Below are 144,179 nucleotides of genomic sequence, written 5' to 3' on the forward strand. Positions count from 1 at the left end.
AGCTACTAAGGTCCCCTCTCTCCATTCATCCATATTGGCAAACTGTTCAATTTCTGGGATCATATGATGCATATAGGGGAACAACCTATTCTTCATTCTTCTATCACAGATAAAGCCCTGAGGGTCATATGGGGCCCAACCAAAGCTCTTTTGTAATCTAAGGTAGTTTTCTAGAATCCTTTCTGCTGCTTCCCCTGCTTCTCTACTATTGCAAACGAATGGGCCTATTTGATGTTTGATCCTGAGCTGTGCTTTCTTTTTGGCTTTGGTAAAATGGATCAAATCTGCATTACACATCTGCCTATAGTATTCCAATGCAAACAATCACATTGGAACATACTTTGGTAATTTGAAGGGGGCAAGCTCACAACCATATATCCTGAATTCTGTGAAGTTCTGGTATAGGTACCAATCTCCCACTTTGTACTGTTTAGAAAGTTGAAGGGTCTTTCTAATATCACCACTGATCCTGGGAGGGGAAATCCCTGTTAACAAGGTAGTTTCTGGATGAATGAATAGGTCGATGAATTCACTATAGGAATAAGGGGTTTCAAAGTAATCATGGAAGACTGCAGACCAGAAGATCACAGACCTTGGATTTCCTCTGGTGTCAAGTTTTAGGAAAGGGAATGGGAAGTTGTATAATTGATAAAAGAGCATAAGATGGTATATAAAGGTGGAGTACTTGAAAACTCTTTCATTTTCCAGTCTCATGAACTGGTCATGAATCTTGTCAGCAATGTAGGAGGCAAAGTCATATTTGACAGCAGGGGGTTGTCCAGGAGTAAAGATTGATAACATTGCTAGGGTTAACTCATCAACAAATTCACTAGTATTGAAACCCATTATTTCTGATATCATGTCGATTATGAGTTGTCCCATATATGTGAAGAAAGTTTGCATGTAAGGAGGTGGGCCATCAGGCTGATGTTTTAGTGACATGAAAGTTTGACAAAGGTGATTGAGTTCCTCTTGGGATAATTTAGTTGATTTCTCAAGTAAATCTCCTATGGAAAGGGGAGTCAGGGCTTGATTGGGATGAAACTATAACATTTCATTAATTGGCTCAGCAGTTTTTGGGAAAAGAATGGTTTGGCTCAAGGACATGACTGCTCGGTGATTAGGGTCATAGTTGGCATGGCAATGATGAATTATTTCTGGGAAAACATGAATTGAGGGTAGAAAATACATAGGAAGGTTGGATTCCCACAGTCCTAGGATGTCAGAGCCATTTAGATAGTTATCTCTGCTTTTGAAAAAGACTCTCAAGTGATTTTTGTCAGTGATGAGGTCCTTTATCTGGAAGTCCCTATCAGCCAAAGGCAGATAGTCTAAATCTTTGTGGGGAGCATTTAGGGGTGCAACATTCAAAGATACAGGGGTTTCCATGTCTGGTTCTTGTGGATTTAGACAGAAACAGTGATTTTCTATTAAAAAATGAGCAAAAGAGAGGATCTAGGAACTTATATGATGAAAACAAAGACTGAATTGTAGTGAATTTCGGTCTTTTCTGTCAAGTTACAGTGGAAAACAAGAAACTGCAGGGTTTCGGCGGAAATTGGATAAATACCTGTGTTTGGGGAATGAACAGTGAAATAACAGGTGCTGGTAGTGGCTAACAGGCTTTGGGCTGTGTCGACTACAAGTTTTTTGAGCAAGTTGGCGGTTGAAAACCTCGGACAGTTGACCTTCGACGTTCTTTGCATGGGAGCACAGGTTTACGGTATAAAACAATGAAAACGACATTTGTTTGTTTTATTTACAAAGTCAAGGGTTGGCGGGGGTTTTTGGTTTTCGAGCAGATGACGTTAGCAGGGAGTGAAGTGACGTTTTCGTCTTATGCGGAAAGGAAATAAGCGATTTCGTATCGCACTGCTTTTGGGAATGGGCGGTAATAAGACAGGAGCCAGCAATTCCATATATTTTGCGACGCGTGGTGGAGGCGCTGTGTGAAAACCACTTTGTGATCGCGTGCTAACGCGTGGTCACAAAGGGGTGCGCGATATCAATGATAGCCGTTGGATGTGGGAGGTGTGATCAGATGACTGACAGGAGGCGCGATGCGATGGGATTTAACAACGGCGGGCCCAACACAATTAAGGTTTAATTAATTGTATCAGGGGTGGTACAATAGGTCGGGGAGGTTCTTAATTAACCGTGAGGGTTAACTAATCCCTTATTAATGCAGTGGGGTATTAGGGCTATTAACTAGTTATGGGTTAACTAGTTAATCCAATTAATGATGTATTATGGTTATATTTAACCATCGTGGCAGGATATATAGAAATTTGGGATTTTTAATAGTTTAAATAATATGGGATAGGGTGATTTTTTGTGTGGGAGTTATATAATATAAGTTAATAGTTAATATGGTAATGTAATGAAAAAGCACCAAGTAAAGCATTATAATTGTGTATTTAACTTAGCCTTGAATGAAAAAAGGGTTTTTATGGGGTATTGTGTAATTTTCCTAAGTAAAATAGGATTTTACTTAGGAAAAGACTTATGAAAGTAAATGAATGACTTATGGATGGTTTTAATTACTTTAGGCTCTATAAACTAGTGGGTCGAGGGTTTGGTCCCTCCAGAAGTCAGAGAAATGCTCTGAGCCCCTCTAACTTTAGCAAATGCCTTAGTACTTAGGGGGAATTAGTGAAAACTTAGGGAAAGATGAGAAGGGGAGTTAATTATTTGACCTTGCTTTGCTTGAAATGCTTTCAGTGTAATGTTTGCCTTGCATTTGTGATGAAAGTAAAGTTTAACACATTTTAGAGTCATTATCCATCACATGTAATTCTGCAACATCATCTACCTACCCTACCTACTTTAACCTAACATTTTTTCTTCTTTATTTGGGTGCACTTAGACTGGCAAACCCTTATCAAACTTTTTTTTTTCTTTTACATGGAGAAATCTATATAAATCTAGCCTTATTACATCCAAGGGCTCAAATTAAACTGTTGAGCTCCTTTTATTCACTCTACCTATCTACTTATCTGCCAAGATTAAACTGTTTGGTTAGATTTTATTCTCTATCTCTAAAACATAAAATTCAAATATGAACTGGCCAAGCTTGAGCTATTTGACTGTTCATCAATTGTGGCATAAGTTAACAAGCTGCACACAATTGTTTATTGCACAAGAGTAAAAAGTAGTGGCATTTAGACTTGCACACTTTCCTTGGTCTTTCTTTTGATGGGGTTCATTTTCCTTCACTTTTTTGACCATCTTTTTTATTCTTTTCACCGTTTGATTTTTATTTTAGGGTATACTCTCACATTTTTTAAATTTTTTTATTTTTTGACAGTATGGAAAACCTTTGCAACAAGTAAAGGTATGAACATATTACATAGCTCATCAAGTCAATCATGATATATGACACCTATTGGTATAGGAGCATAACGCAAGATACCATGCCCCTAAGAAATGTGAGGAAGTCCCCAACTACCGATACCTGATAGTCTGGCATCCTAACATCCATGTCACTAATACCTTGGGTGCCACCTAGTCACCGTCTTGACACCATTATGCACTATGATCTACAATGTCCCACCACATTGGCTACCACACCATTAAAAATCTAGCCTTGTGCCACATCATCATGACTAGTCACTGTTATCACCCCAAGAAACTCTCCTAGGTTGTATCTCAGAGATGCTCGGGAACATTACAAACTCAACAAAAATGTTGGTAAATGGTGGATGAATGAAAGAAATGCTACATATTCAAGCCAAATAACCACTTCTATTATGCTTAACCCCAGACATGGATGAACACCCCCAGACTACAAGGCTTTAGACCACCAATTACTCGTAGTTTAAGGAAAATGTGATGATGGAGAATAACGATCACACCAGCAGCTGCACAAGACCCTATGATGGCCAGCTGCAACCAGTTAAAAAAAAAAGGTTTGTAAATCTATTTCCTAATGCACAGACAGGATGACAACTCTCTGGCATTAAAACAATAGAAACCTGCACACAAATTCAATGATACAAGCTAGATTCTAACACAGAGGTGGGATGAAAGCCCCTCTAATGCTAAACATCTACAACACATGAATAAATGCATAACAAGCACAGTCTGGAACAAAGAAGAAGAAGTGGAAAGTGAGCAATTAACAGCAAAAGAAGCTTGCATTAGCTGAAAATGAAGACCAGAAGCTACAGGTATCACAGTAGTTACAGTCTCCAGAAGTTGAACTTTACATCAGAATAACATTCATCCCCCTATTACATCTTGTTTCTTGGTATATATGGAGTTTTTTTTTTTACAAAATTACTCTGCTGGGCTATGCGTGGAGGGGTCATAACTAACCACCAACCACATTTACAATCTGAAATGGGCCTCTGCTGCATTATGAGTGTTTTAATGAACAAAATCGACATTTTCTGGTGCACTGCAGTCCTTCTCTGAGCAGGTGGCGTATAATATGGAACATGCTCCATCGCTGATAAATGGTTGAACTGCTCGAGGGTGTCCTTTTTGTCCTTCAACCATTCTGTCTTTTAAATGCGATTGCTGAGGATTTATTATGCTGGGAGTTGTAACATTGGCCTCCTTCTTCCTTCAGGAGACATAGCACAGGTTAAAGGCACGGGTGGAATGGCGGAGGCACGACTATAACGGGGACAAGGCTCGGCCGTTGGATCGCGTGGATCAACGGTGAGGATCTATCAGAGGGGAAAATCTTGGCAGAAGTGGGTCAAACAAGTGTGGGCCATTGGATCACATACACCGACAACTGAAATTACATCAGAGGAGGCTATCGGGAGAACACGCAGAAGGAGTAACAAAGGTCGTTGGATCTGGACGCGAAAGATCTGACGGTTGACGAAAGCAGAAGATGCATGGAGATTAGCGCGCAGGAGAACAATGGCTTCGCGGGCAGGCGGTATTCCCCACACCGCCTTTGGAACCACAGTGGTTTCTGTATAACCTCTGGTGATCCAATAGAAATATAACACATGGCCGGCGCGACAGGCGGGAAACCACCGCGATCGCGCGCTAACAAGCGGACAGGTCGCAGGAAGAGGGCTCGCGACTGTCGTTCGATCATGAGACGAATGGTTGGATGGAGGGGAACATGCATGAGGTTTAACATGAAGGCGGAGAATGCGGAGACCGTTAGATCGGGGTGATCAACGGTGGAGATTAGAGAACGATGAAGGGCCGAGGAAGGGCGGAGGGTTAACTGAAAGCGCCGAGTCACATGGTTTGGTGATATGGTGAGTAAAGTTTAGCACTCGGAGCTCAGCAGTAATACGGGTTTTAACAGAGTTTAAAGGTAAAAACGGATGTGAAAAAGAGTGCTTAAATGTGGAATAGAGAGGTCTCAAGAGAAAAATAAAGATGGCGTGGCTGGAAAAGCATGAGGAAAATTGCAGAAGGAAGGAGGAGAAGATTGCTCCAAGCACATTTTTAGCAAAATTCCACCACCAGACCCAATTTTTACCTTTAAACACTGAAATTTATAGTAGAGCTAATAGTTACCTTGGCACATCAGCTACTACCTAGTGTGCCATATTACCAAGTATAATATTCTAGCATGCCATGTCCTCTAGCCCATGTATGCACTTTATTTAGTGTCATCAATATTGAGAAAAAATCCCAATGGTTGGGTCATCGTCTCCTAATACCAAATAATTAATGACCAATATTCGATCTCCATCTATCATCTATAATAAACCACTCCCATCTAATAACATATTAGGTTCTATTTATTGAGGTTTCCTTTGAATCTTCATTTTTTATCTAATGAAATCCTAATAAATGGAGATTCGAAAGTGTGATAAGTGACCCTTCATTGCCCCAAATTCGATACATGATCACCCAATACCATACCTTTCCTATCAGTATGATGACTTGTTGTCAAGATATGATGGCGTAGAAAGATAATGGAAATGTCCCTAACATTCGATGGTTATCATTGGGATCTATTAGCATCATGTTATTCTCATTGGTATTTGTTATCCCATGTCCTAATATCTAATACCATATACTTTGATAAACTATATGTTGGCTAATTAATACACTATGTTGGAGTTCGCTTGTAATAGAGGTATTCATTATGTCATTAGCCCAATACCTGAAAAATGATATTATGTCCTTTGGTTCTTAATACTCGTTTTGGATAGCTCTTGGTCATAGCCCCCCTTATTGGACATATTACCAAGCATTGAGGCTAGGACCCCCAAACACCAAATTTCCAAATAGTCCAAAAATCTAAAGGGGAAGCAATATCTAAATTTCTCCAAGGCAAATAGGCATGTAGAATGGATTTGCTTAATTTGTCTCCAAAGATGGAATATATTTTTATAGGGCATGGGTCTACCAAAATGGCTTCTAAAACTACAAAGTTCCTTGTAATCCTTGAGTGTATCCATACTCCATCTAACTACCATATTCTAGGCCTTTCCTTCAGTTTCTTTAGTATACTCTACCAACTCGAGAGTTATTTAGTGAAATCTTTAATACTTTCTGCCAAATGTTATGAGAATACTCTTTCCCTTAAGTATCATTTTCTGAGATCAAGGCTTATATTTTTGTCTCAAAGTCTATATCATCCACAAGACTCTTTTATTAGTTCAATAAACTTAGAGAATTTTTGGCCCCTCTACGAATTGACAATGAACATGTTATGCAACCAACTAAAAAAATAGAAGAAAATATAGATAAATGACTTCAAAATCAGCCTCTTCGAGGGGGAAACCTCCTTTACATTACACAAATGAATAATTGTTAGATTATACAAATGACAAGACCTCCTTTCTATATATAGGAGTCTAAGGGGTCACAATATAATCAGAGCCGACATAACAATAATAATATAAGGGCACAACAATAACAATAGTTGGCTTATATGGGGCACAATAATAACAATATTGGGACAATATGGGCAAAACAATAACAATAAGGGGCTACAATGACACTAATAATAAGGGAATATAGTATTATTACAGGGACCTAACATTCCCCTCTCCTTCAAAAAAAAATTGTCCTCAACACTTGAGTAGTTCTGAATGCTTATGTATAAAGTTCTCATCCTCCCATGTGGAATCTTCAGCGGGTAAGTTCTTCCACTTTATGAGATACTTTGAAATTGCTCGACTTCGTAGATGTCAAGTTATTGTTTCAGTGATTTCTTTAGGTTCCAATATGATTTTTCCTTCCTCATCAAGTACTAGAAATATTGTTTGAACTGGGAGCTTGTCACCTATAACCTTCTTTAAGCATGAAACATGGAAAACTAGGTGCACTCGAGAAGATGTAGGAAGTTCCAATTTGTATGCCATAGTACCAATCTTTTGCAACACCTTGTACGGACCATAATACTTTGGTGATAATTTATTATCCTTCTTAGCTTGGTTAAGGGACATTTCTTTGTATGGTTGTAATCATAGAAATACCCAGTGACCTGCATCAAAACTTCTTTTGTTGCGATGTTGATATGCCTGTTGTTTCATTCTATTCTATGCCAAAGTCAGGTTATCCTTTAAGAGTTGGATAACTTTTTGTTGATGCTCAATGTGATCTTCCACTGCTTGAACCTTAGAATTTTATCTTAAATATGATGTGATGGATGGTGGATGATATCCATAAAGTGCCATAAATGGGGTCATTTTTGCTACAGTATGGAAGGAAGTGTTATACCACCATTTAGCCAGAAGCAACCATTTGACCCATTGTGTTTGTTTATTAGATACAAAACAACGAATATATCCTTCTAAACATTTGTTTAGTATCTTAGTTTTCCCATTAGCTTGAGGATGATAAGATGAGCTATGAGCTAACTGAGTACAGATATAAGAAAATAATTTTGTCCAAAAATTTCCAATGAAAATATGATCTATGCCGCTTACAATAATCTTTGGGTTTCCGTGTATCTTTTGAATTGTTTTCATAAATGCAGTAGCAAATTTACTGGATTTAAAGGGATGAAATAATGCACAAAAGTGTCCATACTTGGTAAGTCTATCAACTACCACCATGATGACACTCTTTCCTTCGGACTGGGGTAAACCTGTGATAAAATCCATTGAAACCTCCTCCCAGCATTGAATTGGAATGGATAAAGGTTGTAATAGACCCGGGGTCTTAATTGTCTTAATTTTATTTTGTTGGAAAACCAAAAATTCCGCCACAAACTTTTGAATATCAAATTTAAGGCCATCCCAAAAAAAACCCTTGTTAACCCTGTGGTAAGAAATTCAGAAATCGTAGGCTACTGCATCTCGCCTTCAACGCATGTCTATCTCTTTGGAAGCCCATTGGGAAGGAGTTAGAGGAATTCAAGAACAATTTGTGAAAGTAGTGACTGATTACATGACCCAGATGGAGAAAGAAAATCAGAAACAGGAAAAGAAGCCAAAAAAGATTGAGGAATTAGAAGAGTAATTATAGCTACTGAAGGCTGATAGATGAAATATTTTCTTTGGCGCAGTAAGCAATGGCATGCCGACCTCCTGCTCATAGTTATTCTTTGTTACCCCATGAAAAGTACCTGTTATTCTATTTGGAGAGCATCCATTAGAAGATAAGCCATGAAATCCATGATTTGATACAGTTTCTGCGGATCTAGAGGGGTCACAATATCTTGAACCAACACTTAATGTGAGAACTCTACATGCATGATTATAAACTGGGGACCGATCAATCATTCAATCCAGTTCCATATGTGGGGGATATTCAGTTGAGATACGTCACCTCCTTCACGATTAACCAGGTTAATGGAAGAAAGCCTTCGACACTTTCAAAGGGAACCAAGTGAACATGCCACTTATAGTTCGAGCGAAACATTGTCAGGTTGTGAATATTTTCAACAAACATTGTACCTTCTTGGTAATAGAAAGAGGAAAGGGTCAGATGCTGGAAACACAGAAGTGGTGCACCGACCTGTGTATAAAGAAAATTTTTACTTGTCAAGAGGAGGCCTGGGTTAGCTGTCAGAAATGATGGGTGTTGTCATCATCTGTAGTAAGGATAGGTGAACCTTTTGGGGCCACTAATTTTCTTCAGGCTTTGGATAGAATACCATGATATATCACATGTATTCAGACCTGTGAGACCTGATGGATGGGTCTGATATTTTGGTTCCCCATTGTTTGGCTGCCAGCTAAGAAATATACACCAGCTTATGTGGTACACAAGGATTAATGAAAGGAAATCCTTCACACAGATGGCTATAAGGTTCCCGGACCATAAATGGCCACAAAATATGACCTCACACAACTCCATGTTGACCATAATAGCTCCAACCCAGATTTGCGCAAAAGATGAGTTGCCTGAGGACATGCAAAAAGGCTAGTTGGGGGAAGATGTTGGTTGCTAAATTTGCCCACTTTTTACCCACCTTTTTATCCGTTTCGAGTACTCATTTCATGTCCTTGTTGGTCAATTTGTATTCTAAATAGCAAAGGTATACCTATTGTCATGTCTCTATGAATTGTTAATCGATGAAGTGTAGTCGTAGGGATTATTGCCTAAAGCGACTGGCTAACTTAAGTTTCCTTGCATATTTAAAGGAATGATGATCAAGACCATGATTTGACATATGATGACCATCGATTTGGTAGCACTATCTTTGGATAACAACTGCAACAGTGGTTCAACTTATCGACCAGCACAATTTTTATCTTTATATTATGCTATATCTCAATAATCATTATGCATTTGTATGAAGACAACTATCGTATTCTTAGGCACTGTTAGTTGTTAAATGAAATGTATAAGTAGTGTTATGGGGCTGGGAAAGCCACCGCTAAGAGATACACAAGAATTATGAGTTGTAACAACAAACCTCTGTAATGTTAATTTGATTATTACAATTTATGATCTTCTGAGAAATTTATAGTTCTTGATCTTGTCACAACCCTGATCAGGTATTTGCGCCCACTCTCTTGACCAAGCGTTATTGGATTAGTTGTGTGCGTAGGTTTATCTTTGTTGTGTTATTTCCTTGCTATGCAATGATTTCAGTGTTGTTGTGAGGCTTAACTTGTTGTTACTCTGATTTTTGTTAGAGTTATTACTTGTTGTTGCACATTGTTATGTTATGATTTGATTGTTCAATGCTGGGTAGGGAAATTGTGGCCTGCATATACCTTGCATGATAGCCTTGGAATAACCCATCGAGCCCTGGGCTGAAAATTAATGTGGAATTTGGGTGAATTGTATGATTCATATCTGAAAACCAACATTAAGGACTTGGTCTCTCGATGTTTCCCCCAAGGGGATTTATCTGAGAAAATTATTTTTGAGATGATACAGTAGGAGTGGGCCCGAATGTGTGTTTCCTATAGGGAAGGTTTTCTTTGAGAAAGAATTTCCTCTAAGGTGGGTTTCCTTTGAGGAGGGTTTTCGTCAAGAATTTTTTTCTTCGAGATAGTTTTCTCTGAGGTGAGTGTCTTTCAAGATGAGAGTTTCCTGTAGGGTGATGTGGACCTTGGGACCACAGACCTTAGAAGCTATGAAAGTAAACATTTAAAGACTTGGTCTCCTTGATTTTCGCTCGAGGGGTTTCATCCAAGAGAGTTATCTTCGAGGTGACGTGGTGGTAATGGGTCGAGTGCATGTTTCTGCATATCATGCAAGGACATGTGGAGAGGGGCTGCCAGTGCATTTATTTAAGAGTGGCATGTTAATGATGTGATACTAAAATTCAAATGGTCATATATTTCGATCCAAAGGTTGGACTGGAACAAAATTTACATCACCAAAAACATCATGATGAGACAAATGCAATGGAACCATCTATTTGAAGTTTTGAGGAGGCTAAAAAAGATAAAAAAATTTAGACCCCATTTCGATAACGCTAACCTATGCTTTGGGTTGGGGTGGGGAGGGTGCCCATTATAGAGTGGTATCAGAGCATCCATGTTCAACACTTGGACCATTATAGAGTGGTATCAAAGAATCCATGTTCAAAACTTGGACTAGATGGGCTCTATCATTAGTAAAATAATGGAAAAGTTCGTTCCAATCCCTTAGGAATAATTTGGCGCTCTGTTACAGAGTTAATAGGTAAAAGGGGTTTCATATTGAATTCTAGAAAATAGATAAAGAAAATTATTGGTGTTAAAAGCGAGTCTACGGTTGATTGATGGCATATATGGTTGATATTCTTACCTTGTGATTTAATTATGTAGCATGGTACTAACGATTGATATGATCTTATTTTTATTGATGTGATAACTTAAAATATGTTTCTCAGCTAGCCTTATACCAACGGACTTCCAATAACAAGCTAAGGTGATCATGCTTATTATGTTTTGAGGTTGTTGAAATACAAAAATGATGTGTGTGTGTGTGTGATAGCACATAAAAGACACCAAGATTTAAAGAGATGACAACAAGAATGGTGCAATATAGCTTTGACCAATCACAACATGGATATGAAGAAGAAAGAACAAATGACGAGGGAAGATTAATTAATAAACGAGGAATAGTAGACTCTCCTGATTGGATGAAAACACTGAGAAGCCTAAAAGTAGAAAGAAGAAGTTGTAAATTTGAAAATGAGAAGCTTGTCAAAGCACAAGAGACACAAGTAGAAGTGAATGCAATCTATTGCATAGTATTTCAGAATTACAAATGCAAAGAAAACATGATTTGGGAGTTAGTCGTAGTGACAAGAAGAGTCCCTTAGAGAGAGACGAAAGAATCAATGGGGCATATGGGACAATCTCAAAAATGATACAAAGAATTCCAAGATATGATATGGTGAAAGGAGGTACTTTACTAGGCACCCCAAAGAAGGGGACCAACACACACGAGCATCAGCTTAAAGGCACTCCCAAAATGCATTATCGTCACCATCATCATGATAGGAGGGGAAAATAATATGTACCCGAGGAATTTAAGAAAGTTAAGACTCCTACCTTTGACGATGAGATGAAGAGGTCAAAGGGTGGAAAATATTGGCTATTGGGAATGAGTAAGTTCTTTAGAGTGCACAAATATTATGAGAACATGAAAGTGAATATGGTTTTTTTCAGCGTAATGGGTAAGGATGATATCTAGTGGGAATATCTGAAAAATGTGAAAGGAATAAAAGAGGACGAGTTATATTAGAAGGAATTTGAGGGATATTTCAGGGACAAGTATCTATTTGAGAGATACTTTGATAGCAAGGCTAAGGAATTTTATGAGCTCAAGCTAGGATCAATGTTAGACGAAGAGTATACCATTAAATTCCTGGAGCTATTAAGATATGTTCCCTACCTCAAGGATGAAAAGGAAAAGATTCAGCGATACATCAATGGGCTTCCATTAGCATTTAAATATTAAATTGAATTCAATGAGACACAAACCCTTGAAGAGGCAATCAAAAAGTTGAAACACTTCTATGGGCAGTCTAGACATAGGCCAGAGCTTAAGGTTGACTTGAAGTCAAAAGGAAGTCTCGAAATTAAAGGAGAAATGTAGGGAAGTTTAGGAAAATAGCCTAGGGAGAAGACAAGAAATTCCACCACCAATAGAGGTGAACCCTAACAGAAGACCAACATAGCCTCTGAAGGTCAACATTCCCAGGTCAAAGAAGAGGACGGGTCCTAAAAGAAGCCCATAGTATGTTGTATATGTGGGGATAACCATATTCATAGAGACTTCCCCCATATACAAATAAATCAACTGAGATTTCATACTTGCAAGGAGTACAAATGTTGGAGGGCATAGCTTGAAATGTGCCCGGGACCTACGAAGTTGTGGAGGACAAGTATGTTGGCCACCTAGTGTTGACCTAAATTGTCATTGATGTCAATATGGCAATATTCTGGATGAGTAAACAATGATGTGAAGCCAAGCAGAGCAGATCCATGAAGAAACAGGAGTAAGAAGCCAAGGAGCAAAGCCATCAGAAGAGGAACACATCAGAGGAGTATTGCAGAATATTAGAGCAGAGGATATCAGAAGTCACAGGCGCTACCAAGAGAAGCATATTGGAAGAGTTCATCAGAAACAGGTTATTAGAAGCCATCATGAAGCCAAAGCGTAAGAGGAAGAGGTCATTGGAAGCAAAGAGGAACATATCAGAGCAGAGAATATTGGAATTTGTCAGCCGTGGATTCGTATTGAATGGCATTAAGAGATGAATGATGGAGATGAGTTGTTCGTTCTAGCGGAAAAGGAATCCAGATGAGAGTCGTGGAGCCGTCGATGGTAGAAGATATATGGTCATCGGAAGCAAATCAATTCAGGGCGTTAACCAAGACGAAGGATGGATTTAAAGCTATAAGCGGGATTTCGGGCAGATGCAAAATGGTAAGTGGTATTTAGAGGAGAGAGCCTGATTCCATTCAATGGTTGACACATAGAAACTAGAGGAGAGAGAAAAACTGCTCATTTCGGGCGGGTAAATCTCGTGCAAGTAGCCCACCCAAAATCGCTGTAGACTGTCAAATTTTGGGGGTTGAAATCTATGGTGGAGAATGAACCCGATAAAGTTAAACCTCGGGAACTATCTCTGAGTGGGTTACGTCATCACCATTATAATACCCCCTAATTCTATATCCCATATCGGAGGTTATGCATCGCAAGTTATAAAGGAATGGCACACTATAAACTGCGATTTCGATATATATATATATATATATATATATATATATATATATATATATATATATATATATATATATATATATAGATACGGACCTGACGGAATTATTTAAAACATTTTATAATCATATTGCATCAAGTAGGGGCAATCGACAATCGACCATCGACGATGTTATAGGCACGATGTATAAAATACCTCCAGAAACTTGTGATTGCAATTGAGATAGTGACGTGGTTGGTGGGACCACCCATTATATATTTCTAACTATGTTAATGGGACATCGGCTAGGTTGCGCTTGCGATTGCGGGATTATTAATGTATAATGTATGAATATTAAAAATAAAAATGGGGCCTTTATGATATTTTTTTAATATGCAACATTATTTTAATTCGACCTCTCTTCCCCATTAACATGTCCTGTGAGTATTGATGGATTCGAAGAGACAGAGGAAGCCGAAGAGTGAGCACAGAGGAAGTTGAAAGATCAAGCGAGTGTTGAGGAAGCCGAAGCTCAAGCAAGCAAGGAGGAAGCCAAAGGTCAGGCGTATCATGCATATAAAACAGAGAACAAGGAAAGTTTAGTGTTGCTGGCGAACTATAAGAAAAAAAGGAAGCCGAAGTTCTGGAAAAAGTGGAAGGAACAAGAGGAAAGAAGTAATTCATAAGTCCAGCAGGGTTGGCAACAGAGAATTACAGCCAAACAGATCCAGACAGTTTACAGTAAAGGGTTGGAGCCCTTGAGGTTGCTGCCTTAGAACTGAAAGGATTGGTGTCCTCGGAGTTGGTGCTCTTAAATTCAAGGTTGGTGCCTTGACAAGACAGAGTTGGTGCTCTGGAGGTTGGAGCCTCACAAAGAGTCCAAGTTGGTGCTTAGCAACTGATTGAAACCATATATATATATATATATATATATATATAGAGAGAGAGAGAGAGAGAGAGATTGTACTTGATTTATTGCAGAGATCATATTAATAAAAGCATCTATTCCTGTTATCTATTTCTGTGTTCCAAACATAAATGTTTTTAACTCATAAAAATGATAATTGAAAAGAAATACTGATTCACCCCCCCCCCTAGTATTTCCAACACCTAACATAAAGGGTCGATATGTTTGATTAGATATAGATTATGTATCCATTTTGTTATTGTTGAAGCAATATAATTAATTGTAAATAAATTGTGTGGTTGAGTTGATTGTTGTGGTTGGTTGTAGTAGAAGATATTGAATGAAATAGTTGAAAGGGCTCGAGTTGAGCCTTACTCTTGAAGCATTGAGGGATGTTAGAACTCATGGGAATTATGTTTTTTATGTTGTTAAATATTTTATGTTTATTACCTACATTGATTTATGTTTGAATTTCCCTTTTCACTGTTGGATTATGCATAGCCATGCTATTTTTGTCGTCTGATTTTATGATTGTTGTCATGAGTTCTTTTCTTTTGCATTTCACCTCTTTTCCTTTGGATTTTTCCTTTCGTTCTTCATGCCTTAGGTCCCTTTGAAACATTGGTGGTCATGGAAGGAAGGCCACGAAGCTCTAATAAGAGAGCTAAGAAATACAAATAAGAAAATGATCTAGAAGAGGCCCTACGAATAATTAAAGAGCATGAACAAAAAGAACTGATGAGAAAGGATGGGTTTGGGTGAGGGGTTTGGAAATACCATCACTAGTGTATGTTGGGGAATAACTCCTAAATATGGCAGCAAGAAGCAAAGAAAATATGTGCAGGCTGAAAACTATTGTGTGAATAACAACAAGTACAATACAAGGAGTCCTCTAAATCTTTGGTTTTATCTGATATGCATTAATGTATGATATGTCCTTGACTAAGTGGAACCCAGTATGATAATCAATAAGGTTGGTTTGTTCCATGGGGATAATGGAAAGGAGGATGAAAATCGTGAGAATGACTCAAAGGAGGTTCTCTCAACCCTGGCCCTAACTACATATAAGATTGTGTGTTCACGATCATGCTGATATATATATATATATATGTGTGTGTGTGTGTGTGTGTGTGTGTTTATTGTGACTGACTGGGTCTTTTGAGGAATCATTATTGTGGAATAATGATTGTATAAATTTAATTGATGTAAATGTAAATGGCTATATGGGATGACATGATAAGTTGTCCAATGACATTCCTAGTTGAAAGAGGAACCAATGGGGCAGGGAAGCATTGGATGACCAATTATTTTAAATAAGAATATGATTGTATATTCTCATGTTGTTTCATGTGGATGACAAGGAAATGTTGATGGTTATGGAAGCATGTATATTAACTAATAAGTATAATCCTTGATTGGAGGATTGGATATGTACTCCACTGAGCATCATGTTGATGCCATAAGAGAGTTTAGTGGAGTAGAGAAACTCTAATGATATCATATTTGATAAATACATGAGGCTATTTGGCTGATAATCATGGAGCATATCAATTGTGGTGATAGAATAGCTAAGAAACCCAAAAGTATTACTGGCTAATAATCACAGAGGAGCTCTGATGATAGCACAACTAAGAAACCCATGAGGCTTGTTGGCTGATAACCACAGAGTAAGCTTAGATGACAGCTCAGCTGAGAGACCCAAGAGGCTTGTTGTCTAATAATCACTAAGTAGTGGTTGTGCCTTATGGGCTAATAAATCCACTAGAGATTATGCAGTTTTATAACTTCTAGGAGGATGAGGCACCCAAGACTAGTGGGTTGATAACACTTGATGGTAATTCCATAAGGTTGGGATGAGAACACATGTGGTAGTTCCACTTAAAAGTGTTGGAGAGTGAACTCTTATTCCCGCAGGAGTAATGCATGTGATAAAACCTCTTCATTATTAACTTTATCTATCTCCCCAAGGCTAAATTGAGACTCTCTATGCTCTTCCTGAACCTCTGCGCTAAACTATGACAACTGTAGTGGAACGACAAGGGCCTATTGAAAACATATGATAAGTGGGATTTGTTAAAAATATTTGTGTGAATGACTGGGAAACCATTCAAAGGATAAGGCAAGAGGTATATGTTAATTTTTGCAAAGTTTCTATAATGAATCTCATGAAAGATTGTATGGCATGTTACAGGAAAGCATGGGAATCACCTGGTCGAGGTGAATGAAGCTGATAGAAAGATGACTACTACAACTTGGACATATTAGAGTGCACAATAAAAACACCAATAAAGGTTGCAAAGAGCCACTAAAAAGTGGGTGTATATATATATATATATGTATATATATATGCTGATTGGACATATTAGAGTGCACAATAAAAACAACAATAAAGGTTGCAAAGAGCCACTAAAAGATGGGTATCTATATATATATATATATATATATATATATATATATATATATATATATATATATATATATATATATATATATATATATATATATATATATATATATATGGCCATTCATGTCCAACCTTATTAAAACATAGTCAACCATGATCATCCCTTCTCAACTATAACTAAACATGGCTAAGAAATGTAAACCCTCATCAACTATTGTTAATGAAATAAAGCATAGTTAACCAAACTCAACTATAGTAAAGAACTATGGATCATAATCAATCATAATAAATCATACCACTTATAGTCAAATAATGCCAACTTCAACCAACCAAATTTAAAGTACATTCAAATTTATATAATTAAAGTTAAGGGTAACCAAACATGGCTAAGCAATGTAAAAAATCATCAACCATGGTTAACGAAGACAAAAAATGATCAACTAAAGTGAACATGATCAATAAAACCCAATTATTCTAAAAGATGCTTTCCGAGACTCATTTAGAAAATCCATAATGAAATATGGTCAACCATAATTAGTTATAATTACTTTTGTTGTACCATAATAAACTATATTGAAAGTTAGTTGATTGGAGTTTGTATGTGATATAAATATTGGGGAATGTAAAAGTTCAAACATACTCAAACGTGATTAATATTAATAAACCTTAATCAATTATGATTAAACATGGTTAATCGTAGTCAATATAGTTAAATGTGTCTAACCATGGTTAATAATGATCAACCAATTTGAATCTTTATCAACTATTACTTTTCAAGCACAATTCAAATGATTTTTTATTTATTATTTTATTACTTCATAACCACATCTAATATATATATATATGGAAATCATTTCCAAAATCATGGAATATTTAATACTACAAATCTAAAACTTATTGTTTTCATTAAACATCTAATTGATGAGACACACTTGAAAAAGGCTATGTTAAATCAATATTCTCAGCCCCCGCGAGAGGAAACCTTTGAAAATCTGAATTTAAACTAAATGATAAAAAAATAGTACATGGTTTTCATACATATGGGCAAAATGTTTCCAATTTTCGCATAATATATGAAAAGTTGGAAGATAATTAAATGTGAACCAAAATTTAGGTCGTTGAAAAATGATATTTTTTTTATGATGGAAATAAAAATGTTAAAGATAGAAAAAAGCTTAAATGTAAACCTTTCATCATACACATATTTAAACTTGTACCTCAATTATTATTTATACTTATGACAGGGAATAAAATTCGTAGGTTATATTTTGAGCTTTTATGCTTTTGTATTTTGTTCTTGAAATTCTCTTCCCAAGCACTTATAATTATTTGAGATATTCATGTCCATGGTTGAGATCCTTCCTGAACCTATTTCTTGTTTTGGTAAATAAAACATATTTTATCTCCTAAGTTTCTCGACGTAAACTTATTTTGTAAAATCTATATAAATTACTTCCGTATTCAATAAACAATAGATAAATATTAGTATTTTCTCACTTCTTTTTATATATAAAACTTTGATTAAACAAATTTACCACATCAACAATATTATAACAACTTTGTAGATGTAAAACTTTGATTAAACAAATTTACCACATCAACACTATTATAACAAATCCATTAAGTTTTACTCTTTTCCATTCTTTATATTCTCTCTAATAGAAATTTGACATTGGTTAAAAGTCATTTTTCTACATCTTCAAACTCTGGTACTAATTGTAAAAGCTAACTAAAATAAATTTAACTTTATTAAAATATAGTTTTCCATCTAATATATTCAATTCTATCGTATATTCTTTATATACATTATAATTGCACTTAATTTATAACCATACGAGTATAGTTGGACATATTCGTGGCCTCATGGGTTGCATTCATATACTCAATGTGTATGCTCCTTACCGTGAACGGGAGCACTTTTCGCAACAATTGGTTGAGTCGGAGCTACTTGACCTTTCCTCTCTTGTTTTGGCGGGTGACCTAAACTGCACAGTTGGTGCACATGATATCTGGGGCCAAACTAGAAGAGTCGATGTCATGGTGGACATGTTTAAGGACTTAATCTTGGATCATAACTTGGTGGATATCACTCCAACCACTATTAGTCCCACTTGGGATAATGGTCGATCGGGTGTGAGCTACATTGCAAAGTGACTTGACCGCTTCCTCCTTTATGAACAAATCATCGAAAGACTGGGGTTTGTCTCATCTGATATTATCAGCTGCCACATAATTGACCATCGCCCAATCGCTCTCCACTAGTGCAGGGATGAGTTCCAGGGTGGTTTTCCCTTCAAATTCAATCGGACACGGTTGGAAGATCCCGCTTATATCGACTTGGTTAGGGATGTTTGGGGTAGAGAAGTGAATAGACATCCCTCCCAAATGGCGACTTTTCTTGAAAAACTAAGGATCTTGGGACTGGAGACCAAGCAGTGAGAGATTAGAAAGAAGCGACATTTGAATAGAGAACTTGCAGCGATCAATAAGGAACTACGAGAGATCCGCCCACTCCTATTTGGACATTCGCTCCCGGATGACATTAGAAGTCGCATACATGCATTGGAACTACAAAGACAAGCTTTGCTGCTCATAAAGGAGACCACTTGGAGATTGAAGAGTAGAGTTGTCTGGCTCCGGGAAGGTGACCAAAATACAAAGTTCTTCCACAGAATGCAAATTTAAGGTGTCGCACCAATTCTATATGGGAGATCTATGATACGGGTGGAAACAAATGCCAAACTCAAAATGATATTGGTAGGGCTACCATCACTTTTTTTCAACAATCTTACTGTCGTAGAACATTGGACAGACCTGAGGATCAACTTTGGGGGATACAACACTACCCCAACATGTTTGATGATGATGCAAATCGTGACCTATACAAATCTATCTCTGTGGAGGAAATTATTGAGGTCCTCAAATCTTTCAAGGGTGACAAGAGCCTCGGCCTCAACAATTGGACTGCCAAACTATTCACACATTTTTCGACCTCTTTCAGGCTGATATGGTAAATTTAGTTGAAGAATCCAGGGTCCAGCGATATGTTCATCCCCTTCTAAACTCAACTTATATTGCTTTGATCCCTAAGAAGCCTATTTCTCATTCCTTCTCTGAGTTCCGCCCCATTTCTCTTTGTAATCTTGTTTATAAAATTATTTCAAAGACCATTGCTAATCGTTTGAAGCTCACTCTCTCCTCGTTCATCACCCCACAACAATTCGATTTTCTAAAAAATTGACAGATTCATGATGTTGTCACAATAGCATAGGAATGTCTACATTCTATTCATTCTAAGAATCTTAATGCTGCTATTATGTAAGTGGACCTTGAAAAAGCATTTGACTATCTGGATTGGGGTTATTTGTGTCTGGTCCTTCACAAAGTGGGTATTCAGTCCTTTGTCGCTGAGTGGATCATGGCTTGCGTATCAAATGTGCAATATGCGGTAATTATAAATGGATACCCGACAACTTTCTTTAAAGTCGGGAGGGGACTCCGACAAGGTTGTTCTCTTTCTCCCCTCCTCTTTATACTGGCATTGGATGGTCTGAGTCTCCATAGAACACATGCAATTGCTGGTGGACATTTCCAACCACTCCACATCGGCAAAAACATGCAGAAACATTCGGATCTCCCACAACTTAATAACTTGTATTTTTTAATAACAAACATATATATATAACTTTATTAAATATTATTAATTTTTTATATATTATTTATATTTTTTAATAACAAACATTAATTCACTTAAAAATCAAAGGTAAAATTAAATATAAATTAATTGCAAAATCCATTCTAAATCATAAGTCTTGTATATTATTTTGACATAACACTGTAGGCTGCACATACCAAAACCATATACCCGAGTATCTTATAAACCTTCTCTTCTTTACTGTAATAAAGATGTTTGCGTGAGCCCAAAACTGCTTCATCAGCGCAATACCATGGATGGAGTTTGGTAAAACGAATTTACTTGAATATCATTTCCATGGATTCTAGATTCCTGCTTGATGACGATAAACCACTACCTTACCACAAAATTTACATCTTTCTCCAGTAAGAGCAGCGAAACCAACTGCTGTCCCACTGAAGGCTCTAATTCCTGGCAATCTCGGCTAATCTGTACAGAGAAAACACGTTTAGTAAGTAATCCTTGAATACTATTAGAGTTGCCCAGTGTGATTGACAAATAATGAGAAGATATAAACACCTGTACAGGTAAGTTGCTATTGTAGGGATTGATCAAATGCCGGGTCTTTCGAAAGGGTAACGCACATTGCTGCACACAATTTAAGATTAGTATGTACCAATTATTAAAGGTAGATTTTTGTTATATAATGGTTAACAAAGGTTAATTATTTGAACTTCATTAATCATCAAATCTCTAAATATTCCAGAATATAATCAACATAAAAATACCCTAAATAAAAAATTTAACATTCCTTAATATATAATCAACGTAAAAATGCCCTAAATAAAACATTCCTTAATATATAATCAACGTAAAAATGCCCTAAATAAAAATCTAACATTTCATTGGCTAACCAAAAAAATTTAAAATATACCGGATAGGAAAAAATGTCCTAAATAAAGGGTCCACCATTCCACTTGCTCAGCAGAAAGAAGAAAAGTTATTCAATAAAAATCAACAAGTTCTTACCATCAATGGGCTGTAAGAGAATCAAGAGGATGTCTTGGATCCATATTACATTAAGAATAGCCTTTTTGGTAGAGCAAATTTTTTCCTATATGATTTTTACCAAAAAGACTCTTTTTAATCAACAAGTTTTTACAAATTTGAATTTTGTTCTATTTATTAAACTGAAATTAATATTACCATCTATCTAATAGATTAGACTCATGATGTCAACCTTCTAACTGACAGACTAGACTCTTAAGGTCACTTATCTAGCAAAGTGCTCACCACTTACCATCTATCTAATAGATTAGACTCATGATGTCAACTTTCTAACTGACAGAATGGACTCTTAAGGTCACTTATCTAGCAAAGTGCTCACCACATCTTTTCATGGAAAGAAAAATTATAATTTCTCCTTTTCTTTTTTAAAGCTATAAAATCACATTCTTCATATGTCTTTATTAGCCATCTTTACTTGGCAATAACTTTTTTATTTATTTATTCCTGATTTCTTACACACATGTCCTGGCCATGTAAGGTTCAGCGAAATCTAACTAAAAACACAGATTCAGATTATTAAACTAGGTCTCTTTGCGTCATTGTTTTCACCTACATAAAAACCAGCGTAAGAAAAAAGATAGTTTCTACAACACATTTAGCATCATCTGATATGGCATTACCTAAGAGTGGACAATAGGGATAGGTTTTGGGTTTAGAAGGAAGAAATGATCAAGATCTTTAGCATGTGGGTAATAGTTAATGTACAAAAGGTGATGATGATCATTCATTATGTTTGGGACGATACGATTCAGAAATCATACATCAAAATGGAGTCCATGAGCATTTCTTTTGATGTGAAGGTTGAGGACAACCACTAGCTTTGTTGCAAAAGGGACAAATTCTGATAGAATTTTTATCTCATTAATAAAGATCATTCACAATAAGTCTTAAGGATGTGGTTCAATGGTTAAGTGGGGAGGTTTGCGGGTCAATGATTAAGTGGGGAGGTTTGGTTTTCACACCTCAGTGATAAAAATTGTAATATAAAAAATAAATTAAAATAAATAAATACAATACAGTACTTATAAGTGATTGGAGATCAGAGGCTTTCACAGTCGTTGATATTGTTAGAGATTTCTAGACTCACAAAGTGAGCTTGATTATTGTATTAGGCATCGCTATTATTTATACATCCATGAACCGAAGAATCAACAGTTATCTCCACCGAACCTTATCGACTATTGATTACCCTGCCAACTAACAATGATCTCGCCGCCATAAGAACAGGGCACGTCGACGTCGTGAACAGGCATCAGGATTAATACTCTAACACTTCCCCTTAATAACAAATAATAGGGCTTTCATTTTTTGTTGTTGGTTTCACACAGCACAACCTTCTTCAGTGGATGCTCAGTTGCAAAAACTCCTATCTACTAACACTCCACTAGAACCTCTCTACGATCTACGCCACATAGACATCACAGTCGGCACAACCCTCTTCAGCGGGCACTCGGTTACAAATGCTCCTATCTGCCAACACTCCACTGGAAACTCTTTGTGATCTACACCACACAAGCGTCACGGTCGACACAACCCTCTTCAATGGACACACGGTTGGAGACATTCTTATCTGCCAACACTCCACTGGAAACTCTCCGCAATCTACACCACATAGGCGTCATGGTTGGCACAACCCTCTTCACCGGACACTTGGTTGCAGATACTCCTATCTGCCAACACTCCACTGGAAATTCTCTACATTACACATCGGTCATGGTCGACGGAAACCTCTTCATCTGACACACTTCTATCTGCCAATGGTCCACTAGAAACTCTCTGTGATCTACATTGTTCTTCGGGCTCCTCGATTCACGTAGCTCACATGCTCGCTACTCTACCACACTTGGCATCTCAAGACAAACACTTGGATCACACTTAGTGGCCTCACAACAGCTCACAACCGGAGCTGCGAGAACACTGAAAAAAACAATTTTACTGACCTACAATGCCACAGGTTCACAAAAACAGAGGATTCTCTCTTCTACGAGCAAAGATTCGGCACCAGATCTCGACATCCTCCTCATAAAATGCCACACCAAGCACAAGATTATGCACTGGATCACACACTACAATTGAAAATCACAACCTATGGCAGACCTCCATGTGGGCAGCGACTCCTCAACAAACCTCAACGCCCACCAAACATAGTGAATTACTCCTTTGGAAAAAAATTTCCATGATCGAGAAGACAATTGTCTGCTGCACAAGGTTTGATTGTGGATTTAATGCAAGCCACGGTCTCCTTAGCCACACAAAATAGCCCACACGCATTTCTAATAAATGGGCTTCAAAACAAATTTCAAAGCTGTTCTAGACTCTCACGCTCATACAACAACTTTTGCTTCAGCTTAACACGTCTCTAAAGCCTCCACGGAGCTCACATCTACAATATCACAACGCTACAAGTTCACGAGCAATGAATTTGGAGCAAAGTTGAAAACATCAAGTTTAGAGCAATGTCAATTTAAAAATAACTGTCTAGCAGCGCTAACGCTGGCCGCTTCTCCAGGCCGCTCCAATGCTTTCATCACAACCTCAACACTACACATTTTTTACTTAAGAACCAAAGGTTCTCTCCATGTAATGGGCCTCCACCTTGACTGCAATTAAACACACAGATTCAACCGCTTGACAGACTTGCTATGCTTCCAGCGTCACAACCCTCACAAATCTCAGCCCTCTAGAGTTGCAACGACACAAACATCACACAAATCCAACGCATAATGCCCTCTTCAAACAGTGCTCAAGGCTCAACACACCTCAGTGCTCACACTCTATCATAACTCAGAAGCACTATCTGTGGATTGAACAACACATTCAATTGGCCTTTAAACTTTTCATGTTGCATCAGTCATCCAAAACACACTACAGGTTCTCCTCCAAACGAATAACTAGGCAGACCAGATATCCCTGTTGACAAACACTCCTTCATGCTGAGCACAACGTTCTCACGCTTCAACTCCGCAACAACTTCTCCACACACGGAGAACTGCCCACAAATAAGCTTGACCTTGTGGGTCGCTGTGGCCTCTTTCAATCACATAATTGATCTTCGTCGGCCTCTTTCAATCACAAAACTAATCACACACGGATCGTCCCTCCTCTTACTCGCAGCGTATATTCCTTCGACATGCATAACAGTGAACACCTGGCCATGCGACGAAGCATAACATCTCTACAACCAAGCATCATGAATTTCCAACCTGAGAGCACTCAACTCATTAGCTTGTACACACATTGTGAGTTCTCTAGACCGCTCTTCCACCTCGGCTTCAGGCTTACACACAGCGACACCACAAAGCCCTCATGACTCCTCACACCTTACAACGGACAGATCTATGACTCTTCTCCAACATCGTCTGTGTAGTGACTCTTGTGATGCATTTTCAGTGTTTCTAGATTCTTGAAAGTCTTGTCACAACCATTGTAGGCGCACTTAAAGGGCCGCTTGTTTTGGATCATATTCACTGCCACAATCACGATATGTTGATCCTCTCAATCCTCCTCGTCCCCGCCCACCTTGGGACTTCGCCTGGATTTCTATTGTCCTTGCTTCTTCTTGCAGGAGTTTTCACTGTTGTACTACTGCTGCGCGACTGGCTGGAACCCTGCTCCGGACTGATAATTCAAAAACCCATCATCGGAAGTGAGGCCTATGTCCTTGAACCGTGATGAGGCGTTTGCAAAAAGTGTTGGTCATCCTCCATTTTCTGTTGGGATATGATGTTCTTGAGCATGGAAACCAAGATGGGATGCATCGTGGGCGCGTTAAAGGCTCTATGTCGACTCACATGCCAACTCTTCAACAAAACACCGAGCCCTCAACAATTCACTCCATCGAGCTTACTTGAACATTGCTCTAATACCATGTTAGAACTATGAAGACTCACAGAGTGAGCTTCATTATTGCATTAGCCATTGCTAGTATTTATACATCCATGAGCCGGAGAATCAACAGTGATCTCCACCGACTCTTACCGACTATTGATTACCACGCCGACTAATAGTGAGTTTGTCGTCATAAGAACAGGGTTTGTTGGCGTCGTGAACAGGCATTGCGATTAATACTCTAACAAAGTGGGGAGGTTTGTGTCTCAATGGTTAAGTGGGGAGGTTTGGTCTTCACACCTCAGTTATAAAAATCGTAATATAAAAATAAAATTAAAAATAAATACAATATAATACAATACTTATAAGTTAAATTAAAAAAAAAAATACAATACAATGCTTATATGTGATTGGAAATCGCAAGTTTTCACCATTGTTGATATTATTAGAGATTTCCAAAACATTTAAAATGATTACTCCATCCATAATCATAGACTACAAGTTGTTGGTCCCCAATAACGGATGGAGATCAAAAATACTGGACAAACTAAATCATTACACAGTGCTCTTCTAGACATCTCTAAAAATACAATACTTGTCCTCTAACAATATAGTACTTGTCAAACGAACTAAATCAATATACAATTCTCTTTCAAAATAAAATATTCTATTAAAAAATTCAAAAAAATAACAGTACGAGTGTACTTTTCACACCCTGGCAAGATTGTTTTGTTTAATGCAATGGAAAAACTGTGCCCGACTGTTTAATGTATTTGTACGTACATGAATCACTGTATGAATGCAACTCCATTCGAACCAATAGCCTCGACCTGCGTGATTCTTTTATACGCTACATTTACGCCAATGAATTCATTAATTAGACTCATAAATCTTCGGCTTCTGGTTCATTTGACATCATTAAATTATGTTCCATAGTTTATGAAACTAAAGTTTGATGTTAAAGTTGCAATTTTCCAAGTTTATTCGTAATGGACTTAAAATGACAATTCCAATAACAATATTTTGTGACATTCAAAAGTCACGTTAGGTTTAGGTTAGGCAATTAAGAATAATAATTATTAAATATATGTCAAAAAGCATGCTAATATAATATTGTTTAATTTATGAAGAGGGAAGTTTATCAAAGTTTTTTTTTTTTTTTAAATTATAATGTAAATCATGAAATAAATTGGTTATAAGGATTTTGTAGTATATGTTAGTATTGGGTAAGTGAATTAGTGAACAAAGGTAATAACCTTAAATTCCAAAATAAATAAATTTTGATGTGACTTATGTAATAAGAGGTTAATTTTGAATCATCATATATAATTTTTTTATGGTATGGACTTTATTTGGATTTCATGTTGTGTGTGCACTTAAACATAATTTCATGAATCTTTTGAGTTTTCTAAGTGACAAGTGTGGTTTCTCAAAATAAAATAGTGTTGCTTTCTTTTCTCAAATCTTGGTTTACCTCCTTTCTTTAGGTAGAAGAGTCCCTACTCTCTCACTAAATTTCATAATTATATTTTTAATAATCTTATTTTTTGATTTCATAATTATATTTTTAATAATCTTATTTTTTGCGTTTAAGATTGCTGTGTAGCATTTCAGTTAGGATGTTCAATTCTTTATTTTTATAATATTATTGTGCTTTAAAATTGGAGTGAGTGGTGAAACTTTAGTGTTAATCTAACTTTATAATTCTTAAAGCAAGGGAAACTATTTCTATAACAATAGTTTTATACATGAATCAACATAAAATTGATTTGGTTTTCATTTTATTTAACATTAATTTTACTACTCAACATAATAATATAGCTAAAAAAAATATATTAAAAATCATTGTCTATATAAACAATTTTTGAGATAATAATAGTGTTTTTTTTTCAATAATTCTAATAACTTTTATTATAAAAAAATTCAAATACTAAATAACAAAATACATATTACATTTATTTGTTACGTATTATTGGTGAAAATATTATAAAAAAATATTCTCTTTATTATGTTCTTTTGGTGTTTTGACCCAAAAGCATATAACATACCAAGAACCTCAATTATATCATGGCAAGGGTAATTTCAAAACAATATATATTCTTTTGGTGCTTTGACCCAAAAGCATATAACATACAAGAACCTCAATTATATCATGGGAAGGGTAATTTCAAAACAATATATATGTAAACTTATATTTTAAATTTAAATATTTAGTAGTTTTATAAATTTATTAAAATAGAGTATAAGATTATATTATATTATATTTTTGAGATTGTTTTGATGGATTAAATATTTTAAGGTGCAAATCATTTTTTTGAGTGTAAATATGAGGAAAGATTTTCACTTTGAGAGATTTGATCACTCTCAGTGTTTGATAAATTTGGGGTTAAATGGATCTAAGTTGGTTTCAAGCACGCATGATGACACAAAATTTGTTGAACATTTACTTAGTCTGATCATTTCAAATATATTAAATACATTAAAGATTAAATTGATCATTTTAATTTTAAATTGTGTCCAATTACCTCGGTTTGTTGAGATGATAGATAATAAATTTAATGATGAAAAATAATGAAGTAAAAATTTTGAATGCACGGTGACAATGCAATAATGTTGAATTGAAGAATGTAGTCAATTATAAATAGTCTTCATTGTGATCAATTTCAAATTATTTCATTTTATTGTTGTTATTGTCACTCCTATTAGTTTTTTCATCTTTTCATATGTATGAAAAGGGCAGTTGAAATTGTAGATGATTCAAATCTTTAGCTCGAGCTACTTTAGTAGATGTCATACATTATCTCTCTTGCTCTTCAATATTAATAGTAGTTTTATCTAAAGTTAATCATCGTGATATATGGAGTGTTAAACACCATGTAAGTATGAATAGTAGTTGTTTTTGTTGTAAATATGTTGTCATTGATGGCAAAGGAAAATCATTGATGATGTTGTCGTTGTTGGCAAAGGAAAAGCATTGATAATGTTGTCATTTATGGAAAAAGAAAAACATTGATGGCAAAGGCAACGAAGATGATAAGAGGTGTCAATGATGCTGTATCCAGATCAAAGGTACTACATTGGAAAAAGCAAAGAAGACTGCATGAAGAAGGAAGATCAACACACATATGGCCAAGGTGTTGCAAAACTCAGATGTTTACAAGAAGAATGGTGAATAATAGTTGTGTAGCTAATATGTTAAGGTGCATAAACTTTGGAGCCATCTCTTGTACAATAGATCATCTCAAATGCAGTTGAGACCCACTCATATGGATAGAGCTCTGAAAGATATTTTCAGTGGTTTATGGAAAATCAGAATTGTACTCTTGGACTGAAAGTTATGGCTAGTCAAATGAGGGATCCCCAACATCAAATATTGCAGAGTTAAACTAGAGAAGGACCCCTTGGAGCAAGTTTGGCACGTTTCCAAACATGGCAAATTCTTTAGCGAAGCAACCAAATATAATGATTAGGTCGACTGGCTTGACAATAAAGCAGTGGGAAGCATTTCCATTGGTCGTCAATGGAGTCAGTTAACATACAACCCTAGTAGATACTTTCCTGGAAGAAAATAAGAAGTGTGCACGGGTGATAAAGCCGAGAAGCCGAGATTCAGGGAGTTAGGGAAACAAGAAGCTAGGAAGTCAATAAGTTGAGAGTCGGAAGTCTGGAATTGGAAGAAAAGTGTGCAACATAGAGTCGGGGAGCCTGGAGCCAGGAAGTTGGGGCAGTCGTAGACCAGAAGGTACTTCCCTGGAAAAAAAGTGTGCAACACAAAGCCGGGGAGTTGGGAGATGAAAATCCAGGAAGTCATGGGTAGTCGCAAAGGTATAGGAGGACTTTCCTAGAAGAAAAAATCCCAGATGGCATGAAATACATAACTCGGAAGTAACTCCTGGTAGGATGCCAGAAGGCACTTATGTGGAAGAAAAATCCCGAAAAGAAAAAATCCTGGAAGACTCTACCCAAGAGGAAAAACAAAGGGTTAAAAAAAGAAATAGCCAGGATGACGAACCTAGGGAATAGGAAAGGTGGCTAACAAGTGACGTTCCTTCAGGTGACAAAGATCATACCCAGGTCGTGGTTTTGTTGTGTTTTATGTGTAATGAACTGAGGGCCTTCGGGATAGTTACAAGGGAAAACACCACATTCACATTGAAAAAGGCTTAGGGCCTTTGCATGAGCAAGTCAAAAACTATAAAGTCCTTTGGGGCTAATATAAAGCAATTGTGAGCTATGGATGTATAGTCTTGATTTTTATTAAAAGAATGTAAGCCATGGGCTCGCGGACATATATAGTGGAGGAGGACTAAAAGTTAGAGCTAAATAAGGAATGAATGAGTTGGCAACTTAGAATAGAAAAAAAAGAATGAAGTGGAATATTTGGTAGCTAAGCCAAACTTGGAGATTAAACAGAATTAGAAGACCTCTGCAACCTGTAGGAATTCCAGAAAGTAAATTTGAGTAGTTAAGTTTAGTTTATCAAGCATAAATATTTAAGGAGAGTTTGATTACTTGAATATTAGATGCATATGACTCAATTGAATAAGACAAAGGAAAAAAATAAGACATTCATGCAAAGATCAAAGTGCAAGATAACAAAATTCTTAATTCCAAAAATATCAGTCCAATTTCCTTTATAAGCATAATCGAGTTTGAAACGTTTGGGGTGTGTCCAAGAGCCCAACCATGTTGGTTTTTAGAGAGGGAAGTTGTTGGTGCAACATGATGCATAATGATAATATGCATCAAAGGTGGATCAAAGATCAAATTTGATATTAGAAGAGGTGAATTTGGTGATATGGTTTGAATGGTGTTTTATGAAGAGGATTTTATGGTGATGTTGCTAGTATAATTGGTGATTTGATCAATGATTAGTCATTTCTAGTATAGTTGGTGTTTATCAGTAATAAAGGATTGTTGAAGATGTTTGTATGATGGTTTTGGTGAGTAGTTGAGTGTTAAAATTAGCAACAAGAAATTCCAATTTAACTTGTCCTTGAATTAGATTGTGAATTAAATCGAAATTCTATTCTTATAGCAACTTGTAATAGTTAATTAAGTTAAATTGACTTAATTAACTTAGGAAATTCGAGTTGGGGGTATATATAGAGTCATGTAGAGTGATCCCTAAATTGTAGGGGGCCAGGTTGATTTCTTTTGAGTTGTAATTAGACAAATCAGTCTAACTGAGATATAGTCAGTTAAAATAGATCTAACTATTGGAGGAACTAGTGGAAGGTCTAGTAGTGGGGACAATATCACACTAGTTAACTAAATATTCACTCATAAATAACTCATGCATGTCATTTCAGAGGAAGACCCAGTTGAGATTAGAATTCAGGCACAATGTACTATTAGTTGTATAATTTTCCAAGTTATACAGATGGTGCATACAATCAATTGAGGGCTTATGGATGGATTGTGCAGTTAAGGAGAGTGGATTTCCCAATTAAATATGTGATAATTCTCTTATTAGTTGCACAAGGAAGTAGGAGCTTGGTAGGCAATAGAATTGGCTTTGGTAGGCAACAGAATTGGCTAAGTGTTGGCTTGAGCTGGAATTAGGGGAAATTGGAAGTCTAAAATGGACCTTCTAAGGAAATTATAAAATAATAGTGGAAATAATAAAATTAGATTACATATTCAAATTTTAGAGGGAAAAAAGTAAAAACTATTTTTTCAACTCATCTCCTTATGGGTTTACTCAAATTTCGAGTGAAAACACTCATTGGATGCAGAATTTGATTCCTCATCCAAGGCATACACGTGTTGCATACTTTTATTGGACCCTACTACATGAAAAATGAGAAATACATGAAAAACATGATTACAATCACATTTTTGCATGTATTTCTCATTTTTCGTGTAGCGGGGTCCATCAAAAGTATGCAATATGGGTACTCCTTGGATGAGAAATTAAATTTTGCATCCAAAAAGTACTCCCACTCAAAATTTGAGTAAAATCTTAAGGAGATAAGTTGAAAATACGAGTTTAAAAAGTTATTTTATTATTTTTTAATATATTTACTTCTTTACTCCAAAAATGGTGAATCATCCCCCATGGTTGACATCATCATCTTGAATCATATTGGTTCTAAAACGTTTATATTAGTTGTACATTTTTCTTAGGAGGCCCATTTTAGACCTCAAAATTCCCCTAATGTTTGTGAGGCACAGAGATAGATTGTACTAGTGCAAAAATTGTTCGGGTTGAACAAGAATTGTATTTTCTTCTCAGATATTCTAGTTAATGCAATATAAATAGTCGACGTTTTTAGCAGTTTCTTTCCCCAGAGAAATATTGTGTTATTTGCGATTGATGTTCTTCATTTTCTTCTTATTATTTTCATCGATCAATTTTGGTTTCCGCTGAAGAGTAGAGTAGATTCTTGTCTTGTGTCTTAGAATATGACATAAGTTGTTGAATCTACAGTGAAAATGTACATGGTATCGAATTTGAAGACAGTATAGAAGAGGAGAATTCGAGTTTGTTGTGCAGGGGAAATTGAATTTGCAAGTTACTACTTTAGAATCAACAATATGTCATTCTACGACCTAAGACTTGAGTATGTTGTAAAGGGCAGCTCGAATTACATAGCTTGGAAGGACAGGATGGAGGCAATACTAGAGGAAAATGGCCTCAAGGAATTCATAGATCATGACATTCGTAAGCCTCCAACATCTGATGCTAAATATCTGGCTGAATGGAGAAAGTGTATGGAAAAAGCGAGAAGGATTATCCTGGAAGGAGTTTGATATCACATTGTCTCGAGTCTCGACGATAAGGAAACTCCATATGCAATGTGGAAAGCATTGATGAACCTGTTTCAAAATAGTAGTGACCATAGGAAGTTGGAACTGAAGGACAAACTCAGAAAGATCAATATGGAGAAGGGCGACTCAATTTCGAAGTACTTGGCCAAGTTCACCCATTGCCAGGATGATCTTGGAAGTGTCGAGGTTATTTTTGCCGAAAACGATATGGTGAGCCTAGCACTTCTAGGACTTCCCAAGAGCTGGTACACTTACTAGGACTTAGTTACTGGGAGGTAGAAGCTACCGGATTGGGAGCGGTTGTGGTCTAATTTGGTACAACAAGAGATTCAATAGAACACTAGAGACAGATCCTCATCAAAGGCTAATGATGAGGATAATTGTGCCTTAGTGGGTAAGGAAAAGAAAGGGAAGGGGAAGTAATCCCATTCCAAATCATATTCTTGTCAGGGAGGCGAGAATAAGGACATGTCTAAAGTCAAGTGCTTTCACTCTCACGAGATGGGACATTTTACCACAAAGTGTTCGCTCAAGAAGGCTGGTAAGAAGCCCTCGGGAGGAGTAGCAGGTGAGGCTCTTGCCTCAAAATTTGAACTGGACTTTACCCTCATCGCTTGTATGGTGTCATTGATGATGAGTATTGTATGGTACCTAGAAAGTGGAGCTTCTTTCCACATGACTGGTAACAAAGAGCTATTAAGTAACCTAGAGGAGAAGTATCTCTAGATGCATATCGAGATGGGTGATGATGGGAGGTATAGTGCTACCGGCTTCGGTACAGTTACCTTTGAAATGGGGTCGGGTTCTCCCCTCACTTTACGAGATGTTATGTATGTTCCTATTTTGAAAAAGAACTTGGTATATGTTTCCAAGTTGGAGGATAGAATCTATAATATGATATTTAGTAAGGGAAAGGCATCCCTTCGTCACATAGCCACATGATAGGTGAAGCAGATAGGGGTTCGAGTGAAGAATCTCTACAAGTTGGAGGTAGAAGATTGTGCTGCCTTGAGCATGAAAGCAGAGAAGGTGCAGAGCCGATACATTGGTGAGTTGTGGCACAGGAGGTTGGGTCACTTGCACCATGGTGCTTTGAAAATCATGCAACAAATTTGTATCAGTCTTCCCAAGGGTGCACTAGAGCAGATTGACACATGCAAAGGGTGTACATTGGTAAAGTACACCAATGCTTCCTTTCATGAAATAGACAGTCGAGCACAAGCGATCCTCGATCGAGTTCACTCAGATTTGTGTGGACCATTCTCGATAGCACCCACAACCAAGCAAACGTATTATGTTATATTTGTTGATGATTTTTCTCATAAGTGTTGTATCTGTAGGTTTTAACCCCATACAAAAATTACCTGTATATGAATTCTAAAATCAGAAAATAAACAATGGTGAGAGCATAACACATAAAACAAATATACACAGAGATTTTCCCTTGGATCCCAAAACTGGGACTACCAGATTTATTTTTCATTATATTCCTTTCAATGTTACAATACATATATATACATGCCGAAGAATCCACAAACCCCAATCCATTAACCCTGAATTAGAACATAACCGTAGTTCCCTTGACCAGATCTACAAAATACCATGAAGCGAAAACCATCGCGCCCAAAACCATGTGCGAAATCCATGCACAAAACCATAGGTAGGTTCACCTACCTAATATAACACAACCCAAAATTCTCCCACTTGTTCTTGTATTTCCATAGGGGGACAGAGGAGAGCTTAGCCATTGATCCAACCCTGCAATGCCCATTGTTTATCTACACCAAGAGAACTTCTCAATGCTCATAGGCTTTGTCAATGCATCTACAGTATTCTTCAAAGTGTCCACCTTTACCAGCAACACCTTTTTGTCTTCTACCATATCCCTCACAAAATGATACTGAACATCAATGTGCTTTGTCTTTGAATGATAAGCAGGGTTCTTTGCCAAGAAAAATTCACTTTGGCTGTCACAATCTACCCTTATAGCTTGTTGTACTAACCCCATACTTGAACACAATATCTACAACCAAACTGCTTCCTTGCTTGCATGAGTGGTTGCCATGTATTCTACCTCTATAGTTGAAAGTGACACTACAGATTGTCTCTTACTCATCCAACTGACTGCACCTCCAAATAGGTTAAACACATATCCACTTGTAGATCTTCTCTGATCCAGATCTCCAGCCCAGTCTGCATCAACAAAGCCATGGATGTCCAAAAATTTGTCCAATCCTAGTCTTCCTTGGTAGCACAAACCATAATCACTAGTGCCACGCAAATACCTGAAAACCTGCTTCATTACTGTCCAATGCTCCTTTCCTGGTTTTGACATAAACCTGCTCAATACTCCCACTGCATGTGCAATGTCTAGTCTAGTACAGACCATCACATACATCAAGCTACCGACTGCACTTGCATATGGAACAAGGGACATGTTCTCTTCCTCTCCTTGTGTCTTGGGACACTGTTTAGTAGATAACTTTACACCTACAGGAATAGGAACCTTCATCGATTTACTATCCTTCATATTAAACCTCTACAGTATTGTCTCTACATACTTCCTTTGGTTTAACCAGAGATTCCTCTTTGCCCGATCTCGTTTAATTTCGATGCCCAAAATATAGTTTACAGAACCAAGATCTTTCATGTCGAATTTGGAGGACAATTTGGTCTTCAAATACTGGATAATTTCTTTGCCATTTCCAACTAGCAACATATCATCCACATACAAGACCAGATAAATAACATGGTCACCAATTAATTTAAAATTTACACAGTGATCTACTTTGCTTTTGGTGAAGCTAAGTCCCTGTATAAATGTATCAAATTTCTAATACCACATTCTTGGTGACTATTTTAACCCATACAAAGACTTTTTAACTTGCATACTAGTTCTTTATTACCCTTCACCCCAAAGCCTTCAGGTTGCTTCATGTAGATTTCTTCTTCTAAATCCCCATGAAGAAATTTTTTCTTCATATCCATCTGTTCTACCTCAAAATCAAAAGCAGCAGCAACAAAAAAAGTAATCTAATAGAAGCTACCTTGGCAACAGGAGCAAAAATATCACCAAAATCAATTCTCGGAACATTTTGCTACCAATCGAGATTTGTATTTCTCCATCTTTCCTTTTGCATTCATCTTCTTCTTGAACACCCATTTGCTTCCAATGGGTTTCCTTCCAGCCGGCAACTCCACCAGATCCCAAGCCATATTTTTGTGTAAAGATGCCATTTCATCAACCATGGCCTCTTTCCAGAGTTTTCCATCCTCTGAATCTACTGCTTCCGTCATAGTTTTGGGATAATCATCAGTAATAGATTAGGAAAAATTTGAACAAAAAGCAGATGGACTACACCTTTCTGGCTACCTTCTTTCTCGAACTGAATTTCTCATAACCAGAGTTTGTGGCTCTTCATCCTCTGATTCCTCTTCTGTTGTAGAGCCTAATTCTTCCTCTTTAGCTCAAACTCTATATTCTCAGGTTCCTTTGGTAGGACTTCATTTTTGATAACATCTTTCAGCTCTCTAAACACCACATCTAGGTTGTACACATCCTTCCTTATTACTGGGTTCCAAAGCTTATAACCTTTTAAACCATCCTTATACCCAATAAAGATGCACTTTTCATATTTACTATCAAACTTTGTTCTTTTCTCCTTTGGAACATGTACATATGAATCACATCCAAATACCCTCGGATGTAAAAGAGAAGGTTTATTACCAGTCCATACCTCTTGTGGAGTCTTATCCTCCAACGCTGATGAAGGCGATCTATTGACCAGGTAACATGCAGTCTCCACCGCCTCTGCCCAGACTTCCTGTCCTAACCTGGCACCACTTGAGCATGCTTCTCGCCCTTTCCATCGACTTCTTGTTCATTCTTTCTACAAATCAATTTTGCACAGGTGTGTATGGATTAATCTTCTTCCGTGCTATACCACAATTCTTATAGAACTCTTCAAATTCCTTCTTATAAAACTCTCCACCATTATTTGTCCTCATCACCTTTATCTTCTCTTCTATCTTGTTTTCCACCAGAGCCTTAAATTCTTTAAACTTGTCAAAGACTTCATATTTCTTCTTGAGGAAATATATCCATGTATTCCTTGAGTAGTCAGCTATAAATGACACGTAGTACACAAACTTACCCAGTGATGGGATTGACATAGGTCCAAGCACATCACTGTGCACAAGCTCTAATATTTGTTTTGCCATCTTATCACCAAAGGGGAAAATCGCCCGATTCTGCTTCCCGTATACACAATTTTCAAAGAAATCAAAATGCAAAGAGTTATTAGATATACCTTCTACCATACCTTTACCATGAAGTATTCGAAGGCCCTTCTCTCCAATATGTCCAAGCCTTTGATGCCATAGCATGGTCTTTTCTCCAGAGACCACTAGATTTTATGCTCCACTTTTAGGAACCACATAACTGTTGCACCCATAAATAACAGTGCTACCTTACAGCTTGTATAGAGTTCCAATACGAACTCCCCCAATCAATACCAGTGCTCCCTGAACCATCTTGTAGGTATCTTTCTTGAACATTATTTTTACACGTGCATCATCGAGCTTGCTTATAGAAATTAGATTTCTGGCTAATGTAGGAATATGCAGAACACCCCGAAGTGTTCTAATCCTTCCACCTTGCAACTTCAACTTGACTTTTTTGCAACCAATGATTCTAGCTTTCCTGTCATCCCGTGAGAATACATCACCACCATCATATTTCTCATACTCGCAGAACCACTCTCTATGGGGAGTGAAATGAAAGGATGCACCTGAGTTAATCAACCATGCCTCATGATTTACACGTGTTCTTGAAGAAGAAGCCAAGTACACATCACCACCTTCATCTGAGGTGGTTTTCACCTTTTCATAAGGAGAATCATCAGATCCCTTTCCTCTATCAGGAGCTTTAGATTTATAGTCCCTTTTGTAGTGCCCTTCCTTTCCGCATTTCCAGCACACCTTTACAAGTTTTCCTGGAGATTTAGATCTCCCTTTAGATTTAAATCTCCCACTCGAGGACTTATTTTTGTTTTTGTTTTGGGACCGTCCTCGTAAAAAAAAGGCATCACCATTCTAGCTCCATATTCTTCCGTCTCATCTCCTCCGTTAGCAAGGATGAGACTATTTCATCAAACTGCAAGGCAATTGCATTATTACCTATTTCCACAACTAGACTATCCCACGAATTTGGTAGAGAACACAAAAAACCGATGCACTTATCATCATCTAAAATTTTAATATCAACAGGATAATCACTGGCTTACCACAGTATTAAATGCATTTAGATGCTCCGTCACCAAGTCTCCATCTTTCAGCCTCAGGTTATACAGTTTTTCCGTAGGAATAGTTTATTCACCAGAGACTTATATTGGTACAAAGTCCCTAACTTGTCCCACAAATCCTTTGTTGTAGCTTCCCTTGATAAATTCAGCAATACTGAATCTGAGACACAATCATATTGTGATTTTTGCCTTCCGATCCAACTTTTTCCATTCTTCATCAGACACTGTTGTTGGTTTAGTACCTGGATCTACCGTGATCCATTGATCTTTATCCACCAACAGATCCTCCATCTTGAGCTTCCACAACTCAAAACTCTGACCATTAAATTTCTCGATCTCTATATTTCCACCGCTTGCCATCTTCTTTCACCACAAGAATCGATACCTTAGATCTCTCACTGAATAGGGTCTACCACAAGCCTGAGAAAAACCCCTCAACAGCAAAGGCATCCCCTTGAATCCAAAACAACCCTAATACCAAATGTAGGTTTTAACTCCGTACAAAAATTACCTGCATACAAATTCTAAAAATAGAAAATAAACAATGGCGAGAGCATAACCCATAAAACAAATATACACAAATATTTTCCCCAGGATCCCAAAATCGGGACTACCAGATTGATTTTTTATTATATTCCTTTCAATGTTACAATACATATATATACATGCCGAAGCATCCATAAACCCCAATCCATTAACCCTAGATTAGAACATAATCGTAGTTCCCTTGTCTGGATCTACAAAATACCATGGACCAAAAACCATCGCGCCCAAAAACATGTTCGAAATACATGCACAAAATCATAGGTAGGTCTGCCCACCTAATATAGGGTCCAAATTTTTTTTCCTGGGGTGCTGCCCCAAACCCCTTGTAGGGGGGCTACCACCCCCATTCATATCGCCCAGGCAGCGCCCAATGCAACGTACAAGGGGGGCTGCCACCTCTCTGCGTGTGGACTAGTCGTGGAAAGAATATAATGCAACCCAATAGGATCTTCTTCATGCCACGGAAAGATCAGACTTTTCAAAGTTTTGTGAATTTAAAGCACTAGTCGAGAAATATACTAGAAGGAAGGTTAAAAATATCATGAGTGATAAAGGTGGAGAGTATGTGTCGAATGAGTTCAAAAACTTTTGTGCATCATAAAGCATTCGACGTAAGTTGATAGCACCTCATAACCCATAGCAGAATGGGGTGGCTAAAAGGAAAAATAGAAGCATTGTAGGAGCGACACAGGCGATGTTGCATGATTAGGGCCTACCACTACACTTGTGGGTTGAAGCATGCAACACAGTTTTTTATTTGCAGAACATAAGCCCTCATCCAATTATTGGGATGAGTACACACTAGAAGAAGCTTTTTCAGGGAAGAAACCATATGTGGGACACTTCAGGATTTTTGGTTCATCAGTCTACTGCTAGGTAACCAATGATGCATGGAAGAATCTTGAGCCAACAACAGTGGCTCAACAGATTTGGGGATATTTGTTGGGTACAGTGATACACCTCACAACTATTGGGTGTACCTTCCAACCAACAAGATGACAGTGGTTCACAGAGATGTATAATTCGATGAAGAGAAGGCCATGATATGTTCCCTTGAGAGGTAGCTTCAGCTACATGAAATTGAGGAGCTTCTAACCCCTAAGGAGGAACCTTAGGATGATGTGAAGCAACCACATGTAGAGGATCAGGGAATGGAGACACCCACTCATGCAAATTCTTCCAGAGATGCGAGAAAGCGCACCAGAGAGGCTAACAGGTTATTACATGATCCTCTAGAGAATGTGGGAGCACCCACATCACAATGCATGAAAAGGAGGTCACTAGAGAGATACATTCGCTACATGGCTCTAATGAGCGGGATGTGTAGAGAGTGATCCATCGTCTTTTGAGGAAGCAGTGTAGCATCTAGTTTGAGTTGATGCCATGGTTGAGGAGTATGTCTCCATTGTCAGGAACAGTGTTTGGGATGTGGTCCCAAGACCAACGAACAAGTTAGTGGTGAGTTCTATATAGCTTTATAATGTAAAGCAAGTAGCAGATGGTAGTGTGGAGAAACACAAAGCCAGGTTTGTTGCCAGAGGTTTTTCTCCAGTGGAAGGGATTGATTACAATGAAACTTTTGCTCCTGTAGCAAGGTACTCATCAAACACTGTCAACACAGATGGGATGGAAGATACATCGGATGGATGCAAAGACATCATTCCTCAATGACATGATTGAGGAATAGGTGTATATTGAGCATCATGGAGTATTTGAGACCTTCAACAGAGAGTCACATGCATGACGACTCAAGCGAGAATTGTATGGGCTAAAACAAGCACCCTGTGATTAGTACACCAGGATCAATATCTATTTCACTAGGTTGGGCTTCACCAAAAGTGAAGCAGATGCGAAACTTTACCATATTGTCGTTGAAGGTAAATTGTTGATTATTGTCGATGATTTGATTCTGACAAGTGATGACAAGTTGATCAAGCCTTGCAAAGAGGATCTTGCAAGAAAGTTCGAAATGAAGGACTTGGGGCTCATGCACTACTTTCTGGGCATGGAAGTATGGCAAGGTGATGAGGAACTTTTTATCTCTCAGAGAAAGTATGCCAATGAGATACTCAAAAGGTTCGACATGGAGAGTAGTAAACCCATGGAGATTCCTATAGCAGGTAACTAGAGGAAGGAGGATGCTACTTCCGGTGAAGTAGTGGAGACTACTATTTACAGGTGGCTTGTGGGTTCACTCATGTATTTGATGAACACACGACCATACATTTGCAATTAACCAACTTAGTAAAGCGATGGTTAAGCTGACCAAGTTGTATTGGAAGGCAGCCACACATGTGTTGAGATACCTCAAAGGCACTAATCAGTATGGCTTATGGTACAAATGGACAGAGGGATTGAAGCTTAAAGGCCTCATCGATGTAGATTGGGTAGGGAGTCCATTCGATAGGAATAGAACATCAGGTGGGATCTTCAGTATTGGTCAGCAACTGTTTCTTGGTACAACATGAAATAAATATGAATTGCACTTAGTTTAGTAGAAGAAGAGTACATGGCTATTAGTCAAGCAACTTGTGAGGCTATCTAGATGAGGAAGATTCTTATTGGATTGTTTGGTCAACAAATGGATCCAACTATGATTTACTGTGACAATCAGAGTTGTATAAAACTCTATGAGAATCCAATTTTTCATGATCAGTCCAAGCATATTGATATCTGGTATCATCATATTCGAGATTGTGTGCAGAGGAGAATTATGTTGTTGGGGTACATTCCACAGAGAAGCATGGTGCAGATATTTTGACAAAGGCATTGTCAAGATGAAAATGTGAGTTTCATAGAGGCAAGATCGTGGTAGCAAACAATATTGTTCATGTTGAGAGGGAGTGTTAAAAATATCATCAAGATATTCTAATTTAATTTGTCCTTTAATTAAATAGTGAATTAAATCGAAATTCTATTCTCCTAGAAACTTGTAATAGTTAATTAAGTTAAATTGACTAAGGAAATTTGAATTGGAATTATATATAGAGTCATGTAGAGTGACCTATAAATTTTAGGGGCCCGAGTTGAGTTCTTTTGAGTTGTAATTAGATAATTCAATCTAACTGAGTTATATTCAGTTAAACTAGTTCTGACTGTTGGAGGAACTAGTAGGAGTTCTAGTAGTTGGGACGGGCACTAATGCATCCTTAGTACCACACTAGTTAACTGAAGATTCAATCATAAATAACTCATGCATGTTAGTTCAGAGGAAGACCCAGTTGAGATTAGAGTTTAGGGACAATGTACTATCAGTTGTATACTTTTCCAAGTTGTACAGATGGTGCATGATATCAGTTGAGGTAATATGGATGGATTGCGCAGTTATGGAGAGTGGATTTCCCAATTAAATATGGGCTAATTCTCTTAGGAATTACACAAGGAATTAGGGGCTTGGAAAGTAGAAGAATTGGCTAAGTGTTGGCTTGAGCTGGTTTGTGAGGCACAAAGAGAGATTGTACTAGTGCTCAAATTGTTTTGGTTGAACAAGAATGTATTTTCTTCTGAGATCTTCTGATTAATGCAATATAGATAGTCAGGGTTTTTATAAATTGCTTTCCCCAAAGAAATATTTTTCTATGTGAGATTTATATTATTCCTTTTCGTCTTATTGTTTTCATCGATCAATTTTGGTTTCTGCTGAAGAGTAGAGTATATTCTTGCCTTGTGTTTTAGCATATCACATAAGTTGTTGAATCTACAATAAAAATCTACATTGAGGTGAGAAATTTACTTGTTTATGAAAAGATAAGTGGTCTACTGGTTCTAGTTCGAAGATGGATGAAAGATGGATCAACAAGGCTAACAAGTGGTAGCTTGCATTCGAGGGGCAGGAGTCGCAAGAGTCCCTTTCAAAAGAGGTTGATAAACAGGCAAGTGCAAGAGTCCCTTTCAACAAAGTTTGATAAAAAAATAGGGGAAATATTCTCTTTCAACAACAATAGATAAATGAGTAGGGGTAGTAGTCCCTTTCAATGAAAACTAATAAATGAGAAGGGGTAGAAATCCATTTCAGTGAATATTGATAAACAAGGAGGGATTGAAGTTATTTCCAGTAGCAACTGATAAACCTACAAGAAATGGCTTGTAGAGTAATGATGTAATCAAGTTGTAGCTTGTATTTTCCAAAGTAATAAAAGGAAGATTGATGTCTTGTCATTATGTTGCACATGTTCTTAATGGTGATAATGATGTTATGTTTTGTAGTATTGAGTTGTGATGTTAATTACATGAGTGATTGGTAAAGTAATTGAAAAGTATAATTTGTGAAGAGTTTTATAATTTTGTCACACTATTGATTCACCCCACTATCAGTAGTGTCCCATCTTCCTTTGTTTATAACAATTGGTATTAGAGACACTACATTCAAGATCATTTTAAAACTATAAGGGAGATCAAGGATCATGGAGAAGTTGGACTAGATTACCTCAAATCGAGTTCCATTTTTGAGTGGGCCAAATTAGGTAGGAATGAGAATCTACTTGCAAGTTATTTATTTGGATGTATGGTTATTTGTAAAGAATGGATTAATAGATCGTGAGGTTGATGAACAAGCTAAGGAGGAAATCTTGAGAGGGTTGTCCATGTCATATATTGAGAAATTAATCTATTGTGAGACTACCAAAGAGATATGGAATGACTTGCAGTCCATCCACAATATAGGCATACAAGTTGCATGTGATGTCAAGGGGATTTCCTTGGAGGGTGGAGTAGTAAAAGATTCACATATTGAATATCATGAATCAAAGGATGATTCTCTTATATCAAGAGGCCAGGTTGTTGATCAAAACATAGAAGTTTTAGAGGATATATAATCTGCAAGTAAGTTGATGTTCTGTTGTTATTGTAGAATAATTTGCCATTTGTCTTCAAGTTGTTCAATTTCAAGAACTAGTGAAAGAGAGAGTTTCTCATATAGTTATAGTGAAGAAGGAACTACCTTAATAGCAATAGCATATCTAAACATTGTTCAAGTAGAAAATGGGTGCACCTCTAAAAGAGAACAAGATAGAACACCACATGTGTCAGGAGAAGACTCCCTAGAGTCAAGGTAACAATCTCTTGAAGAAAATGTGAGTGAAATAGACACTAGTGGTGAATCTAGTGGCTCATTTACTAATTTGGAATATATTGAAGAAAAGATCTGTTTGAAAAGGCAGCTCATATTAGCCCTTAAGGAGGTAAAGAATCTTATAGCCATCAATATGGAGTTGGAAGTGTAGAATATAACATTAAAGGAGCAGTTGATCAAGTTTTAGAGTTTTGATGTGTTGGAAGAAATCCAAACCATCAATTGCCACCCTCATGATTTCAAGACAATATAGGAAGATGACAAAGACTCTTTAGCAACATTAAAAGGACTCACCAACTTTGTTAAAGAAATATCTAACAACACTACGAATTCAAAACAACACCAAGGATACAAAAGGCCTTGTAGGAATCAAGTCAAAGTTATGAAACTCCTCATATGTTTTGTTGTGGTAACATAGGGCGCATTGCCTCTAATTGTCGAGAGAGGAAAAAGAAGTTGCAGCAAAATAAGTGGAACACTCTATTTCAATAATAGCCATGAGTTGCTCAAAGAAATTCGAACAACCATGTACAAAGAGCCTTCCCCCCTCAAAGGAAATATTATTAGTGGTCCAATAGCACTAGGAGAGAGAGTATTAGTCTAGCAAATTGGATGAGCATAATATTTGGTAAGAATAATTCCTTCCCCCCCTTTGTGAATAAAATTGTATGCTACAAGTGTAAGAAGTATGGGCACAAAGTAGTTGCATGCAAACTTGGAAAGATTCACCTCCTATCCAGAACCAGTCAAATAGACGCAAGAATCATGTGGAAATCCAACAAAGAGGACTATGTAAGAGTTGTTTCAACGCTCATAAGAGAGCCAAAAAGAATGGTGTATGGAAGCAACATAGACCATTGTTTAGATTTGAAGATGTTTAGAAAAATATTAGTAGATCAAAGCCATAAATTCTTGAGGTGGATGTCTCCCATATAATTGCAATAAACAAAGACCCCAATCAAACAAAAGGAGAAACAAATTTGCTAGTTCTTCATTGCAGAAGGAAGACACATACAATGAGAAAGAAGAGTAAGATGTTATTTGCAGATTATCTTTAATTGGTGCTACCAAGAGGAATAATCAATGGTTTGGTAGGAAGTCATTCAGTTAGGAAATAATATTAGACTAGCACAAGAAATCATCTCATGTTGCTGACTAAACTCGCATGCCCAGGTGTGGATGAAAAAGGGAGATAATATACTCAGGGGGAGTAGAGTCCTTGTTCCTCTTCGTTAAAAAGAAGAGGTTGGCTTCAAGAGAAGCCATAGAGGTTAGATTAAAGGAGCAGAAAAGAAAATCTCTAATATTGCATCTGAAGGTTAAGGGAAGTATGTTATTTTTGTTTTTTCCTGAATTTATAAAATCGTTGAAGAAGACTAGTGTTGTTGAGTATTGTGTTCTTGTGGTTTATTTAATGTTGTTGTCAAATTAGATTGATAGTCTAAGTATATATAGATGGTGATGACATAATAGGGATGTGTTTACTCTTAAAGATTCCATGTCTTGTGTAAGTATGATTACAAATTCTTAATGTCATTGAAGGAGCATAACCACAAGGGGAGCATACTCAAGTTGAGATTCAAGTGTCAATTTATTCCATTAACAATTGGTACCATATTTGGCATCAATTACTTGCTACTTAAGGACAAGAATGAAAGAAAGAGGCTAATGGTGTTTGTTGCATATTAATGTTGTCTGAATGATCAATTTTTGATTTGCCGATATATGGTTTGACTGTTATTTCTTTCAGACTATTCCAATTAGGAATTGGTATCAAACATCAATTTTTTGGAGAGAACGCATATTGGTGAAAAGAGAATGATCATAGGTGGAGAACACTTAGTTATCAAATGCTTAATAATTGTATCAACGACATCAATTTAACACTTGGTATCAAAGGTATTATCAATTGGTATTAATTTCCATTAATTTTTGTCAGAGTGTGGTGTTCATGTTGTCCGTATGAGACTATCTGTCCAAGTATTGATGAAATATTCCTTTATTTGAATTCTACTATTGTTCATGTTGACAAAAATCTATATGGGAGTGTGATACCATTAGGAGTATGTAAACCAAGAGTCTACGTTGAGTTATTGATATAGTCATGCATTTGTGAGAATCCATTTATGCGTATCAAATAAGCACTTCTAAGCGTTGCATTTTTTTATTAATAAATTGACAAGTTGATGGTGTCAATCATGCATAGGATAGGTCACAATTATTACTAGAGGTTAGGTGTATATGTCCAGGAGAAGGAATTATTATGAATGTAAACCTAGATGAGACTTAAACCATCAAGAATTATTTTCCTCATGGCTTAGTTGTACAAGCATGTTTTGTTTTAGCAAGAGATCTCTCTTGACTACTTGAGGCAGAGATTGGGAGTAAGAAATCCTCTCCTCTAAACTCAATCTTTTTCACATGATAAAAAGAAAGTTGCTTAGATCATATTAGAGATACTTGAAGTTTTCAACATAGGAAGAAGCGGTTGACAGGTCCACGGAATCATAAAGACAAAGGGAGATTATTCATTGGGGGAGCATGTTGGTATATTTTCCATTGATGTCAAGGGGGAAGAGGTATTGTTAATCAAACAAAATATAGAGTAGAAATTCATACTAAGAGGGATAATTATTGGTGATAAATCAATAGTGAGAAGTATTGGTGATAAATAAAAAGGAAAAGTCCACCAAGAAAAGTTTATCAGAGCAATAGTACACAAAGGAGAAAAATCCAAAGGAGGATAAGACAAATAGTACACTTATCTTTGCTTGTTCCATTATGATGTTTTTTTGTTTGATCGTGGAGTTTCCATTAATGCCAAGGGAGGAGATTGTTGGAAATATATTGTCATTGATGGAAAATGAAAAGCATTGATGATGTTGTCATTTATGGAAAAATAAAAGCATTTCTGGAAAATGCAACAAATATGATATGAGGTGTAAATCATGGTGTATCTAGATCAAAATTACAACAATGTAAAAATTAGAGAAGATTGCAAGAAGAAGGAAGATCGACACATGTATAGCCAAGGTGTTGCAAAGGTCAAATGTTTACAAGAATAATGGTGAAAAATAGTGGTGGAGCTAATTTTGTTAAGGTGTTGAGACTTTGGAACAATATCTTGTATAAAAGATAATCTTAGATGCATTTGAGACCCACTCAGATAGAGCTCTGAAAGAAATTTCCAGTGGTATATAGAAGATAAGAAATGGTCTCCCAGATTGAAAGTTATGGCCAGTCAAAGGAGGGACCCCCAATGTCAAAGGTTGCAAAGTTAAACTGGAGAAGGATGCCTTGGAGCAAGTAAGTTTGGCGCATTGAAAAACATGGCAGAGTCCTTAGTGGAGACACAAAATCCAAGGATCGAGCAACCTTGGAGGTGTGCGCCTCTCTGATCAACTGCAATCGCTCACCTTTAGGAACACATAACTTATCCATCTTGTATAGTAACCAATCTTGGAGATGGTAGTCAACCATGCTATCTCCATCATACACGACTTTGACTCTGCAACTGTTGATACACCTCCTTGAAGTCCTCATCTTCTGAATATGCCTATCTATATGCATCATGGGTGAATGGATCCATGTCCATAAGAGTCCCCAAAGTTGTGATCTTTGATGTGGGTGGCCTTAAAAGCATGTCTGCCAACTTGTTTGTGCTTCCATTTTATACTTGATCACCAAATGAAACTGTTGTAAAAACACCATCCACTTGTAATGCTTGGTCTATTGTAGCTTACTATGGTCCTCCAAGTACTGTAACTACTGGTGATTTGTGTGGATTATTGTCTCCTTCCCCATCGGATAGTGCTTCCACTTCTTCACAACTTGCACCATGGCATATAACTCCTTGTCATAGGTGTGGTAGTTAAGAACTGCTTCATGAAATACTTTAGAATGGTAGCATACATGTATTCCTCCCTACATCAAGACAATTCCCATAGCATACCCAACCACATCTGTCTCTACTTCAAAGGGTCACTGGAAATTTGGTAATGCTAGAACCGGTGCTTGGTTGATCTTCTTATTTAGCTCTTTGAAATCCCTTCACTGACCTCTTCTCCACTAAAACTCTTGCCACTTGCTACCGTTGAAAATGAGGCTATGAATTTCTTCTGGTACTGTGTTGCCCCAACGAAACACCTGACCTCAGAAAAATTAGTAGGTACCAACCATTTCATGATGGCCTCCATCTTGGAAGGATTTATCTTCAACTCTCCTCCACCGATCACATACCTTAGATACACCAAGGATTGTTGTGAAAGCTCGCACCTATTGAGATTTTCTAGCAGTGGGTGCTTCTTCAATGTTTCCAACACCTGCGTCAAATGTGACATATGCTCCTCCCATGTAACACTATATACCAATGTATCTTCCAAATAGAAAATAAGAAATGAATCTATAAAAGGGAACAATACATCATTAATTAATCTCATAAATGTAGTTGGTGCATTACATAGGCCAAATGGCATATAACCACTCATACAAACCTTGTCGAGTATTGAAGTTAGTCTTCCATGTATCTTCTTCTTTGAATCTAACCTAGAGATATTCAGACTTCAAGTCCATCTTGGTGAAGTACTTTTTTTTCTACAACTGATCTAGCAGATCATTTATCTTGGGCAAGGGGTATATGTTCTTGAGCATGATTTTGTTCAACATCTTGTAATCTATGCACATCCGCCAAGTCCCATCCTTATTTGGCACAATGATGATGAGTGACCCACATGGCCATGTACTTAGTTGAATGACACCTTGTTCCAGTAGCTAATGCAACTGTTTATTCACCTCACTTTCTTCTATTATAAACTATTTGTACAACCCAATATTTGGCAATGGGGAGTCTGGCAATAATTGGATCTCATGCTCCACTTCTCTCTTAGGTGGTAACCCTTTAAGCTATCGGAACACATCCTTGTATGTCTGTAACAACTCCTCAATTTTTTTCTTTATGTTTCTTATTACACCCCCCCAGGTATTCCTTGCCTCTTATTGACTCGTTTTTAGATTTAATTTCTCTTAAAAACAATAAAACCTACTTCATGTTGGAATTGATCAATTTCTTGGCTTGGTTAGCACTTACTAGTGATATTTTTGACTTCTCTTTGTGTGCATTGATGATGAACGATTTTCCATCCTTGAAGAGTCAATACTGGTTGGATATCCTCATGAATATTTCATCACGCGTGTACATGTACGGACTCCCAAACACAATTCCACATACATCAAGGGGAACCACATCTAGGTCTACTTCATCAATAAAATCATCACTGATAACAAATCTAATGTTAAATTGTTTTGTTATCTTCATCTTTGCTTCCTTATTTCCCCATCCTAATGGATATGGGTTTGGATGATCATGAACTTCCAACCCCAACTTCTTGACCAACTTTGTTGCAATGAGATTCACTTGTGATCCCAAGTTAAATAGAGCATCAATCTGTGTCTTCTTGTCCTGCATCTTTATATGGAAGAGCTTGATCATTTCTTTCTCTTCATGTTGTTGAAGGCTACTCAGATTCATCTCCTTCTGTACTGATGTAAAAAGGATCTTTGCATCCACATCCAAGTTTCTTTCAACTTGGTTTCTCGAATCAATGGCCATGAGATTCTTCTTATTATCCTTCTTCTTGTTATTCGGGTTTAGCTTTGGATGCAATTTCCATAATTTTTCCTCTATATGGCCATTGATGTTGCAACGGTTTCTAGGGAATTTTCACTTGGTGTGTTGTGGTTGTCGTCTTCTTATATTTTCCTCATTTTTTCTTCTTCTCCCCCTTCTTAGAAGCTTTTTGTTTCTCCTTCTACTTCAATCCACTTGATTGTGCTCTCTTCAGGCCTATGTCATCCGTGTACTATGCTTGTACACAAGCCTCATCGACCGATTTGGGCTTGAACAACATTACTTGTTCACGAATATGGCAGTGCATAGCCCCCAAATACTTGAGGAGTACATCTGAGTTATTTGGAGAGATATCCTACATTATGGCCATCTTCTTGAATTACGTGGTGTACTCATGCAAGCTTTGGCACGACTTTGCTTGAAGTAATGCCACCGGATCCACTGGTCCTGGACATACCCAATGGGATAAAACTGTGACTTAATGAGGTTTTGAAATCCTCTGACTGAGTCATTAGTGATTTGAAAGTGGAATAGGGGATTTCTGCCTCTCTTTCCAAAATCAAATGAAACAAAAACTAGGACTGTGTTGATGCTTTGCAAGCATGAAAATGGGTCTTCATATGCAACATATTTTTTAGTGTCCCTTCAAGCATTAATTAGTTCCCATGTGCAAGTTAATCATAATGAACATAACACATATAATTCACGTAGGCATAGAGAAGAGAAACACAAGGTTTGATGACGGATTTCACCCCTCCTAGGCTACATCTCTGGGTCTATCAACATGACTAGAAAACTCATATTCCAGTGTAAAAATGAAAGACATAAAGCATGCTGATGACCATGTGGCTATTTTCCCTTCAAGGAAATTTTCTCCAGTAGATAAATCTCACATAAAAACAACATGATAATCTACAATCACCATGTAAACTACAACAATACAAGGAGTCTTCAACAAAGACCCTAGACTTAATCTAAAAGTAAGAATACATGCAAAAAGATGGACATAAACAAAGCTTCCCTCAACTTGACATAGAAAGAAAATTCTCTGAGAGCTCAACCCTGCAAGTATTAGCTACTGCAAATGAATTATGAAGGTGAAGAAACCCCTACAAGGTCTTCTTCCTGCTCAATACCCTCAGGAAATGCTACCAAACTTTGCTTGATCCATACACCTCTCTTAACATCCAACATGAAAAAAGGCCATCTAGATGAACTCAAAACAGAAACATTAGGTCACCAATGGATTCAACGCATCCAAAAACCTCCAGGTAGCCTCTTTCTGAGCTCAATTTGGTGAAAAACTCAAAAAGTTATGAGCTACAAGGTCATCCATGAACTTGACTATTAAACATCCCACAATTTCGACTTTCTGGCTAACTGTCCTACAAATATGCCATGAAAATTGCGAACTGAGCGACAAGTTCACCCTTCGTGGGTGAAATTTGTTGGACCTTTAATTCACCCTCTAACTCCTTAGGGCCGGAAATTATGGACGTATGGGCCACGGGGCCAAGGGATGGGCTAACCACCCACCCTTCCCGCTATGGCCCTTTTCCTTCGATGTTGGGATACATTAGGCACATATGCCCTGCGGCTGGCCCCCCTCAGTAAGCACATTTTTGCTGGATACTTTTCTGTGTGCCAATGGTCACATAGTGGGTCATACGACCCGAGGTTGGCCCCTTATGGCTCGCCCTCCAAACTATGTCACGCTCCTAGTCATGATGTATGGGCATATGGCGATGTTAATGGCCACGAGGGTTGGGATAGGACCTATCCATTAGCCCCATTCCTATGGTCCTGTGGCGCATGGGTGGATAGGGCTGGGGCTTAGCTCGACCGCTCCCCAAATGCACATTTCACCAAACTTAAATACGAACATTCGACATCCTTTAAACAAGAAACATGTTGGTGCAATGTTGTTGGCCCTTGGTTGTTTGGCATGAGGTCTTGGTTTCAGTCCCCAGGGATGTTGTTCAGCCTCCAAAAAAAATTTGGCCACCATAAGGATGCCACATGGGAGCGACTGGTTGGCCCACATGGCACTCCCAATTGGGCCATCTCAACACAATTATCAACCAATGAAATTCAATCAAATTCGAACCACTAAGATTCTGCCACTTGTCAACCAACCATTGGTCGATGATGCTCCAATCACCCTACCATGTCATGGTCCAGTTAGCAGTACAGACTGCTGACTGGACCATGACATGGCATATGGACTACTGACTAGGCATCCCTGCTACTCAAATCCCAAAAATTTTAGTTATTTCCCAAAATAATCAGAACACGATTCTAGGAGCATCCGATGTCGAATTTGAGTGAAACGAGTTGCGTTGGATTTAGATCAGAGAGCTATTTTATTTGGCTTTGGTTTCAAGAAGTTCTAGGAACTTTCCTTTTTAAGCCTAAAATTGATCACCTGATCACACCTCCCCACTAGGAAATTTTGGACTCCAAACGTTTTTCTTCCCTACTTCATATGAAGAGGTTGGAAATAAAAAATACCCAACAACTCAATTTTCAATTGTGCCCTTCAAGCCCCAACCAAGGCACTTCACTTATCATCCTCATGAAGGCCTGCTGCAAAAATTTTCAATGACAACATTGGCCTTGCCTACAAACACAATCATCTTTTACAATCTTGAAAACAAATATTTGATTCACACGCGTTTCATCTTGAATACTTGTATTAGTGAATCTTGTGATAATTTGTAGACAAATTTGAACGAAAAACTTTGTACATTCACTAAAAAGTCCTTGAACATGTGTACTTATAAAAAGCCAGTACGTACATCAATGAAAACACCTACTTGTTGAAAATAGTGACAATGATGTTCACTTTACAAAAGTACCTAAATAGGTAATGAAAACAAGTATTTACAAACAATTTACGAAAAATCTTTACAACAAGTCTAGCCAAATCTTTCCTCTCTTAGGCTTTTAGGTTCTCTTCTTGCAAAAGAAAGTTGTTATGTTTGATTCCTATAATTTCATTCATTCCTTTAACCATTACTAGGCGTTGCTCGCACAACTACGCAATGGTCAGAAGCATCAAAAAATGTACAAGGGTACTGATTCCACATGTATTCAAAATTTCCATGCGTTGGAATGTTATACCTATCTTTGGAGTTGCAACTTCGACGGTTGTCACAAAGTGGTGACATTTCATGCTCACATGTTTGTTGTACTTCAAGCATTTTGGATAATTCTTCAGACTCCCTTTGGCTATATCCCAATCCTTAGTACTTTGGTCTTTCCTCAACCATAATCAGATTGATAATGCCTTGACAATTTTTGCAAAGACCTCCACCTTCATATCCCATCTTAGAGAGCAATTTCATAACTATACCCTCGATATGTTGCTCAAATAAAGCAAAAGAGTTATTATGCAAATGAATGCAAGGAGAAGTACTTGAGATATTGATTACTACTTTAAACTTGTCATGCATCCTTTCTTCTTTTGATGGCGACGATGACTGCCAACTTGTAGATGAATCTAACCATCCACTCTTGTCCACTGCCATAGGTTGTGCTTCTTGGAGATGATTGAAAAAATCACATGTACCATCTTCTACATATGGGCCAAAACCACTATTTGAACCATGAGAACATATTGGCTTCATCTTAGAGGTCTCTTTTTCTGGTGCATGAGTAACACTTTCTGCAAGTTTCTCATCAAGAACTTGTTGCAACACAAAGTGCATGTGCCTCTTATCCTCTTTAGCTATCTCCAACATATTTTTCAACTCTATATTCTCCATATAAAGAGCCAAATTTCGCTCTTCAAGCTCTTGAATACTCTTTTTTTCTGCCCATATTGCAACTTGGTCAACTTGTGCTCTGATACCAAACTGATCTGAAAGTGGAATAGGTGATTTCTGCCTCTCTTTCCAAAATCAAATGAAACAAAAACTAGGACCGTGTTGACGCTTTGCAAGCATGAAAATGGGTCTTCATAAGAAACATATTTCTTTAGTTTCCCTTCAAGCATGAATTAGTTCCCATGTGCAAGTTAATCATAATGAACATAATACATAATTAATGGAGGCATAGAGAAGAGAAACACAAGGTTTGATGACGGAGTTCACCCCTCCTTGGCTACATCTCTGGGTCTATCAACATGACTAGACCATTCATATTTCAATATAAAAATGAAATACATAAAGTATGTTGATGACCATGTGGCTATTTCCCCTTCAAGGGGATGTTCTCCTACAGAGGACTCTCACATAAAAACAACATGATAACCTACAATCACCATGCAAACTACAACAATACAAAGAGTCTTCAACAAAGACCCTAGACTTCATCTCAAAGTGAGCATACATGCAAAAAGGACATAATACAAGCTTCCCTCAACTTGAATTAGAGAGAATAATGTCCAAGGGCTCAACCTTGCAAGTATCAACTACTACAAATGAATTCTGAAGGTGAAGAAACCCATCCAAGGTCTTTTTCATGCTCAATACACTCAGGAAATGCTACCAAAATCTGCTTGATCCATACACCTCTTAGCCTCCAACCTACAAAAAGGCCATCTAGATGTGTTCAAAACAAAAAAAAACTGAGGTCACTAATGGATTCAGAGCATCCAAAAACCTCCAGGTAGCCTCTTTTTGAGCTCAATTTGGTGAAAAACTCAAATGAGCTACAATCTCATCCATGAACTTGACTGTTAAACATCCAAAAATTTCGACTTTCTAGCTAACTGTCCTACAAATATTCCCCGAAAATCACTAACAGAGCGACAAATTCAACCTTCGCAGGTGAAATTTGTTGGACCATTTATTCGCCCTTTAACTCCTTAGGGCTGAAAATTGGTGGGCGTATGGGCCACGAGGCTAAGGGTTGGGCTAACTGCTCGCCCTAACCATCGGGCCCCTTTTCCTTAGACACTGGGTCACATTAGGCGCATATGCCTTGGGGTTGGCACCCCCTTTTCAAGCACCTTTCTGCTGGCTCCTTTTCCATGCACTAGTGGTCACATAATGGGTCATACAACATGGGACTGGCCCCTTGTGGCTGGCCCTCCAAACTATGTCATGCTCCTGGCCATGACATATAGCCATATGGCGATGTTAATGGATGTGAGGGCTAGGCTAGGACCTAGCCCTATTCCTCCCTCCCATGGTCCTATGGAGCAGGGGTGGCCAGGGTTATGTCTTAGCCTGACCTCTCCCCGAATGTGAATTTCACCAAACTTAAATACAACCATTCGACATTCTTTAAACAAGAAACATGTTGGCACAATGGTGTTGGCCCTTGGTTGTTTGGCAAGGGGTCTCAGTTTTGATCTCCAGGGGTGATGTTTAACCTCCAATTTTCTTTTGGCTGCCATGAGGATGCCACATGGTAGTTACTGGTTGGTCCACGTGGCACTCCCTCATTGGACCACCTCAACACAATCATCAACCAATGAAATTCAACCAAATTCAAACCAGTACGATTCTGCCAGTTGTCAACCAGGCATTGGCTGATGATGGTCCAGTCACCCTACCATGTCATGGTCCAGTCAGCAGTATGGATTGTTGACTCGGCATCCCTGCAACTCAAATTCCAAATTTTTTAGTTATTTCCCAAAACGATCAAAACATGATTTTGGGAGCATCCAATGTCGAATTTGAGTGAAACGAGTTGCATTGGATTTAGATCGGTAAGCTCTTAGATTTGGCATTAGTTTCAAGAAGTTCTGCGCACTTTCATTTTTGAGCCTAAAACTGATCACATTATCAACTGGAGGTTCTCCCTCCAACCTCAAGGTTTCCATGTGGCTCTCCCACTAAGTCAGTGTATGGCCCTCTAAGTTTAGTTGCATGAATGAGATCTTTTTTGCTTCCTCAATCTGATGGACATTGAAATAAACTTCTAGTTGCTGCAACTAGTGGTTCAGCTTCAAAGGGTCAATCTCCCTATGGTACGGCTTGATATCACATTTTTACTCCATTTTAAATAGGGATTGTGATTGGTTCATGGCACTCGAACTAGGTTGATCTTTTTTGGGTCCTTTCTTCGATTGATTCTCTATTTCTCCCCGATCTTATTTGTTCTCTACATTTGAACCCTCATCTTCTCCAAATATCCTGAAATTTTTATTCAGGACCTCCATGAGGAGGCTTACATTGCAGTTGATATATGTGACTTGTTGTTCCAACTGTGTAAGCCTCACCTTCGCAGGATCACGAGGTTCTTTTATACATTCAATGACCATGATTATGGTTTTACGATTTTCGGCCTCGCCGATCTAGATCCCTGAACTCTCCACAAAGTACACAAAGAAACCTTCTCTGATACCAAGTGATCCATAAACTACCATGGATTTTCCACTCGATAGTTCGTCACAACAGATATGATAATATTATATTAAAAATATAAGATTCTATAGTATTACAATTTTATTAAAATTTAAGATTTGTAGATTTAACTGTAATTAGTGCATGCATGTGAATAGAAATTGTGCAAAAAAGTAGAGAACGAAAAAATAAGCTCACATAAGACACAAGATATGCTCTCTGGTAAACTCTCTCGGGAGAAAACACAGCTGGAAGGTGAGGTTGCTTCTCTCTCTTTATTTGTCTAGAAATATGGCTACAGGTACAAAGAAGTAATGTCTGTGGCCCGTGGACTACTACAGTACACAAATCCTCTCTATTTTTTCTACCTCTTATCTCTCATAACTATCTTTTCTTAGGTATGGAACAAAATGCTCTTGAAATAATGGAATGCCTCTTCCTCCTGGTGGCTCAGTTATAACACAACTCGATAGCCTACTAGAGGTTAATTTTGACTACATCAACTTTTAATTAGAGTTACAATAGACTATTCTAGAGACTTTTACACCATAATCACATGGATAGCCCCTTTTCCATGAATAATGAGGGCTAATGTAACATCCTCCCAAATTATAGGTGTGAAAACAGGAAGGTCAACTCCTGAGTGGCATAACTTTTGCATACGTACTATGATTGATGTGCATCATATGTCGTTGGAAATATCTCTATGTGTAAAATAGCATGAAACAGTGCCACGTTAAAACGAAAATGTTGCATCCCCCAAAAACATCGTTTGATGCCTCAAAACAATTTGAGAAGGTTTCAGACTCCGTTTTACTAAACTAGGTCCCACTGGTAAAAACAATCCCGTGAAAAGATTCCTCCACTTTTTCCACTCCAAATGCATCAAGATGGATGACAAAAATTATAACGATCCAATCCAGATCACTATTGGGTTTCATCTCCCAATGTATTTTTGTTTTCTAATTCCCTTTATTTTGTTATTTACAAAATTTAGATGGATTTACCTGATCCCAAAGATTAGGTGTCAACAACTTTGAAGAAGCTAATGAACATGTAGAATGGAGAAATGAAATGAAGGAAGAATGTGATTCGAAAATGAGAAATGATACTTGGGAATTAACAGAATTTCCTAAAAAAATACTCATAGAATGTGAATGGTTGTTCAAACCCAAATTTAAATCCGATGGGAGTGTGGATAAATATAAATCGAGATTGGTTGCTGAAGATTGTTCACAAAAATACATGATTGATTATGATGAAGCATTTGCACCTATAGCTAAGTTAAATATAATTAGATTGATCATTGCTTTTGCTACAAAACACAAATGGAAACTTCATTAGATGGATGTTAAGCCTGCATTTTTAAATGAGGAACTAAAAGAAAAAGTATATCTTGTTCATCCATAAGGTTTTGTTAAAAAGGGTCAAGAACACCTTGTTGGTAAATTAAAGAAACCTTTATATGGGTAAACAACCACCAAGATCATGGTATGAGAAAATGAATTATTTATTTCTTCATAAAGGTTTTATGAAAAGTCAAAGTGATCTTAATCTATATATCAAAACAAATTAGAAGAGGCATTCTATTTTGATTTCCCTATATGTTGTTGTTCTTATAATAACACGAAATGCTTATAAATTAATTAATGAAGTTAAATGGTAGGTGTCACATGTGTTTGAAATGAAAGATCTTGGTAAATTGCATTTTTATTCAGATCTTGAGATGTGAATAGAAGTTGGACAAACATTGGTTAAACAAAGCTAATCAAATGGTTCAAAATGGATCAATTTAAAGCAGTGTTAGTACCTTTAGAAAATAATGTTGAAATCTACAATGATGATGGCACAAGAGAGGTGGATGGAACATTGTATCATCAGTTAGTGGGAAGTTTGAACTATCTTGCTACAAACAGGCTAGACATTACCTCTTTAGTCAACATTTTGAGTCATTTCATGGCCAAGCCTCTTGAAACCCATTGGTAAGTAGCAAAGAGGTTTCTTCAATATCTTAAGGGGAATGTTAATTATGGCATTAAATATATTGATGCTTTTGAAGTTACGTTGGAAGGTTATTTTGATTCATATTGGGTCAGAAACCTGGATGACAAAAGATCAACTTCAAGATATGCATTTAGCCTTGGATCCAAGATCGTGGCATGGAGCAGCAAAAAACAACTAATTATTTCTTTATCTTCAACTAAAGAAAAATATAAAGTTTTGTGTAGTGTTACATGTGAATCAGTTTGTTTGTGGCGAATTCTTGAAGATGTTGGATAAGTATAGAAGATGCCAATGATTATCAAATGTGATATCAAAGTTCCATCAAATTGGAAAACCATACCATGCAAGATCAAAACATATGGAAACTCATCACCATTTTTTCACGGAAAATATGCAATCTAAAGAAAATTACTTTAATTTGTTATAATACCAATGGAAATGTGGTTGACATATTTACAAAGCCTCTTGCACATGCAAAGTATGAATTATTCATAGTTAAGTTAGGTGTGATAGAAAACACACTTCTCCATTAAGGGGGAGAGTTAGAATAATGGAATATAATGGAGAAATGTCTCGTTAAGATTCTCTGTTTTAAATAGGTTTTATATCATATATATGAGGAAGTTGTTCAAGCTACTCAACTCATTTGTAATCTTATAAATGTATGAGCTTTCTAGTTGAATGAAGCAAGTTATGTTAAATTTCGTCCCACCTTCTCATTTCTCTTTTTCAATACTTTGTCTTCCTTTATTGCGCCTCTACAGCCCAGTATGGGGGTAGATCTCACATAAAAACTTAAATGTAAACAACCCATTATGGGGGTAGATCACATATAAATGTAAATGTAAACATAATTTTTAACATTTAACATTTTTAATGTAATGTCAACCTTATTTAAAAATCAATCTCATTATTAGTATGCATAAACACAATATAAATTTAAAATATAAAGAGGTTTAAGAACACTCAAAAGAGATGTATGCTAAATAAATAAAAATATAAATAAACTAGAGGTAGGTAAATAAATACCTCATTTTATATTTATTCCATAAACCTCTATATATTTATGAAAATTCAAAAAATATGTTTTATTTAGGTGAAGCCTATGGGACAAATAATTATTAATACCATGGGAAAAATGCCATATTTATAAAAGATGTATGGTAAATAAATAAATACAAAAGAGGTATAAAGACATATGATAAATAAATAAAAATATATCAAATAGGATTAGAAATCAACATCTAATTATGTGCCAACCCTATGGGCGAAATACCATGGTAAATAAAAGAGATATGATAAATAAATAAAAATATAAATAAACGAAAGGTATGGTAAATAAATAAAACCTCTTTTTATACTTACTCCATAAACCTCTTTATATTTACTAACACTAAAAAAATAGGTTTTATTTTGGTGACGCATATGGGCCGAATTATTATTGCACTAGAGGCGCTTTACAACCCAATAGATGAGGGTGAATTCCAGCATATGAGGGAGATGTGAGGGTAAGCCCAATTTATGAGGGAGATGTCACGTAAAGTTACATTATAAAATATTACATTAGAAAATATTAAAAAATATATGTGTTAGCTAATATATATTGTATATGCTGAAGATATTAATTAAATAAAAATTGTGTGTCAGCTAATATTAACGAACTCGATTTTCAAAACATCAAATAAAAAAGGAAAAATTAGGCAAAGGAAGGAGCATTCAATTGGGCATATTCTGTAATAATAACAAGGTTCAGCCCAATATATGAGGGTGAAGCCCAGTATATGAGGGAGATGTGAGGGTAAGCCCAGTATAAAAAAATTAGGCAAAGGAAGGAGCATTCAGTTGGGCATATCCTGTAATAATAACAAGGTTCAGCCCAATATATGAGGGTGAAGCCCAGTATATGAGGGAGATGTGAGGGTAAGCCAAGTATATGAGGGAAATATTAAAAAATATATGTGTTAGCTAATATATATTGTATATGCTGAAGATATTAATTAAATAAAAAATGTGTGTTGGCTAATATTAACAAACTCGATTTTGAAAACATCGAATAAAAAAAATTAGGTAAAGGAAGGAGTATTCAATTGGGAATATTAAAAAATATATGTGTTAGCTAATATATATTGTATATGCTGAAGATATTAATTAAATAAAAAAAGTGTGTTGGCTAATATTAACAAACTCGATTTTGAAAACATCAAATAAAAAAAATTAGGTAAAGGAAGGAGTATTCAATTGGGCATATCCTCTAATAATAACAAGGTAAATTTCGTGGCGTTTCTATAATAATAATAATAATAATAAGGTAAGGTAAACTCAATATAATGGAAAGTGCTCAATAAAATTAGTAGGAGTGGGGAAATATTGAGTAAAATGTAATATTTAGGGTCGGGTGTGACGTGAAATATTAAATAAAATTTAATAATATTATATTATTTAATAATATTATATTTTAATTAGTATTTTTCCCCACCTTTGGCCTCTATTTATGGGTAACATATAATATTGTAATATTATATTTTATGTAATCAATATATTTGTAACAATTAATATAGATGTGTTCCATCTATAAATTTAATTAATAAGTGGATAAAAACTTAATATGTACAATATGACAAGATTTTTAATCATGAATATTTACCATGGTTATTATTAACTTCTAAGTAAGTTTTTTTACAATACCACGGGCCAATACCACAAAAGAGAGGGAGAGGAGAGAAGAAAATTATAATACCATGGGCTACTACCATGGGCCATCTAGACTTTGGATTATTATGTTATGGATCTAGGCTTTTAATTGTTACAATACCATGACTTATCAATACCACATGCCCAAAACAATAACTTATTTCCAAATAAACATATTTCACAAATATTTTATTTTAATTTATTTTTATAACATTTTTTAATTAATTCTAAGAGCAAAAAGGTTATAATTAGTTTTGAGGTATATCTTAACCCTCCATACCAAAAATAATAACTTATTTCAAAATAAAAATATTTAAAAAATATTTTATCTTAATTTAATTTTATAACATTTTAAAATTAAATCTAAGAGCAAAAATGTAATAATTACTTTTGAGGTATATCTAAACCCTCCATCGTCACGACTACTAACAATATTTTCATAGAGATTAAATGGAAGTTTTAATAAATTAAAAAATGAGAATACTTTTATATATACAAATATGAAATTTATATACTATAAATAATATTATAAAGCACTGGGATAGATGCATCTTAATCAAGGATCCAAGCGATGAGAAAGCAATCTGATTAACAATAATAGAGGAAACATAGTACATGATTATTTTAATTTTTTTATTAATGTATTTTCTTTAACATGATTGATTTGAAATATAGGTTTAATATTTTACAACCAATTATGTTTTTATATTAATTTAGATACTTTTTAAAATACAATACAATGGGAGCATATTTAAGAAAGAGAGTGAGATGGAAGGGGGAATAGAGTCTGGGAGATACATAGAGGTGAGATACACAATGACAGAGAGAAAGGAAGAGAGAGAGGAGGGGGAGAGAGGGAGGGAGAGAGATGGATTTGGAGGGGGAAAGAGAGGGAGTGACAAGGAAGATATGAAGATGGAATGAGGGAGAGAGGAGATGAGGGAAGAGAGAGAAAAGGAGAGGATAAAGATAGGGAAAGAAGGGGAAGAGAGAGATAGGTATACATAGATATGGATGGGGGAGAGGAGGAGAGGGAGAAGGAGAGAGGGAGGGAGATAGTGACAAAGTTTGAGGGTGGAGAGAGAGTGTGTGTGTGACGGGGGAAGAAACGGAGGGAGATGGGAGAGAAAGGGAGAGAGAGGAAGGAAAAAGAGAGAGGACTTAAGAGATAGGAGAGAGAGAGGGGGAGAGAGAGATGGAGTTGGAAGGGGAAGAAAGACATTGAGAGAGAAAGGTGGAGAGGGAGTGACAAGGGAGAGATGGAGAGTAGGTTGGGGGGGGGGAGAGAGAAGGCAGAGACAGAGAGGGAGAGAAAGAGGGAGGGAGAGAGAGATAGATATATAGAGAGAGTGTGTATATTTTGGGGTGAGAAGGAGAGACAAGGGGAGATAGAGATATAGATGGGGCAAGGGAGGCGGTAGAGGAGAGAGGCAAAGAGAGGGAGGGAGGAAGAGGGATAGATGGGAGATAGGTATATAGATGGAGAGGGTAGAGAGAGAGAGAGAGAGAGAGAAAGAAAGAGAGAAGGGGAAGATATAGAGAGGTAAAGGAAGAGGAAGAGATAGATAGATATGAGGAGAGAGAGATATAGATGGGGCAAGGGAGGCGGTAGAAGAGAGAGGCAAAGAGAGGGAGGAAGGAAGAGGGATAGATGGGAGATAGAGATATAGATGGAGAGGGTAGAGAGAGAGAGAGAGAGAGAAGAGGAAGATATAGAGAGGGAAATGAAGAGGGAGAGATAAATAGATATGAGGAGAGAGAAAAGGCAGAGACAGAGAGGGAGAGGAAGAGGGAGGGAGAGAGAGATACATATATATAGAGAGTCTGTATGTTTTGGGGTGAGAAGGAGAGACAAGGGGAGATAGAGATATATATGGGGAAAGGGAGGCGGTAGAAGAGAGAGGCAAAGAGAGGGAGGGAGGAAGAGGGATAGATGGGAGATAGAGATATAGATGGAGAGGGTAGAGAGAGAGAGAGAGAGAAAGAGAAAAGAGGAAGATATAGAGAGGGAAAGGAAGAGGGAGAGAGAGATGGATAGGTGGGGGAGAGAGAGTGTGTGACATATGTTTAGGGGGTTGAGATAGAGAGACAAATAAGGAGAGATGGAGAGAGGTATAAATATAGATAACAGGGGGAGAGAGGAAAGAAGAGAGATAGAGAAAGTTAGGGAGAGGAAGATAAAGTGAGATGGGGGAGAGAGGGAGGAGAAGAGAGAGAAGGAGAAGAGGGGGAGATAGACACAGAATGGAAGGTGGACAGAGAGGGAAGAAGAAAGAGTATCACAAAGACAAATACAAACATAGAAGTTAGATCTAGAAAGTCATGAATATTTTAGATTTTCAATGTGGTTGTTGATTTCTAATCCTATTTGATCACATGCAATATATGCATTGATTTTAGTGTAGATGTCAATTTATAATTCTATTTAATACCTTACACTAGATGCATTGGTTTCAATGTCGATGTTGATTTCTAATCCTATTTGATTGCTTGCAGAGGATGCATTGTTTTAGTGTAGATATTGATTTTAAATCCTATTTGATCACTTGCACTAGATGCATTGATTTCAGTTTAGATGTCGATTTCTAATCATATTTAATACCTCACACTAGATGCATTGATTTTAGCATAGATGTTGATTTCTACTGATATTTGATTGCTTGCATTAGATGCATTGGTTTCAGTGTAGATATTGATTTCTAATCCTATTTGATTGCTTGCACTAGATGCATTGATTTCAGTATAGATGTTGATTTCTAATCCTATTTGATTGTTTGCATTAAATGCATTGATTTTAGTGTAGATGTTGATCTCTGATTTGATGCAGCAAGATGTATGATGTGCATTAATTTCAAAGTAATTAGATTAATAGTGTGGATTGATTTCAGTGTCAACACATCTCCACCTCCTCCATCTATATCTCTATCTCCCATTGTCTCTTTTTTATATCTCTATCTCAGCCCCTAAACATACACACTCTCTCTCCATATCTATCTCTCTCTCTCTCTTCCTACCTCCTTTTCCCCTCCCTCTCTCTCTCTTCTACTTCTCTCTCTCTCTAACATTTCTCTCTCCATATCTATATCTCTTCCTCCCTCCCTATCTTTTCCTATCTCTTCCCCTTGTATCTCCTTCTCACCCCCAAAACATATACACTCTCTCTCAGTGTAAGCACATAAAAATTATTCAACCATAAATACAATACTTTAATTTTCATCCTAAATAAAATGTTTGCTTACCCCAAATGTTTGCTTTTTGAAACTATAAAGTATTTATAGTTGGGTACATTCTTATTATTCCCATTTTCCATCATTCAACATTGTTAATTACTTTGCATTCAAACGCAGTAATAGAAAATAAATACCATTGAAAATTATTTGGGGTTTGACACTCCATAAGTCACAATGATTGAATTTCGAGAATACTACTATTAATATTGGAGAGAAACATAGATAATGTATGTTGTTTAGTACATTAGCTCGAGTTAAATATTTGAATGGTCGATGATTCCAACTACTCTTTTCATATGATTGATATGAGAAAATGGAAAAACTTATAGGTGTGACAATAGGAACAGTAGAAGAAAATAGTTTTAGATTTATTGCAATGAATATTGTTTGTAATTGGCTGTATTCTTAGTATTCACATTGTCTATCTATAAAAATTGTTACATTGACACTCGGCACTCAAAATTTGTATTTCATCATTCAAGTTACTAACAGTGTCTCTCATCTCAACAAACTGAAGTAACTAAGCAAATTTTAAATTAAATTGACAAAACTAATCTTAAGACATATTTAGAATATTTAAAATGATCAAAACAATTAGATGTTGAACAAATTTTGTATGACCAAACATGACTGAAACCAGCCTAAATCCATCTTAACACCGGATCTATCAAGCACCGAGAGGGATCAAATCTCTCGAGGTGCAAACCTTTCCTCAAGTTTTCCACTCAAAAAATAGGTTTGCACCTCGAGAGATTTGATCCCTCTCAGCGCTTGATAGATCCGGTGTTAAGATGGATCTAGGATGGTTAATACCATACAAAAAAAACATTATTAACCCTAATATTAATATTAAAAGATTATTATTATTATTATTGTTATTAAATATAATATTCATATTAATATATTATAATATTAATATTATTAAATTTAATAACTTTAGATTAATACAATATTAAATTTATTATATTTTAATATATATTAATATATCCTGACATATATTATCTCTAGATGTATATGGGAGGGAAGAACAAAGACAGAGTGATAGAGGTGCAAAGATAGGGGGAATGACAAGAGAGAGATGGAGATAAACTTAAGGATAGGGGAGAGGAGGAATGAAGAGAGAGAGAGGGAGATGCGTGAGAGATGTAGAGAAGGGTAAGAGAGGGGGAGAGAGACACAAAGATGGAGGGGCATATAGAGAAGGAGAGAGGGAGGGAGATAGTGAGAGGATTGGAGGGCGGAGAGAGAGAGAGAGAGAGAGATGGGCGAAGAGAGAGGAAGTTATGAGAGAAAGGGAGAGAGAGGAATTGCAAAAGACGAGGGGACCGGGAGGGAGAAGAAAGACAGACAGTGAGAAGTGGAGAGAGAGGGAGTTACAAGGGAGAGATGGAGAGAGAGAGAGTATGTTTAGGGGTGAGATAAAGAGATAAGGAAAGAGAGATAGAAAGAACGGGGGAGAGAAGGAGAGGGGGGGATATAGTAACACAATTGGAGAGAGAGCGAGTGATGGGGGAAGAAAGAGAGAGAGAGAGAAAGAGAGAGGATTGGAGGGAAAAGAGAGAGACAGAGAGAGAGAGTGAGTGATGGGGGAAGAGAGAGAGAGAGGATTGGAGGGAAGAGAGAGAGAGAGGGAGAGAGAGAGGAAGAACGAGAGACAATACTTTACAGAGAGGAGAAGAGTGATGGGGAAAGAGAGAGGGAGGTAGGAGAGAGGGAGTACGAGAGACCACACTTGAGAGAGAGGAGAGAGGGAAGAAAGAAGAAATACATAAAGTGAGAAGTGGAGAGAGAGAGAGAGTGACAAGGGAGAGATGGAGAGAGAGTGTGTATGTTTGGGGTGATAAATGGGGGAGAGAAGGAGATAGGAGAGAGGGAAGGATATAGTAACAGAGTTGGAGAATGACAAAAGAGAGAGGATTCAACACTATTACATTGTCACTTTACATTAACAAAATTTATTTCATCATTTTTTATCATTGAAGTTATTCACAATATTTATCATCTCAACAAACTGAGATAACTAAGTAAATTTAAAATTAAAATGACCAGATTAATCTAAGACATATTTAATATATTTAAAATTATTATATTAATATTAGATAATTTTACATATTATTAATAAAATAAATCATTTGTTCATTAGATTTTCTTTGGCAGAAACCAACCTAGATCCATCTTAACTCTGGATCTATCAAGCACTAAAAGGGATCAAATCTCTTGAGGTGTAAACCTTTTCTCAAGTTTTCCTCGAGATATTTGATCCCTTTGGGCACTTGATAGATCTGGAGTTAAGCTGATATGGTATATACAACAACATGAAAAATATCAAAATATTCCCTTATAAATATTTACTATACCACATGATAATAAAAACATTTTTAAAATATTTTTAACATATATTTTATTATTCTTTTTTATATTATTAAGAAAATTAAATTTATGTTGTTATCTCAGTTATCAATATCTTCTCAGTAAATTTAAAAAAACTGATCTAGAAATAAAAACAAAATTAATATACATGTTATAAATTTTAACGGAAAAATTATATATCTATATATATATATATATATATATATATATATATATATATATATATATAATTTAAATAATTTTCCTTTTTCCCTAATTCTGGAATGCACTTAATTTCAGAGTGGAAATGATTTATTATGTTTTTGTTTTCACAAAACAACCTAAAATCAAACTAGTCGTGTATATTATATTTTCAAAGCAACGAAAGACCCGCATGTACTATATGTGATCATGTTGCATGTGAAAAATATCAGAGAGCAGAGACACATAAACACAAAACTCACAACTTGCTTCCATTCATCGATTAAACAGGTATTTATACAGGATGAAGAAACTTTTGGAGATCGATTGGGGCGGTGGCTTCTTCAGGAAGCTTGCCCCTTTTCAACGAATTCCAGAACCTGCATTAAAATCATTTGTTGAATTCTAGGTGCTATAATAAATATGGTAGTTGGAATTAGTTCTAGTTCCTTCCAACACTCCCCCTTAATTCCAACTATATAACAAACATCTGATATGCCTGCTAGTCTAAGTCTCAGCTAGGCTTACAACATAATTTGGATTTTCTACAATGCACAACTTATTTCTACACATTTCAAATTTATCCTTTCCAAGAGGCTTGGTGAATATGTCAGCCACATTTTCATTTGTATTAGAATATGATAAGTCAATTTCTTTTGATTGCAATTTTTCTCTTACAAAATGATGTTGTGTGTCAATGTGTTTTGTCCTTTCATGATATATCAGATTGCTTGCCAATTTGATAGTGTTTGATTGTCACATTTGATTACTGTAGGTGCTTGTTGTGTTTCTCCAACATCTTCAAGTATCCTCCTAAGCCATATTGCTTCACAGGTAGCACTGCATAATGCTTTATATCCATCTTCAGTGGATGAAAATGAAACAATTGGTTGTTTCTTACTGCTCCATGATATTGGTCCTGAACCAATATTGAACACGTATCCAGTAGTAGATTTCCTATCATCTAAATTTCCAGCCCAGTCAAAATGAGAATAGCCTGCCAATTCAACATCAAATTCATCAGTATACATAATACCAAAATTAAGTGTTCCTTTCAGATATCGAAGGCCTTTCTTTGCTGCTTTCCAATGGCTTTCACAAGGATTAGCCATGAACTGATTAAGTATGCTGACAGAATATGCTATATCTGGCTTGGTAGTGGTGAGATAGTTCAAACTTCCCCCCAGTTGATGGTACATAGTTCCATTCACCTCTTTGGTTCCATAATCACTGCACAATTTGACATTCTGTTCTAAAGGAGTAGATGTTGCTTTGCATTTAATCATATTGAATCTTTTAAGGATTTCCCTTGTATATTTTCTTTGTGTGATTAGTGTCTTACCAGATTCCCTCCAAACTTTAAGACCTAAACAATAAGGAAATTCACCAAGATCCTTCATCTCAAATACATGTGAGAACTGATTTTTAATTTCTTCAATCAACTTGCATGCATTCCCTGTTATGATAAGATCATCAACATATACAGATATTAAAGCAACATTCTTGCCTTCATCTTCCTTGATGTATAAGTTAGGATCATTTTTGCTTCTCATAAAACCTTTCTCATAAAAAAAAGAATCAATTTTCACATACCATGATCTTGGTGCTTGTTTCAAGACATATAAAGCTTTCTTTAACCTACAAACCAGATGCTCCTGTCCCTATTTCACAAACCCTTTAGGCTGTGCTAAATAAACTTCTTCTTTTAACTCACCATTCAAAAATGCAGACATGTAACTGATGCATTTTCCAATTATATTTTGTAGCTAATGCAATCATGATTCTAATTGTGTTCAACTTAGTTACAGGTGCAAAAGTATCTTCATAATCAATTCCCTCCTTTTGTGAATATCCTTTTGCAATGAATCTAGCTTTATGTTTATCAATACTTCCATCAACATTAAATTTAGATTTATAAAGCCATTTTCATCCTATGGGAACTTTGTTTTTAGGCAATTTTGTTAATTCTCATGTGTCATTCTTCATTATAGAGTTATATTCTTCATTCATTGCATCTCTCAATTCTTCATATTCTTTAGCTTCATCTTTAGCTTCATCATAGCTTGAAGGTTCTACAACATTCATAACAAGAGACATTAATGCATAATCTTTATACCTTACAGGTACCTGACTTTGACGTGATGACCTTCTTGGAGTTTTACTGCTTTCATCTTTCTTTCAGCTTTGTAGAGTCTCCTCTCCTCTCCTTGGAGTGTCATGAATTCTTGATGCTACTTGCTCTTGAAATTGTACCTGTTTCGTGCTTGTTCCTGTTCTTGTTCAAAACTTGTATCTAATTTGACATAATCATCAATATCATGCCATACACTAGTATTATTTATTTTATCACATTCATTTGCATTCTCATGAAACACCACATCCCTACTTGCAAGCAGTCTATGAGTACTGGGATCAAACAACTTGTATGCTTTTTGTTTATCACAATAACCAGTAAATATGCACTTAATTGACTTTGCATCAAGTTTTCTTCTTTCATCTTTTGGAATATGAGCAAATGCCTTGCAACCAAAAACTCTTAAATGACTCACTTTTGGTTTGTACCCATAAAATGCTTCAAAAGGTGTTTTAAGCTCTAAACTTTTGGTTGGACTCCTAGTATTAATGGCTTCAACCCAAAAAACATTACAGATATTTTTACCTTGAAGCATACCACGTGCACATCCAACTAGTGTTCTGTTTTTCCTCTCAGCAACTCCATTTTGCTGAGGTGTATGTGGCACTGTAAATTGTTGCAGAATCCCATTGCTTTTACAATATTTATCAAATTCTCTTGATTTGAATTCTCCCTCTTGATCAGATCTCAAAATTTTGATGTAATTACCAGTTTGTTTTTCCACCATATTCTTAAATTCTTTAAAGTACTCAAAGACATCACTCTTATTTCTTATGAAATAAACCCATGTATACCTAGATCTATCATCCAAAAAAATAAGAAAATACCATGCTCCACCAATAGATCTAGTTTGCATAGGTCCACATACATCAATATGAATTAATTCAAGTATTTCCCTTTGCCTTTTTTCTTTATGTATAAGAAATTCCTCCCTATGTTGCTTGCCAAGTACACATGCTTCACATTCAACATGATCATTCTTCAAGACAGGAAGCCCTTCAACCATAGTGTTCTTTTGAAGTAGCATTAAATCTTTGTGATTTAGATGTCCATACCTTTGATGCCATAAATCTACTGTTGATATTGTTGTAGATGCCAATGCTTGATGACTTTTCCTGGTCACATCCAACTTATATAAGCCTCCAACTCTGGTTCATGTGGCAATAACCTTGTACTTATCTTGAATGTCTTTCACTACGCATTGTGATTTAACAAATTCCGCCTTCAAATCTTGGCCAGTAATAGTAGAAATAGAAATTAAATTCTTTTTGATATCAGGAACATACATCACATTATGGATCTGTTTCTCTTGTCCATTAGGCAAATTCACACCTATTACTCCATAACCTTGAACTTTAAGTGATCTATTATCTCCTAGACAAACATATGTTCCATCAATGTTTTCATAATATTCATCAAACCACTCCTTATTACAAGACATATAGAGTGATGCACCAAAATCAATGAACCAAGCATTCTTATCATCATTTTCCACAGACAATGCAGGATAAAAAACAAACAATTTAAGATTTTTAAATCTATCACTCATTGAGGTATCTTTGTCCACAAAGTTTCCATTATGCCTTCTGTTTCTTTGTCTAGACTCATTACATTTCCTTTTATAACAATCTTTAGAATGTTGCCCAGGTTTGCCACAATAATAACAATCATCATTTCTCTTATGGATTGGAAATTTAGACTGTGTCTTACCATTTTGTTTTGCTTGAAACTTTCCTCCTTTGTTCTTGTCCCATGGCTTGTCTCTGTATGGATATTTTACCTTAGCCACCAATGCCAAATCTGAACTGCTAGAGCCCAAATTAAAGCTCTTCATCATCTCTTCCTCTTGTAGAAGAATTCCTGTCAATTCATCAAATGTAGGGGGTTTTTCTCTAGCTGCAATACTTGAAACAAAAATTTGATAATCTTGCACTAAGCCATTTAATGTGATGGTGACTAAGTCATTACTAGACACATTTTCACCAATATCTCCTAACTTATCACTTAAATCTTTGACACAGATATGAAATTGCTTATATTTTCATTTGCTTCCATTTTTAGAGATAAAAGCTTAGTCTTCAAAAACAAGATCCAGTTTGTATTTGTTGTTTCCTACAAACCCTTCAACATATCCCATGTTTCTTTTGATGTCTTGCAATCTATGATGTGAGGAATAATGTTGTCCTTTACGGGCATACGCAACAACGTCTTTGCTTTTGTCTCCCTTCTCTCCCAATTTGGAATAGAACCTGCAACAATGGGTTTGGGCTCATCCCCACTCACAATGGACCACAAATTATTACCTTCTAAAATAGTCATTAAATTGAATTTCCAATTCACATAATTTTCTCCATCAAGTTTGGTGGATTCATTCAAATAAGTATCAGGCAACAAATTTTCCATGATGAAAAAAAAAAACTTTCTCCAATCACCAAAATGATTTTTTTTTTCTTTTTCTTTCACAACTTCAATAACAACCGAGGGAACCATATATCTTCCTTGACTTCTGAAATTTCAGTAATTCGTTAAAAAATTCAGAACTAGAGACAACCATATATCTTGGTTGCATTCTAAAATTTCAGTAATGCAAAAGCTAGCTATATCATGGAGAAACCTCGAATACCAATTCTATGGCAAACTACATAAGACCATACTAAACAGGAAATCTTTCGGTGCTGCTATAATAAACTCAGCAAACATACATAACAACAATATTTTTTATTAAAATTGGAACAAAACAATGGAGTCGGCCACGGAGGGGGATTTGTCCTTTCTGGAAATTGTCCAGGAGCCTTAACTTTTGCTGATCCAACAAAATCTGGAAATGCTCACTTCAATGCTTTCTCGTTCCAATTATGCATCAACATCATCTACTACAAAATCAGATAATGTAGAACCAGATTCTAAAGCGGAATGCATAATGAGAAATGACAGTTATAAAACCGAATGAAAACTTGCACACAATCCTTCGTCCAGGATTGCCCTGCGCCAGAGTTTTATCTGCTACAAACAAAATTCTTTGGAACATGGGAGAGGACTCAAGAAAATTTCTCTGCAACAGATATCTCACACTGGCTATGCATAGGAAATAACTTACTCAAACTTCTTCGGCACGCTTACCATCAGCACGCCGTTCTCCAAGCTCATAGCACAACCGGCTCTCCCAATCTCTGTCTGCAGTCTCTTTGCAGCAACACTTCACTGGCACACCCTTACACGTTTTCAGCAACTTCGGTTGCACCAAAACTGTCACAGCCGCGTGTTCGATCCACGCTCACTGCACCACTTGCAACAAAACACTTTCAACAATTAACACAGCTCACAACTCCTTTTCTCGACTCCTCTGCAACACACAACAATATTTCACTCACGCTGATCGCTCACCTCAAACACACGGAGCGTGGGAATATTACACACACCACCGAGCCTCATACAGAGCTCTAATACCATATCAGAGAGCAAAGAACATAAACACAGAACTCACAACTTGCTTCCATTCATCGATTAAACAGGTATTTATACAGGATGAAGAAACTTCTGGAGATCGATTGGGGCGGTGGCTTGCCCCTTTTCAACGAATTCCAAAACCTGCATTAAAATCATTTGTTGAATTCTGGGTGCTGTAATAAAGATGTAGTTGGAATTAGTTCTAGTTCCTTCCAACAAAAAAGTATATTAGATTATGTGCGACCATGGGTAAATGTATACAAAGGGGTTAAAAGATCAAACCTGCGGTCATTACGTAACTTATAACTCATTTCTCACAGAACACTTCTCGCATAACACTGGATGGAAAAAAAAAACTATCGAGCAAGAAACGGCCTTGAATGTGCGTGAGCTTGTGTTTGACTCTTAAATCCGGAGAGAGGTTTAGGTTAGAAGTTTTAACAGGTTACGTTTTCAGTTGGAAACAAAATTAGGTAGATTTTTTTGAAATTCCGAATTATGGACATTAATTTTAAGATTCTGGGTGATTTAACATTAATGGTGCCTAAGTCACAGGGTTCGGAAAACCTGAAGCTTCAGGTTCGAAATTCGGCGAACCTGTAAAAAAATTTTGAGGTTCATTTAGATTCGGCAAACCTGAAAGTCAAACCTTAAGTCGAACTCGAACCCCATCGAACCAGTCGAACCTCAAGGAACCTAATCGAACCGAATCGCGAACTTAAACGAATTTTTTCAGGTTCGATGGTTTTCCTTGATGGTTTTGTTGACGGTTTTAGACAAAAAACCAGGGGTTGCATACCGCCTTTTGGCAATTCTTCCTGCCAAATAATTTTTTATAAACCGTCGCTGGCTACCCGTTTTGGCACACACTGTCGGGAAGAGTATCAATTGAGGCTGAGTGTTTGTTTGTGGAGTTCTCAGTTGTTGATAACTTGATAGCGGCAGCGCTGTGCAGTTTGCAGTGAGTTTGAAGACGTGCAGGCCTGAGGCAGTGGGCACGTAGTGTGACTCATGAGCCTGAGCGCCGAGGCTTGCCGCGTGAGGTTTTGAGCAGTCGCACGACGCAGAACACCGACGCAGCGCGGCACCAGTGTGCACGCAACACCCTTTTGGACATAACTTCAGTCTTCACTATTCAGAGGTATTTACAATTTTAACATCCATGCCCCAAACAATAATCTATGTTTTCATGTTTAGTAAATTATTTTCCCAAAGACCTGTGCCATTGACTAATTAGTAGGATTTCAAAACTTCTTTGAATCAGTCCCCCTTTAGCGTTGCAATCTTAAAAGCAACCGAGGTTGTGTTCAGTAACTAGTCATTTTTATATTTAAACCGTGTATTACAATTTCCGTAACAACTTTAGCTTTCTAGCAATCGTTGAATGCAAACTGTAGCCAGAAATTTTAGACCGATGAATCCCAGTATTTGTAAAAATAATCATGTTTACAACCATGTTTCCTGGTGTTCATGAAAAGTCTTAGTTTCCAGATTATCTTCAATAGCAAACATCATCAGATTTTCATGATCTGACAAATGCCAACAAAAAAAACATAACAGAAGGTACTTTCTGGTGTATACCCCGACTTGCCATAGGCTGGCATGTTGACTCACAGCTTCATTTGCTACTTCATTGACTGGATCTATCACCTACATGTTCAAATCTTCATTTTCCAGGAGGTGATGCACTGTTGTCTTCCAAGAGTTTCCAATGATCTGAATTCACTGATTGAGCCTAGTTGGAATTGGAATGACATGTAGATTCATGTTTTAAACAACCACTATTGTTCATTTTGAATTCTTCTAGATTCAACCTAGTTGAGGTTTTTGAGGATAGCCACATTATTTAACAGCTCCTTGATGCATCTGGGATATATGTTTCATTTCTCTAAATACCTTCTCAACAGGCCAAATGTTTATGCCATAATGAAATGCATTTGTGCTAGGATTTAAGTGCATGAACAAGTTCACTATAAATGTTGATATTTTCATGTGTTACATGATGAGTTTTAAATTTATGTTATTTGTATTTTGGCAATATGAGATGACTATATGGCACTGATAACTAATTAAAATGAAATTATGTAAACAATCTTCTTGTTAAGACTCAAAATATGGTGTCGGAAAATGGGGTGCACACGTTTATGAATAGCAATGCTAGACAGAGAAAACAACTCTTTAATAATAATGCGGTAACATTGCATCTTTCACACACCATTAATCACCAAAGGTGATGTATTTATAGTATTTCTAGTTGGTTAGGTGGTGTAACAACTTAGCCTCCAACATCAACATTTAATATTACATTGATTCAAGTCGCAAACACAAAGTGACATAAATATCAAGCCAAAGTCTGAAGCCAGAGAAATATCTAGACCAAACACCTAAGGGAGTTTTGTGGGGACCAAAATTCTCTGGATTGCAGATCAATGATCGCTATTGGAAATGGCTTAGAAAAGAAGGCATGTAGGCATTGGTGCCATGCAGCTCTGACATAAATTGATCTGAAATTTTCCAGATGTTGATTCAGAAGCTGGAGTGGAATCTCTCATTTCTTTATCCTGAGTTTGCACAAAACAAATCTTTGAGCAACTTCTTGGATTTAAATGTTTTCATTTGTTTTCTGCTAGTGTCAGCAAAACTACGGAAAAATACTCTGCTACTGACCACCGAATTATGTGCAAAAAGATGGTAAATATATTACAACAACAAACTTCTGCTTGCTAATTTATGGCAGCTATAAAAACTCCACACAGACTAAGACGATTGTTCAAAGATGGATGCATAGGAAGAGGTGTTGAAAGATTTCAGAGAGTATATTTTCAGGTGAACATGAGATAAAATAGTGCCTGCACAGTTATCTCATTCCACATTATTCAGTGGCATAAAACTATTTCCGATATTCCAAATTGGAGATACATGACCAAGTGGTAAAACTATGGCTGACCACTGTGGGATTCATTTTCCTTAGCAACAATATATAATAAAACTATTGATAATCAAGTGCATGCATGATGCATTTGCAATTGCAACCTGCTTAAATGTCTTCAATCCATCCACCATTGTACTAAAAACTAGTGTTTTGTTCTCTTTAGACAGTGACATCCCAAAAATTTCCATGAGATAAAGAAATTGCATTCCTTCTTCCCAAAATAGTTGGGAAGTCCAACCACTTTGCCATGAGGTCTCTTTCAAGAACTGAATTGATACTTCTTTCAAAGAACTCAACAAATAGCTCCAATATACTTCTGGTCTGTGTAATGTTTTGTTAGTCAATTATTTATGTGCTTGTTAGAAGTGGAAGTCTGGAAGATAGTGTCCTTCGTAAATATATCTTACTGTTAATTTTGGCAGAATGAGCCTCATATGGGCATCTTCAATTATTATGACAGCATTCTGCCACACTCCAGTTAGTGAGTCCAATGAAAAACTGCCCAATACAGTTCAAAATGTTAGATCTTTAGTCCAATGATTTGGTTTTACACAATGATGTACATAAATCATTAAATGTATAATCTTTTTATTAAAATTTGAGTATTTTATGCATTGTTTATAATATATATGACTGTTTTTCCCCAGCTGCAATACAGTTTCAGTTTTGATAACTTCTATATGCTTGTAATAAGATTTAGAAGTGATCCATATTAAAAGATAAGTCAAACACCCTATCAGGGTTCTAGGACCTAGTATAATTCAATAGATTTTTTTACTTTTACTTTTTAATCAAAATATCAAGTTTTATTTGTATTTGAAAATTGAATTTCACTATTTTATCATTTATTTAAATTCGAATTTTAATATGCCATTGCCAACAAAAATGCAGACATATTTGTCATGGAACCTCCAAAATCAACGACAAAAGGATGGAAATATGTGGAGAAATTGGACGGGCCTCATGGGAGGCATTTGAAATGCAAGTTATGTAATAATGAATTTTTTGGATCTTTAACTAGAGTCATGGACCACTTACTTTCTGTCACTAATGGCAAAGGAGGTGGCGTTGAAGGTTGCAAGAATGTGTCTGCAGAGCTCAAGGATACACTTCAGAAAGATTATGACAATATACAAAAGGCTAAGAAAGTGAATGAAAACAAAAGACAACGTGTTCAAACAGAAATTGCAATGAGTTACAATTCATTATCTGCACTTTCTTCAAGCACGGTTGGTGTTGGGAGTTCATCTCAGTCAAAGATCAATAAATCAACTTCAAGTGGGACAACTACATCAAATACTCTTTAGAAGCCCATGCAGAAAAAAAAAGTTGATGATGCTGTAGGTGATATGTTTTTTGAATCTGCAATTCCATTTAATGTGGCAAGAAGCCCTTACTTCATCAACGCGTGTAAGATGATGGCAGGTTTTGGTAAAGGATATCTCCCTCCTAGTTCTGAGACTATAAGGCCCACTCTTTTGAAGAAGTCAAAAGAAAGAGTTGCAAACAATTTGCAGAAGATCAAAGACTCTTGGAAGGAAACAGGGTGCACAATTTTATCAGATGGCTTGTTAGATATGAATCATAGACCTCTTATTAATGTGTTAGTTTCTTGCCCTAAAGGGGTACCTTTTTTTAAAGTAGTTGATGCATCAAGGAATAAGAAGACCTTTGAATTTATTTTCAAGATTTTAGAGGAAGCTATTCTTGAGGTTGGGCAAGAAAATGTGGTCCAGGTTATAACTGATAGTGCTTCAAATTGTGTTGGAGCAGGAAAAATGGTCATGGATAAATACAGAAAAATATATTGGACACCTTGTGCCGCTCATTGTCTTGACTTATTGTTACATGACTTGGCAAAGTTTCCATGGATTAACAAGACAATTTGGAGGGGGGAACAAATTTCTCACTTCATATTTAACCATCAACTCACATTGAGCTTGTATAGGAATAACGCATCTAGAGAGTTGCTCAAGCCTTGTGACACCAGGTTTGCCACATATTATATTACTATCAAAAGGCTAGTTGAAGAAAAAAGGAGTATAAGAGGTGTTTTTTGCAACAATGAGTGGGAAAAGTCTCATCTTTCAAAGGAAGCTAAAGGAAAGGAGTTGGAACAGGTGATTTTAGGGAATGCTTTTTGGGACAATGCTCAGAAGGTCTTAAAAGTATGTGAACCAATTGTTGATATGCTTCGCATGGTTGATAGTGATACCCCTTCCATGGGTTTTGTTTATGAGGGCATGGATCGTGCTAAAGAAGCCATTGCAAAATCTTTTAATAATGAGGAAAATGAGTACATTGCAATATGGGAGATGATTGATGAAAGATGGAAGATGTTGCATAGTCCTTTACATGCAGCAGCTTGTTATTTGGATCCTAGACTCTTTGGGATAGAAAGAACAAATGATGCAGAAGTCATGAATGGCCTTTATGATGCAGTTGAACGGTTGGTCCCTGATCTAGAAGAATGCAGGAGAATTAGAGAGCAGCTCCGAGCATACAGGTTGGAAGAGGGAATATTTGCAAGGTCTAGTGCAGTACAAGATAGGCCCAATATTCCTCCAGGGAGATGATGGCAGTTTTATGGATCAGAGACTCCTGACTCTTGAATTGCAACATTTTGTAGTTCGTATTTTGAGCCAGGGATCAAGTGCCTCTGCTTGTAAAAGGAACTAGAGTAGCTTTAACCATATCTAGTCCAAGAAAATAAACAAATTATTGTCTACAAAGTTGGAAGACCTTGCTTATGTTCGCAGTGATTTGAAGTTGGCCTTGAGTAGTGTGGCCAAAGATGCATCTAGTTCCTCCGAGCCATGGTTTGACGCTGATCTAGAGCCATAAGAAGATGATATTAGCACTGATGGTGACTCACTAGATGATCCAAATGTTGGAATTCCATCTATTGATGACTTTGATGATCACCATTCTAGTGCTTTTACTATGCCATATGCACATGATGATTGAGAGCTTTTTGATCATACTAGAGTCTAGTAGGCCATAAGTATAGATTATCTATGTTTTTTGAATTTCGTAGAACAATTTTATGGATTATAACTATTTGGCAATGGTCTTTATGACTTCCTTATTATATTAGCATTGATGATGACTCACTAGATGAGCCAAATGGTGGAATTCATGTGTTGATGACTTTGATGATATTATGACTTTGATGATATTTAAAATTTTGAAATTTGAAGATGTCCTACAATGATGTGCATGTTTAAATTTTGATCATGTTTTGATTATGTGATTTTTTAAAAGATTACTAGTATTTGACATTCATTTAAATTTTTAAGACTGAAAATTATGTCATTTCTTTTTGCAAACTACTATTGTGTATGTTTACATTTAACTAGATGTTAGAATGATTACATTATTCATGTATGTTTACTAATAAGAATTTGTGTTCATGTGTTTATGGATAGATTTTGAATTTTTTATTATTTTGTCATATATATATATAGAGAGAGAAAAATATATATAGTCGAACCTAATGGGAAAATTCGAATTCGAATCGAACTTAATCGTTGTCGAACTCCAATTCAAACTTGAACAGTGTGACATAGAATGGTGCTGAATTTATTTCAAACCATAAAAAAAAAATACAATTTAAACACTACAATCACACAATAAAACATCTTGAAGAAATTCTAACAAGATTTCACCCAGAAATTTACCCTACGGTAAAATTGTGAACTTATAAATTTTTTTTGAAGATATTCTAATAAGATTTCAGCCAGAAATTTATAGTTAGATTTCAGCCAGAAATTTACCCTGTAATAAAATTGTGAACTCATCATTTTTTTTGAAGATATCCTAATAAGATTTCAGCCAGAAATTTACCCTATAGTAAAATTGAAAACTTGTTAGACAACGCCTTTAAGAAAGAAGAAAAGCTGGCTACTTAAATTATATGAAAATTGTTCATATTCAGTATTGGCAGGAACGAGAAGAATGAGTATCAAATAGTGGATTGGAAAACTTCACAAGAAAATGTTATCCTTGCATAACATTCCAAAAGCAGTAATAGAATAAATAATCTACTGCTAACCTTTAGCCATGTTACGGAGAAGTTTTTGCCGAAATTTATAAAATAACCATGTCCATCGTTCCATGTGGCCTGACCAGCAACACCGCCTATTTTGGACGCCATTGTTGCACATCCCTACCAACGAATTTGGGCATTGAAATGTTAACTGTGTTCGGGATGTTGCTAAACCGCCTCCATATCACTCATGACTAGTTATACTTACATGGAAATGATGGGCCTGGTTCACAGAGAATATCAGAATTACGTTATCAAATCGATGAAAAGCTTCATTGAGAACACTCTCATTTCTGGGCTGAGTTGCCCACATTCCTCGTTCAACCGAGAGTTGTAAATTTTCTAGATTGTTGCTTTTCATAACAAAATACCTGCATAAAAAAAATGGTGGAAATAAATAAGTGTAACAAGTGCACATATAAGTGTTCAACTTGGTCTAAACAAATTTACACAGTAAATTAGAAAATGAAAATGTAGAAAACCTTGAAGTTCCTTGTGGCAGGCTCCACCTTAACGAATTATGTTTCTGCCTTTTAATAATCTCCAAAACATCTTCCACAGGAGGCGGTGGACCGGGAAGCTTGTTATGCTTGTAACGACAATTAGGTCCATTGGGACAGAAACCAAAGTTATACCTGCATTTAGACGAACAGAGTAACCTCATTTAGAATTCCCAAACTAATCAAAATAAAGCGCAACGTGTCTTGTAGAAACCTATTATGACTTGTTTAGATTCAATTCTAATATATATATATATATATATATATATTACTTACATAGAGCACTCTTGGCCAACTTCGTCTCTTGCGAAACAATGCCGGTGATTGGAACACTCTTCATCTCTTGTGAAGTATGGGCAGATAGGCATCTGAGAGTCCTCATTACACAAATTCTGGGACCATTTCCCACATACCAGCTGTTTATTGTTTTCTGCCTTTTTGTGAGAATAGTCTGTGGCAACCGGCAAAGGGCTTGGGCCACCATCCTGATCTAGTGAACTCTCATGCTCCATATCACCTTTCTTGTTATTGTTGTCGGCTACAACTCAATTTTATGTGAAGTTCTATGCTCCCTATCAGCTTTCTTGTTATTGTTGCCCGCTAGAACGCTAGAACTCAAGCCTGCATATCTCACCATTCAATCTCCTATTATATGGCCCGATAGAATGGGATTTATTGGTACCCATTAATAACTATGTTACCGTCCGTATCCGTCCAGCGGTAAATTATATCACTATCGGTATTTATAGTATGTACTGTTATATGGAGAGCTCAATTTTGGCGGCCACGCTGGGTGGGCATGGAACTGGATATGCATCGGTCATGCACCATTCAATGCTGATCCGTCGCTTGTCCACGAACACTTTATTGCATCCATCATGATGGTAATTTTTTGGTTAGAAAATAATGGAAATTTTATAAAATTTGACAACTTCTTTTTGAAAATTCTAATTACAGCTCTATATAGCTTAAAGATTTCTGGCGCCCCCCACAAAATTCAATGATGCAAAAAAACTAATCAAAAACTCCCACAATCAATTTATTTTAAAGAAAAATGGCTCAGAAATAAATGGCGGAGATATTGTAACGGCCTCAAAAATTATTCACCTTGCAGAAAAGTACGGGGCCTTACAAGTTTTGCATACGGACCACTAATTCATCTCACTTTCTAGTTCATGGTTTCAGGCTTGATATTTATTGGAGGGTCACTTCATTGGTCACTGTTTCACTCATGATATTTATTGCACGGATCATGCACGGTTAGAAAATCATAAATCGTAGGAAAATTTTGCAGAGGGAACGGACCACGGTAAAGGGCAAGGTCAGTAAATCGTCGGAAAATTTTGCAGAGGGAACGGTAAAGGGCAAGGTCAGTAAATCGTGGGAAAATTTTGCAGAGGGAACGGTAAAGGGCAAGGTCATTAAATCGTGGGAAAATTTTGCAGAGGGAACGGTACAGGGCAAGGTCATTAAATCGTGGGAAAATTTTGCAGAGGGAACGGTAAAGGACAAGGTCAGTGTCAAGGCACCAATTTCTCCATTTCGTTACACTAAAAACTCTTTCGTTAAAGAAATGGAGAAATTGGTGCCCTGAAACCGGTAATAGTCCGGTGACTTCGTCCATATGTGGGCCCTTGGTCCTTCCTTTCTGGCATTCGCCTTCTTACTTGTTCAAATTCTGTCTAGTAGGCCCCCCCTCTATCTCCCTCAGGCGTGCACCTTCCCGTTTTCTCTCCTCCATCACCCTCTACATCAACTCTTCTCGTTATCCTTCAACAATTTCAAATTGGTTATTTCCCCGCACGAACATTTAAACACACTCTTCAGGGACGGGAGAAAGAACATTGCTATTGAAGCAGAATCCCCGACCCATCGGTAAGTAATGCCCCTCCCGCTACACAAATTTCTTCTCACCTGAATTGTGTCCTTTAGGCTTGCAGAGATGTTGTTCCACAATGGAAGAGTCTTTACCTCTAGAGTCTGTGTCTTTGAAAGCTCTAATATGCTTATGGTGATTCCACTCTAAATCCCAATTTACATTGGTGTGAAAACACGTTAGTGAAAAAAGAATGATTAATTGCATACTTATTTATGATTTTCGAGCATAACAAACACTTAAAGCAATTTGCTCTTATTGCTCTTCTAATTCCTTTCTAGGTATGCATATTATGTAGTAGAACAGAGTGAACTGGCCCCTATAAAACTCATAGCTAGCAATGAGCTGCATTCAAAGTAGTATTTTTCAAAGAACAATATCAAATCTAGATCAATACATTACACATGAGATCTTATTTTATTGATGTTTGGACTTTAGTGTATGAATTGATTTATATTACACATTCTAGAGAATTCCTCCACGATGGTACTTGAGAATCCTAATTGCTTTACATTTCTCATTCACAAATCATGATATGGAATTGAAATATTGTTTCTTAATTTTTTTTAACTTTGACATGCGTCGTTGCCCATGAAAGTCCTTGTTGTATTTATATGGCATGTATCAGATACTTAATCATTTGCAGGGTATGTGGGTTAATCATGTTTTAGATGGTTAATCATTTGCAATCTTTATGCATACCCAGAATCTAGATTACAAGTATGGGGGCACTAATATTGTTGCTATTGATTTTCATGAAAAATGGTATGTATGTACACTGGCAGGGCTATCCGTAGGGCGTGAGAAGTATAGATCACGATGTGAGGAACTGAGACTATTTAGATTATAACATTGTGTGCATGTGCTTGTCTATTCTTTTCCCTATTAATATATCACATCAGAAAGGCTATCAAGAAGAGAACATATTAACATTTGTAACAACTCGCTAGTTCTTGGCAGGATGGAGCAACATCCTCAGGGAGTTGGATTAATATATCATATATGGAAATCATATAGGTGTTTTGGAAAGCAATGAAAAATTATAGGGTAGAAAATTACGAGGCTGGTAGTATCGCAGTCGTTGATTAGGTGGTAGAATTAATATAGCCAAAACATCAAGCAGAATGGCCATTGGTTCATGTATGACATGGAATGTTGCAAGCACTGTTAATATGGTTCATGAAGTTAAGGGTAGATCACCTATGATAGCACATGCTGCAAAAACGTTAGATGCAGTAACAATGGGTGACATCCAGTAGAGTATTACACCATACATTCTATTAGACTGTGCATAAGACAACCATTTGAAATTGACATACTGGAGATTTTCTATCAGCTCTTTGAATTTTTCTTCCCATGCTTGTAGTTTGATTATTTTCATACCATTAAGAATTCCAGATGTTACTCTGAATCTGTCACCCTGTGTAATCATGAACTCATCTTGGCACTTCTGGAGGGATTTTTCGAGAGGATTATTTAGAATGACAAGAGAATAATGATTAGAAAACCTGGAACTGTTGCCCATCCAACTATAATCCCAAACTCAAAAGGGGTAGTGGCTCACAGCAGGCCCATATTTTCAGCGGAAAATCTCTTATGCATTTAACAAGTTTTTGACCTTCTACATTAGTGAAAATATAGACAAATCAAGATAGGAAAACATGTTTTTTTTTCACAATGCTTTCAACTCGATGCATTTGCCTATCTATGGAGGGATGCATCCATGCAACCTGTTCTCATGAAGAGCTTTGCAGACTCGCAATACACATTATTTCCTAAAAAAATAATTTGATATAACTCAGGGGAATTCTAAATAGGCCAAAACATAAGTAATTTCCAATGCAGAGGTGGAATCAGGACATGCAATCTGTGCATCTTATTCAATTATGCAATAAACTGAACCATTTGTTTCTTAAATCCAATCACATTACCTCATGCTTGACTTCCGACCCCGCCAAGTTTCTTTTTGAGATATTGAGCAAACTCGAGCAATACGTCTTCGCCTGCAATTTTCACATGCCCATCCAACATGGAGATTGGAAAGAAATGAATGGAATATTCTTCTCAATTAAAAATTAAAAACTCACATCGTTTTAGGTGGAGATCAGTTACATTGCCCATTGGGAGATCTGGTATATTAATGGCTGTCAGTCGTTATCTCACAAGTCCCAGTAGGTTGCACCTTCTGATTATTAATACTATTATTTAACCATGATTCCCTAACAACATGGATTCATTTTTCCCTGCAAGTAAAACAATACCTTAGACAAAATCATGTGGAAGACATTTCATAGCAAACCTTAAATCTGAATACATCTTATAAGAAACTAAATTTAACTACTCCTCGCAAGGAAGCAACCGCGTGTAATCATTAACAAACTTGAGGTATGACACAATGGTATTTGAGGTTGAATTCTAAAATTTGAATGGTTTCATGGGCTGCAAAAAAGACAAATCTGTCATGAATAAGTTTAACAACACATACTCTGATAAGGGCTAAATGAACTTGATTTGATACTCATATACATGCATATATCTCCGAAGGATATATTATACTTGTCAAAAAAATTCTATGTTGCTATATATGTTGTAAAGTATTAGATTCAATATTTATATCAAGGAATGGATTTGTTGATTAGATTAATAATTAGTTATGTCTCCCCCATTGTTCATGTTTAATTAGTAAGAAGATAAAGTATATTTCCTATTTGTATTGATGTTGTTTCGAGGAATAGGGAATTACTAAAGAAGCCATATATTTATATGGGCATGTGATAATGCTACAACCCAATTATGTGTAGATGACTTGTTTTTGCTAGAGCTGACAGTGAGATGCATTGTTTATGGAAAAAATTTAAAAGAGAATGTTGATTTATGCACGTTCCATTTAGGGTTTGAAAACTTAATTTTATTGATGAGAATAGAGGATTTTTGATAGCGCAATTTCATTGAAGAGTAGAGAGTATTGTTGAGAAGTCAAAATTGTTGAGGTCTGCTGAGTAGAGAGTGTGTTGGTGCCTCTACTTTGTCCAACTAGGGTTTGTTGTTGATGTTGAGAAGAAGTAGTGGACTTGATAGACTTTATGCTACTAGGGTTTGATCTCTTGAGTAGAAGCAAAGGTTTTCTCATTGATATATAGACAAAGTTGTTGTGGCACTACTGGGTTGTTGAGTACTATTGGATTGACTAGCTAGGGTTTAACCATTGTGCAGCGAGAGGTTGTGTTGTTGCTCATGTCCTTGTGCCATATTCACAGAGTTAGCAAGTTGTTTTACATTATTTATATTATCTTGAGCAGAGGTGGATCCAACAACAAACTTACATACCTTATTGCTAGAAAATGAGGAAAAGTGTAGGAAGGCATATTTTTTATGCATGTAACACACCAAAACAAACAAGGACATGTAGGCAAACATAATTGATTTTATGTCTCTAAGGAGATGTATAAGGCAAATTTCATTGAATGTTTGAATGTATAAGCCAGATAAATGTCTACTTGTCTAATATGAATTTATTGTTGTTTTATTTTCGATGTATTCTAAGCATAGAGAATGGTGGGAAAGTGGACGTTGTGCATCGAAGTGTCTTGTCGTCCAAATCCAGGTCAAGCCACCATTAAATATGTGCTTCATAATGCGGAAACAAATCATGTGGTGCATAGAAATATAGAAGTGCACAGGAGGAAAATGAATAATGAAGCCTACTATATTGCCCTTGTTGAGGGCTTAAAATAGGCAAAAAATAATGTTGTGAGTGATATTGTAACTTTTACGAACTCGTAGCTCATATGAAATCAGATCAATGAAATCTATGAAGTTCGAAAAGATAATTTAAAATTGCTTCACAAGAAAGCAATAATGTGGAGATCTCAGTTTCAATCTTTTAACATACAATATCATGCAGACATTCATATGATATCCACTAATATATTGATGGAAGGAATGTTAAGTGTAGATGCACGTCCCAGAGATGACACCGGGTCACGATCTATTACAAGAGAAGTCATTAATCAGAATCAACATAAGTCCTTAGAATGTGAATATGTTATTGTTATCATTTTCCTTAGGGCTATCATGGTATGGTTTGTTCATTACAAAAGAACCCAATGATATGTTCTTTTTCCGAAACTTGCAATAATTGGGGTGCTTTGTATGGGTGACAAGTTTATGGAAAAATGTAATATATTCCATGCATATGAACAAATGTAATATTTGCATGGTTCACGATATAACAGATGAATGTTTTATATGTTATAATTATTTTTTGTTGTGTTATTTTACCATGTCTCATGAACATTTTCAACCTCCAATTTATTATTGTTGTGCAAAGGACAAATATTTTCCACTAGGCATTTCATTATTCAATGTTGTCATAATGACCATGCAGGTAGTATAACTTTATTTCTATGCATTGCTATTTGTCTTTCCGTAGAACATTGGAGAGCTTGAATGATGGAATGTTATAATTGCTTTCATTTTAAAGAAAATTATTGTTCTCATAATTCCATATAGTTGATGATTTGAGTTTGATATTATGTTTCAAATTCTTAGTGTATGTGTATGTGTATGTTTCAAATTTTGTCCCTTTGCATTGGTAGGTACATTCTTGGGGCACATATATATGCTAAAACACTAACAATGTCAACCTTATGTTCTGTCAAATTTCCATTATAAGCAAATGTTGGAAATATCATTACTAAAGTACTCAATTATTGCACTGCTGAAACACTTTATTTATATAGAAACGATGAAGTACATGTGCATACTTCCAACTTATCAAAATATGGAACAATTTTAAGCTCTCCTAACCCTAGCTATGGAAACCGAGAAAACCCTAACAAAAAAATCCTCCTGGCTAGGAATCACACTTAACCAAAGCCGATCACTCCACCAGGAATCCTCAAACGCCTAGCATCATCAACTGCAATGACATTCGTGACATTAATGTTGGTATGTGGGAGATTAAAGAAGAAGAAGCTACATTTTCTCTCACAACTTGTTTGAGAAGCCAATTTGCATGTTGTTTGCAATTTTTGTGATGTCAATGGCCCATTCATGTATGGATTGAGGGGGATCCATTGAAGAAGTTGTTGTATCTATAAGATAACATTGTAATTTCCATCAGAGAAAATAATAACATGTGAAGTAATAAACGCATCAGAATACGTAGTACATCAATTAGGAGTCTTGTCAAGTGCACCTTGACTAATGTGATAAGTAGAGCGATGGTGGGTCGGTCTATGTTCTTCAAGTGAAAGCACAATATTGGGATGTTCTAGTTCTGCAAACATTCACACATCACATTAACAACATCAACAACAACCAGTACACAAAGTTAATAGGAAAGACATGATAGAAACAAACTTGGAAAATCACCAATTTGTGTGATGTCAATGACCCAATCATGTTCGGATCAAGGGGGATCCATTGAAGAAGCTATTGTATCTATAAGATAATAATGCAATTTACATAAGAGAAAATAATAACATGTGAAGTAATACATGCACCATAATACAAAGTACATCAATTAGAGGTCCCGTCAAATGCACCTTGACTGATGTGATAAGTAGAGTGATGGTGGGTCTGTCTACGTGCTTCAAGTGAAATCATAGTATTGGGATGTTGCAACCCGGAAAACTTTCGCACACTACATTAACAACATTAAAAACAACTAATGCACAAAATTAAGAGCAAAGGCATATGAAAAAACCTGGAAAATCACCAATTTGTGTGATGTCATTGACCCAATCATGTTCAAATCGAGGGGGATCCATTGAAGAAGTTGTTGTATCTGTAAGATAAAAAAGGAATTTCCATGAGAGCAAATAATAACATGTGAAGTAATACATGCATCAAAATACAGAGTAGATCAATTAGGAGTTTCGTCAAATGCACCTTGACTAATGTGATAAGTAGAGAGATGGTGGGTCTGTCTACATGCTTCAATTGAAAGAACATTATTGGGATGTTGCAGCCCTTCAAACATTCACACACTACATTATCAACATCATTAACAACCATTGCACAAAATTAAGAGAAAATACATAGAAACAAACCTAGAAAATCACCAATTTGTGTGATGTTAGTGACCCAATCATGTTCAGATTGAGGGGGATCCATTGAAGAAGTTGTTGTGTATGTAAGATAACAATGAAAATTCCATTAGAGAAAATAATAACATGTGAAGTAATACATGCATCAGAATACACAATACATCAATTAAGAGTCTTGTCAAATGCACCTTGACTAATGTGATAAGTAGAGCGATGGTGGGTCTATCTACGTGCTTCAACCAAAGCCACAATATTAGGATGATGTAGCCCTACAAACATTCACAAACTAAATTAACAACATGAACAACAATCAATGCACAAAATTAAGAGAAAATACGTGGCAACAAACCTGGAAAATCACCAATTTGTGTGATGTTAGTGACCCAATCATGTTCGGATCGAGGGGGATCCATTGAAGAAGCTGAAGTATCTATGAGATAACAATGAAATTTCCATAAGAGCAAATAATAACATGTGATGTAATACATGTATCAAAATACAAAGTACATCAATTATGAGTTTCGTCAAATTACATTAACAACATCAACAAACAACCAATGCACAAAATTAAGAGCAAATACATAGCAACAAACATGGAAATTATGACATTTTGATCTAAGAATATTGATATCATCTCCCTATAGAACTTACTTGGGATAGTAGAGGATGCATTGTTGGAGCGAGGACGACCATGCTTGTTAAGGTTTTGAAACTAAGATGGTTCGTCTTCAGATGAAAGGACATTCAAATCAATAACCAAGATGACATTTTTTTTCTTCTTTTATTTTTCTTTTTAGGACTAAGGAAACTCTTCTTCCTCTTCAAATATGACACATAAGCACCCAACCCAAGGGTGAAGTCATAATCCATAATATGAAGATCATTAGCATCATCCACAATTTTTTTAGCCAAATCAATCATTTTATCTTTCTCACAGTAGAAGGAGGATTATTCTGAAATAGGTCTAGATAGGAAAACAACTACTCTCTCAAAAAATTAAGTTCTTCAACATTGTCATCATCCATGTTAGTTGTGCTAGTATTTGCATCAAGGTTTGGTGCCTCTATACTTTTCTTAGGAGGGGAATTCAAAGTATTGGGTGTGGTATCAAGATCCAATAAAGGGTTTGAATCCATTAAGGATGAATGCAGCCAATCTACCTTTATGGCATGATTGCAAATGTTGCCATGAATAGACCATGGGAAATCACAAGTGATAAAATTTGTATGATTCCATATGATAAGATATTCCTTATCAAGTTTACTTTGACTCCTCACCTAATAAGCATGAGATACGCTCTCATGAAGCCTGCAATCATTGTTTGTAATTATTCTAGACTTTTCCATTGGTGATTCAAGTTGCATCTCTTTCTTGTGGTTGTTCAAATATCTTTCTTTTTTCAGAATTGCCTTGAATCGATAACATGGTCAACATTTTTGTGGAGAGTATAGAATAGCCAATCCATCCTACAAGAACATTTATTTCATCTATCACATAGAAAGGTTGTCTTGAGATAACCGCGGTATGATTCCACAACATTATTTTTCTCCTAGTTTGCATGAGGAAAATCTCGGAAACCTTTAACCCACATCCCTAATTGGAAAAACTCAATTAGTAAATATATCTTGTCCTGATGAAACAAAAAATGTACAAATGGAAGAAATAGTATGCGAACTTACAAATCTTGTCATCGGCAACCCAATTCTTGTGGAAATAGTCCAAAAACTTCTCCTCAGTTGCAAATTTGGTGAAAAATCCATTGATTGCATTATCCATTTCATGACTAGAACAATATTTCATGATATGACCAAGTTCATTAAACATCTCTTTTGTTTTTTCTGAGCTACTGACCAATTGATTAAAATTCTTTATCCATGACCTCCTTATGTGCCAAATACACAAAATCACTTCACATTTGGTGATTCTCCTGCAACATTTAATTCATTTTAAGTGATAAATTTTTAGAATGAATGAAACTTGCAATGTCAAATGAGAATATTGATCAGATATCATTTTTGGGATTTAACTGCATTAAGTAAGTCATTCATCTATGACCATTTCCATGAGAGGTAGTCGTAACTGACTAATTTCTCAGGATTTTTGAATATTCCACTTAGCACTCATTGCATCGAGTGATGCTCACAGGGGTGAAGAAGTGGGATTGAAACTAGTGGAATAAATCACATAGCGTCAATCATCACTTCCGAGGCTTGCACCCGATAACCAGGACTTCCAAGGAGGTCACCCATCCCAGATCGCCTCTGGCTCAAGCGTGCTTAACTATGGAGTTTTCCCCACAATCAAGCCCACTTAGCTTGCTACCCCATTTGCAAAACCTTAGCAAGTGTTGTGCCTCATGAATCATTCAACTAGAGTTCCCTTCTCTCTTTTGAATTAAGTATTGGGGGTTTTCGCAGTGCATTATATTAGATATCATTGATGTTACCTCAAGGTAATGATTTCAGCCATAGCATCATCAACCATGAAGGCATTGACCTTCCAATTAGGACAAAGCTGAAAACACCTATGCATGAGGTTCTCCATCCATAGTGCTATATCTTGTGATGTATTACGTGACATCACCACCCATGCAACTAGTACCCCACATTGTTGCTCATCAAACACCGCTAGTGTGTAAAACTGATACGTTCATATTAAATAAAATAAAGTTAATTTTAAGTCATTAATCATATTGAATCATTATAACCAAAATGATTTTATTATAGCAATCATTGAAAAAGATACTCACCCCATATTTATTTGTATTGAACGTTGAGTCCATGGCTATCAAGCTATTATGGGATAAATTGACCATAGTTTCCAACATCCATTTAGTTTGTATTTTAGCTGTAAAAGGGATCTCTCCACCATTGGGCTTCTAGTAGAAGAAGAAATCATTATGGTGTTTTTGATACAAGAGATTCACACTCATTTAATATTTTCTATGAAGTTGATAATTTTCTTTCGTTAGACGATTATAGATGTTTACAATATCTTTTCCGATTAAGAAAAAATACCTATCTTGAGCTGTAGCATCTATGTTAAGATATTTCTTAATATGTAGTTTACAAATAGAGTCAATTGGCAGTTGAAGAAAAGAGAAACTTTCTAAAAAAGAAATCTTGTCCCTTGAAAGTCTTGGATTCTTCTGAGGAACATCATCATATAAAGTGTTTTTTTGCCATGACAAGGCCATCCTTGCCCATCTTCATGATCATTTATGTTGTATGTTATTATTGTTGTGTCGGGATCCTGACCTATAACCTTCATGATAAAATGGCATTGGCAACCCCTCTTTTTGGAAATTGAATGCCCTGGTTTGGTTTTTCATTATTCTCTCTTGTCATCTGGACCATATGAGAAATTATAACTACAAAATAAATTTTGAAATGTCAACACATCTGATAAATCATAAATCACTATTAATATCAACATCTAAACAATGCTTTTCTAAAATACTTACAGTTTCCATTGTAAGGAAGCACTAACCCTTGTGCTTGGGGATTTTATTTTTCGATGTTGGAAGAAACATGGAGCATCTCAATTCGATTCCTCTCCTTTAATAAAATCAACAATTCTTTCTTTGGAATTTTTGCAACCCAGTCAATATTCATGTTTTTCTTGTATATTTCAGACCAAACCAAATCTTTACTAGAAAAAATTATTTTCTCTTTAGGGTATTACACCTCAAGACCCATGATTGTTTGCCATTTCTTTTCCATGTTTTCTCAATGTCTGCAAAGAATGTTGAAACATATTAGGAAGCTGAATGGATGCAAATCTATAACATAGGTCAAAACACACTTTAAATCAAGGCTCCAACACTATTAAATTAATGGAAATGTCAATATAGAGCCAAACAAGCCCTAAGGTGCTAGGAAAAACCACACGAAGTGATTCTTCCTACAAGCTCTGTTATTTTTTGTTCCTCTGTAATTTGAGTCCCACCAGCTTGAGGTCTAAATTGAGATGTGTTAAGTAGTAACTGTGTTCTCTTGATCAATTGTGTTGGTAGATGGAATTCATTGAAATTGATTGGTATTCAATAAATAATACTATAGTGGTGCCTAATATATTGCAGTGTGTTTCTCTTCTACTTGTTTCATTACTATGTGTTTCAAATGATTCACATTTTAGCTTCATGACTCTTGGATTTTATTAACATTTTTTTATTATTTGCTCTATTAAATCCCATGGACATCATAACCAAGTTGATCAATTGATCAAGGCAATAGCACGATTTTTCTTAACAACCATCTTGGGAAAGATAGATGGTTTTTTTCTGAATAGTAATAGAATTTCATGTTCTGTTGAAACATGTACTGAAGGTTGTTGAGTCTTTTTTGGTGACTTAAAAATCAGATGTGGTTTAAGTGCTCAGTTTCTCTTATAACACACTTTACTAATTATGAGGCTAGAGGGGTTAGATTATTTATTCCATTTCATCATGGCTAATCATATATCTTGTTGGCAATGTCAGGCCAAACTCACTTTCTTTCCCTAAGCCTTCCAAATCTACCTTAGAAAAGCGTTGGAAAATATTTATATGCATCCACACTATCATTATACAATAATTTATTCTTTACTTGTTGAAGACAGTGCTTACCCATATCCACAGGAAGAAAGCAAGCTAGAAATCATTCTTCATAACATAAGGCAACCATCAAGTAATTGGTACTCGCATAAAAAGTTAGTGAGCAAGATTTAGAAATTTAGTTTTTCAATGAAAATTTGGTGTGCATATCATTTTGATACCTAGAAAAGAGTGAAATTGATCAAGAAAAGGATAAGTTGAGGGCGATTGAACCAAAATAGTTCATTTGTTCACTACACACTTGGTGTTCCTTTAACAACAACATGCCTCTCTTGAATTTCTAAGGGAAACTCTATTATTATAACTTGTATATTTGTTCCAACAAACAAAAATATGTGTACATTGTGGATATCAAATGACAATAAACCCAAAGAACTCAAACAAAAAACTTGCCAAGATTATTAAATCCTATCATCAGAAACTCAGTGTCATAGTAGTCCAGGGATTTTGTGCACTTACAACTATGGGAACTAAAGATAGCCAAAAGTATGAATACCACCCTACTCAGAGAAATAAATCCAACCAAAAAGGAGGATGCATATGCTAAGAGTAGATCAGTTCAGATAAGTTATGGTAGCTTTCTCATAACTTTTGGTGGGAGTGACTAGCTAGGTGGAGACTAGACAAAGGTCCTCATATTTACAGTCAATCTTTCATGAGGAGATATATACAGGATGTAATAGTGCATAACATGTAGAATTTGTGATTCTATAAACCCCATTCTCAAACTTGATTCCATGAAAATAATTTCCTACCAAAGCCAGATGTTGCAACCATTCCCATCGTATACAAAAATCATCTATTACAATGTGAAGGTGTATGGCTTGGTTTAAATTGAGTCACAAAACAAGCATTCAATGCTGTAGTCTGGGATCCAACCTTGGTGGTAGTTTATGTAAAATATCAATCTGAGTAGAAAGTCCATTCTATAAACACAAATTGACACTCCTTAAGTATACACAATAGCCTAACTTTTGAGTTATCCATGCCACTATTTATTACAGATATCTCTTTACTCATTTCAAACAAAAATCTAAATCCAATAGACTACAATTTCTTCTCTTCTGTGATGGGAGCATCAGGATAAGCTCCTAGCCCCATGCCTTTTGGTCTTTTCTCCATAGCTAACAGTTTAGGATGGCATTGTTCATTTGCATCTTTGGGCCTATAGAAAGTGTAATATGATGAGATATTTTCTCTTTTAGGTTGTGGGTGAGAAAATAATTCTACCATGGTCTTGTTAGTATCTAACTCCATAGCCATGATTTCTTTCACCTCCATCTATGAGTGTAGATTTTCAAATAGTTCCTTTTATGGCCTACTCTCATGATCATTTGGCCCTATTTTATGATTTACCTTTATTACTACTATGAAAAAAAGGGGATCATACTTCCAACACTTGTATAAGGCAAAATTCATCTCTTCCATGATTATTGTAGCCTCCCTACCACATTTCTTGTTTGAGAAGGCACATCCCCCATGGAAATGGGATAAGTGATATGATTTTTCTTCTTTGACTTCAAAAAACATGCTTCAATAATATACAATAGTTGCCTTACATATTCTAATACCAAAATTGTAGGAATAAGGAGCATGAGAAGCTTATAATGAGCCAAATATGAGCTATACATTTTGATATTTTTTAAGTATTCCCCTGAAAATAATGCCCCCCTCCTATGCTTAGTGCTCACTTGAACGTAGAGATTAATTTTTTCGGCCATCCTTCTCAGATCCTTCCTTGTTATGACTTAATGATGTATGTATAAACCTATTGATGTAATTGATTAGGGAAGAGTCCTTCTCATCTTTCCTAACCCATGGTATCCAATCAATACACCCAGTTAATTTACCATCTTGAAATAGTTGCAAATGTAGGTGGTCCAGCGAGTTGTTTTGGTAGAATATGAAGAGGTAAATAAGGTAAGAGGGATATTGGAAAAGCTTCTCGGTCTTCTCAACTTACTAATTTCATTGTTCCCTCATGCTTTTGGAAATTGATTTAGCATAGTAAAAAGTGTAAACCTAGTGGATCTGAAATCTATATAGGAGGTCTGGCATAGCTTCATATATATTAGAGTTGTAATCCCTCCCTAACATGATGGTTAACATAGCCACCGACTTTTGGAAACACTTGTGAAAGTTTTGGGTTCTATACAAGACGGGTTGGTTTGGTGAAGGGCCTTAGTTATGCATTAGCCTTAAGAGTAGGCTCTTCCTTTGGTTATTGGCTAGGGAGAGGTATTGGTTTCTCTATTCCTCAAAAACCTTGCCAAGATTATTAACTCCTGTCATCAGTAACTCAATGTCATAGTAGTCCAAGGATTTTGTACACTTACAACTAAGGGAACTAAAGAGATCCAAAAGTATGAATACCACTCTGCTCAGAGAAATAAAGCTAACCAAAAAAGAGGATGTTAGCTTAAACAACATCGAAAATGCCTTTTAAGAATAAGCAAATAAAGGAATTGGAGGCAGAGATAGAGTGTTGAAGAATTACTATACACATTAAGAAGAAAAAAAATTACAACAAAAACCCACAAGGGAGGACTGCAGATAATGCAGTGAAGGGTATGTGCTAGGTAAAAACGAAGAGAAGATTTTCAGAAAAACCAAGGGGATGGAGAAAAAGTTTCTTACATCCATTCCATGGGTAGAAATAGAGGACCCAAATCTATAGCTTCACATCATATCAGTAAAGCCAATATGTAGCTTCATATACAAGAGGCACTGGAAAATGATTTTCAACACTTCCTATAGGCACTGGAAACATCCGACACCTACAAGAGTGCTGGAAAATACAGGATTTTGAAAAACGTTGTTATAAGAGTCAAAAGGAGTCAAAAGTGGTCAAAAGTGGCCAAGAGTCAAAAGTGGTCAATTAAAACTTTAAAACTTTGAATATCATCATTATGGTCAATTAAAACATTAAAACTTTGGATATCATTTTACTTTCGAAAAATGAAAAGGTAAAAGGTAAAGCGATGCTAACAAGGCAGTGGTGTGAATGTGTTAAGGCGATGGTAACAAGGCGGTGTAGTGGTAATGATTTCGAAAGCGCTGGAGCACCCAACCTAAATGCTAATCTGCGGGAGACAACAATTACTTGGTCATTCTCAAGATGTGGCAACAGTGGAAACCTAAGGAGAAGCATTATGAGCCAGTATGAATTAAACAAAAAAACGTGAATTTAGTTCATTTTTTTATTGCGTGAAAATAAACACACTGCATGATATACTGCATAAGTGCATTAAAAGTGTATTTTCAATGTTTTTTTTAAATAAAGTTGGAAAGAGAAATTGACATTGATACTTCAATAGTTCATTTGCAAAGCGATGGAGCACACAAAGGCTACTCCACACCAAACATCGAGGCAATTGATCGGTTTTTTTTAGGATGTGGGAATAATTAGATAGATGGGCAAGAGTGGAAACCTAAAATGTTATAAACCAGATGGAGCAGTAATGTTCCATATTTATGGTGCTGAGGAATTCCCAATTTTCAGAGAAGCAGGATGGGAGCCCATCATTCACTTGTTTGTTAGGTATAAAACTAAAGTCTCTTCTGATTTCGCTGATTCTTTTGATGGTACTAGCGCTAGGGTTGAGGGGCTAGGGTTTTCTGTAATAGAGGAAAGCATTGCATAAGAAACCAAAACACCAACCGAGGGGAGACATGGTTTAGAAGGAAGCTAGTATAGGGGTAAACCTTATTTTTTTCCTAAAATACAATTGTCATGACCCTTCCTGGAGCTTGGGGATCCACTGTGACATTTTAAAACTAGAGTGGGTTAAACCAGTGCGATAGGTTCAACTTTATCTGACATGTGATGGCCAATTATCTAAGGTATTTTTGTATCACATGATATTTCTGGTGCACATGGTGGGTTTCAATAGGATGAATATCCCTTATCTCCTACATCAAAGCTTAATTAAAATGGTGGCATGTGCAGGAAAAAGGAAGGTTTTATATCCCCATGATGTCTACCACCACGACCTCATTCAAATCATGTTCCTACATGCATTAAACAAGCAAACACAACAGTCGAGGAAGAGGGTAATGAGATAAACCTTTCCTAGAAAACATAAGAAGGAAAGGGCTCTAGCTATAGAGGCCAAGAGCAGTCACCAAGCTGCTGCAAAAGCCACAGAAAACCCTAATAGAATGAAAATCCCTAGGGTTTATAATAGGAGCAGTAGAGGACACCAGACATAAGTACGGGACAAGAAGAAAGATGGAACCATTGAAAAAGATGGAAAGAAGGGTGTAGATCTTGGAGAATTTCATCATGCAACAGATTACTCAAGGAGGCCACAAACCAGGCCCACAAACAAACTGAGGCCAGGTTGAAAGCTAAACTAAATCTGAAGATAAAGGAACCAATTTTCATTATCGATGAGAAAGTAGAAGGGTTTTCTAAAGATGAGTAGGGGCTTCCAGTAGAATATGAACCACAACCTCAAACAATTCCCAAAACCATGCAGAAAAGGGTAGAAGAATTAGTAGGGCATTGGCCAAGAAGGACAAGCTTAGAATCTTTGCAGAGGAAACAATGGTTGTTGAAAACTAAAACAGGGTAAGCTTGGAGTTTTTCAACCTTGGGGGGTTTTCCAAGTAATATAACAATTTGATCTTATGACAGTTTTTGGGATCACTTCAAGAAGATATGGACAAGAAGTGGTTATGGTGTGTGTCAGTGATGCACCTAGTGTCAAATTTTTTGTGCATGAAAAATGTGGTACAATTAGTTGTTGTTAAGGGGGTTAATCTAGTTTAATGCCTTTGGACAATTAAACTTTGGACTTTAGTCCTAATCTGGTTTAAAATGCTAGTTTGTTCTCTATCGAATCACCATTTGCAAGGAAAATATCTTATGCAAATGAAGCAAGATGTCTATATTGTTGTTTTGTGGCTAAGATTCCATGCTATGACATGTGTGTTTATGCTGTCAAAGTCACCTAGGGCATGAATCTGGCCTCATCTGGACCCACTTGAAGGTTTTTCCTTGTTGCAAAGATGGTTTTATAATATAAGCTTTTTATTTCCATCCAGTAGTGATATATCACATAACTTCATATAATTAGCAACTACGTGATATATAATTATGTCTTATGTTGATATTAATAGGTTCACTTTCCCTCATAATTATCACATAACTTGATATATTTTATGGCCATGTGATATTGGTGTTTGGCATTAGATTTTTTCCCTGTTTGTAAGTGTTGGTTTTCTAAATTTCAGCTCACATGATCATAATGCTTATGTGAAATATTGTTATTGATCAAAGCTAACTGTTTTCCGCTAACGGTGAACAAATTGAATTTACAGTAACACACCTTGTTTTGACACTCTCTTTTTGATGTGGAACATCAATGTTACTGATTATTATGTATGTTGTTAGACAAGATTAGTAGTAGGGAGGTAGCAAAAGAAACTTTTAATGAATTGTTAGTATCAACATATTTTTATTAAATAAATATTGGAACAATAAAGGTACCTTATACTTGTAAGTTGGACAAGTTACCTTATTGCATGGGTTAAGAGTGGTGGAGCAAAGCATGGCCAGGGGAAGCAGTTACGTATCTCTTGTAGAAAAAAGAAGTAGGTTAAAGTTATGATTTGATGGAAATTGTTAGGTCAATGATATTCCAAGGAAATTCTTAGATTTCAAAGTTAACCAAATAGGCCAAAGAAACTTCATTAACTTTGGTGGACAATTGGAGTTGGGAAAGATGCGAGACCATGGCGCATTAGGTCTTCTTGAAGGGGCCTTCTGCAACAATCAAATAACTAGAATAGCAATGAGACTTGACTTTTCAAGCACTAGTCTTCAATTTATTTTCACAACATTTCATTCATATTGTACACTATTCATTTGTAACTTTATGGATTATGTTGCATTCTAGGTCAATAGTTGGCACAATTATGTTGCAAGTTCCTAAGAACGTGATCTTTGGACACGGTTCATTTAAGGACACAAAATTACGTGATAGTGTAGTTGTTTTCATGTATTGCTGGCATTCCTATTTCATGAAAGTTTGTATTTAAAAATCACTTTTTCATGGATTGACCTCCATGGTCCTTCTTTGACCCACCAAAATAAAGACTTGAATTTTTCCTACAACAAAATGTGAGATTATGGATGAAAATAGTTATGATGAATTTCTTGCTCCAATAGTTGTCAAAATGATTGAAATTAATGCATATAAAATAGCTCTCTTAAAGGATTCATTGAAAAAAATTCTTTGCTACTTTCTAAGCGACAACTAGCCTAGACTACTTGAAAGTGATTCTATAATAAATTATTCTTCTAAATTCGGATCAGAGTGATTCCAAGGAAAAAAAAAATTATTTTCATAGGGATATATGTAGTACAAATTGGTTTTGAAATTGAATTGAGATGGCATAGAAAAATGATGAGAAACAAAATACAGACATAGTCGTTTTTCATATGTATCATAGAACAACAACATTGGCTGTGTCATATTCTTTGCATTATATGTTGCATGGGGGTTTAGAGGCAATTCTCCTAAAATTATTTGCTTGGGTAGCTTTTTGGGTCATTTTTTGGCTGCTTTTGGCACTCAATTTGTTAAAATCAGTTTTGTGGTGTATGGTGGTTTTTTCCCATGGTCTTTTAGTTTTGATTAAGAAAATAAAATTGTATTATAATCTAGGAAATTGTATTGATCAAAGCTAACTATTTTCTGCTACTGGTGAAGAAACTACTTTTACTGTAACACACCTTGTTTGGACACTCTCTTTTTGATGTGCAACATCAGTGTTACTGATTCTCATGTATGTTGTATCTTCCATTCCCAAATGAATATGGATTCTATTGTTCATGCGTAATTTGATAACCATTGTCCATACATACACGAATGATAAAGAAGGTGGAATATAAATAAGAATAATTCTCTATATAAATAACCCTATCTTTGCCTAAATATGTTTACTTGTAAGAATTCTAATTAATATATATATATATATATATATATATATATATATATATATATATAGATATATATATTTCCCACATACCATATATTTATTGTTTTCTACCTTTTTGTGAGAATAGTCTTTGGCTACCTGCAAAGGGCTTGCGCCACCATCTTGATCTAGTGAACTCTCATGCTCCATATCACCTTTCTTGTTATTGTTGCCAGCTACAACCCAATCTTATGTGAATTTTTATCCTCCCTATCACCTTTCTTGTTATTGTTGCCCACTACAACTCAAGTTTGAATATATAGCAATTCAATCTCCTATTAGTAAATATGTTACTGTACGTATCCATCCCTCAGTAAATTATATCACTATCGGTATTTGTAGTATGTACTGTTATATGGAGAGCTCAATTTTGGGTGGCGACGCTGCATGAGTGTGGAACTGGATATGCATCTGTCATGAACCATTCAATGTTGATCGTCCATCATTTTCGAAGCCCACTTTATTGCATCCATCATAATGGTAATTTTTTGCTTAAAAATAATGGAAATTTTAACATGATTTTGATAATATTTTTTGAAATTTAGTTACAGCTATATAGCTTAAAGATTTCTGGCGCTCCAAAATATCAAATACTCACACAATAAATTAATTTTAAAGAAAAATGGCTTAGGGGAAAAAATGGCCGCGAAATTGTAACGGCCTAAAAAATTATTAACCGTGCAGAAAAGTGTTGTGCCTTACATGTTTTGCATATTAAGTACCATTAATTCATGTCACTTTATAGTTCATGGTTTCACGGTTGATATTTATTGGAGGGTCACTTCATAGGTCACCCTTTCACTCATGATATTTATTGGAGGGATTATGCATGGTTAGAAAATCATAAATGGTGGGTCACTATTTCACTCATGATATTTATTGGAGGGATTATATACGGTTAGAAAATCATAAATCATGGGAAAATTTTGCGGAGGGAATGGTAAGGTGCAAGGCCACATCTTAATGTAATAGTACATCGTGCATTTATTAGTTAGAATGTAATAACCAATATTTAATGGAAGATTTTGAGTCTTTAGTTTAATGAAATGGAGAGATTAGTGCCTAGAAACCGGTAATAGTTTGGTGATTTCATCCGTTTGCGGGCCCCCGGTCTTTCCTCTCTTGTGTTCGCTTTCCGACTTGTTCAACTCCCATCTGGCGGGCCCCCTGTCTGTCCCCCTCTGGCATGCACCTTCCTATTCGCTCCCCTCTGCCACCCCCTGCATTAACTCCTCCCGTTATCCTTTAACAGTTTCAAATTGGTTATTTTCTCGCACGAATATTCAAATGGACTCTTCAAGGACGGGAGAACGAACATTGCCATCAGAGCAGAATCCCCGACTGACCGTAAGTAATGCCCCTCCCACTACACAAATTTCTTCTCTCACCTAAATTGTGTCCTTTGGGCTTGCAGAGATGTTGTTCCATAATGGAAGATTCTTTAGCTCTAGAGTTTGCATCCTCAAAATATCTAATGGGCTTATGGAAATCCCACTCTAAATCCCAGTTCTGTCAAGACATTGGTGTGAAAAGGCATGTGCTCAAGCTCTATATGCACAACAATAAGAACTCGTTAAGGAAAAAAGAATGATTATGCATACTTACTTATGATTTTCGAGCATAACAAACACTTATGCAATTTGCTCTTATTTCTCTTCTAATTCCTTTCTAGGTATGCATATTATGTAGTAGAACAGAGTGAACTGGCCACTATAAGACTCATAGCTAGCAATGAGCTGCATTCAAAGTAGTATTTTTCAAAGAACAATATCAAATCTAGATCATTACATTACACATGAGATCTTATTTTATTGATGTCTGGACATTAGTGTATGAGTTTATTTATATTACACATTCTAGAGAATTTCTCCACGATGGTACTTGAGAATCCTAATTGCTTTACATTTCTCATTCACAAATCATGATATGGAATTGAAATATTGTTTCTTAATTTTTTTAACTTTGACAGCGTCATTGCCCATGAAAGCCCTTGTGGTATTTATATGGCGTGTATCAGCTCCTTAATCATTTGTAGGTTATGCGGGTTAATAATGTTTCGTATGGTTAATCCTTTGCAATATTTATGCATAACCAGACTCTAGATTACAAGTATGGGGGCACCAATATTGTTTCTATTGATCTTCATGAAAAATGGTATGTATGTATACTTTCAGGGCTATCTGTAGGGCGTGAGAAGTATAGATCATGATGTCAGGAACTGAGACTGTTCATATTATAGCACTGTGTGCATGTGCTTGTCTATTATTCACCCTTTTAATATATGACATCAGAAAAGCTATCAAGAAGAGAACATATTAACATTTGTAGCAACTTGATGGTTCTCGGCAGGATGGAGCAACATCCTAAGAGAGTTGAGATTAATATATCATATATGGAAACCATATAGATGTTTTGGAAAGCATTGAAAAATTGTAGGGTAGAAAATTATGAGGCTAGTAGTATTGTGGTCGTTGATTAGGTGGTATAATTAATATAGCCAAAACGTCAATTAAAATGGCTATTGGTTCATGTATGACATGGAATGTTGCAAACAATGTTAATATGGTTCAGGAAGTTAAGAGTGGATCACCTATGATAGCACAGGCTGCAAAAACTTTAGATGAAGTAACAATGGGTGACATCCAGTAGAGTATTACACCATACATTCTATTGAACTGTGCATAAGAAAACCATTTGAACTTGACATCTCAGAGATTTTCTATCAACTCTTTGAATTTTTCTTCCCATTCTTGTAGTTTTATTATTTTCATACCATTAAGAATTCTAGATGTTACTTTGAGTCCTTCACCTTGTGCAATCATGAACTCAGCTTGGCACTTCTGGAGGGAGTTTTCCAGAGGATTATTTAGGTTGACAGTGAGAACGATGATTAGAAAATCTAGAATAGTTTCCCATCCAACTATAGCCCAAAACTCAATAAGGGGAGTGGTTGACAGCAGGCCCATATTTTCAATAGAAAATCTCTCATGCATTTAACAAGTTTTTGACCAAGTTCTACATTAGTAAAAACAGATACAAATCAAGACAGGAAAATGAGGTTTTCTCACAATGCTCTCAACTTAGTGCATTTTCCTATCTCTGGAGGGATGCATCCATGCAACTTGTTCTCATGAAGAGCTTTGCAGACCTGCAATACACATTATTGCCTAAACAAAAAATTTGACATAACTCAAGGGAATTTTGAATAGGCCCAAACATAAGTAATTTCCAATGCAGAGGTGGAATAAGGACATGCAATCTGTGCATATTGTTCAATTATGCAATAAAATTAACCATTTGTTGCTTAAATCTAAGCACATTACCTCATGCTTGACTTACTACTCAACTAAGTTTTTTTTGAGTTATTGAGAAAACTTGAGCAATACATCTTCGCCTGCAATTTTCACATGCCCATCCAACATGGAGATTGGAAACAAATCAATGGAATATTCTTCTCAATTGAAACTTAAATGCTCACATCATTTTAGGTGGAGATAAGTTACATTGCCTATTCAGAGATCTGGTATATTAATGGCCATCAATCGTTATCTCACAAGTCTCAGTAGGCTGCACCTTCTCATTATGATTACTATTATTTAACCATGATTCCCTAACAACATGGATTCATTTTTCCTTGCAGGTAAAACAATACCTTAGACAAAATAGCGTGGAAGACATTTCATAGCAAACCTTAAATCTGAATACATCTTCTAGGAAGCTACATTAACTACTCCTCGCAAGGAAGCACCAATGTGTAATCATTAACAGACTTGAGGTATGACACATTGATATTTGAGGTCGAATTCTAAAATTTGAATGGTTTCATGGGCTACAAAAAGGACAAACATGTCCTAAATCAGTTTAACAACACATACTGTAATTAGGGCTAAATGAACTTGATTTGATACTCATATACATGCATATATCTCTGAAGGATATTATTATACTTGTCAAAAAAATTCTATGTTGCTATATATGTTGTAAAGTATTAGATTGAATACTTATAACAAGGAATGGATTTGTTGATCAGATTAATAATTAGTTATGTCTCCCCCCTTTTTCATGTTTTCTTAGTAAGAATACAATGTATATTTCCTATTTGTATTGATGTTGTTTCGAAGAATATGGAATTACTAAAGGAGCCATATATTTATATGGGCATGTGATAATGCTACAACCCAAGTATGTGTAGATGACTTGTTTTTGCTAGAGCTGACAGTGAGATGCATTGTTTGTGGAAAAAATTTAAGAGAGAATGTTGATGTATGCACATTCCAGTTAGGGTTTGAAAATTTAATGTTATTGATGAGAAGAGAGGCTTTTTTACAACTCAATGTCATTCAAGAGTAGAGAGTATTGTTGAGAAGTCAAAATTGTTGAGGTCTGCTGCGTAGAGAGTGTTGGGTGCTTCTACTTTGTCCAACTAGGGTTGGTTGTTGATGTTGAGAAGTAGTGGACTTGATAGACTTTACGCTACTAGGGTTTGATCTCTTGAGCAGAAGCAAAGGTTTTCTCATTGATATAAATATAAAGTTGTTGCGGCACTACTGGATTGTTGAGTACTACTAGATTGACTAGCTAGGGTTTAAACCTTGTGCAGTGAGAGGTTGTGTTGTTGCTGATGTCCTTGTGCCATAGTGATAGAGTTAGCAAGTTGTTTTATTTATATTATTTTGAGTATAGGTGGATCCAACAACAAACTTTACATACCTTACTGCTGGAAAATGAGGAAAACTGTAGGAAAGCCTATTTTTTCTACATGTAACACACCAAAACAAACAAGGACATGTAGGAAAACATAATAGATTGAATGTTATTTTATGTTTCTAAGGATATGTATAAGACAAATTTCATTTAATGTTTGAATGTATAAGCCAAATAAATGCCTACTTGTCTAATATGAACTTATTGTTGTTTTATTTTCTAGGTCTTCTAAGCGTAGAGAATGGTGGAAAAGTGGACGTTGTGCATCGAAGTGTCTTGTCATCCAAATCTAGGTCAAGCCACCATTAAATATGTGCTTCATAATGTGGAAACAAATCATTTGGTGCACAAGGAGGACAATGAATAACGAAGCCTACTATATTGCCCTTATTGAGGGCTTAAAATAGGCAAAAAATAATGTTGTGAGTTATATTTCATTTTTCATGAACTCGCAACTCATATGCAATCAGATCAACGACATCTATGAAGTTCAAAAAGAGAATTTAAAACCGCTTCACAAGGAAGCAATAATGTGGAGATTCAATTTCAATATTTTTACATACAATATCATGTAGACATTCATATGATGTCCATCGATATATTGATGGAAGGAATGTCAAATGTAGATGCAGGTCCCAGAGATGACATCAGGTCACGATCTATTGCAAGAGAAGTCATTAATCATCATCAACATAAGTCCCTAATATGTGAATGTGTTATTGTTATCATTTTACTTGGGGTTATCATGGCATGGTTTGTTCACTACTAAAGAACCCAATGAAATGTTATTTTTCTGAAACCTTCAATAATTGGGGTGTTTTGTATGGGTGACAAGTTTATGGACAAATGTAATATATTCCATGCATATGAACAAATGTAATTTTTTCATGGTTCGCGATATAATAGGTGAATGTTTCTGATGTTATAATTATTTTTTGTTGTGTTATTTTACCATGTCTCATGAACATTTTCAACCTCCAATTTATTACTATTGTGCAAAGGACAAATATTTTCCACTAGGAATTTCAATATTCAATGTTGTCATAATGACCATGCAGGTAGTATACCTTTATTTCTACGAATTTATATTTGTCTTTCCATAGAACATTGGAGAGCTTGAAGAATGGAATGTTATAATTGCTTTCATTTTAAAGAAAATTATTGTTCTCATAATTCCATGTAGTTGATGATTTGAGTTTCATATTTATGTTTCAAATTCTTAGTGTGTGTGTGTGTTTCAAATTTTTTCCCTTTGCATTGGTAGGTATATTCATACAAAATAAAATAGGAACATTCTTGGGGCACATATATATGCTAAAACACTAACAATTTCAACCTTATGCTCTGTCAAACTTCCATTATAAGCAAATGTTGGAAATATCATTACTTAAGTACTCAATTATTGCACTACTGAAACACTTTATTTATATAGAAACAATGAAGTACATGTTCATACTTCCAACTTATCAAAATATGGAACAATTTTAAGCTCTCCTAACCCTAGCTATGGAAATCGAGAAAACCCTAACAAAAAACTCCTCCTGGCTAGGAATCACACTTAACCAAAGCCGAACACTCCACCAGGAATCCTCAACAACCTAGCATCATCAACTGCAATGACATTCATGACATGAATGTTGGTATGTGGGAGATTAAAGAAGAAGAAGCTACATTTTCTCTCACAACTTGTTTGAGAAGCCAATATGCATGTTGTTTGCAATTTCTGTGATGTCAATGGCCCATTCATGTATGGATCTGTTGAGGGCACTGAAATCGGGTCAACAACAAGGGGGATACCCACCCGGTCAGCAACCTAGTTGGCGGCTCCATGCCTGTTTGGTGTAGCGGGTCCGACTGGGGATAACGGGACCAGCTTCCCGTTCTAAGGGGTGTGTGTGTGTAGAGTTTGGTGATGTGTGTGTGTGTAGAATATGATAATGAAAATCTGGAATTATTTCTAAGCTAATTTAATTCTAAACTCTGAGACTGAATTTTATACTACTTTAATCTATCAAGAACAACACATCTAATCTACGCTAACCCAGGATAGAACTTTTTCCATTATGCGATCTAGAAAGATTTCACACAATAACTGGTAATGAATATTATTAAGCTATTATGAGAATATAAATCAATTAAGATGAACCATCCTGGATAAAAAGTTAAGCAAAACGGTTGTGAACAACATATCACATAATCAGTTATTCATGTATTAAGCACAAATCAATGACTCCACCGTACAAAAGTGCAAAATGGTAGTCCACTCATTCATACATTAACATATAAACAACATCAGCTGTATATTACTCTAAGAATGCAAGCAGAAATTCGTCAAGAGATAAAAGTACCATTTATGACTGATTTTATACTCACAGACCTTAAGCAATAACGATCTATTTCTACTTACTTCTAATGCCTACTAAGAGTACAGAAGTGCAACATCAGTAGCAGGTATTAAAATGCAAACATAAATAAATCTCGATCCGTCCATTCACCAAAAACCCCCTCCGAGGGTGCAAAAGTGCATGTTCTGAGGACAAGTTTTTTGACAAATTTCCGGACCCTTCTCCAATGCAACGAGAAGGGTTAAATACTACTAACCGACTAATTTTAATTACACAAATTTAGGGAACGACTTCAAATGACTGCCCTTTTACTAAAACAAATTTATTTCTAAAAACTGAATCTAATTTCTAACCATTTCTGTATCTGCTCCTTAGTGCTGTAAGCGATGCGCTGTTCGCCGTGAAAGAGTCGGCTGCTTGTCCTTTCCTTTTGTTCAAGCTTGAAAATTAGAAATAACAAGAGCTGGCACCTCTTTTTGACAAACTAGAAGATATTTTTGAAAGTGTTCTTCTGGAGGAGTGTCTTCACGGCGTGTATACTTAGTACAACTCAGATTTCTTTCAAACTGATTGTGTTGTTGCTATTTCGGTTTCCGGCCGTGCGAATGACTCAATGAGATGGGGATTTTGTTGCCTGAACGATTTTCTCAATTGAAACTTGTTTCCATTCTTTGTTCCAGGCTTTTCTGAGACGTCTTTCCCCTTAAGCGTTTTTCTTTTTGCTTTACCCAATTTGGGACTCAGGATCTTTCATAAACGCTTTGCTTTTGTGCGCCTTTGACTCTGAGTCCTGGATAACCTATTTCCATCAGCATTTGTTGAGTGATACTCTGGAATCCACGGCCCTGCTGTATGCGGTATCCATCTGCGAAGTCATCTCCTCTCTGTTCTTCTAGCTCTGGCGCTTTTCCTTAGATGTTTCCTGCATATAGATTTATATCAGTTGCTGACTTATAGTTCATGTAAATGAAAAGAGACAGAAGAAAAGATTGACATGAAAGCAATTAAGTTCCAATGAATGCGTAATCATGTCACCCATTATGACTTGACTCTTCGAAAAACGCAACATAATCATCTTTGGATACACAGGCGTACAATCATTAATTTCCCGTAAGGTGCGCGCCTAATATTGGGCTCACAGATCATGCTGAGGAATGCCTGCGACGAATGGCTTCTGCGATTTGTATCGCAGCGTCGAAGATTGCGATGTAAATAAGTGGTATCGCAGCAATTGATGGTCTCATTCGTCGCAAACCATAGATCGTAGGTCGCAGCTTTGCATGGTCGCAAATCGCATATTGCAAGATCGCAAGGTCGCAAGGTTTTCGCTTTGTCACTTTGTGCTGCTTATGCGACATTGCGACGCGCGACGTCGCATATCGACTGTCGGCGGTTCTTTAGGTTTTCCCTTTTTGAGCGCTTTTAATGCATGCGGTGCGATGAGTTCTCGCGTCACTCCCTTTCAGTGTATTTATGAGCTTTGGGAGAGCGCTTCTTTTTTCCTTTGCGACGCGATATAACTCTTAGGGAGTTAATACAAAAGATTTTTTGAAACAAAAATATTTTTTGGATTTTTGGTTAAGGGTCCCCCTTTGCTTGATGTTATTACTAATATTAAACAAAGAGGGGGGTTGTTGGTGACCACAACAATGGCAATTCACTGTGAAGAACCAGTTATCTCTGCATTTCTATTGACCGTTCACTTCCGAAACAACAAAATTTTTATATGTCTAAATTTTGTTATGGACAGATAGAGTAGATTACCCCTCACCTTGTCAACGATATTTTGTCTCAACCCTTTTTATATCCCAATTGCTTGCTTCCTCAGGTTTTTTCTTGCATTCGCATCAGACATTACTTGGTCTTGATTAAAGATAAAATAAGGTCTTCTCTGCGTACTGGCTTAAAAGTATGCTCATTTGTCGTAGGTAGAGCCTCTGCTGCCCGCAAGTGTCCATAGCCTCGACAGGGTTACCATGTTATCCAGCAATGATCCTTTTTCCTGTTTGAGGTTACTCGCAACATTCCAGAGAAAAATCCTTTTTGACACATTTTTCCTTTTTTAATTCTCTAAAGAACAATGTCTTGGTTTGGTGGCCAAATTATGACACAGTCATTCACTTGATTTACACTTTTGCTGAACAAGCCGGCTCGTGATGAGACCTCTTGTCTTTTGATTGCAACAATCTTAAGTCGTTGCCCTGTTTTGATAGACAGTATTGGCAAAGTCAGCAAGTTATAATATCTGTGATCATGATAAGCCGGCTCATGATGAGACCTCTTATTCTTTGAGATATAGTGTTTTCCTTGGATTGTTTCTCTGAATGCTGTAATTTCCTTTTAGCAGGGAGGAAGTCATTGTTTTTCCTTAAGAAAGCTCTGGACGACAATAATAGAGTTTTTGAAAACAACAGTTTTGCAGAGAATGCTTATTTTATTATTGATGATACCTTTCATGGTGCCGATACAAAACAATTCTTTTACCAAAGGTTACTTTTGTCAAAGTTTTTTAGAGGTTGAAACGAGTATCGTAATCAAAGTGAAGTTAACTCTATTTGTCAATAATAAAATTCATATTTTTCAAAAAAATTTGCTATTTGTACAAGCGAAATCAAAATCTGATAGAGAATTTGCGTGCTCTTTCATGAATCCTTTTTAAATGATCATTTACAACGGGTTTTATTCATAAAAAGAGAAAAACAAAACTAAATAAAAACTAAAAACTAAATCTATCCTACAAAAATTAGAAGAATTCTCTTTTATGGAAAGTATAATTTAAGAATCAGTCCATTGACGGGTAAAGAATCTCTCCTACCTGCCAGATCCTGCAACACGAATGTAGACGGGCCTACGACTTCTACAATCTGAAAAGGGCCAAGCCACAACTTTTGAAATTTCGTATGTTTGCCCTTTTCTTCATGAGCCTTATCCCATTTCAAAACTAAATCACCCATCTGAAAGTTTTTTCTGGTTATGATGCTTGAGTCAAAAGAAGATTTTATTAGCGCTTGGTGATGAGCATGGGTTTTCCTAGCTTGTTCTCTTTGTTCTTCTAGTTTGATTATTTCCATTTGTCTTAATTGTAAAGAGGAAGTAGATACTTCATCGATATATTGCACTAAAGACAAAGAGGGAATGACTAGGTGAGTCGGAAGAACCACTTCTCTCCCATAAACTAAATTAAAGGGAGAAGTGCCGATTGAAGCTTTCTTTGTGATTCTATCAGCCCATAAAGCATTTACCAGCGCTTTGTGCCAATTCTTTTGGTTTTGGTCGACTGTTCTTTTGATAATTCTGATTAGGTTCTTGTTTGTTGACTCAGCCAATCCATTACCTTGCGGATAGTAGTTGGCAGAATATTTCAGTTTGAACCCTCTTTTAAGCGCAAACTCAGTCATAGTACTTCCAGAAAAATATGAAGCGTTATCAAACATTAATGCTGTTGGCAATCCAAATCTAGTGATGATAAATTGATCTATGAATTCAATAATATTTTCAGAATGAACTCTCTTGAGAGGAACTGCTTCTACCCATTTGGTAAAATAATCAGTTGCCGTAAGGATATACTTATGCTGCTTAGAAGAGTGAGGAACGATCTCACCTATTATGTCCAAGCCCCATTGACTGAATGGTTGGTCGATGTTGACTGGTTGTAGCGGCATGGATGGTTTCCTTTGTTTTCCTGCAGCAGTCTGGCAGACTTGGCATTTCCTTACGTGATTGTATGAGTCTTTGAACAACGTGGGCCAATAATATCTTGCACGCAAGATTTTATGTGCAGTCGCATCTCCGGCATAGTGTCCACCCGCTAGTCCATCGTGGAGTTCCCGCAAAACCTTTTCGGCTTCAGTTTTCTCAAGACACCTAAGAAGCACAGAATCGTAATTCCTTTTAAACAAGACATCATTTATGAGCTGGTATTGTTTAGCTTTTAATCTCAGATCTCTTTTCTTGGTATGATCCAGACGTGATGGAGCATACCCGTTCTTAAGAAAATAAATGGTGTCAGCATATGATGATTCTGCATCGTTTAGGCTTACCTCTTACGCTTGTACCTCTTCAGATGAGTTCTCCGGGATTTGCGATGCTCTGGTTAACATCTTGCAGAAGCCTTGACCTCTTACGATGTTTGCTGGTTTGATCTCAAGATCATATTCTTGTAAAGCGGTAATCCAATTAGCTCTCTTTTCGCCCACGTCTTTCTGCACCAAAAGGTTTCTTACAGCCGGAAACGGTACTACGACTTTTGTGTGGGTTTTAAGCAAGAAAGGTCTGAAATATTTGATCGCTTTGAAAACAGCATATGCTTGTTTCTCTACGTCTGAGTAATTAATTTCAGCACCTTGTAAGTTCGAGCTAAAGAATGCGATTGGAGCTTCCGCTTTCTCTTGATTTGCTTGGGTCAAAATCGCGGCATAGGATTTCTCTGAGGCAAAAGTGTACAAGATAAAAGATTCCGAAAAATTTGGGGTGGCCAAAGATGGAGCATTGATGATAGCTTGTTTGATTAAGTTGAACGCTTCGTGCTCATCTAGACCCCATTTGAAATTTGAATTATTTTTTATCATATTTTGTAAGGGAGAAATAATACGTGAAAAATCCGGGACAAATCTTTTGACAAAATTGATCTGTCCAAGGAAGGATTGCATGGCTTTCTTGTTATGGGGTATGGATATTTCGGAAATTTCCTTGATTTTGCCGGGTTCTATGTGAATACCAGATTTCGACACTATGAATTCGAGCAATTTCCCTTCGCTTAATGCAAAGAAAGATTTCTTTGGGTTGAGCGAAATCCCATACCTCAAGCATCTTTGAAAGATTTGCTTCAAATCTTTGAGATGGTTGTTTCATTTTTTGGAGTACATTGTTATATCATTCAGGTAAATCACTACTGATTTATTGACTAGCCCTTTAAATGCAATGTCCATGGCTCTCTGAAAGGTAGCTCCGGCATTGATCAGACCAAATGGCATCTTCCGATATGCATAAGTGCCCCATTTGGTTCGGAACGTAGTCTTTAACTGATCATCGGGATGCACCAGTACTTGATTGTATCCTGAAAATCCATCCAGGAATGACATTAATTCTGAGCCTGCTACTGCCTGTAATATTTGCTCCATAGGTGGGAGGGGAAAGTTATCTTTCTGACAGGCTTTGTTGAGATTTCGGAAATCGATACAGATTCTAATGTCTCCGTTTTTCTTCCTAACGGGCACCATATTGGATACCCATTTAGAATGCCTTACGGGGAAGATTATTCTGGCTCTCAACAACTTATTAAGCTCAGTTTTTATCTGATTTTCTAGGTTAGGGTGTATTTTTCTGAGCTTCTGCTGGACAGGTTTTTCATTGTCAATCATAGGGATAACATGTTGAATGATAGAAGTGTTATATGTCTTTAGCTCATCGTAATTCCAGGCAAAAACGTTTTTGTATTGTCTCAGAAGACGGATATATGCTGATTTCTCTTCAGGGGCTAAGCCGTGACCTAGGTTAACATTTTGTGGCTTATGATCGGTCCCTAGGTTTACTAATTCATAGTTCAAGGTAGAACTGCAAAGTTTAGCATTGGCGGACTTTTTAAACCGACTTTTCAAATCATACAGATCTTCTAACTTGACCACTGATTTCGGTATAGCATTGTCAGAGCCATTTTGTTGTATTTGGTGATCATGATGGTCTTCGTCGATTATCCGATTTGAGTAGGATCCTTCAGAAGTAAGGAAATTTACGATGTCAGGATCGTCGTTGAACACTCTCCAATTGGTGATATTGTCAGGGATGGATGGTCTAAAGATTAATTCTATTGAAAACCTATCAGGACTAAAATCTTCGGAAGGGATAAGTTTAGAGGCTACGTTAGCTAACAGGTTTGCGCTCGCGTTTTGAATTCTTGGAATTGACGAGATGTTAAATGCTACGAAATGTGCAGTGAGATCTTGAACTAATGATTGATAATGCTTTAAATGACTTGACAGGCAATGTATGGTGTTACGTACCTGTTTTACGACGATCTCCGAATCTCCAAAGACTTGAAGATACTTAACGTTTAATTCGATTGCTTTGTATAGGCCTTGAACCAAGGCTTCGTACTCTGCTGTGTTGTTCGTGCAATCGAACTCAAGTCTGCATGTGAGCATAATCTTGTTCCCGCCTGGGTTAATCAGAATGCATCCTGCTCCTGCTCCCTCATTGGATTTAGATCCGTCAAAATATAATTTCCAAAATAAAGAGGTATTTACAGAATTATCTAAAAAACTAAAACATTTTGAGTCATCAGTTTGGGAGAAATTTTCAACTTGGGATAAAACTGAATTCTCTAAGTATGGTGAAATATGAGCATTGAAATTACCTAGGAAAGAATCTATTGCGTAATTGCCTACAATGCTGCTATTGTATGTTATGGCTTCATTTTCTCCTTCCAGTTCTGTCACTATGTATTTTTGGTGCAACTCTCGTTCGACCTTTATCTGATTTGATTTACCATTGTATGGTAACCACATGTGCGACCAGTCGGTTGAGAAATATCCGTGGAGTTTCTCCGACCAATCCCTGCTAAGAATCAAACCATAGAACTCAGGGATATCAGCTACTAGAATGTCGATAACCTGACACACTTTTGGGTTAGACGACAATCTTATGGTCACCTGATTAAGTTCACCAATCACTTCAACTTGGGATCGATCAAGTTGAACTATACGCACTGCGGATTTTTGAGGTTGCACATTCAATTTGGCACATATTGACCTGGGTAAAATATTCGTTGAAGCACCAGAATCGACCAAGCAATTGTGCACATTTTTATTGAAGATTTCATATGTGAGAAGAAAAGGAGGAGTATGAGATCTCGATCTTCCTCCAATCAAGGAGATGTCATTTGGATCAATTTTATTGATCGTGTTGGTTGGAGGTCTTCCTAGATTGTGGGAAGCTACAGCTGTAGGTAAAGATGTAGTAGGCACAGCATGTAATTCCTTCATCATTATTTTCTGCTGGTGTTTCAATTTACTCAATTCATACAGAGTGATATTAGCTCTAGTCTTCTTCATGTCATCAATGATGTTATACTCCATTTCATCCGACACTATTAGTGTTCTTGATGGAGGCGTTTGATCATATTGGACTGGGCTAAGCTGGGTCGCTTTAGCAGTTGTCTTTTTTGTTGCGACCTTTTCTTTTGTTGCAGGGTTTGCGCCCTTTTGTTTTGGGGTAGTTTGGGGAGGATCAAGTTGATTTTTGCTTCTCGTGCTAACAGGAAATGCTTCTTGATCCTCTTCTTGTGGGAGGATGAAGTCCCACATTCCTTGTAGTTCTATGACCTCTTCCTCGTCGGTCTGCCCTTCAGTGGTATTCTCTTCTTCTTCGTCTTCTTGAGATTCAACGTTTGAGACAACACTAGGTGGTTTTACCTCCATGGGAGGATTTCTTTTAAAAGTCCTAAAGGGATTTTTCGAAGAAGTCTCTGCTACTTGTTTCTTAATATCAATCATCTCATTGGACATGGATTTCAACACTTTTTTTAATCCTTCCAAATCGAAAGGGTCTTTCGTTTTCTTCTTCTTGGTGTCTTCTTTGAAAGAGATCTTCTTAGATTTGCGTTCTTCTACAGCAGATCTATTTTCTAGGGCTACCACGCGTTTTTCCACTGCTAACGCTTCTGTCAAGTTGTCAACTAAGGTGGTCTTGTTTGCCCTATCTATGAAGATAGCCAAGTTTGGAGGTAAAGCTGTGATGTACCATTCACATCTTACTTCCTCGCTGGGTTGTGAAGCAGCGGGGATTTTGTTGAGGATCTTATTGAACCGTAAGTTAAAATCTTTAATGGGTTCTCTAGCCTCAACCTTAAGATTAGATAGGTCATTGATCAATGTCACCGTGGATCTGTCATCACCAAACTTGGTGAGGAACTGACTTTGAAAAATATCCCAGCATGTGATGGATCCGGAAGGTAACGAAAAATACCACGACCCGGCTGTTCCTTGCATTGTATAAGGGAAAAGCCGGACAACAGTGTCTTCGTTAGTGACTCCGTTGAGATTAACAGAAAGCATGAAATTGTTGATATGTTCCTCGGCTAGCATGCTTGCTTCCAGATTGAATTTAGGCAACCATTTCTCAGGATGGGCCGGTATAGGGCTCAGGGGTGGAGGCATTAAAACCGCCCCAGGATTGTTCCATGGAGACTAGGCCATCGTTGAGCTGCTAGTTAATGGAAGTGCAGAAGATGATCCCTGATGCTGAGAAGATGAAGATATTAAGATCTTTGATGTTTGAAGAGGAAGGTTTGTAGAAGATGGGTGAGTGAGTTGGAATGAAAGAGTGGGTGTTTGACTTCACAGTGAGGGAGTTGATATGGACGAAGTGGATGAAGGAGTTTTACTGTCAGACTCTGGTGGTGTTTTCCTTGCTCTTTTCCTGGTAGGAAGAGGGAGTTCACTTGGTTGTATGCCAAATTTTTCACTCTTTAATCTGGTAAGGGGATGAGCAGGGTTGTACTGCGAAGTCACACTGCTTTTAGATTTATCAGACTTCTGGTTAAAAATAGCGAATCCCTGGAGTTTACGAATCAAAGTTTGAATTTCAGGGGGTTCAATGATAGATTGGTCTGATATATTCGAATATGTAGCAGTGGTAGATACTCGAGCGACTTCAAATTCCGGGTTTAACCGTGTTGGAGAAGTCGAGGGAGTTGATGAGGGTGTATTACTCTCAGAATGGTATTTAGATATTGCTTTAGGTGCCATTCATAGTTCGTGCCCTCCTTCTAGCGCCAAATATGTTGAGGGCCCTGAAATCGGGTCAACAACAAGGGGGATACCCACCCGGTCGGCAACCTGGTTGGCGGCTCCGTGCCCGTTTGGTGTAGCGGGTCCGACTGGGGATAACGGGACCAGCTTCCTGTTCTAAGGGGTGTGTGTGTGTGTAGAATATGATAATGAAAATCTGGAATTATTTCTAAGCTAATTTAATTCTAAACTCTGAGACTGAATTTTATACTACTTTAATCTATCAAGAACAACACATCTAATCTACGCTAACCCGGGATAGAACTTTTTCCATTATGCGATCTAGAAAGATTTCACACAATAACTGGTAATGAAGATTATTCAGCTATTATGAGAATATAAATCAATTAAGATGAACCATCCTGGATAAAAAGTTAAGCAAAACAGTTGTGAACAACATATCGCATAATTAGTTATTCATGTATTAAGCACAAATCAATGACTCCACCGTACAAAAGTGCCAAATGGTAGTCCACTCATTCATACATTAACATATAAACAACATCAGCTGTATATTACTCTAAGAATGCAAGCAGAAATTCGTCAAGAGATAAAAGTACCATTTATGACTGATTTTATACTCACAGACCTTAAGCGATAACGATCTATTTCTACTTACTTCTAATTCCTACTAAGAGTACAGAAGTGCAACATCAGTAGCAGGTATTAAAATGCAAACATAAATAAATCTCGATCCGTCCATTCATCAAAAACCCCCTCCGAGGGTGCAAAAGTGCATGTTCAGACGACAAGTTTTTTGACAAATTTCCGGACCCTTCTCCAATGCAACGAGAAGGGTTAAATACTACTAACCGGCTAATTTTAATTACACAAATTTAGGGAACGACTTCAAATGACCGCCCTTTTACTAAAACAAATTTATTTCTAAAAACTGAATCTAATTTCTACCATTTCTGTATCTGCTCCTTAGTGCTGTAAGCGATGCGCTGTTCGCCGTGAAAGAGTCGGCTGCTTGTCCTTTCCTTTTGTTCAAGCTTGAAAATTAGAAATAACAAGAGCTGGCACCTCTTTCTGACAAACTAGAAGATATTTTTGAAAGTGTTCTTCTGGAGGAGTGTCTTCACGGCGTGTATACTTAGTACAACTCAGATTTCTTTCAAACTGATTGTGTTGTTGCTATTTCGGTTTCCGACCGTGCGAATGACTCAATGAGCTGGGGATTTTGTTGCCTGAACGATTTTCTCAATTGAAACTTGTTTCCATTCTTTGTTCCAGGCTTTTCTGAGACGTCTTTCCCCTTAAGCGTTTTTTTTTTTGCTTTACCCAATTTGGGACTCAGGATCTTTCATAAACGCTTTGCTTTTGTGCGCCTTTGACTCTGAGTCCTGGATAGCCTATTTCCATCAGCATTTGTTGAGTGATACTCTGGAATCCGCGGCCCTGCTGTATGCGGTATCCATCTGCGAAGTCATCTCCTCTCTGTTCTTCTAGCTCTGGTGCTTTTCCTTAGATGTTTCCTGCATATAGATTTATATCAGTTGCTGACTTATAGTTCACGTAAATGAAAAGAGACAGAAGAAAAGATTGACATGAAAGCAATTAAGTTCCAATGAATGCGTAATCATGTCACCCATTATGACTTGACTCTTCGAAAAACGCAACATAATCATCTTTGGATACACAGGCGTACAATCATTAATTTCCCGTAAGGTGCGCGCCTAATATTGTGCTCACAGATCATGCTGAGGAATGCCTGCGACGAATGGCTTCTGCGATTTGTATCGCAACGTCGAAGATTGCGATGTAAATAAGTGGTATCGCATCAATTGATGGTCTCATTCATCGCAAACCATAGATCGCAGGTCACAGCTTTGCATGGTCGCAAATCGCATATCGCAAGATCACAAGGTCGCAAGGTTTTCGATTTGTCACTTTGTGCTGCTTACGCGACATTGCGACGCGCGACGTCGCATATCGGCCGTCGGCGGTTCTTTAGGTTTTCCCTTTTTGAGCGCTTTTAATGCATGCGGTGCGATGAGTTCTCGCGTCGCTCCCTTTCAGTGTATTTATGAGCTTTGGGAGAGCGCTTCTTTTTTCCTTTGCGACGCGATATAGCTCTTAGGGAGTTAATACAAAAGATTTTTTGAAACAAAAATATTTTTTGGATTTTTGGTTAAGGGTCCCCCTTTGCTTGTTGTTATTACTAATATTAAACAAAGAGGGGGGTTGTTGGTGACCACAACAGGATCGAGGGGGATCCATTAAAGAAGTTGTTGTATCTATAAGATAACAATGTTATTTCCATCAGAGAAAATAATAACATGTGAAGTAATACAGGCATCAAAATATAGAGTACATCAATTAGGAGTCTTGTCAAATGCACTTTGACTGATGTGATAAGTAGAGTGGTGGTGGGTTGGTCTATGTTCTTCAAGTGAGAGCACTATTTGGGATCCTGTAGCCCTACAAACATTCACACATTACATTAACAACATCAACAACAACTAGTGCACAAAGTTAATAGGAAAGACATAGCAACAAACCTAGAAAATCACCAATTTGTGTGATGTTAGTGACCCAATCATGTTTGGATCGAGGGGGGTCCATTGAAGAAGCTATTGTATCTATAAGATAACAATCCAATTCCCATCAGATCAAATAATAACATGTGAAGTAATACATGCATCATAATACAAAGTACATCAATTAGAAGTCCAGTCAAATTCACCTTGACTGATGTGATAAGTAGAGTGATGGTGGGTCTATCTACGTGCTTCAAGTGAAAGCACAATATTGGGATGTTGCAACCCTGCAAACAATCACACACTACATTAACAACATCAAAAACAACCGATGCACAAAATTAAGAGCAAAGGCATATCAAAAAACGTGGAAAATTACCATTTTTTGTGATGTCAGTGAACCCAATCATGTTCGGATCGAGGGGGATCCATTGAAGAAGTTGTTGTATCTGTAAGGTAAAAAAGGAATTTCTATCAGAGAAAATAATAACATGTGAAGTAATGCATGCATCAAAATACAGAGTAGATCAATTAGGAGTCTCGTCAAATGCACCTTGACTGATGGGATAAGTAGAGTGATGGTGGGTCTGTCTACGTGCTTCAATTGAAAGCACATTATTAGGATGTTGCAGCCCTGCAAACATTCACACACTACATTAACAACATCAACAACATCAACAACAAACATTTCACAAAATTAAGAGCAAAGACATAGAAACAAACATAGAAAATCACCAATTTGTGTGATGTGAGTGACCTAATAATGTTCGGATTGAGGGGGATCCATTGAAGAAATTGATGTGTCTGTAAGATAACAATGCAATTTCCATTAGAGAAAATAATAACATGTGAAGTAATACATGCATCAGAATACAAAGTACATCAATTAGGAGCCCCACCATATGAACCTTGACTGATGTGATAAGTAGGGTGATGGTGGGTATATCTATGCGATTCAACCCAAAGCACAATATTAGGATGATGCAACCCTGCAAACATTCACAAACTACATTAACAACATCAACAACAACCAATGCACAAAATTAAGAGAAAATACATGGAAACAAACCTGGAAAATCACCAATTTGTGTGATGTTAGTGACCCAATCATGTTCGGATCGAGGGGGATCCATTGAAAAAGCTGCAGTATTTATAAGATAGCAATGAAATTTCCATCATAGCAAATAATAACATGTGAAGTAATACATGTATCATAATACAAAGTAAATCAATTAGGAGTCTCATCAAATGCACCTTGATTGATATGATAAGTAGAGTGATGGTGGATCTATCTACATGCTTGAACTAAAAGTATAGTATTGGGATTCTGCAGCCCTGCAAACATTCACACACTACATTAACAACATCAACGACAACCAATGGACAAAATTAAGAGCAAATACATATCAACAAACATGGAGATTATGACATTTTGATCTAAACATATTGATATCATCTCCCTATAGAACTTACTTGGGATAGTAGAGGATGCATTGTTGGAGCGAGGACGACCACACTTGTTGAGGTGTTGAAACTAAGATGGTTCATCTTGAGATGAAGGGACATTCGAATCAATATCCAAGATAACATTTTTTTTCTTCTTTTATTTTTCTTTTTAGGACTAAGGAAACACTTCTTTCTCTTCAAAGATGACACATAAGCACCCAACCTAAGGGTGAAGTCATAATCCATAATATGAAGATCATTAGCATCATCCACAATTTTTTTAGACAAATCAATCATTTTGTCTTTCTCATAGTAGAAGGAGGATGCAAATAAAGGTTTGATTGAGATAAGATAAATGTTTGGTTTTGATGCAGATACTTATCTCAGGAGGGGCATTCAAAGTATTGGGTGTGGTATCAAGATCCAATAAAGGGTCTGAACCCATTAAGAAGGAATGCAACCAATCTACCTGTAGGTTTTAATCCCGTACAGAAATTACCTGCATACGAATTCTAAAAACAGAAAATAAACAATGGCAAGAGCATAACACATAAAACAAATATACACAGATATTTTCACCTAGATCCCAAAATCGGGACTACCACATTGATTTTTCATTATGTTCCTTTCAATGTTACAATATATATATATATACATACCAAAGCATCCATAAACCCCACTCCATTAACCCTAGATTAGAACATAACCGTAGTTCCCTTGACCGGATCTACAAAATACCATGGACCGAAAACCATCATGCCCAAGTGATAAAATTTGTATGATGGCATATGATAATATATTCCTTATCAGGTTTATTTTTACTCCTCACCCAATAAGCATGAGATATGCTCTCATGAGGCCTGCAATCATTCTCTGTAATTATTCTATACTTTTCCATTGATGATTCAAGTTGCATCTCTTTCTTGTGGTTGTTCAAATATCCTTCTCTTTTCAGAATTGCCTTGAATCGATAACATGGCTCAACATTTTTTAGGAGAGTATAGAATAGCCAATCCATCCTACAAGAACATTTATTTTGTCTATCACATAGAAAGGTTGTCTTGAGATAACCATGGTCTGACTCCACAACATTATTTGTCTATTAGTTTGCATGAGGAAAATCTCGACAACCTGTAACCAACATCCCTAAATGGAAAAACTCAATTAGTAAATATATCTTGTCCTGATGAAACAAAAAAAGTACAAACAGAAGAAATAGTATACAAACTTACGAATCTTGTCATCGGCAACCCAATTCTTGTGGAAATAGTCGAAAAACTTCTCCTCAGTTGCAAATTTGGTGAAAAATCGATTGATTGCATTATCCACTTCATGACTACAACAATATTTCATGATATGACCAAGTTCATTGAACATCTCTTTTGTTTTTTCTGAGCTACTGTTACATGGAAAAGTGTCTATACAGAACTGCTTATCCCACTAAGGTGTGGTAACTACCTTAGAAACAAACAGAGTAAAGCTACTTTCGTTTTTCCTTTATGAAGTATAGATGAGAGAAGAACAAGAGAGACCAACCTCTGTCTTGCGCTTGGCTCCTAGTTCGATTCCTCTCTCTTCTGATAGTCTTTTGCTACTTGCTTCTTTGCACGCTCAGCTTCACAGAGTACCTGTAGAATTAGAGTAGCACAACACTATACAAGAACATGGATCTATAATCATAAAAAATCTAGGATCATATGTAAATTGACCATACAAATGCATAAAATATAAATGACACAAGAGTATGGAGGAAAACTTGAATAGCTTTTATTGATAATCAAGAAAGAGCCAAGGGAGTTACAACCAGTTGTTCTGACCCAACATCATCCTCTCAGCAAGTAAGCCCTTCTTCACCTCATACAAAGCTTAGATCACCCAACACTATGATGTTGTCTCAAGAAAACAACATAAATTCCTTACAAGATGCAAAATTCCAGCCTCTGGATCTCTGAGATGAGGGATCCATATATAGATATCTGTAAGGGAGATGAGTCAGCTTGTGATTTGATTAGTGTCTTCCCTCTGATAGTTCTTACTTCCCCTTGGAGATTGATGATCTCTTACTCATCCTTGGTCGAATTTAGATAGGCAAGTGTCACAGGAGAAGTTTCCGGAAGATTCCATGACTCTCCACCTCGCGGATTGACACTGCCATTTGTCACTTCTCGCCCATCGCACCCCATAGAAGGGATTTTTGAAATGCAACGCACCCACAGAGTGTACTTAGGTGAGATGCAACGCACTTTGCCTATGGAGCAGCTGAAATGATCCTGTTTTGACCAGTTCTGAGCAGTTTTTCATGGAGAACTTCTGGGAGAAGCTGTAATCATTTGACCTTGTTCCTTTAGGGGTTTTAACAACACTTTTAGGGACTTAGGAGCCCTTGGTTTATGGACATTTTATGCTTGGGGTTGCAGTGGCCAAAAATGTCTATAACAGTTGCCCCCTAAAGCATGAGGTCGTTAATCTTTTTTGATGTCGGGTGAAATGCTTTATTATGAGGATCCGAAGTTCTTTCAAGCTGGGAGGAGACCTGTAATAAGATGCAATACAATACATTATCTTCATAATTTTTTCATGATCTAGCTGAGGCGGGCATTCCCATGCTCAGCTTTATAAATTCATTTTCATGTACATAGGACAAACAATCGTCTGAGTGTAGACTGATGATTCTGGTAGAGCCATCATTCCTTTGATTGGATGACTATCTGTGCAGCAACGATGTACATTTGATGTCTTTATTTTCATGAATATATATCGCAGCCCGGAAGGATGAAACTAGATCCGGGTTCTTCAATCTCGTTCGATCTTCACTCGAAGTACAAGTCTATCCATGCGAGAGATGTTCTGGAGTCGAACATGGAAAAACATCGCCTAATTACCAGACAATAATGTAAGCTGTTAACAGGAGCGGGAGGAATCACCGATAATGATAATGACCCTCAAGGTACTGCAGTACAATTCACGTGGTGTGAATAAAGGACTTGGCGTCGAACACCATGCAAAATCTTTCGGTTAAAGGCCATTGATGTAAACCTGTCGCCGGAAGTGAGAAACTTGCCATTGAGGCATGCAAGCTTCAAAGTACTGAACGGGTTGTTCCTAGATTGACTTCTTGGATAATGAGTTGATGTCGACAAGAAGCGATCCGTCATAGGAGGGCCTTAATGAATCCCACATCAATGACACGGAATGGAGCAAATGATTTTAATGGAGGTGAAAACGATCTGGTGATATAAGATTCAGGGTGGCGGTCATGAAAGAATGGAGCGTAAATGTATTGCAGTGGGTGAGACACAGGTGAATTCTCTGAATGACTTCTCTTGAACATATCGGTGACACTGACGTGATGGATTGGTAGCATTAACCCCAAATGTGGATGGTGTGATGGGACCATGGTGATGTGACCGGTGAATGAGACAACCCAACCCGACTTGGATGCGGAGTGAAAGTGTCATGTTTAAGGGCGACTTGCTACCAACAAAGTTTCTTCAAGTTTTCTTCCCAATTTTTCCCCAGTCATTGCTGACTAGTACCTCTTTATTTTTGTCAAGCTTGAGGAGGATAACATATGCTTGTTCTATAATTTTCCCTTCAAGCAAACCCATTGCTATGTTTTAACGAGCCTAGCGATAGTGAAACTCGTTCTTGTCTGCTATGGACAAGTTTGTCGCTATTAAGTTTTAATGAGTTTAACGACAAAGATAACTCAGTCCTTTTCAATTTTAGAGAGTCTGAAAAGGGACGTAAAGGAAACTCCAAAATTCATTTTTCGTCATTGTTATAGACATTTTTGTGCCTCGCAGCATGGAGCATGAAATGTCAATAATTACAGGGATCCTCAGTCCCTAAACATGTTGTTCTTACCCCTAGAGGAACAAGGTCAGCAAACCACAGCACTTCCTATCAGTTCTCCACCTGAAAACACTCAAAAACAAGCTATTTTTGGATCATGTCAGCTGCTCCACTGAGCATCTGCGCTGAATGTCAACTGCTCCTCCTTGTACCTGCGCTGAAAGTCAAAACCAATGAAGGCCACCTGCGCTGAGTGAGAAAGGACAAGTGGCACAGTGAGTCATTGCTTTGGAATCTTCCAAAAATGACACTTGGATCAGGTATTTCGCCTTGTGATGAGTCAGAGGCTTTGTTTCTCCAAGTGGAAGCAAGGTTCACCAAGTGGACTCAAGAACTGAAGATCAACTAAAGATTAACTGAAGAGAGAGAGGACACAAGGCAGCTACACATCAGTTGCAAGCTGACTCATCCTTTCTCAATTCATCTATATATTGAGCTCTCTCCTATGAGCTCAGGAGGCTGGAATTTTGTGCGAAGCAAGGAAGTGCTGTTGGTTTACAGTTAGAGCTATTGGGTGATTGCTTTTATAGAGGAGAAGAGGAGATTTCTTGCTGCTGGGGAGGTGCTGCTGGATTGGAGCCATTTATGGTTGTAACCTTCTCAGAACCTTTCTCTTCTATCAATAAAGCTTTTGATGTTCTCCTATATACTTGTATTGCAATGATGTATTGTTTTTATCTGTATATTTGATCCATTCTAATCCATGCATCAGTTATGAGTACATGTTTCTTGTAGTTTCCCTCTCTTGTTTTTGCAGGATCTTTGTGTAGCTGGGCCGGCAAAGGGAGCAAGGAGCTGGGAACAAGAGGCAAAGAGAGAAGACAGGATCGACAAAAGCGAAAGACATCGGTTGGTCAATCTTTTCTTCCTTCTCTGTACTTTCATAAAGGAAAAATATCAAAGCTTTACTTTCAGTTGTTGCTAAGGAACTATCACCCTTAGAGTAGGGATAGGGTCATTCCGAGTCGGATACTTTTCCCCACAACAAACTGGCGACTCCACTGGGGACCTAGTATCTTGTTGGTTTATTGTGTTTCTTGCTATTCATCTCATAAACAAGGAGAGCACCAAATCGAACTGCAATTGAGTCCTTCAATTGCAAAGTTGAGGGCAGCTGCTCTGGCTCAGTTTCTGAGCAAGTTTATGATTTGAAGAGCTGATCCACAAGGACTCTTGTGCTCTTTGTGATAGCTTTTCATCCTCTTGATCATCCCTTAGCTTGTACTTGACCTATAGCTTTTTATTTCAGCAAAAACAGTGAATTTTTGAGCTTTTTATGACCCGGAAACCCTTGTAAACGCAACTCTCGTGTCTCAGTGCAGGCTGCCCAAAGGAAGTCTGCATTTCAGCGCAGGTACTCCCTTTGGGAACTGCGCTGAAAGTCAGTTTGACAGACCAGAGCCTGCGCTGGACCAGTTAGCCAGTGTCTTGCTGAGGTTTCCTACTGAGTCTTGGCCCTGTTTTCACTGTTGTTTTGCTGCTGATTGCTTGTCATTTGTACTTGCTGTAAACCAACTTTCCTTGACATTATTCCGCCTCAGTTGTGTGATGAAACTGTGATTGTTCTTTCAGTATTTCTTGTTTCAGTTACAGTTTCCCATTGTGAAAAGCAAACCAGTATAGCTGTGGCCTCTTAGATCTTGAACTGTAAAAGTGTCGTCGTGATCTTAAGAGCTAGTTTTATTACTGTTCATGGCTGTTTGAGTTTGTTTGTTTTTCATTTTATGGTTTGAATTCATACATTTTTAGTGTCGAAACAAGTACCTGTAAGGCGTCTTTTGATTTTAGACAAAACTTGTTTGTTTACGCTTCAAATTGAATTCGAAAATTATACGACAGTTTCCTTTTGTCTACATCAATTAAGGGAAAAGAAAAGAAATACATGCATCTTGCATTTGCATTTTTTGATAAGTTTGCGTGATTGATCTAGGGGAAAGTGCATTAGTTTGTGCTTTGTGCTCTGTGTGGAAAGATAATGTTTTTCTCTCCCCTCAGTAGTTAGGATTTTCAAAGCTAAAAAGATTGTAAAGCTTGCTTATCATTTTAGCTGCATTTAGGAATTTGTACCAATACATCTCGTGGTGATCCTGAAAGACAAACTGCTAAACAAGATCAACTTAAAATATATTGAATGAATCTAAAAACGCTTTGTAACATAACGCTCACAATAGAGGTCTAGGTAGAGACGTGTTCCGGCGTCGTTAAACGTAGTGACTGTCGATCTCTACGAAGGTGGGTGATTCCTCCTGAGGGACGATAACACTAATACGGACTTGTGCTCCCGCGTACCGTCGCGTATATTGGGAGACCCCTATAGGCATTTATCCTTTATCCTTAGGAAGCTGTGTCGGCCGCCCTACTGATCGCGATGCAGTGAACACAGCATTCACGAAGATCGACCACCCGTACTGTAAAACGTATTCTGTGGTTTCGCGAAAGGTTTGGCACACCCTCTGCCTAGATCTCCAGAGCAGTTTCTTTTGGCCTTTTTCAAACTCTATAACTGAAAAATTCCAACCGAGCATTTGTCACTTCGGGCTCGTTAATACATCGAAGGCGACTAGAGTCATCTTTAGCTTTTTCTCGACTCTTAAAACATGAAAAAGCAAAGTTGTGTCTAAAAGCGTCTAATAAAATTCATTCAATACGGAAACATAATTCCCCTTTTTTTATTTTAGTTGATCAAGTAATCTGCAACCGTGGAGGAAAGTCAATTAAAACTCCGTCGTTCGAGGAGACTCGCGAGTCAACCGTCTTTGTCTCCGGAATCGAGAGTAGTACGGACGAAGCGAACTCGCTTGACCGGGTCAAAATCTCCCATTAAAGTTAGAACAACAGTTCCGACAACATCTGAGATTCTGGTCACTCCTAATATTTCTAGAATCCCTGCCTCTATTGAAGAAGTTCAACAGCAACAGAGGGACAGTTGTACTGATCCTAGTCTGAGGACAAGTACTTGCATAACTGAACCAGTTCCATCTGAAACCGGTCCACAGAGTCTTGTTGCTCAAACAACTGTCGCTGTCGAAGCAACCCCTTCTTCGGCACCAGAAATCTTTTATGGACCTGACGGTCTTCCTCTTCCTCCTGGTCTGATTGCAATAGAGGAAATCGTAGAGGACCAGCAAGCAAATACTCCAACTCATTTTGGAGTAGGCGCCACTCTTTTTCCTTCTGCATCAGAAGTTTGTCCATCGCCACTGGAAGTTCCTGTAGAATCGTTAGGCAGTTTATTGGATAGACTTAAAATGTCTGAGCAACCGTCGACATCTAGGACTGTGCCAAATGACACAGCGACAGCAGAAACTCCTGCTGTCACTCCAACGATGTTTGCCGGCATACCAGCTGTCCCGACTAGCTCTCATCAGCTAGAAGGAGTCCACCCAGGGACTATTACGACAACTTGGTCTGTTCCAGTTTGTTCTTCCGGTATAATACCCGGTAATTCTTATGTTGAAACTAGACAAATTGATCCCTTTGGAAATCAGTTTGGGCCATCCAGTCCTCAAAGGCAATCTATACCCTTGAGTTCCGGATTGTTACCATATGGGGGGCAATATGCCCTTTCACTTCCCCTTCCGGGGGGATACCCATACGGCAGTTTTCAACAACATTCAGGTTTGACTGAAGTAACGACGAGTGGTTGGGTACCTATGTTACCCCAACAACCAAGAGTTGTATATTCCATGCAACAGTGTGTACCTATGTCTAGTATCCCGACGACGCCAGCAATTGTAACCGTGTCGCAAGTTCAATCGATGCCTGTTGTATGTCAACCCCAAGTTGTAATGCAACAGCCCATTGAACCTGCAACACAACCACAATCGCCAACTGCCGGGATGACACAGACACAAACGGGAACCATAACCCCGCATCTTGGTCCGTCGGTTAGTATCGCACAACAAAACATGGCTTCGCAACCATGGATGGTGCAATACCAACAACCTCAGTTTCAACAGGTGTACCAGGGATCTGAACAACAGATCTTTGCGAATAGTGGGCAACCCTATATTCAGAACGGGTTAAATCAACCACTTTACAGTGGCCAAGCCCACTAGCCATATCAGTCATATCAACATCAGTTGCATTATGCTGGTATGCAAAGGCCTACTGCTCAGGCGATTCCATCGTATCCTGGGTACGCCTCGCCAAACCTGAATCAGCAGTTGCCATTCGTGGCAACTCTAGAATTACCAGATTTACATCGATTGACGAACGATCCAATCGCCTATGCCCATTGGTGGCCAGCGATTCCTCACAAACTTCCTTCGGACATTCCTAAATTCAATGGAAATCCTGGCGAAGACCCGTCGAATCATGTGATGACATTCCATCTGTGGTGTTCGTCGAATACCTTGAATGATGATTCGATAAGGCTTCGCCTTTTCCAGAGGACATTGACTGGTCCAGCGGCTAAATGGTATATTGAATTACCTAGAGCCTCTTTCGACAATTTTAGTTCCCTAGCCACGACTTTCTTAACACACTTTCAGTTACCTATAAGGTACGAAACTGGAACAGAGATCTTGACCAATTTCAAGCAGACAACGGCCACACATATATCAGATCATATACATGAGTGGCGTCGTCGTCGCAGAATGGTAAAGACCTATGTTCCAGATCAGCTATTAGCTGAGTGGTTTATAAAGTCGCTTCTTCCTGCTATAACAGAAGATGTGGCCAAGGGAGGCGTCGTAACAGAGGAGCAGGTTATTGCTCGTGCTCAATATTTGGACTTAGTATATACTCAGTCGGGCATGCTCTATGATAAGATACCTGACGCCCCCAGACCGGAATTTTCAATCCCTCCTCCTCCCGGATCAAATAGTGACTCTCATGCCGGTGATGGCGTGATTGGAACTGCAAACGCTAAGTCGACAAAGGATTCAAATAAGAAAGCCCGTAAGACTTCGAATCAAAAAGCAAATCAAGAGATTCTTGCTTCGGAGGTAAATGCTGTATCTACGGATAAAGGCAAAAACTCCAATCAACTAGGAAGCAAGAAGAAACAAAACAAAGGGAAGAAGAAGAAACAGGGTGAGTCATCCCCTCAAAAAACTCCTTCAAACCCTCCTGGGCAAGGGAAACAAATTTATCCATGTTAGATATGCGATGAAAAGGATCATTCGACGAAGAACTGTCCGTTCAAAGCTGAGTTAAAGAGGTTCTTTAAAAGTTCCCAAACTTCAGCTGTGTTGACTGATCCATTTCCCACCCCAGGTCAAAATATGGTTGATAGTGGAAATGCTTCCCCATCACAAGTGCTTATGTTGTCGGTTTCTAAGCAAAATGATGCTTTGATCTCGACCAGGAATAAAGATTATGGGAATCCGCCGGTGTCGAACGACAAAGGGAAAGATCAACCCAGTAGTTCGACAACAACTTCGGCAGAAGTTGTACCCCCCCTCACGCATGAATTAACAATAAAGCCACCTAAGGGAGTAGTACACAAGTCGACATTTAATCCTCGCGCCAGAGCGGCGCAGCATTATAACATAGTGGAAGATTTGGCCCAATCGCCATCTGCTATGTCGACTCTTGAGGTACTGCAAAATTGTCCATCCCAAAGGCAGGCATTGTTATCAGCAATTGGTGGAGTGGATCCTAAAGATTCCAATCTTGTATCCTTTGATCACAGAGGATATGATCCTCAGTTACCAGCGCAACTAGCTTTCCTTATTCAAGTGAAAGCACTCAACAAAACTGTTCATAGAACGATTATTGATGAGGGAGCATCGACATGTATCATGTCGATGAGTTGCTGGAAAACTCTTGGATCTCCAACCTTGTCGTGATCTTCGACGACATTGAAAGCATTTGACGGTAGGACGTACACTCCGTACGGTATCCTAAATAACTTTAAGGTTGAACTAGGAGGAAAAACAGTGGAAATTGATGTTGAAGTCATTGATGGCAATCTTGACTATAACATCCTACTGGGAAGACCATGGATATATGCCATGGCAGCTGTAGTGTCGACATATTTTAGGAAGATCGCATTCCCGTTTGAAGGAGGGATTACGATCGTCGACCAACAGAATTTCCTCCCTAATGGTTCACAAGTTACTGGAAGCATTCCCATGATCCATGGGAGCGACCATTCAGTGCAAGATATCGGAGTAGGCTTGCTAAAAGATCCCACAATGATGGGAACTTTTGCGTTGCCACCTCCTTTCCATGTAGGGGATATCCCGTTTGTAGCAACATGCAACATGGTATCTTCTTCGAAGGTCGCAGGAGACAAAGTCGTCATGGATTATCAAGTGGTTTTGCCACCTAGCCCTATAGATATATTGTAGCAATCAATGTTTCAGGCATGGGAGGCGAGCCCAAATCAACGCTCGTCAAGCGTTTGGGTAGATAGGTCTGGAGAATATGGTACCCCATTAGATCCATGGTCAAAAGTTCATGGGACTGACGAAGGAATCTTACAATCAATGATGATTGAGGGGGCACCATGGAATGATCACCACCATCGTTCCCTTCTTCCAGAGTGTGAAGAAGAAACTCAACACGACCTATATCACCCTTCAGTGTTTGAATTCCTAACAAATACTGTAAATACGGTGGATTCAGAGCGAAACCTATCCAATATTGAAGAGACCGTAGCCATAAACATCTCGACAAAACCTGATGTTGTAGAGAATATTCATGTCGGCAAAAGTTGTTCCCCTTCAGAACTGGAAATATATGGTGCTCTCTTTCGCGAATTTAGAGATGTCTTTGCATGGTCATATGATGAAATGCCAGGCATTGACTCGAGCATAGTTGAACATGAGATTAAAATGTATCCTGATGTCAAACCAGTAAGACAACGGCTTCGGCAGGTGCACCCCAAGAAAGCCGCTGCCATTAAGGCAGAAGTTGAAAAACTTCTCCATGCTGGATTCATCTACCCGGTTCCTCTAACCGATTGGGTATCGAATATTGTCCCTGTTATGAAAAAACAAGGGACGATAAGAGTGTGCGTCGACTATAGGGATGTAAACCAAGCTTGTCCAAAGGACAACTACCCTACACCCTTCATCGACCAGATAATTGATGAATGCGCCGGATGTGAAATCTTTTCCTTTATGGATGGATTTTCCGGGTATAATCAAATAAATATCCGCCCACAGGACCAGTCTAAGACTGCATTTATTTGTCCGTGGGGCACATTCGCTTATCGAAAATTACCCTTTGGTTTAAAGAACGCAGGGGCGACGTTTCAGAGGGCAATGAATTATGCCTTCCATGACATCAAGAACATCGTTCAACCTTACCTCGACGATCTTCCGGCTCATTCGCGGAAGCGGACTGATCATCCACGGCATTTGAGAGCAATATTTCTACGTTGCCGACACTACAAGATAAGACTCAATCCGCACAAGTGTGTGTTTTGCGTTGGTTCTGGTCGTTTACTTGGCTTTGTAGTCTCTAAGGATGGGATTCGTCTCGACCCCTGTAAGGTTCAGGCAATCATTAATTTGCCTCCACCTTCAAATTTGCTTCAGATTCAGAAACTCCAAGGGAAAGCAAACTTTCTGAGGAGGTTCATTCCAAATTACGCTGAACTTGCCAAAGGTTATACTCGTCTTTTGAAAAAAGATGTACCTTTTGTCTGGGACCAGGTTGCGCAAGCTTCCTTTGACGCTCTGAAAGATTCCCTAGTAAGAGCGTCATTAATGTACGCCCCGGACTATCAAAGAGATTTTAACCTGTATCTAGCTGCAGCAGATACGACCATTGCGATGGTCTTAGTGCAAGAAGTCGATGGAATTGAACATCCTATTTATTATTTAAGTAAAAACTTAAATGACACAGAAAGTAAATATTCCTATGTTGAAAAACTAGCGCTTGCTGCTGTTCAAGCGATTCAAAGGTTTCGACATTATGTCCTCTTTAGGAAAACTACCATTCTGTCAGATTGCAACCCCATGACGTATATACTGTCGCGACAGTTGCTTGGGGGCAAATATTCAAAATGGATAGCGATCCTTCAAGAGTTTGATTTGGATTTTGTAAAATCCAAATCGAAGAAAGCTCTAGTTTTCACGGAATTATTATGCGATCTCCCATCGTCGTCCAACGATGAAACATCAGAAGAGTCAATCGTGGATGAAAATTTGTTTCTGATATCGGTAAGCGATGAGTGGTATGGAGACATCATTTTTTATCTCCAAACCCAAAAATTTAGGCCTAATACCTCACACTCGGAACAGAAGCGTATACGATACCAATCTAAAGACTACATGATCGTCGGTGATACACTTTACCGTCGTGGTGTCGATACGGTTCTGAGGAGGTGCCTTACCCATGAGGAGGCCGAGAAAGCCCTGAATGATTGTCATTCAGGCGCGTGCGGGGGGCATCAATCTGGATATGCAACAGCACAAAGAATCTTACGAGCAGGATATTTCTGGCCAACTATGTTTAAAGATTGCATAATAGCTGTCAGAAGTTGCCATGCGTGTCAGACCTTTGATAGCAAAACCAGGAGACCGCCCGCACCTTTGCAGCCTATAGTTGCTGTTGGGCCTTTCGCCAAGTGGGGCATCGATTTCATGCAATGTAACCCCACCTCGACCGGGGGGCATGGGTATATTATAGTCGCTGTTGACTATTTTACCAAATGGGCCGAGGCGATGCCTACATTGGATAACACTGGTGAAACAGCTGCCCTTTTCTTTTTTAATCATGTAGTCGCCAGGTTCGGCGTTCCGCAGGCTATAGTGACAGATCATGGATCACATTTTCGCAATCACATGATGGTTGAATTAGCTGCCAAACTAGGGCTATCTCACGACAGCTCTACCCCATATTATCCACAAGCCAACGGACAAGTTGAGGCAATCAACAAGGTCCTGAAGCGTATGTTGCAAAGGATGATCGGGGTTCACAAAAGAAGATGGCACCTACTCCTGTACTCAGCATTGTGGGCTTACCGAACCTCGGTAAAGAACGCCACTGGGTTCACACCATTCCAATTGGTGTATGGCCTGGAGGCAGTCTTACCGATCCAGTGCGAAATTTCGTCTCTTAAACTCGCAATTGACCTCCTCCCTGGAACCTCAGAAGAAGAGGCTCGTTTCTTGGAATTGATCCAGTTGGATGAAAACCGTCGTGACGCCGCTTTGGCGAACGAAGCCCATAAGAAACGAGTCAAGGCACAGTTCGACAAGAATGTCAAACCTCGTATCTTCTCTGAGGGTGACTTGGTTTTGCTTTACGACCAAGAATCCGACAAATTAGGAGCAGGAAAATTTAAGTCCTTATGGATGGGTCCCTATATTGTTAAAAGGGTGTTAGCAAAAGGAGCCTACGAGTTAATGGATTATGATGGGATACCACTGGCGCAACCCCGCAACGGGTTGTACCTCAAGCGTTACTATGCCTGAATAGTAACCTGAGTGCTTTTGTTGTATTTTGTTTTCGCTAAAGTGTTTGTTTCGGTTTAGTAATCCACCCTTCTCGTTTGTTGCAGATGTCGAATTTTTCTGAGACATATGTAGGATATGCCGACGGAGCGAGTCGTAGTACGCGGAATTTGTCCTCCGCAGCCTGGGCCATTTTTGATCCAAGCGGCGAGTTAGTGAGTTTCAGAGGTGTGTGTATTGGGCAGTCAACGAACAACATCGCTGAGTATAGCGCGTTGATTGAACTCCTCTCTGATACCATCGCTCATGGTATACGCCGACTAATTGTTAGGCTAGACTCACAGCTTGTGATACTACAACTCACTGGTATATATTCAGTCCGCAATCCAGCTATTTATCGAATGTTTCTAAGGGTTAAGATTTTGGAAAGAGAGTTTGATTCAATTCAATACCAACATATTTCCAGAAACTTGAACACATTAACAGATTCATTAGCAAACTATGTATTAGATAGACATTTACGACATATATAAAAAGAGATGCATCGGTGCTATGCAAGTGGATCGCAAATAAACCAGAATAAACCCCGAAAATCAAAATATATAAAGCTGTTTATAGTTTGTACATGATGTGCTGTAATCAAAACAAAATTGGTCGTATGACCTAGAACTCAAAAAGATGCTAGGGGGCACCCTAGCCTAGTGGTGCTCATGATAGTACGTCACGGTCTGTGCAATCATGCGCAAGAGACGAGTCCATCGTCTAGGCACGCCAATAGTGTGCCGCTGCAACTGTAAAGGTAACTCGTCAATCTGTACATCCGGAAGACCACGAGTAAGGCTCTCAACTTGCTCCTGCACAGCTGTAAGTGTCTCAGTATCACCAAGGTCGCGAATAACAACTCTCCTAGCAGGCTCTGCTGCTGGGGCAGCAGCTGGCGATCGTGGACGGGCTGCTGGACGAATAGGACCAACATCTGCATGCACCCAAGAGTTTGATTAGTTTTGCACAGTAACATCATGAGTAAAAACAATAAACAGTGATATGGTCAGAGATTTTACCAATAGCGCCCCATTGCTCGCCATCCGGTAGCACCAAGTCCGGATCACCTCGGTAGTCCATACCCACATATGGATACTCAGAAAACACCATCTCCTGACGCTCGAACCACCTAAAGAAGGCCTCAGTGAAAGTAATCTGAGGTTGACCAGCATGTCGGGACATGTGGTCAACCCACCTCTGCATGCGTGGCTCGGTCGGAGAAGGCAAGTCAAGTATGATGTACTGAGGCTGCATCAATGGGATTTTCTCCAAGGCGAAGGCAGTCAGAATAGAACCAAATCCAAAGTTCTTCAGCCTCCCGTCCTTTACCTTGGTCAATTGACTTTTCATCTGAACAAGTACTGCATCACACCAGTTAAACACTTTCGGTTGGAGACACTCCAAGGCATGCTGCATGTAAGATCTGTTGGCAACATGTAAAGCTGCGCTACCGGCCATCCTACCAATGGTAAACAGAATGGACCTAAGAGACCTGTCAGTGATGTCACGGATATTGATCTTGTCGTCTTTGCTCGGCTGTGAACCTTCCCGGCAATACTAACAGATATAGTCTCTGGTGGAATTAGTCCCTCGAGCCGTACCTGACAAAGAAATGGGGGCACCCCGCCTTGACAACCCAGTCAAGAAGTACATGTCCTCTATGGTCAAGGGGATGGTTTTCCCCCTAATCTGGAATACTTGGTTAACAGGATCCCAAGCATCAAGCATATACTGCAGTAAAGAAATCTGTGCTCTCATGCTAGAGATACGGAAGAACTTCAGTAGGCCACAGTTCCGAAGCGCGTTCACCGTGACCGGGTCATGGAGTGCAACCATGTCCTCTGCTTCATGTTCTCGTTCTCGCCATGTAAGGGACATTTTGTTCAAAGTTCCCTGCAAGCAAACAAGAGAAGGAGTAAGTTCCTAATTTTGATGAAAAACTGGCGAAAAATCATCGAAAATCACATGCAGGATCAGTTTTTCTAGGCCCAGCGCAGGCAGAGAGTCTCTCCCTTGCGCTGAGGTGCAGTCTGCCTTAAGACAACCTGACATGCAGCGCAGGTTTCGAAAGGAGAACTTGCGCTGATGCCAGGGCGCCTTGATGAAACCCCTGAGGCTCAGAAACCCTGAAAAATGTGCATGAAACTGAAAAAGGAAACCATGAAAGTGAAGGGCTAAGGTTTAGCTCCTACCTGGTCCAAACGGCGCCAAAAATCGTCCATAGAATCTCCCGGAATCAGCTGGTGAAAATCAAGGAAGAAGAGGCACCTCCAGAGCTCCAACAAGCAAAATGCAAATGAAATGGTAAATGAGAGGTAAAAACACCTTTTTATGACTTTTTACACAGTTTAAAGTTAAATATTAGGGTTATAATCTCATTTTCATGCAAATATTGTCCATTTCTAACAAAGTTTGTTGCAGCAATTGAAGGTGAAGTACTACATTTGAAAAGAGAAAAGCTAGTAAAAGTAAAAAATCAAATTTGACCATGAATCGAGCAGTTTTACCGCGGAATTTATGCTCGTTAAAAAATAGAAAAGCGTGAGCAAAAGTTTCCACCAGAGTTCAAGCTCATTAAAAAATGAACCTATCCCGATAAATAACCATTGCGATCGTAAATTTATCAGCCTTAAAAGCCTTGGTCGTGTTTTCATCCATCACCTCCACCGTCATTTGGCCGGTCGTTCACCCCCATATGATTGTTTACCCATTTTGAGGAACAGCTGTGAAGAGTGATTTCACCTAGCCATCCTTGTGACACTACCGTGATTGGAAAATTCCAATTTGTACCTGGAATCAATTGCTATCCCTGTTTATCACTCGTTCCTCAAAAGACGAGTCATCTTTGAGCTCTTTTCTGACTCGTAAAATATGAAAAGTTTGCCGAGTTCTGGCGCCTTCCAGCTCGTTAAAGGGACCGGAAGAGCTATCCCTCTTTTAGACTTTAATCTTTTTGGACCTGAGGGATTATTACACAAAAAGATCGAGCGCTTGTCTTGTTCGGCTCGTTAAAAGTACCGAAAACCCATCCCTTCTGTATTGTTTTATACTTTTTCGGACTTAAGGGATTAGATGATGAAAAAGGAATTATGGAGTTAACTTTCTGTACCTTTTCAGACTCTCTAAAAATGAAAAGGACCGAGTTTTCCTTGTCGTTAGACTCGTTAAAATGATTAAATAGCGACAAACTTGTCTTTAGACGAGAACGAGTTTCCCTATCGCTAAGCTCGTTAAATCATAGCGATGGGCTTGCCCGAAGGGCAGGTTATAGAACAAGCATATGTTATCCTCCTCAAGCTTGACAAAAATAAAGAGGTACTGGTCAGAAATGACTGGGGAAAAATTGGGAGAACATCAAAGCTTAATGGTAGCAAGTCGCTCTTGAACATGACACTTTTCTTCCGTACCACATCGGGTTGGGTTGTTTCATTCACCGGTCTCATCACCATGGTCTTCGCCAAACCATCCACATTTTGGGGTAATGCTACCGATCCATCGCATCAGTGTTGTTATATGTTCAAGAGAGGTCATTCTGAAAGTGTCAACCGTGTCCCATCCACTGCCATACATTATCCTTCATCCATTCATGATCGCCACCCTGAATCATATGTCACAGTTTGTTTTCACCTCCACTAAAATCATTAGCTCCGTTCCGTGTCATTGATGTGGGATTCATTAAGGCCCTCCTTTGACGGATCGCTTCTTGTCGACTTCAGCTCATTATCCAAGAAGTTGATCTAGGAACAACCCCATCAGTACTTTGAAGCTTGCATGCCTCAATGGCAAGTTTCTCACTTCCGGCGACAGGTATACATCAATGACCTTCGACCAGAAGATTTTGCGTGGCGTTCGACGCCAAGTCCTTTATTCACGCCACGTGAATTGTACTGCAGTACCTTGAGGGTCATTATCATTATCGGTGATTCCTCTCGCGCTTGTTAACGGTTTTTCATCATTGACCGGTAATCAAGCGATGTCTTTCCATGTTCGACTTCAGCGAAATTATCACATGGATCGACTTGTACTTAGAGTGAAGATCGAACGAGTTTGAAGACCCCGGATCTAGTTTCATCCATCCGGGCTGCGATACATATTCAGGAAATATAAAAGCATTTGTCATGTACATCATTGCAGCAGATGATCATCCTATTCAAAGGATGATAATTTCAGCAGAAAATTATCAATCTACCATCAGATGATCGTCTGTTCTATGTACCAAAATGTATTTATAAAGCTGAGCATGGGAATGCCCGCCTCAGCTAGATCATGAAAACAGAATGAAAAATAATATATTGTATTGTATTGTATTACAGGGCACCTCTTAGCACTTGAATGAACTTCGGACCCTCTGGATAAAGCATTTCACCCGATAAACGACCTCATACTTTAGGGGGCAACTGTTATAGACATTTTTGTGCCTCGCAGCATGGAGCATGAAATGTCAATAATTACAGGGATCCTCAGTCCCTAAACATGTTGTTCTTACCCCTAGAGGAACAAGGTCAGCAAACCACAACACTTCCTATCAGTTCTCCACCTGAAAACACTCAAAAACAAGCTATTTTTGGATCATGTCAGCTGCTCCACTGAGCATCTGCGCTGAATGTCAACTGCTCCTCCTTGTACCTGCGCTGAAAGTCAAAACCAATGAAGGCCACCTGCGCTGAGCGAGAAAGGACAAGTGGCACAGTGAGTCATTGCTTTGGAATCTTCCAAAAATGACACTTGGATCAGGTATTTCGCCTTGTGATGAGTCAGAGGCTTTGTTTCTCCAAGTGGAAGCAAGGTTCACCAAGTGGACTCAAGAACTGAAGATCAACTAAAGATTAACTGAAGAGAGAGAGGACACAAGGCAGCTACACATCAGTTGCAAGCTGACTCATCCTTTCTCAATTCATCTATATATTGAGCTCTCTCCTATGAGCTCAGGAGGCTGGAATTTTGTGCAAAGCAAGGAAGTGCTGTTGGTTTACAGTTAGAGCTATTGGGTGATTGCTTTTATAGAGGAGAAGAGGAGATTTCTTGCTGCTGGGGAGGTGCTGCTGGATTGGAGCCATTTATGGTTGTAACCTTCTCAGAACCTTTTTCTTCTATCAATAAAGCTTTTGATGTTCTCCTATATACTTGTATTGCAATGATGTATTGTTTTTATCTGTATATTTGATCCATTCTAATCCATGCATCAGTTATGAGTACATGTTTCTTGTAGTTTCCCTCTCTTGTTTTTGCAGGATCTTTGTGTAGCTGGGCCGGCAAAGGGAGCAAGGAGCTGGGAACAAGAGGCAAAGAGAGAAGACAGGATCGACAAAAGCGAAAGACATCGGTTGGTCAATCTTTTCTTCCTTCTCTGTACTTTCATAAAGGAAAAATATCAAAGCTTTACTTTCAGTTGTTGCTAAGGAACTATCACCCTTAGAGTAGGGATAGGGTCATTCCGAGTCGGATACTTTTCCCCACAACAGTCATCTAATCCCTTAAGTCCAAAAAAGTATAAAACAATATAGAAGGGATAAATTTTCGATACTTTTAACGAGCCGAACAAAACAAGCGCTCGATCTTTTTGTGTAATAATCCCTCAGGGCCAAAAAGATTAAAATCTAAAGGAGGGATAGCACTTCCGGTCCCTTTAATGAGCTGGAGAGGCCAATGGCTCAGCAAGCTTTTCATATTTTGTGAGTCAGTTAAAAAGAGCTTAAAGGAGACTCGTCTTTTGAGGAACGAGTGATAAAATTGGGTAGCAGCTGATTCCAGGTAAGGTTTGGAATTTTCCAATCATGACAGTGTTACAAGGATGGCTAGTGGGATCACTCTTTGCAGCTGTTCCTCAAAAGGGGTAAACAATCACATTGAGGTAAATGATCGGCCAATACAGAGTGGAGGTGATAATGAGAACACGACCAAGGCTTTAAAGGCTGAAGTACTACATTCACGATGGTTATTTACCAGGAAATAGTTCATTTTTTAATGAGCTTAAACGCGTGGAGAAACATTTGCTCATGACTTATGTTTATTTTTTAACGAGCTTGAACTATGTGCTAAAACTGCTCAATTAATCCAGTCGTATAATAAGAATGTCTCATATATGAAAACGGAAATTTTTAGAGTTTTGACCCACATCCTTTCTTTATGCAAGTTAGGAAACGACCAATCCTACGAGTTTAAAGGGTTAGAGGACCTACAAATTTAAAAAATAAATAGTCACTCTTCGCTTGCACGCCAAAAGGTTTTCATGCCCCCAGGTATAAAATAAGGCTTCAAGGTCACCTTTTGTTCTACCGACGAAACATTTGTTTTATCAGGAAAGGTATACCTCTTTCTGGTTACCAAAGATTGTTCTATTCACAGCGCAAACAAAACATTTCTTCGGCGATGTTTATCGAAGTAGACAAAGGTGAGACAATCCACTCACATAACTTTGACGAGGGAATCTTGTTCCAGTCTAACCCCCTTTTCTAATCACGAACAGGAGTACAGACTAGTCATATATCTCTCGCGGAAACCTATCCTATACCCGAAGTTTTCCTGCCGAAGCAAACTAGGGCACATGCCCCCTGGGTTTCAGTCATGTCCTCGGAACCACTCGCGCTCATCAGGTGGACGGACTGGGGATTGATGAGACATTCCTTGTGTGAAAAGACCATTCAGGGATGGTATATGACTATTTGCTATGTGTGATCCGGGAAATGAAAGCTGGTATACGAGCTTGACCACTCTTCCTTCGTGCAGAAAACACATTACCCTAAACAGTGATGAGACAATGGCTCCCATGCAATAAATATAGTCTCTTCCAAGGAGTAGATTATAATCCAAGGGTCCTTGCACCACCATTATGTTCATATGAACGGTTTTCCCTCTCAATGTTATGGGCACACTGGGAAGGATCCCTAACGGTCGACTGGTTCCTTTGTCAAAGCCTATTAGATTTCTCATTTCAGGCAAAAGCGATGGCGAACCAAGCGCTTTCCAAGCAGTCGAGGAAAGGATACTCACAGAAGCCCCTTCATCTATGATGGTATCAGCCATAACCATTCTATATATTTGAGCAATGATTTAGAATGGTACACTAGCCGGTAAACGGGGTCTGCCTAGTTGATTCCAGTCAAAGGAGACAACTAGGTTGCTTGGAGGTGGGACCGAATAGACGGCCAGGTACGACTCTAATGAACTTCCCTCCTGTGGTAAAGGAATGGGTAAATTTCCCCCATGTTCATCGGAGTCTGTGCTTATGGAAAGAATTTGGACAGTGTCATCCTTGTTCTCTTCGGTGACTGTATCATCTGAAGATGGAACCTCTGAAGGCAAGACCGGGTCAAGTGTCGCCTCGACCTTTTGACTTTCATCTGGTATGGGTTTAGATGGTTCGTCTTCAATGATAGATGCTTCGGCCGACCACCTGGGCAGGTCAGCCGGATTTTCAACTAGTGACGGGCTCGGCAAGAGTTTTTTATATCCAGGAGGAAGTCGTAACGGTGAAACCGGACGATCGTCCAAAACTCTTTTAGCCTCGTCTAAGAAGGGACAACAGTGGACGACATGATCGCCTTTGTACAGTTTACAAGGAAATCTATATTTTCCTTTTTGTCCTGGGGCTTCACTTTCACTAGTCGACGGTGTGTTTTCAACATGATCATTAGAGGTTGACGACACCGGGTTGTGCAAACGAGAAGACCAGTCCCTTAAGATTTGAGGGATTCAGGGACAATCTCTATGATAGTGGTCTCCTTTGCAAATGACACATGGTGATTTAGGCCTGGTCGGTGCAGTGTGTGGATTTTCGCTAGACGATGCTTGGTTGCCCCCTTTCGCTTTTGGCTCCTTCTTCTTCTTTTCTTTCTTTTTCTTTTCCTTCTTCTTCTCAGGTACTTGATTTTTGGCTTTACGAGCCCCATCAAGCGAAGAGGAAGGAGGAGAGGAAGAATTGGAGGAAGTAGAAGGTTGGTGGGTAACTCTGGATTCGTCTAGTTGCTGACTCAATTGTTCAGGAATTGCGGTGTTCTAAATGACAGAGGTTGAGAAGAGCCATACGGGCAAGCCAATTGTCAATCCTGGAAGTGACCATGTGGCCATATGGGGTGCACCAACATCTCCCCAAGAGGAGAAGGGACTAGGATTTCCTCCAAGGGGAATTCCTTGGTTGGTGGATTCCATTTTCTCAACCTAAGATCAATGTAGGAAAGGGTGATGATTATTTCGTTTAAAATAAATTTTAGACGCTTTGACACAACTTATTTTTTCAATTTTAAAGAGTCGAGAAAAAACAAAAGATGACTCTAGTCGCCTTCGATTTTTAATGAGCCTGAAGTGACAAGTGCTCAGATGGACCTTTTCCGTTAAGGAGTCTGAAAAGGAACGAAAGGGACTTCTCTGGAAATCTAGGTAGAGGATTACCAAACCAATCGCAAAACTGTAGAATACTTTTTACGGTACGACAGTCAATCTTCTCGAATGCTGTGTTCAGTGCATTGTGATTGATAGGGCGGCAGACACGGCTTCGTATGGATAAAGGATTAAGCCTATTGTGGTCTCCCAAAATATACTCGACGGTATGTGGGAGCACAAGTCCGTACTGGCACTTATCGTCTCAAAGTGGAGGAATCACCCAACCATCAGTGAGAACAACAGTTACTAGGCTTTACGACGCCGGAATACGTCTCTAGCCTAGACTTCTAGATGTTGTGAGTTAGGTTCCAAAGCGTTGTTAGATTCATTGAATTTATTTTATAGTTGATCTTGCTTAAGAAGTTTTCCCTTCAGGTTCACCACGTGATGTAGATGTACAATTCCTAAAATGCAATCTAAGATGATAAACAGTCTTTTATCTTCTTTGTGCAATGAAAATCCTAGCTACTAAGGAAAGAGAGATAGTATTCTTTCACAAAGAGCTAAGAGCACGCACTATATGCACTGTCCTAAATCAAACCAACCAAACAGTCTAAATGCAAATGCACATGCATGTATTTGTTTTCGGCTTTCTTAGTATGTGAATGATAAAAAGAAAGCTAATGCGCAAATCTGAATTACTTTTCAAGCGATAATTACTAACAAGTTTCTTTTCAAAATAAAAAATGAATACAATCACAACACTTTACAATTTGGAAATGAATACTTGCTTTCGACACTAGAAAAACTACAAATTCAGACCAAATACAATAGTAACAGGGTAATTGACTATCAAGAGCAACCAAACTCTCTCCTATGACTGAAAACGACACTTGCAACACTTTCAAATCAAGAAACGACAGTACAATTACGTTACTTTTTTGCAAAGGAGAACTGGAAATGACTCAACAAATACACAAAAACATTTACAGTTCTTTGCACAATGGAGGCAGAATAACAGCAAGGAAAAGGGGTTTCAAACAGAGATATACTGATTACAAGCAGAAAAACTCATGAATAGAACTGAAAAGAATGAACACAGAAACCAAAACTGAGGAACATTGCCTAGTCTGATCAGCGCACCTGTAACACAGTGAACTTGAAATGCAGCGCACCTACTACACTCGGGAAGTGCGCTGAATTTTAGATTCACAGAACAGAGCTTGCGTTGGGCTAGAGACGGGAATTTGCTTGGGTTCTGGGTCACAGTTTGCAGTTCAATTCAGGGGTTTTGGCTGAGCAAATGGTAATTAGTAAATCAACAATGAGGGTAGATCTAAGGAGGTTACTAGAGCTACCACAAGGGCAATCAGAGAGTTTGTAAATTAGTTGTTTAATTCATAAAAAAAACCCGGAGATTGACTGAAGAAGCATTTATCTACTTTGCATTTGCATAGCAAATGCAGTTCGAAAGCTACCTGGCTCAACTTCAAGCTCCATCTGTAAGTTTATAAAATAAACAACAAGGAAGATAAACAAACAACCTAGTCGCTCCCCAGCGGAGTCGCCATTTTGTTACAGGGAAAAGTGTCGATACAGAACTCCTTATCCCACTAGGGTGTGGTAGCTACCTTAGAAACAAACAGAGTAAAGCTACTTTCGTTTTTCCTTTATGAAATATAGATGAGAGAAGAACAAGAGAGACTAACCTTTGTCTTGCGCTTGGCTCCTAGTTTGATTCCTCTCTCTTCTAATAGTCTTTTGCTACTTGCTTCTTTGCAGGCCCAGCTTCACAGAGTACCTGTAGAATCAGAGTAGCACAACACTATACAAGAACATGGATATATAATCATAAACAATCTAGGATCATATGTAAATTGACCATACAAATGCATAAAACATAAATGACGCAATAGTATGGAGGAAAACTTGAATAGCTTTTATTGATAATCAAGAAAGAGCCAAGGGAGTTACAACAAGTTGTTCTGACCCAGCATCATCCTCTCAGCAAGTAAGCCCTTCTTCACCTCATACAAAGCTTAGATCACCCAACACTATGATGTTGTCTCAGAAAACCAACAACAATTCCTTACAATATGCAAAATTCCAGCCTCTGGATCTCTGAGATGAGGGATCCATATATAGATATCTGTAAGGGAGATGAGTCAGATTGTGATTTGATTAGTGTCTTCCCTCTGATAGTTCTTGCTTCCACTTGGAGATTGATGATCTCTTACTCATCCTTGGTCGAATTCAGATAGGCAAGTGAGAGAAGTTTTTGGAAGATTCCATGCCTCTCCACCTCGCGGATTGACACTGCCATTTGTCACTTCTCGCCCATCGCACCCCATAGAAGGGATTTTTGAAATGCAACGCACCCACAGAGTGTACTTAGGTGAGATGCAACGCACTTTGCCTATGGAGCAGCTGAAATGATCCTGTTTTGAACAGTTTTGAGCAGTTTTTCATGGAGAACTTCTAGGAGAAGCTGTAATCATTGGACCTTGTTCCTTTAGGGGTTAGAACAACACTTTTAGGGACTTAGGAGCCCTTGGTTTATGGACATTTTATGCTTGGGGTTGCAGTGCCAAAAAATGTCTATAACAGCTACTGACCAACTGATTAACATTCTTTTATCCATGCCCTCCTTATGTTCCAAATACACAAGATCACTTCACATTTGGTGATTCTCCTGCCACATTTAATTCATTTTAAGTGAGAAATTTTTAGAATGAATGCAACTTGCAATGTCAAATAAGAATATTGATGTTACCTCAAAATAATGATTTCAGCCATAACATCATCAACCTTGAAGGCATTTACCTTCCAATTAGGATGAAGTTAAAAACACCTATGCATGAGGTTCTCCAGCCATAGTGCTATATCTTATGATGTATTACGTGACATCACCACCCATGCAAATAGTACCCCACTTTGTTTCTCATCAAATGCCGCTAGCGTGTACAACTAATACTTTCATATTAAATAAAATGAAGTTAATTTTAAGTCATTAATCATATTGAATCATTATAACCAAAATGATTTTATTAAAGCAATCATTGAAAAAGATACTCACCCCATATTTATTTGTATTGAATGTTGAGTCCATGGCTATCCAGCTATTGTGGGATAAATTGACCATAGTTTCCGAAATCCATTTAGTTTTTATTCTAGTTGTAAAAGAGATCTCAACACCATTGGGCTTCTAGTAGAAGAAGAAATAATTATGTTTTTTTTGATATAAGAGATTCACACTCATTTCATCTTTGATATGAAGTTGATAATTTTCTTTCGTCATACGATTATAGATGTTTACAATATCTTTTCTGATAAATAAAAAATCCTTATCTCGAGTTGTAGCATCTATGTTAATATATTTCTTAATATGCAATTTACAAATAGAGTCAATTGGTAGTTCAATAAAAATAAACTTTCTAAATAAGAAATCCTGTCACCTTGAAAGTGTTGGCTTCTTCTGAGGAACATCATCATATAAAGTGTTTTTTTTGCCATGACAAGGCCATACTTTCCAATCTTCATGATCATACATATGTTATTACTATTATGTCAGGATCCTGAACTATAAACTTCATGATAAAATGGCTTTAGCAACCCCTCTTTTTGGCAATTGAACTCCTTGGGTTGGTTTTCCATTCTTCTTTCTTGTCATCTGGACCATATGAGCAATGATAACTACAAAATAAATTTTGAAATATCAACACATCTGATAAATGATAAATCACTATTAATATCAAAATATAAACAATGATTTTCCTAAATACTTACAGTTCCCATTGTAAGGAAGCATTGGCCCTTGTGCTTGGGGGTTTTCTTTTCCAATGCATGAAGGAACATGGATAATCTGAATTCGATTCCTCTCCTTTAATAAAATCAGTAATTCTTTCTTTGGAATTTTTGCAACCCAGTCAATATTCATGTTTTTCTTGTATATTTCAGACCAAACCAAATCTTTACTAGAAAAAATGATTTTCTCTTTAGGGTATTGCACCTCAAGACCCATGATTGTATGCCATTTCTTTTCCATGTTGTATCAATGTCTGCAAAAAATGTCAAAACATATTAGGAAGCTGATAGATGAAAATATATAACATAGGTCAAAACACACTTTAAATCAAGTCTCCAACACTATTAAATTAATGGAAATGTCAACATGGAGCCAAACAAACCCTAAGGTGCTAGTGTTGGAAATAATACTGAGAGTGGGGTGAATCATTATTATCAGATCAATAATTTTATTTACCAAACATATTTATATACGCTACTTCAGTGAAGTGAACTAGCGTGTACACGTGACTGTGTTTAAAGAAACCAACGTATATGCAGAGAACTTGTGATTTAGACAGTTTATCATGTGTTGAGCCTAAACGAGTATATCGGAGATTTATTAGATAGTGCAGTAAAAGCAGAATAAAGCATCACACATGAACACCAAGATTTATCGTGGAAACCCAATGTGGGTAAAAACCACCTGCGATTGTCGTCTTTGTCTTCTTTTAATAATAATAAAATTAGTTTACAATCTTGTACTAGTGCAGACTCATACCAGTACGCAGGCTTCTACCTGTAGAATGTTATAACCTTCACTCATTTTCTAGTTTCTACTGGAAGGGAGCTGCAACCCCCTAGCTCTTGTACTAGCCAATATGTTTACTAGTACGTAGGTTCCAGCCTATAGAAAACTCCACTCTTCCACCAGGGACCACGTTTCATGAATTTTGAGACTGGATACTCCTGGATCACAACACCACAAGCTGAAGGCCACGTTTCATCAAATTTTCACACTGG

General features: G+C 37.5%; 1 protein-coding gene across 1 annotated transcript; it reads right to left on the minus strand.

Annotated features, from left to right (window-relative positions):
• Nucleotides 1–20,872: 20,872 nt before the first annotated feature.
• Nucleotides 20,873–79,039, minus strand: LOC149259365 (30-kDa cleavage and polyadenylation specificity factor 30-like). The gene is made up of 6 exons (XM_089453985.1): nucleotides 78,804–79,039; nucleotides 78,510–78,662; nucleotides 78,236–78,398; nucleotides 78,034–78,147; nucleotides 21,059–21,127; nucleotides 20,873–20,968 (listed from the first exon to the last, which is right to left on the minus strand). The coding sequence occupies exons 1-6, from the start codon at nucleotides 79,037–79,039 to the stop codon at nucleotides 20,873–20,875; spliced, it is 831 nt and encodes a 276-aa protein (XP_089310111.1).
• Nucleotides 79,040–144,179: the final 65,140 nt, after the last annotated feature.

The sequence above is a fragment of the Pinus tabuliformis genome, chromosome 6 (assembly GCF_031772625.1).
Source record: "Pinus tabuliformis cultivar Carrire ecotype Pingquan chromosome 6, CPIR1, whole genome shotgun sequence".
NCBI classification, from domain to species: domain Eukaryota; kingdom Viridiplantae; phylum Streptophyta; class Pinopsida; order Pinales; family Pinaceae; genus Pinus; species Pinus tabuliformis.

Coding starts and splice junctions, on each gene's coding strand:
- LOC149259365 (XM_089453985.1), bottom strand. CDS start 79,039: ATGGAGCATGAGAGTTCACTAGATCAGGATGGTGGCCCAAGCCCTTTG. Junction 78,399..78,509: donor CTGCCACAAGGAACTTCAAG/GTTTTCTACATT, acceptor TTTTTTATGCAG/GTATTTTGTTATGAAAAGCA. Junction 20,969..21,058: donor ATAGCAACTTACCTGTACAG/GTGTTTATATCT, acceptor TTCTCTGTACAG/ATTAGCCGAGATTGCCAGGA.